General features: G+C 36.4%; 6 protein-coding genes, 2 long non-coding RNA genes and 1 other non-coding gene across 11 annotated transcripts; 2 read left to right on the forward strand and 7 right to left on the reverse strand.

Annotated features, from left to right (window-relative positions):
- Positions 1-96: 96 nt before the first annotated feature.
- Positions 97-5,798, reverse strand: LOC113706613 (uncharacterized). Its single transcript, XR_011820325.1, has 2 exons — positions 5,561-5,798; positions 97-469 (listed from the first exon to the last, which is right to left on the reverse strand). It is a non-coding gene; the product is annotated as an uncharacterized lncRNA (long non-coding RNA).
- Positions 5,799-13,867: 8,069 nt separating this feature from the next.
- Positions 13,868-17,878, reverse strand: LOC113706612 (receptor kinase-like protein Xa21). Its single transcript, XM_027228541.2, has 3 exons — positions 15,030-17,878; positions 14,355-14,767; positions 13,868-14,133 (listed from the first exon to the last, which is right to left on the reverse strand). Exons 1-2 carry the CDS (start codon positions 17,872-17,874, stop codon positions 14,364-14,366), a joined length of 3,249 nt encoding a protein of 1,082 aa, XP_027084342.2. The 5' UTR covers positions 17,875-17,878; the 3' UTR covers positions 13,868-14,133; positions 14,355-14,363.
- A 9,638-nt stretch (positions 17,879-27,516) lies between these two features.
- On the reverse strand, positions 27,517-29,583 carry LOC113705351 (receptor kinase-like protein Xa21). The gene is made up of 2 exons (XM_027227173.2): positions 28,398-29,583; positions 27,517-27,926 (listed from the first exon to the last, which is right to left on the reverse strand). The coding sequence occupies exons 1-2, from the start codon at positions 29,113-29,115 to the stop codon at positions 27,520-27,522; spliced, it is 1,125 nt and encodes a 374-aa protein (XP_027082974.2). The 5' UTR covers positions 29,116-29,583; the 3' UTR covers positions 27,517-27,519.
- An 18,249-nt stretch (positions 29,584-47,832) lies between these two features.
- LOC113706091 (uncharacterized) lies at positions 47,833-80,443 on the forward strand. Its single transcript, XM_027227980.1, has 5 exons — positions 47,833-47,870; positions 63,930-64,075; positions 76,151-76,455; positions 76,501-78,250; positions 80,256-80,443. The coding sequence occupies exons 1-5, from the start codon at positions 47,833-47,835 to the stop codon at positions 80,441-80,443; spliced, it is 2,427 nt and encodes an 808-aa protein (XP_027083781.1).
- LOC113707515 (small nucleolar RNA R71) lies at positions 76,642-76,748 on the reverse strand. Its single transcript, XR_003452243.1, has one exon. It is a non-coding gene; the product is annotated as a small nucleolar RNA R71 (small nucleolar RNA).
- Positions 80,444-83,743: 3,300 nt separating the features above from the next.
- LOC113706092 (uncharacterized) lies at positions 83,744-87,231 on the forward strand. Its single transcript, XM_027227981.2, has 3 exons — positions 83,744-84,401; positions 84,947-85,114; positions 85,233-87,231. Exons 1-3 carry the CDS (start codon positions 83,856-83,858, stop codon positions 87,006-87,008), a joined length of 2,490 nt encoding a protein of 829 aa, XP_027083782.2. The 5' UTR covers positions 83,744-83,855; the 3' UTR covers positions 87,009-87,231.
- A 6,775-nt stretch (positions 87,232-94,006) lies between these two features.
- LOC113706093 (uncharacterized) lies at positions 94,007-99,638 on the reverse strand. Its single transcript, XM_027227982.2, has 3 exons — positions 96,920-99,638; positions 94,723-95,138; positions 94,007-94,492 (listed from the first exon to the last, which is right to left on the reverse strand). The coding sequence occupies exons 1-2, from the start codon at positions 99,636-99,638 to the stop codon at positions 94,729-94,731; spliced, it is 3,129 nt and encodes a 1,042-aa protein (XP_027083783.1). The 3' UTR covers positions 94,007-94,492; positions 94,723-94,728.
- A 987-nt stretch (positions 99,639-100,625) lies between these two features.
- Positions 100,626-104,282, reverse strand: LOC113706797 (probable LRR receptor-like serine/threonine-protein kinase At3g47570). Of its 3 annotated transcripts, XM_027228806.2 has the most exons (3): positions 103,467-104,282; positions 101,466-102,353; positions 100,626-101,252 (listed from the first exon to the last, which is right to left on the reverse strand). In XM_027228806.2, exons 1-3 carry the CDS (start codon positions 104,200-104,202, stop codon positions 100,837-100,839), a joined length of 2,040 nt encoding a protein of 679 aa, XP_027084607.1. In that variant the 5' UTR covers positions 104,203-104,282; the 3' UTR covers positions 100,626-100,836. The 3 variants fall into 3 exon arrangements, with proteins under 3 accessions (XP_027084607.1, XP_027084606.2, XP_027084605.2); XM_027228805.2 differs by lacking the exon at positions 103,467-104,282 and having other exon boundaries at positions 100,626-101,237; positions 101,466-103,460; XM_027228804.2 differs by lacking the exon at positions 103,467-104,282 and having other exon boundaries at positions 101,466-103,460.
- A 6,113-nt stretch (positions 104,283-110,395) lies between these two features.
- Positions 110,396-113,323, reverse strand: LOC140013325 (uncharacterized). Its single transcript, XR_011820412.1, has 2 exons — positions 113,189-113,323; positions 110,396-110,772 (listed from the first exon to the last, which is right to left on the reverse strand). It is a non-coding gene; the product is annotated as an uncharacterized lncRNA (long non-coding RNA).
- Positions 113,324-121,896: the final 8,573 nt, after the last annotated feature.

Below are 121,896 nucleotides of genomic sequence, written 5' to 3' on the forward strand. Positions count from 1 at the left end.
TATTTCAATGTCGGTCAAAACCAATTGGAAAGCAAAGCTAATAGTTAACAATTGCGGCCCTTATTTTCTTTTCCCAATTGCTGAGCAAGATACACGAGAGAAAAGGTTCCTCAATTGCTTGATTTCTCAATTTGTCAATTCAAAACATGAAGAGTTGGTTTCTCCCCAGTCAACAATAATGGCTTCCCCCCTTTTAAAGTGTATCCTCCTCGAAAACCTAAAAACCCAGCGAAGAAAAACTAACTACCGCCTCCTGTTGTCAACCGAAGTTCCAGGAAGGGATTGTTTCCTATCGCCAATTGTTGTGTTTTTCCTTTTTCCCCCCAAAATAGAAATAACAAGACTCCCTCAAATAAAAATAAAAATAAAGTAAAATCTATTACAATTAAATGTCTTCAGCTCCTCAAGCGGGCCCCATGTACGATGGATCTTCTAAAACTCGAATTTAAGCACTTTTCGTCATCCACTCCTGCAATTAGCACCAAAATAAAATATCAGTAGAATTCACCCAATTAACGAAAATATTTAGTCAATTAATTGTGCAATACTGCCCAAAATACCCACTAAAATGCACCCTATCATGAATACTATCATTTGAGTCTGTAATGGCATCTGACAATTTCACGTCAAGAATTACATCTGGGGCATCGGCTTCCTCGTCCACATGGTCGAGGACTCCAATGTCAAGTTCGAAACTGGCGATGGAGATATTTGACGGTACTAGCCATTTCGGCATGTGGCAAGACGAGGTCATAGACTCCCTTTTTCAACAAGGTCTTGACATTGCCATTGAAGAAAAGAAACCAGATGACATAGAAGAGAAGGAGTGGAGTACCATAAATCAGTTGCCATGCGAAACAATTCGATCGTGTTTGTCCAGAGAGCAAAAATATGCTTTCAAGAACGAGACTTCTACATGGAAATTGTAGAGGGCATTGGAAGAGAAATTTATGAAGAAGAGTGGTCAGAATAAACTCCTAATGAAGAAAATATTGTTCCGATTCGATTACCAACCAGATGAAGCGTTAGTGGCAAGAGGTCGTCAACAAAGTCAATCAAAGGGGAGAATAGGAAGGTCCAAATCGAAAAGTAGAGTTGTCAAAGGTGATTGTGCTTTCTGTCATGAGAAAGGGCACTGAAAGAAAAACTGTCCAAAATTGAAGAAAAAAGGGAAAACTCCGCAAGATGTAAATGTTACAGAATGCAAAAGTGATGCTGAATCAGATTTCTCTTTGACTGTATCACCTTTAACATCCCATCCAGATGAGTGGATTTTGGATTCAACTTGTACCTATCATATGTCTCCCATGCGGGAGTGGTTCTTTGAATTTGAAGAATTTGATGGTAGAGTTGTGTACATGGGAAATGACAATCTATGTAAAATAGGTGGGATAGGTTCAATCAAGTTGCGTAATCATGATGGATCCACTAGAATCTTGAAGGATGTTCGGTACGTGCCGAATTTGAAGAGGAATTTCATCTCCTTGGGACTTTTAGAGTCAAAAGGCCTGGAAGTGAAGATGCAATATGGAATTCTTAAAATAACTTCGGGAGTACTTGTGATGTTGAAAGGTGTGAGGAAGAATAATCTGTATTACTACTAAGGTAGTACAGTTGTTGGGACAGCAGCAGCAGCAACATCTTCCAGTAGCAAGAAGGATGCGGAGGCAACAAAGTTGTGGCACACGCGATTGGGACATCTGGTGAAAAATCCTTGCAAAATCTTGCCAAACAAGGTTGTTGAAAGGTAAAAAAGTTTGCAAATTAGAATTTTGTGAGCATTGTATTCTGAGAAAACAAAGCAGAGTAAAATTTGGTACTGACATCCATAATACCAAGAGTATTTTAGATTATGTGAACTCAGATATGTGGGAATCTGCTAAAACTCCATCCCTTGATGGCAGGTACTATTTTGTCACTTTTGTTGATGATTTTTCCAGAAGAGTTTGGGAGTTTACTATGAAAAACAAGGATGAAGTGTTAGGTATTTTCCTTAAATGGAAAGTTCAGGTTGAAAACCAGACGGGAAGAAAGATCAAGATCCTCCGAACAGACAACGGTGGAGAATACAAGAATGATCCCTTCCAGAAAATATGTCAAAAGTGTGGTATAGTTTGGCACTTCATAGTTAGAAGAACACCCCAGTAGAATGGGGTATCAAAGCGTATGAACAAAACACTAGTGGAGAAAGTACGTTGCATGTTGTCTAATGCTGGGTTAGGCAGAAAGTTTTGGGCTGAGGCTGTGACATACGCTCAACATCTCGTCAATCGCTTGCCATCATCTGCAATAGGTGGCAAGACTCCATTAGAGATATGGTCTGGAAAACCTGCAACAGATTATGATTCTTTGCGTATTTTTTGTTCTACTACATATTATCATGTAAATGAATCACAATTGGATCCACGAGCAAAGAAATCTCTCTTTATGGGTTTTAATGCTGGAGTTAAGGAATACCGGTTGTGATGTCTAGAAGCAAAGAAGACCATTATCAGCAGGGATATTACCTTTGATGAATCTGCCATGTTGAATAAGGTATCACAAGATGGGACCAGTGGTACTCCGCAACACATGGAGTGTATGCCGAAACAGGTGGAGTTTGAGTAAATAATGGTGAGCCCAGCAAACAGCACCATCAATGACTCTTCCATGGCAGAAGAAGAGTCAGATGAGGAAGAGATTTTAACCCAAGAACCTCAATAGCAGTAAGAGTCAATTGCCATTAATAGGCCAAGACAAGAAATTCAAAAACCTGCTCGTTTTGTTGACATGGTGGCCTATGCACTTCCAGTTGTTGATGATGTTCCATCCACCTTTTCTGAAGCAATTTGAAGTACAAAAATGATAGATGGAAAAATGCTATGGAAGAAGAGATGCAATTTTTTCAGAAGAACAAGACGTGGAAGTTAACACAACTACCGAAGGGTAAAAAGGCAATTGGATACAAATGGATATTTGCAAAGAAAAAAGGGTTACCTGACAAGAATGATGTTCGCTACAAGGCAAGATTGGTGACTAAAGGCTACGCTCAGAAGGAGGGAGTTGATTATAATGAGGTATTTTCTCTAGTTGTTAAAAATTCATCTATTAGAATTTTGTTGGCCTTGGTAGCACAGTTGAATTTGGAGCTAGCTCAACTTGATGTGTTAATCGCGTTCCTTCATGGTGACTTGAAGGAGGAAATCTATATGTCTCAGCCAGATGGATTCAAAGTTACTGGTAAAGAAGATTGGGTTTGTAAGTTGAGCAAATCATTGTACGGATTAAAACAATTACTGAGACAATGGTACAAACGATTTGACCAGTTCGTGATAGGCTAGAGGTACACAAGAAGAAAATACAATCACTGTGTGTATTTGCGCAAGTTACGAGATGATTCCTACATCTACTTACTCTTATACGTTGATGATATGCTGATAGCGTCAAAGAGCCAAGTTGAAATTGACAAATTGAAGGCTCAGTTGAGCAAAGAGTTCGAGATGAAGGATTTGGGAAAAACCAAGAAGATTCTCGGCATGGAGATAAGCAGGGATAGAATGAGAGGCAAGTTTTGTCTGACACAGAAGCAGTATTTGAATAAGGTACTACAACATTTTGGTGTGAATGGAGATTCAAAACCTATAAATACTCTGCTTGCTCCTCATTTGAAACTTAACAGCCTATTATCTCCAAAAACGGATGAAGAGTGAGTATACATGGCGAAAGTCCCGTATACTAATGCAGTTGGTAGCTTGATGTATGCAATGGTGTGTACAAGACCCGACATTTCACAGGCGCGCAGTTGGTGTGGTAAGCAGGTTTATGCATGATCCGGGCAAGGGCCATTGGCAAGCTGTGAAATGGATTCTACGATATATCCAAAATACCATAGATGTTGGATTAGTATTTGAGCGGGATGAATCACTTGGTCAATGTATAGTTGGATATTGTGATTCTGACTATGCAGGTGATTTGGATAAGCAACGTTCGACAACTGGCTACTTGTTCACGTTTGCTAAGGCGCCAATTAGTTAGAAGTCTACTTTGCAGTCAACGGTGGCTTTGTCTACAACGGAGGCAGAGTATATGGAGATTACAGAAGCTGTGAAGGAGGCAATTTGGCTTCAAGGATTGCTTGAAGACTTGGGAGTTGGTAAAAAATACATTAACGTGTTTTGTGATAGTCAGAGTGCTATTCACTTAGCAAAGAACCAGGTCTTGCACGTAAGAACGAAGCACATTGATGTTCGCTATCACTTTGTGCGGGAAATTCTCGAAGAAGAGGAGATTTTTCTCCAGAAGATTCGGACTACAGAGAATCCTGCAGATATGCTGACCAAGGTGGTTATAAGAGCCAAGTTTAAACATTGTCTAAACTTGGTTAACAACTTGCACATTTGAGTTGGCGCCTGAGGGCGCAAATTTGGAAGCACCATAAGGACCGTCTGTTAGTTTTTGTGTGAGAAGATTTGTATTTTTTGGGTGGGACTAGAAATTATGCCAAGGTGGAGATTTGTTGAATTCAAAGCCTAAATTATTGACTTTTTTCAAGTCACAATTGTTGAATTTGTGGCATCAATTTCTATCCCACATTGGTGGAATTGAGAGCTTGGGTAAGGGCTTGAGAGTTATAAATAACTCTCAAGCAAATCAATTCAATTACACCAACAAAAATAATTCTTTTGTAATTCTTTCTTCTCCTAAATTATAAGAGCAGGCTGCTTGAGCGGTGCTCGAAAATTAGGCAAAATTGGTCGAACTCCATTATCAATTTTTTGGGTACGTTCTTTCCTTATCTCTTTTATTTATTCCGCACTTATTTAGTAGTTTCTTTTCAATTGTAGTATAGTATTCAATATATATTTGTCGGGTTTATTTATAATGTTTTATACGATTCATTTGGGTGTATTTTCTTATTCGTGTGTACGTATTATTTATGTATACACGGGTCTAGTTGTAATAATACACCGTGCACGTAAATTCTGTCTAGGAGACTAGGTTTTAAGTGGGACCGCTTGTGACTTCTCCAGCCTTTCCTGGGAATTTATTTGGAATGGTAATTCTGTCTAAGGAGATTGTTTTGACGATCTTTCCTGGGAATTACTGAATCGGTTTAAATCACTAGTTGAATTTTTGAGTGAAAAATTACCCGGTTTCCCCAACAGCCATGAAAAGAATTAACTGGTATTGAAAAGACATGGAGAGATGATATGTTATAAACAGATGCAGGGATCCTACCAGATAATTGGTTTACTCCCATTCCTAATGAATGCAATTTTTTTACGAAGCCTATCTCCTTGGGCAGATTACGCTCTAAATTGTTATATGCAAGAAAGAGAGTTGTCAATGATGAAAGATTTCCGAGGGAGGAAGGAATCTCTCCTGTCAAATTGTTCTTAGAAAGATAAAGGTTTTCAAGCTTCTTCAATTTGCTTAGCTCAATTGGAACTTTTCCTTCAAGTTTGTTGTTCGTAAGCGTAAGGCTTAACATATTTGAGCAGTTGCATAGACTAACAGGGATCTCTCCGCTCAGGAGGTTATATGATAGGTTAAGAAAACTTAGACGGAACAGATGACCAACCTCTTGTGGAATTTCACCATGGAACTGATTTTCCTCCAGATGGATGGATTTCATGAAGCTGAGATTTCCTATATGAGGAGATATGGTTCCAAACAAACTCCAGCCTGTTAGAGTTATGGCTGTGACCCTCTGATGTCGACTATCACGTGATCCCCGGCCATTGGCAATGGTGTCGTGTTTGGTTCCACGAGTTCAAGACAGCATGTGGATCATCAGATATCTGACTCTTGAACTCCAGCAGAGCAAGTCTATCAGTTTCATTTTGAGCATTCCGTCAAGAATTGTATTTAAGCAGGACGGAATTTACAGTTTAAAGAGTAAAGTGTAGTTTAAGGATGAAAAAGGTAGTCGGAGTAAAGAGTGCAAAATGGAATTAACATAAGTAAAAATTAAAATAACGGTGTTATTTCAAACAAGTTGAAATGAGATTGTTTAATTAACAAATTATTATTGGCATATAAACAAGCAGGTTTTTAGATACTTGCAAAGTTTGATAATTAAATTCAAAGTCAGACGATGTGGCATACCTCTAAACTCGTAAATGTATATGTTAACAGTGTAGAAAAGATTAAATACTTAATGATATTATCAAAGCAACAAAGTGTACCTTCATGTAAGTTGGTATTTCACTTTGCTTCATAAACCAATTTTGTCAAAACATTCCCTCAAAAGAAAAAAAAAAAGGAAAGTTTTGTCAAAACATTGCAGTTTGCCCCCTATACACTTTTTTGCTTTTCCTTTTTCCCTGCTAATGGAGTCTCTTATTACTACGATGGTAGAATGTTCCCAATTGAATAGGAAAGTCCAAGGCAGGTCTCAATCGAGTATTGATGCAAATAGGCCACAGTAGTCGCAAAATTGTCAAATGGCAGTACATCCTAAGACGCATGGTCCCTTTGATCATTTAAAAGACAGCTATATTATTAGTTTGCTTAAAGGGACATTCCACCGAACACGGGGGCCGTTAAACTGAAAAGTACTACAACTTGAACGGTTTGGGCATGAGAACGTGTAATGTTTTGAGTTCAAATTTCTCTTCTTCATTTCTGTTTCTTAAATTTTATCTTTATTTTGCTAAAGAAAATTTTTTAGAGAACTACTACATTTTTAAAACTTAGGATTCTAGCAACTTATGCATAATTTAGACTAGTTTCTAGTACAAATTCTCTTCATAAAAGAGTCGAACAATTGCTAAATTGCTAACTGAACTCGGTACTAGACCTTTTTTTTTTTTTTTTTTAAAAGAACTCGGAACTAGACCTGAAGCCTATGTGATCTTTCAAATTTATGTGTACCAGCTTACAAAGGTAATCCATTGTTGGTGTATTGTCTTTTTAAAGGTAATCCATTGTTGGCGTATTAAACCACTTGTTAAAATATAATGAAAAACAAAGTAAATATTTCTCCATTATTGTCATGTCAGAACTAAATTTCTCTAATGGATATTTGCTTATTAGTTTCTCAGACCTACAATTTCTCAATCATTGTCAGATTAAAATTTTTTTTTTGGATTTGAACTAGTTTTAATCAGATTTGATTGTCAGAAGATATGCATTCGAATGCAAGATATACAGAAGCACCAATGTTACCTTTATTTATATTGATTTTCTAGATTATTGTATCTATTGATTTTAGGTCTTAATGCATATCTATGTGTGCATATATTTTTCATCAATTGCATTGTATATTTTCACGTTTTTAAAGGTTTAACACCTGAGTCCTCTTTTAATTAGAATTAATTCACACAGCATAAAAAGTAAAAGGATGAAAGATCTTTCAAAATACATGAAAAAAATAAAAGAAAAATAAATGAAAGATCATCAATTGCATCATTTATTTGTACCTCTGTGAAAGTAACAACTTCAGTTGTATCTACCTAGTTACATGTATTCATGCATTAAACTCCACAAAAAAATCATATTTAGATTTTTAGGAACTTCACAATTTATGGGTGGCCAAAATTAAATTAAGAAACTGTTACTAATTGAGTACAACTATGAAGAGGGGAGGAGGGATGAGTTGGATGGATCGAAAGAAGGAATGTAAGTGAAAGATTCATAATTCGAGTCCTTTCACTCACACTATAAATAAGCAAATAAATAAATATAACTATGAATCACACTGCACTGCAAATAACTGGTGGATATGGGATGTTGATTTAGGAGTAAGCCGGCCAATGAAGGTAGTACCAAGAGGTGGAATAAGTAGGGAATTGGCACTAGTTTTTCCAGGACCATAATTTAATTATAAGAATTGTTACGGATCATCCACCAATTCAATTCTCACCTTAGCAGCGAAACTCAAACATACAACCTTACCTAGGCAACATGTGGTGCCATAGGAAACATCTATTATAAATATCTAGTCTGACGATTTCAGAAACTTGTCATTGGGATCTCTTGCAAAACGTCAGGATGTCCTGTGGTACAAATTGCACTATGTTGAGATGAAATAATGTAGGTGGAAGTTCTAGGTGATGCATTTATATCGCCCTGGCAAGTGAAAATGGTTCTATCTGCGAAAATATCTAAATTGAACTTGGCTACCTCAATGCATGTTTGACATTTCTACCAACTTACAAAAAAAAAAAAAAATCATAACTTCTGCTACATGAATATATTTGTTAGGTCTGATTTCAGAAAATTGAACAAGAAGAATAATAGTATTCTTTGCAACTCAATAATGACAATAACATAACAAATAAATCAAACAGAGAAATACGAAATTTATGTGATTCGGTTCAATTGACCTACGTTCACGGGCGAAGAGGTAGCAGATTTACTATAATAGAAAGAAATACAAAAGAGAGAATACAAAATCCTAAGAAATAATTTTGAGACTCAAAAGGCACCTAAAACTAAAAACACGAAAGAGTTTAAATAGCACAAATGCCCATAACTTGCTCTATTGGTTTGATACTTAACCAAAACCTCTTTGTGACTGGGACGTGGGTTCCCTAAAACTCTCTTGGAATGATGCATATGGCACTTGGACTGATGCCCTCAACACAATTAGGCTCATTTAAGTGCACTATATTTGTAACTACCAAGAGGAGATATTTTTTTTTTGTAAACTTTCAATATGGGATACAAAAACAAATTCAACAAATCTCCACCTTGCCATGTATCCAACATCGACAAATAGCAAATAAGTTCCACATTTTTCATAAAAGTCCCAACAGATCTCAACAAACCACCAAAATTCCAACAGACCCCAACGAGCCACCAATGAATCAAGATGCAAAAAATTCAACAGGTCCTAACGGATCAAAACTCACAAGAGGTTCAACAAATCCCAATGGGTTAAAAATCATGAATATAATCTTGCTCCACCTTCTTTTCAAAACCCTCAACGAGTTCCAACGGGTCAAATAATTCTTCTTCAAAACTCAACTGAACTCCAACGGAGAGTTTTTTTTCACTCTCTATAGCACAAAATCAATATCCTAGAATTGATATTGAAGAACCCAAAACCTGAAACCAGAAGTTCTGATACTAATTTGTTAGGTCTGGTTCCAAAAAATTAACTAATGAAAATAATATGATATTTAGTAACTCAATAATGACAATATATAACAAATAAATCAAATAGAGAAACACAAAATTTACGTGGTTCGGTCCAATTGATCTACGTCCACGGGCAAAAGGGTAGTAAATTTACTATAATAGAAAGACAGTACAAAAGAGAGAGTACAAAATCTTAAAAAATAATTTCGAGACCTAAAGGGCACCTAAAATTGAAAATATAAAAGAGTTTAAATAGCACTAAATGTTTAATGGTCCAAAGATCTATGATTTGCTCTTTTGGTTTGATGCCTAACCAAAACCTCTCTGTGACTGGGATGTGGGTCCAAAAACTCTCTTGAACTAGTACATATAGCACTTGGGTTGGTGCCCTTAATACAATTAGACTCACTTAAGTGCATTATATTTATAACCACCAACAGGAGATATTTCTTTATAAACTTTTAATGTGGGATATAAAGACAAACTCAACAATATTAGGTGATATTCTCAATCAATGACTTTAAAACCATCACGTCAGACTAGCAATCTGACTTTTTGAAGGTAGTCAAACTGGAAATTTCATCACATAAGCTACTACATCTTTTGAAAACCAAGAAAACTATGGATGTTAGACTTTTTGCTCAATTGGAGGACATCCATACATTAAGATTACTGTTTTTGAAATGCTCATTTATTTTGTTCTCAAATGAGAGCAGTATAAGAGGTAGAATGATTAACAATTATGCTGTTAGTTTAACACAAGATGAAGAATGCTGGTTTTCTCCATGTCTTAGTACACATTTATAAAGTTCAATATGAGTCTTTGCTCAAGAATTGTACAGTTTAACTCTCAATCAATAAAAATCTATCATTTCAATAATAATAGAAAAAAAAGACTAGCAATCTGACTCAATGACTTCACGCAAGGCAAGTGCCTCACAGCCACTGGAATACTCTCCTTTGAAACACATGATTAAAAGAGTTTAGATTTTGCTAAAGTTTTATAGGATTTCTGTAATTAATGAAAGAGTACTACTTCGCTGATTTTTTCCTCTCTTTTATTTTTTAATCAAAATTTGATTTTTTGAAATTCTTATTTTGAAGCAAATAATAAATTTTACTAACAAAAACTTAAAGATGTCCATTCTCTAATTTCTGATTATGGAGAAAATATATAGATTTTTTTGCATAATTAGTTAATTATAAATCAATATTAGTTATTCTCTAATTTAACAAAAAATCCGTATTCTATTTTCCTTTAATTGGACAACACTAAGTCAACTACCCATTGTTTTATAATCACACATTCACATTTTGGACATTTTTTGTTTTTTTTTCTCGAATCGATATTTGCTTATTAGGTTTTTTTTTTTCTTTGCCTTTTTAAAGGTAATCCATTGTTGGTGTATTTCCTTTACCACTGTCAATTACAACAGTTAAAATTAAATCACATGTTCAAATTCAATTTTAAAAAAGGGAAGCAAAAATTTCTCCATTATTTTCAGATTTAAATTTCTCTAATGGGTATTTGCTTATTAGTTTCTCAAATCTACAATTTCTCCATTATTATCGAATCTAAATTTGTCTTTGGATTTGAACCAGTTTTAATTAGATCTGACTATCAAAAGATTTGCGCAAATGTGTGGGATTACAATGATTCATCCGAATGCAAGATATATAGAAGCACCAATATTATCTTTATTTATATTGATTTCCTAGATCTATTGTATCTATTAATTTCAGATCTAAATGTATCCGTGTTATGTTTGTTTAATTTATTTTCTATCATTAGTGCAGATTTATTGAATGAAATGATCTTTTTTTATATATAAAAAATGTATACTACTAAAATGGATTCAAAAAAATAATGTACAAAAACATAATAAATTTTTTCATTAATTAAAAATTGTGTGGAACAATCAACAACGTTTAACTAAATTCGAGCTACATTTATATTGTATATCTATGGCATCACGCCATAAAAGAAAGAATCAACTTTTTATGCACTGATAGTATAACAATTTTTTTTACAAATGTGTATCACATATACATGATTTAAACTTCAAATTTGAATTCATGTTATGTGACATATTCTAAAACTACTAGTGTAAAACAAATTACATACTGATAATGTATAAAATAGTTATCCTAAAAGAAAATGCAAACCAAAGGAAACCATCACGTCAGGCTAGCCGTTTGAGGCTATGACTTCGTGCAGCCTCAGAGCCAATAGACTCTCTTTTGAAACACATACATCAAAAAGGTTTATAATGCAAAATGATGAATTATCTTTAAAGATTACTGGATTTCTATAAATTAATGGAAGAGTAATATTAGTAGGGAGAAGTTTATCAAGTTTGTCCTGTGGTTTTTGACATTTTCTCTTGGGTCCCTTGTAGTTTTGAATATTATATCTACTCTCCTAATTTTCATTTTCAATGTAACAATGTCAGCCCTTACCTATAAAATATTAATATGAAGTGCTACAATTTATTTTCATTTCCAAATTACCATTATAAGGCGTATAGGTAATTGATGTAACTAACTCAACAAAAAAAAAAACTTGAAAATGCACCAAAATAGTTAAAAGAAATTTATAACGAAAAATCATGTATGGCAGGCTAAAAGAGTTAAATAGGTTGTAACAAACAATAGAGGGAAATGATATCAAATTGTTGATGTTTGAAATACGTAGGTTTGCAAGAAATTGAAATAGAAAATTTAAGTTTAAAAGGGCTTGAAATTTCAAAACAAAAAAGGGAGCAAAATATATTCCATTAGCAGTGATGTAGCAGTTTGTGAAAATGAACGTCTTAATCATTAATATCTTAAGGTCATCTTATTTCCTTTTTATTGTATTTTCCAAAGTCCTTCAATTGAGTTTAGTTGACTTTATGAGTATACAAGGGTAATTTGCAAAAGAAATGCCTTTTAGCAAAGTGAAATTGTAAAAAAACCTCAAGGAAGGCTTCTGAAATTATCCCTTATTGGTATTACAAGTAATAAAATGGCATTTCTGTAATTGATTGAAGACTGTGAATATTAGTTACGAGATAACCAACAAGTCTGGTTATAAATTATAATGCACTGTTATGGATGCTGAAACTGTCCTATGTACATTACATTACTTCTTATTCATTTGGAGGAAAGGATCATGATCTGAAACGAAGCCAAGTGCTAGAAGATGGCTGTGAAATGGGAAGCACGGTTAGTTGCGGGGCAAATCTTTCTTCAATTGAGTTAAATCAGCGTTCGACAAAGTCAATTTCTGTAAGCATCATATGATGCCGAATGTCCTAATCGAGTACATTACATGAATTTGTGGCAAGATTAATCTGAAACTGCTTTCTTTGGAGTAGCAACATTTGTAGCAATATATAATTAATTCATTTGTAGCAATATATAATTAATTTTTTTTCCCCTGCAGAAAAATGACATGCCTGTAATCGTAGACTCTGAGGGTGTAGGAGACATGGCGCCCTTTTTTTTTTTTTTTTTGGAAAGGGACATGACACCTTGTGCTTTCCAGATTCAACACAAAGATATTGGAAGTTGATGTAATTGATACACAAGTACATAAAAGTGCAGAAATTTGTATTGCGCAAATTTCATTAAGAAAGTGAGGTTGAAGATAATGATCTTGAGGCGTATTTGATATTATGCTTAAGATGTTATTTGTTCCAACTATATAAAGTATTTGCTACAAGTTATAGCAAATTATCTATAAAATATAATAAGATTTAGAGAAACTTGATAGCAAATTTCAAGTATTCTTTTACAAAAAAAAAAAAAAAAAGATCAAGATTTTTTTTAATTTGCCAATGCTTGTCATTTTTATAGGAAAAGACATAACTCAACAGTCACAAATTAATCAGCCACAATCTCCGACGTTTACGGGCATTAAGAGATAGCAATTAATTTTCAAAAATGTTTCAGAAATTTTTTTCAGCTTTTAAGAAGAATCCACAAACAGATCCACTTCCCATAGCCGCGGGTCCCATCGCAAATCCACCGTGTTGACTAACCTTTTGTTTAGATATGTCTAAAAATTTTTACTTTCTTCGTTTCAACATGTCTTATTTCTATTTTGTTTCACAACCTATTCCAAGTATTTCTATTTAGGGATTAATAAATATACAGACCTTACTAAATCAAACAAGTATTTTGACACATTCCTTAAATTTCTTTTACTGGTGAACCCTTAATTATAACTCAAATAGGATCTTAAGCCCCACCTTATTGGCCAGACTTTGTGATATTGTGATGGAATGGACACATGGGCTCCAAAAGAAATTTGGGTTTATGACATTTACGTACCATGAATTGATACCTTACCCAATTTGTCCTTCTCCCGAAATTTGACCCTAAGTTGGGCTGCCAGGGCCAGAGAACGCGACTTGCACATAGATAAATTGTTCGGTCAAAAATCCTTTTCCCTTCTGAGATTTTTTTGTTGGCAGTTCCTCCAATTATTTAATATTTTATCTTTTTTTTTAATTTCTCCTTCCTCTTCACTTCCTTCTTTAACTTTTCTTTTAACCCGATATTGCCTAGATTACTTACTAGGCCCTACTAACATTTTACGTTCAAAATCATCAAGATATGGCATAAAAGTATGAGCCCCACCATGGCTAGATCCTTAGTTTTAAGGGGCAAGGTGACTTAATTGAGCAATATATGGATATGGTAATAAGGGAACATATGAATTTATTGTACAATTGATCCTTACCTTTTATCCCCTTATGTTGTTCCCATTGTAACTGAAATTTCATATGGTAACAAAATCAAAATTCAAAGAAAGTGGGAGCAAGACTATGCATTGTAAGTATAATGCATTGCATATTATTCAAGCACTAGATCCAAGCATAATATGGAAGCATTAAGATGTTCAAGTAGAATTGAACCAATTTACTGCCTCCCAGAACATCTAATTCTTAAAAAGAAAGACTACAGGAATATGTTTGAATCATCCATTTATTTTTATTTTCAAATAAAAAGCCAAAGGTGTCTTCTTCATTAGCTCTCCCAATGAACAACTTCAGCTTGGAGATTCAGAACTGTAAGCAGCTGCAAATCAAGAATTCATGCATTAGAATGAGAAGCCATCTTTTTCCATGGTAGTGAGCACAACACGCAGCTTTTGCTTTTGTTTTTTTTTTTTGGACTGGAATAGATTTTGAATGGTAGAACGAGTTAGCTTGCAAACTTATGTCAAGAATAAAATTCTTTACCTAATATAGAAAAAAATGGACTTCAACTTGTGGGCTGTATTAAATTCTTGAGTATACCTGTAGATATTAAGCTTCAAAATTTTCTTGATGCACCCTGACACCAAGGAAAACATCCTTAATGAGATGTAATTTTCTGACAACTTCATTCATATGCATCCTGTCATTTGGTAATCTTGCAGAGCACTTAAGTCCAATTTTCAGCAGGGAAATAATGCAATCAATCTCTCTTCCACCATTAATGGTTTCCCCTCCAGGAGTCATATTTCTGTTTTCATCTCCTTCAAGAAGAAGCAACGAGTCCACGATCTCAGAAACTTGTTCATGCAAAGCCCCATTAACATAGTTATGCAGATCAAGGTCACCCACGAATATATCATCTGTTGGCCTCCTTCCTGTAATCATCTCTAGCAAAAGAATGCCGTAGCTGTAGACATCCCCTTGAGTTGATGCCACAAGACCCATTCCATACTCTGAGATTTTGTTTCTAGACATGTCATTATTGGGTGGTAAAAGAAAAACTATATAAAAAATATAAGTGATTAAAATTAATCAAATGTTAGATTGGGGCACAATGGACCTTCTTTTATAACTAAGTGACTTAACTAAAATTAGCTACTATGCATCAGTGATTAGAGATCTCATATTAATTATAATAAAAAAATTAAAAAGAATTAAATGTCCCAAAAGTTCTATATTTCTGTGCACCAAAAAAAGGTTGTAACTGATAATTACCTGGAGCTGCATAACCGATTGATCCTTTTATGGCAATAGTACTGCTGGTTCTTTGCTCGGAAGAAGTGTTGACGGGTTTTGGGAGAAGCCTTGCCAATCCAAAATCACCCACATGAGCAACGAGATCATTGTCAAGAAGAATGTTACTTGGTTTTAGATCACAGTGAACAATCTCAGCTTCGCAGTGGTTCTGAAGATACTGCAATGCTGAAGCTACATCAATTGCAATGTTCAGCTTCTGAGAAAGATTAAGACTTCTTGAGCTTGTTGCCTGATCAGTTGTCTCTGAAGGATGCAGCCACAGGTCCAGATTTCCATTTTCCATGAACTCATAGATTAGAGCTTTGAATTCATCACCCTTGGAATCAATACTAGAGCAATAACTCACGATAGAAACGAGGTTTCTATGGCGAATGTTTCGCAATGTTTTGCACTCGGCCTTAAAACTTTTGGAAGCGCCATTCTTTCGAAGATCGAGAACTTTAATTGCTACAAGCTTGTTGCCATGTTTTTCTAGCCTTCCTTTGTAGACAGATCCAAAATTTCCTGAACCAATTAAGTTTTCTGGTGAAAATCCAGAAGTTGCACGAAGAAGTTCATGGTAAGAAAGCCGCAAGAGCTCATCGATTCTTGGGGGCATGCTAGAGAATCCTGCCACCATTCTTCTTTCTCCTTTATGATATACCAAGAAATATAACAACATTGCACCGAGAACCAGAAGCGCTGTTGGTAAAACAATGGACAGCAATATGATAACCTTCAGCTTTCCTCTGTTTTTCCCCTTAATCACTGGGCAAGGTGGGAACTCCAATTCTGGAATGCCTCCACAGAGTTTGTTGTTGCCAGTCAATGATATTTGACTTGCATTACTGAAAATTCCAGTGTTTGGTATCTTGCCCTCGATGTCGTTGTAGGAAAGGTTTAAGTAGCTCAAAGAGTGAAGCTTCTCAAGTTCTCTGGGTATTGGACCGGTCAAGTTATTACTTGAAAGGTCTAATTGCTGGATGCTCTTCCAAGAAGCCAAATTTGGTGGAATTGGTCCTTGGAAAAAATTGGCTTCCATATAAAGATTCTCCAGATCTGAACAGTCAGCAAGTGAGATGGGTATAGCTCCAGCAAGTTGGTTGTGGGAAACCGAGAAATTCACCAAATGTACAAGCTTTCCAACTTCAGGAGGCAGAGAACCAGTGAAAGAATTTTCACTTAATACCATAGCAATCAGTGATGAGTGCGTCTGCAGAAAATGTGGTGATATAATTCCAGTGAAGTTGTTTTGAGATATATCCAGATATTGCAAATTTTGACAGTTCATAAGAACATTGTCAAATATATAGCACCCTTCAAACTGGTTAAATGATAAGTCCAGATAGAATAGATTGGTGTTGTTGCATAGGGTAGAGGCTATCTGTCCTGAAAATTGATTATTGTCAAAACGCAATCCTTGCAAATTTGGTAACTTGCCAAAATCTCTTGGAATAATCCCTGAAAAAGAGTTCAATTCAAGGCCAAGTTGAATTAGGTTGACAAAGTTTCCAAATCCTTGTGGAATGGTTCCTGACAGTTGGTTTGCTCCCACGAACAATTCAGTGAGTTGATTTGAGAGATTGGCCATGATTTTAGGTACATTACCTCCAAGTTTATTGGCACTCAAGGAAAGAATTCTTAGATTACTGCAGTTGGTCAGTGATGCAATAAAATCCAAGTCTCCTGTAGAATTATTGCCGAAGAGATTATCACTAAGAGATAAAAAATTAAGTTGTGTCAGATCTCCTAAATTAGTTGGAATTTGGCCGGCAAACTTATTGCTGGAAAGATCAAGTTCCTCAAGCCCAGAAGCATTGGTGATTGAAGTTGGAAAGTTTCCATAGAACTTGTTTCCCCCAAGAAGTAATTCTTCCAGATTTGGTAGGGTGAGACCTATGTTGGTTGGGAGATTGCCATGAAAGGAATTGTCCGCCACTGAAATGGCAGTAATGGCTGAACTATTAAAGATAGAGGCAGGGATTATACCAGAGAGTTTATTTTCTGCTGCTGCAAAAAAAGATAACCCTTTTAAGAGCCCCATTTCCATGGGCAAATTTCCCTCCAGATTGTTATAGCCAAAATCGAGTTGAGTCAGCCATGATAAGTTACCAATGGAGGAGGGAATCTCTCCTGTCAAATTGTTTGTGTAAAGAAAAAAATTTTCAAGCTTCTTCAAATTGCTCAGCTGATCAATCGGAATTTTCCCTTCTAGCTTGTTGTCATGTAGGCTAATAGTTACCAACTCTGAGCAGTAGCTCAGGTTTGCTGGGATTTTTCCACTGATTGCGTTACTTGTCAGGTTCAAGACTCTTAGCCTGAGAAGGCGACCAAATTCTTGGGGAATCCCACCATGGAATTGATTCTCCCCAAGTTGGATGAACCTCATGAAGCTTAGATTTCCGACCTGAGGAGATATAGTTCCAGACAACTGCTTATGCCTTAGAGTCAAGGCCATGACCCTTTGATGTCGGGCACTGCATGTGACTCCTTCCCAGTGACAATGGTGCTGTGAGTGGTTCCAGGACTTTAGCACTCCAGACGGATCATCGTATATCTGATTCTTGAATTCAAGCAGAGCAAGACGATCGGTCTCATTTTGAAATTGTTTAGAAGCTGAAACATGGCTTACTGAAAGGTTCATGGCAACTGAGAGGAGGAGAAAAATGCCCACTAATGTTGATGAGCGAAATCCCCACATGGTATTTGGAATTTCGATGAGCAGTGAAGGCAAAGATGGATTAATTTGCAACAAATTGGTGATAGAATGATAAAAGTTTCTGCGGAATGGGAACAATGTTTTGGCTGTTATAGAATCTTGCATGTAGCCCACACAATTGGAACTAATGGGACTTAATTTTCTAGGTATATTCTTGGAGCTAAACCTCGTTGTCAGAACTTAATAGAGAAATGGTCAGTAAGCTTCCACCAACTTGCAATTTACGCATATCGACCAACTTGCAATACTTTTCAAAGCTGGGATTAATGTGATCATCTACCAGAGATGATGATTAACAGGAAGCCTGAATTTGTGTGGAGTACTTGATCTTCCCAATTAACACAAATCACAAGAATCTTGATATTATTAGGTGATGTTCCCAATTTTCCCCCTTTTTATGTTGTTTTAATGCCATTTTCTCAAAAAAAATTTAATTTTTTTTAAAAAGAAGGGATTTTTTTAATGTTATAATTTTTAGTTTTTTCTTTTTTTATGTTGACTTAATGTCATATGTGTAGGGTGAATTCTTATTTTATGATGGAAAAAAAAAAGAATTCTACAACAAGGGCGATTGTTGGAGTTGTTTCTACAAATGAGGGTCTTCGCATTCTGAGAATGCGAGCTCATTGAGCTCGCATTTCACGAATGCGAGCTCCAATGTGAGCTCGCCGAATGCGAGCTGTGTTTGGAAAAAAAAAAAAAAAGGCTTGAGACTTGGGGCTACTGACTATCTTGTGAAGCCATTACACACAAAGGAGCTCTCAGAATTGTGGATGCATATGAAGAACAGGTGCATTATTTGTGTTATATGTTATCATACTTAATTGGTATAGAAGCGTTCTTTTCAAGAATATAAGTTTGAAATCTTTCTTTTTTTTTTTGGGTTTTATTTCTTCTTTGCAAGAATCAAGATCCTAAAGGTGTCTAAAATATGCTGCAATATTTGCACTCTGACAGGAGGAGTGAAGTTCTACAGGGATGCTGTTCAAAGATTAAGCAGATCAACATATAATCACAGGATGAAAAACATGCCGAAGTTACTTTTTCACAGCTCTATTACTTGTGAAATAATCGTCATCTTAATTATTGCAACAAATATAAAGATCTATCCACAATAACTTTAACTTATGTAGTAATGATTGTATTGATTACTTCAGCCTCCAGAATACAAAAACTTTCACTGCCATGCGGACTTTGATGTTTTAGTCCTGGTGATGTTTTGGCCTTAGGTTGAATACAACAATCATTTAGGCGTCTCGAGTCAATTTGTAATATAAAGCATTCTGTAAGCAACTTCTGGGCTCTACTGAGCTCGCATTCCAGAAATGCGAGCTCTGCTGAGAGAGCTCGCATTCGTGAAATGCGAAGACCCTCCGACGGATTCTCTCGCCAAAATCAGCCCTTTTGTAGAATTTTTTTAAAATTCATCACAAAGTTAGAAATTTCTCCATATGTGCATGTAGGGAAAAAAAATTAAAGTAATGTTCCAATGCTATCCCTAAAATCTATATCAGATTGTCATTTTAGAATGTGTGATAGACAAGAAAAAGTTTTTTTAAAAAAATAAAAAAAAGAAACATGAGAGATGAAACAATTTTGGTGGTCCCAAGATTTTTAATGAAAGGGAAAATTACTTGGTGAAGACTATCATTTATGGTCCGCAGCTGGGAAAATGGTTATTGGTCCTTTACGTATCACCGTCTATCAATTTGGAAAAAAGGGTTTTACGAATGATGACAAACATGAATTTGAAAATCAGATCACAGATGTATAGCGTTTCTGTCGAGTTTGCTCTTTTTGCTTTTTTTTTTTTTTTTTCAAGAAATCCACCTTGGGATGGCGGAGATTTTGCATGTAATCCTTCCAGTTTGCTGAGAAATAAATGAAAATAAAAGCCGAATTTTCCAAATTACATTTCAATCTTCTCGGTGACCAGGGGCCTTGGCTTAGCAACGAGACCAAGTCCTGATCACTTGTTCACGCTGCTATTTCTTCTACCTGTGCATTTACTTATCTATTTATGTTTTCTTGTCGTACATTTTTCTTATTTTTTCCTTTTAATTGAACAATAAAGTCCATGAAGCCAAGTAAAATTAATTACGAAGTTCTTTTCATTTTCTATTTTTGTTGTTCATCAATAAAGAGAGGGTCAGTTTTAGTCAAAATCCTACTGTTTTAAATCTTGAAAGATGCATTAATTATCCACTAAATCATAAGCTCATTCTCATTTAGCAAACAACTCCCCATTCAGCGGTAAACTCAAAGCAGAAATTTTTCCAAGTAACATATCACTGTTAGACAGGTTTTTCTTCAGAATTTTGATGTATTTTTAAAAAAGGTTATGACTCTTTTCCCCGATGATGATATGATAATAATAATAATGGTAATAACCCCAATGAAGCCAAACATAAGCCCCGTTTGATAAGTGAGTTTTTTGGGAGTTTGTAAAAAATTTTACTGTAATTTACTGTAGAATTTGTAAAAAAACTTTTTGAAGTATGTAAAAATTTCTTTAAGAAAAGAAAACCTTTCCTCTTTTTTCCCCTTTTTCTCTGCTTCTTCTCCCCCACGCCAAGTCAATATTTTTGTGGTTAACCATTTTGTACTTGCACTGCTGGATCATCTTTCTTCCTCATGCACAAATTTTTTCTCATTAAGATGGTAACAAGATGTACTGTTGATGAATCATTTTCAGGTACAGAAGATCCTTAGCCACGGAACGTCTATTCATTGTTATTGACAAAGTGATCATGAGTTAAAAGCTACTCAGCAGTTCAGATTAGATAAATTCAACGTATTTCATGCACTCAAGTCAATATTTTTGTGGTTAACCATTTTGTACTTGCACTTGGTGTGCAACTTGATTTCTGGTTAACGTTCCTCATTTGATTGCTAGATTCTAGATCAGGACCATGGTTTTCAAGCAATATGGTCTGTTGGGGAAATGAGAGAAATATTTTTTGAATAATTATTCTTGACTAACATCCGAAATTGTTGATCATATAATAAAGGGTTAATCACAAAAACTTCCCTCAAGGTTTAACTAGTTTTGCACTTTATGCTCTAACGTTATTTGTTCCTCATTTTTGTTCCTCATTTTATCAGTAAATCATTAGTCAACTCCAACATTGCGTAACCAAAATGTCAAAAAGATATTGATACCCTTAAGAGTTAATTGCAGTAAATCCCCTTAAGGTATAGTTATTTTGACCTTCACCCTCTAATATCATCTTTCTGTTAATTTGTCTACTTGTCCCTAAAATCATTAGTCAATTCTAATATTTTGTACCACTCAAAACAAATAATGTCTAAAAAAAAAGTTACTCAAAAAATAGTCTCCACTTCACTGAAAAACTTGTTAGAAAGGATCAAATAGTTGCTGTTGACTTACTTTTTAAGTCTATAATTTTAAGCTTGTATTTTAGTACATTGCATGTCTTTTCTGCAAGGATTAGAAGACTTGAGTCTGTTGGTGTAAATACCACGAAGATGAACAAAGAAAGAAAAGGTTTCAAATATAAACAAACTAATGGATAATCCACCCACCTTCTTAATTTTAGGAATTTTCATGTTTGTATTTATCGTTTAAAAATGTCGTGATTTGAAGTGACTTCTTTGTAGGTGGACTCTATTTTGACAGAGTTGATATTTTTATTATTTCATTTTACTTTATTTTTTTGTTCCTTGCGTACCCTAAGCATTATTTCAACAAGGCACTGGATTTTGTTGAAATAAATTACACTCTAACAAATACTTTGGGATGACATTATTGTCCGTTTTGCTTTGTTTTGGTCTTTTGCCTTTCTTTCTACTTCAGTTAAGAATCTCAATGTGTATGTATGGGAGAAGTGAGAAAGAAATTTCTCTATCCACAATTTTTGAACATACAGAAAATATTCAATTAGAGTGGCCCTCTTAGACTTTTCTCAAAGTTTTTTCTAACCCCTCATTTACTTCGTCAATATTAACCAATCCGAATACTCTCACAATTTCTATATTCGTGGCCCACAATTTGTTATTCTTTCATGTCTATGACAGTGAGTCTGCTAAATGACTTGTCCACTTCACTCAACGACTTGTTAGGAAGGACCAAACAATTCCTATTGACCTGAAAAGTAACTTGGCAAGCTACTGAACAAATTTTCGCAAGTTTCTTACACGAGAAGTGATAATCACCTGTTATCGTATCATTGGTCTTTCGCCTCGCCCCTGTAGTATAAGAAATTGTTTTTCTGTATAAAAGATATGTTAAAAAAATAGGAATTTCTATATAAAAGTCACAATAAAGATTAGGGTGTGAATATTTTTCTTTAGGAAAGATATTACTATAAAAAGTTTTAATTTGATGTTTAAAAGTTAAGGACATAAGTGTCTAACACATGTATAAAGTGTGAATTTAGCATGAAAGGGCTGTGAATTTGAGTTCTTCCTAAAATGAATTGAGTTAATTGAGAGGATAATAGTTTAGACTTGTTAACACTCTAAATTATCTAACACTCATGATATATTTAGAGGAAAAATCCAATACTAAATGACAATGATTTAATCAACAGAAACAAATTAATAGATAACTCATCTCTTTAATTTTAGAAATTTCCGTGTTTGTATCTATTATTTAAGAATGTCATAATTTAGAATCGATTTTTGTAGGTGGACTCTAAAAAATGCAAGAGTTGGTACTTTTGTTATTTCATTTTATATAATTTTGTTGTTCCTTGCATGCCATGAGCATGACTTGAACAAGGCATTGGATTTCGGAGTAAATTCTTAAATTGTGATGAAAAAAAAAGTTTTTCTACAAGGGGGTAATTTTTTAAGTTAATTCGAGGATTATGATCTTCGCATTTGTGAAATGCAAGCAAATGCAAAGGTCAATCTCTCAGGAAAAAAGGAAAAATAGCTGGCATTTGGCAAATGCGAGCTGAGTTACCTTGCATTTGTCGAATGCGAGGTACGCAATCCGAACACAAAGCCCTCCCAATTACGCATTCAAATCTGTCTCACTCTCTCTTCACTCTCTCCATCCAGCTCACTCCTCATTGAGGTACTTTTGTTATTTCATTTTATTTAATTTTGTTGTTCCTTGCATGCCATGCGCATGACTTGAACAAGGCACTGGATTTTGTTGAAGTAAATTACGCTCTGACAAATACTTTGGGATGACATTGTCCGTTTTGCTTTGTTTTGGTCTTTCGCCTCCCTTTCTACTTCAGCTAAGAATCTCAATCAATGTGTTTGGATTGAGATAATTTAAAACAAAATAATTTACTTCATAAATTTCAATCATCTTTTTATCTTTTCAATCACCTTTTTATCTCACATACATTATATCATAAAAAGTGTTATAGTAATTATCTCAAATAAATTATCCAAATAAACTCTTATCCAAACAAATTGTCTGGGAGAAGCAGCGAAAAAATTTCTCTACCACACACGAAGATTATTCAATTTGTAGACCCTCAACGCCTAAAAAAAGTTAAAACTCTCGAAACTAGAGACACTTTCTTAGACTTTTCTCAAAGTATTTCTAGCGTCTCATTTAGGTCGTCAATATTTCTAAATACTCTCCCAATTTCTATATTCGAAAACTACAAGTTATTATTGTTTCATGTCTACAACAGTCAGTCAGTCAGTCTACTACATGACTTGTCCACTTCATCCAACCACTTGGTAGGAAGGACCAAACAGTTGCTGTTGACTTACTTTCTAAGTCTATAATTTTAAACTCGCATTTTAGTACCCTGCATCATGTCTACTCTGCAAGGACCGGAAGACTTTAGTCTCCTCGTATAAATACTAGGGAGATGGACAAAGATAGAAAAGGTTTCAAATCATAAATTACAGTTCTGAAAAAAAAAATCATAAATTACAGTAACCACTTTTCTTTAAGCTATACTTGTTCACTATTAATATCTGTTGCAAATAATAAATATCTTTCGAGATAAGACAAAATTTGTTTGTCTATAATATTGATAGGGCGTCGAGCCTATGCAATAATAATAATAATAACCTAAATACCACTAAAATCAGTCAATAATTAATCCTAGATACTGGAGCAGGGACTCTAGGTGTGCAATGGGTTACTTGATTTACCCTGTTCCCGAAGAGTTTGCTTAATCCGATTTACTAGAATTAATTAGTTGACAAAAATTACTGAATAGTAGACAGTGGCAAGTAGGGTCGTCTCCTCAGGAACTGGGGATATTTGTCTCTTTTAAATTCCAATTGGTAAGGGGGGATTTCACCGGAATGAAACTAAAAACAATTAAACAATTCAACTAAAAATGAATAATTAACTGGCACGAATATAGCAGGAAGTAAATCAAGAATAAATAAATTCTAGCTAAGGATACAACTACTCAGACACAGTCCATTTATCCGATCATTGATGCAAGAGAGGTTCACTTAATTTATTAATAGGCTAGTTATAGTCGCCGATGAACTCTAACAACCAATTTTTCCTTAATTTATTGATAACCAAGGTACGACCATTGATCACCCCTAACCAGAAAATACTCCTAGGTACGACCGTAGGAATTAATTTCCCAATTGCATTAATAACTAGAAAAACCTATCCCTAATCAATAACACGCTACGAGGGTTATTTAAATTAAATTGCACGTTCCCCTAATGTGTAAACATATCAGTTGCCACTAATATTAATCAATCAAATACGGATTTAATTGACTAAATTTGCACGAGATTAATAAATCACATTGAACATCGGGCCCTTGACATCCAATTAATAAAATAATCCCATCAAAATTCAAGCAGACAACGTGCAAATATTAATAAATTGAGGAACGCGTGAAAACTAATTAGATCTCACAGATTTTTGGGACTGCACTGTCGAGTTGACCCTTGACTAGATGGAAGGCTTAGCCACGCCGCATAAATAAATCTCTACGCAAATTAATGGATTCCAAAGACATTGCGTTTTTTACTAGAAAGCAAGGAATCAAAGATGTTTTTCCTGTCGAACACCTGGCGTGTGTTAAAGGCCAGTCAGAAGAAAGAAAACTAAAAACAATGCTAAAGGCTAAAACTTCAGCCGCCTGTACGTTTCTTCTTGTCTATTTAAGAGCCAAAAGAAAGAAACTAATCTAATCTTCAGTGGTCCCCACCCAACTGGTAGTCAAAGCTACCCAAAAGAAAAGCCTGCCGAATTGCTTATTGTTTCAAGTCTTGTACGTTTCTTTCTTTGAAGAGCTAAAATGACTAAATATCTTTCACTAGTTTTGTGGTTCCTACCGATCCAAGGGCCCAAGGATTGGAGCCCTTAAAAGTCTCCATTTTGTCCAGAAAATCCCTCCTTTTTGGTAGTTTTCTGCTTCATTCCCTGAAATTAAGTCCAGATATCAAATATAAATGGATATCAACAATTAACACAATATTTGGCAGGGATAAAAGGGAAAATTAATAATAAAATTACTAACAAATGATACCCTATCAAATATACACTAATATAACGGACTAATTAGAACAACAAAGCGTATTTTAAAATGTGAAGAATGATTTTCTGCAGTAAATCAATCCTTTACGTGATGTTGCACAGCTAGAATTGTTATGATTCAGGAATTGTATCTTATAGTCAATGATCAAAAAAATTTTCAAAGTTTTGTTTCATGTGAATAGGTATTTACATAAGAAGCGCAAGTGATATGATCAGAAACATTGTCTAAAGTTGAGGCATCATTTGGTGGTAAAATTTTAATGAATTTTAACCGTTAACAAGGATCTGACCGTAAGTCCAAACTCCAAAGTCAGATCAAATCAAAAGAAACTTCTCAATTCTCAAAAGTGAGTTCGGTCCTTGGATCTGGCTCGAAGCAAATCATATCCGGCGTCAAATTTAGTAAGGAAAATTTTCCTTACTTCTCAGAATAGGATCCGACCTCGAGATCTGATTTGAAGCAAATGCCAGATCTTTGAGTAGATCTAATTTTCTTGCTATCTCATTCATAGGCACCCGAATTGGGCTAAAAAGAGATGGTTTGCTGTGAGTTTACAGAGGAACTCTGTTTCTTTGTCTTCCATGGATAATCTATGGAGAGATTAACAGTTATTGATGCATACATACAGCTTCGGTAACAACTAGGTTTCCGTCCAAAAAGGATCGCCGGAGCGGAGTTCCCTTGGATTCGACCTAACTTTCACTATCATACTATAAAAATTTCTTATTTGTGATGTGGAATTAGTATTATTTTTTGGAGGTTTCGACAAGCGTCCATAGTGACTAGAAGATTTTCTAGGGCATGTTTGGGTTTGGGTCGCTTATTGAAAAGTACTTATATAATAGAACTTTTAATAAAAGTACTTATTAACTACTTAAATACTTTTAAATATATTGTTTGGAGACATAATTCAATAAATACTTATTGTATTGAATAATGTATAATTTAAAAATTTTTAAAAGTTTTTATCTCTTTATTTAGTTCATAATATAGGATAAGATGATTAAATTTGATGTTTTATTTTTTAAATCACAAAAGCTACTCTAAAAGTACAAAATTTTAGATTTTACTAAAAGTGTTTTTAATACCAAGAGCTCTGCTCCTAGTTTTATGAGATAATGTTTACCAAACACTTTAAAAGTATTTTTAGAACATAAAAGTACTTCTTTTACCAAAAGCACCGCAATCCCAAACGGGGCCTAGTTGCCGTTGTTGGCATGTCTTGCTTTTTCTTTATAAACATACGAAGTGATTGTGTAGGTGATGATTCATATGATATCATGCCCTCTGATATTAAATGAAGTCGTTTGCCTTTTTTATTCCTTGGTCAGTCAGCATTTGAATTTTTTCCTTTGTTTTCAGTTAAGAGTTGTGTTGAGCTTTAAGATTAACTTGTGAAGAGAATGATAGGAGAATGCATGAAACTTATCTCGAACAAGGTTCATATGCTGACTTGACTTAAAGATTGGACCAAGAATTGGTTGAGTCTGCCTATCACAATTTATTAAAATCCTTGAAAGGTTGACTTGGTTTTTTAGTTTCAAAATTGGCATATTTGTTTTCCAATTACACAAAGAATTGGTCAAACAGCTCTAACACTAGCTTCGTTAACTAGCTTCGTTAAAGTGACAAGTATAGAAAATTACTCCTCACTAATCTGAGATGAAATCAAGTTTCAGACAGTTCTGCAATTTCGTATACTTATGGAGATCCATTTTTTCTCGGAGCAGAGGAATAGATTTGTAAATTAAGCGTTGACTGAAAGTTTCTACATTATGGGACAATATTAAGCATGGAATAAATACGCTTATTGTATGATGTATATTATGGAAGCATAAGATCCAAGCATAGTATGGAAGCATAAAAATGTTCAAGCAGAATTGAGCCAATTGACTACCTTTCAAAACATACAATTCTTGTAAAGAAAGACTAGGAATGTATTTGAATCATCCATTCATTTTTTCAAAGAAAAAGCCTTAGATGTCTTCTTTATCAGTTCATCGAACTAGCAACTTCATCTTGTTTGATTTAGACCAGCAAGCAGCTGCAAATCAAGATTTCAAGCATTAGTACGAGCAGACATCCTTTTCCATGCTAGTGGGCACAACACATATAGTATAACTTTCTCTTGTTTCCGTTTTTTTTTTTTTTTTGGGGTCTACAATGGATTCTGAATGATAGAAACCAGTTAGCTTACAAGACTTCGTCCAAAATAAAAGAACTTATCTAAGATAGAAAAAAAATAATGAACTTCAACTTGTGGGCTGTATTAAATTCTCGAGTATACCTGTGGCTATCAAACTTGAAGATTTTCTTGATGTACCCTCACACCAAGTAAGACATCCTTAATGAGATGTAATTTTCTGACAACTTCATTCATGTGCATCCGATCATTTGGCAATTTTGCAGAGCACATCAGTCCGATTTTTAATAGGGAAATAATGCAATCAATCTCTCTTCCACCATTAATAGTTTCCTCTCCATGAGTAATTCTACTGTTTTCATCTCTTCCTTCAGAAAGAAGCAACGGGTCCACGATCTCGGAGACTTGTTCATGCAAAGCCCTGTTAACATAGTTATGTATATCTAACTCATCCATGAACATATCATCTGTTGGCCTCCTCTTTGTGATCATCTCTAGCAAAAGAATGCCGTAGCTGTAGACATCCCCCGGAGTTGATGCCGCATGACCCAGCCCATACTCTGAATTTTTGTTTCTAGATATATTATTGTTATGTTGTAAAGGAGAAGCTATATATATATATATATATAATCTAAGGAAGTAAATTAAATATAGCTGCTATGTTTAAGTACTAGTTTGTAAATAAGACTTGATTGAAATTGTTAAAATGAATCACTACACATTTTTTCCTTTTCCATATGGACTTCCGAGATTTTCTTGCCTTTTGTTTCAATAATATGTATATTTTTCTTGTTTTATACTATTATTATTTAATATTAGCTTTAATTTGCATTGCAAAGTTATGTTGACCTCTCCTATAACTGTTTAACAGAATTTTATATTCAGGAGGAAGTATAAAAAGTTTAAAAACTCTGATGGAAATTATGATAAAAAAAGAATAATGATAACCCGTGAAAGTGCCAACTTTTAAGTGCCAAACAGTAGTCTGTGCACAATTAAGTAACATTTTAACTGTAAACATTCGTAATTACCTGGAGCTGCGTAACCGATTGACCCTTTTACGGCTATAGAACTGCTGGTTCCCTGCTCGGAAGATCTGTCGTTGGGTTTTGGGAGGAGCCTTGCCAATCCAAAATCACCCACATGGGCAACAAGATCATTGTCAAGAAGAATGTTACTTGGTTTTAGATCACAGTGAACAATCTCTGCTTCGCAGTGGTCGTGAAGATATTGCAATGCTGAAGCCACATCAATTGCAATATTTAGCTTCTGAAGAAGATTAAGACTTCTTAAGCTTGTTGCTTGATCAGCTGTCTCTGCAGGATGCAACCACAAGTCCAGATTCCCATTTTCCAAAAACCCATAGACTAGAGCTTTGAATTCATCACCTTTGGAATCAATACTGGAGCAATAACTCACGATAGACACGAGGTTTCTATGGCGAATGTTTCTCAATGTTTTGCTCTCGGCCTTAAAACTTTTGGAAGCCCCATTCTTTTGAAGATCAAGAACTTTGACTGCTACAAGCTTATTGCCATGTTTTTCTAGTGTGCCTTTGTAGACAGCTCCAAAGTGTCCTGAACCAATTAAGTTTTCTGGAGAAAATCCCGAAGTTGCACGATGAAGTTCATGGTAAGAAATTCGCAAGAGCTTATTCACTCTTGTAGGCATGCTAGAGAATCCGGCCACCAGTCTTCTTTCTCTTTTTCGATATACCAGGAGATATAACAACACTGTACCAAGAACCATAAGCGTTGCCGATAAAACAATGGACAGCAATATGATAACCTTCAGCTTTCCTCAGTTTTTCCCCTTAATCACTGAGCAAGGTGGGAACTCCAATTCCGGAATGCCTCCACAGAGTTTGTTGTTGCCAATCAATGACATTTGACTTGCATTGCTGAAAATCCCTGTGTTTGGTACCTCTCCCTCGATGTCGTTGTAGGAAAGGTTCAAGTACCTCAAATATTGAAGCTTCTCAAGTTCCTTTGGTATTGATCCAGTCAAGTTATTACTTGAAAGGTCTATTTGCTGGATGCTCTTCAAAGAAGCCAAATTTGGTGGAATTGTTCCTTGGAAAAAATTGGCCTGCATGGAAAGATTCGCCAGAATTGAACAATCAGCAAGTGATATGGGTATATCTCCAGCAAATTGGTTGTGGGAAACATTGAAATCCACCAAATGTATAAGCTTTCCAACTTCAGGAGGCAGAGAACCACTAAATGAATTTTCACCTATTTTGATGTACATCAGTGATGAGTGCGTCTGCAAAAATTGTGGTGATATAATTCCAGTGAAGTTGTTATGAGATATATCCAGATATTGCAAATTTTGACATCTCATAAGAACATTGTCAAATATATTGCCCCCTTCAAACTTGTTAAATGATAAGTTCAGATGGTATAGACCTGTGGCATTGCATAGGGTGGAGACTATCTGTCCTGACAACTCATTTTGGTCCAGACGCAATCTTTGCAAATCTTGTAATTTGCCAAAATCTCTTGGAATGACCCCTGTAAGATGGTTTTCTTCAAGGGTAAGGAGATATAGGTTGACAAAATTTCCAAATCCTTCTGGAATAGTTCCTGACAGTTGATTTGTTCCCAGGTACAATTTAGTGAGTTGATTTGATAGATTGCCCATGACTTTTGGTATATTACCTCCAAAATTATTGTAACTCACGGAAATAACGCTTAGATTACTGCAGTTGGTCAGTGATGCAATAAAGTCCAAGTCTTCCGTAGAATGACTGCCGAAGAGATTGACAGCAAGATTTAGTAATTGAAGATTTGTCAGATCTCCTAAATTAGTTGGAATTTGGCCTTTAAACTTATTTCTGGAAAGATCAAGTTCCTCAAGCCCAGAAGCATTGGTGATTGAAGTTGGAAAGTTTCCATAGAACTTGTTTGACGAAACACCTAAAATTTTCAGATTTGGTAGGGTGAGACCTATGTTGGTTGGGAGACTGCCATGAAAGGAATTGCCGGCCACTGAAATGACAGTAATGGCTGAACTATTAAAGATAGAGGCAGGGATTATACCAGATAGATTATTTTCTGCAGCTCCTAACCCAGCAAACCTTTTTAAGAGCCCCATCTCCATGGGCAGATTTCCCTCCAGATTGTTGAAATCGAAAGCGAGTCGAGTCAGCGATGATAAGTTACCAATGGAGGAGGGAATCTTTCCTGTCAAATTGTTTACAAAAAGAACAAGTCCTTCAAGCTTCTTCAGACTGCTTAGCTGATCAATCGGAATTTTCCCTTCTAGCTTGTTGTCATGCATGCTAATATTTATCAACTCTGTGCAGTAGCTCAGGTTTGCTGGGATTTCTCCACCGATCGCGTTACTTGAGAGGTTCAGGCCTCTCAGCCTGAAGAGGCGACCGAATTCTTGGGGAATCTCACCGTGGAATTGATTCTCCTCAAGATGGATGAACCTCATGAAGCTTAGATTTCCGACATGAGGAGATATGGTTCCAGACAACTGCTTATGCCGTAGAGTCAAGGCTATCACCCTTTGATGTCGAGTACCACATGTGACTCCTTCCCACTGGCAATGGTGTTGTGAATGGTTCCAGGACTTCAGCACTCCAGACGGGTCATTGTATATCTGCTTCTTGAATTCAAGCAGAGCAAGACGATCAGTCTCATTTTGAAATTGTTTAGAAGCTGAAACATGGCTTACTGAAAAGATCATGGCAACTAAGAGAAGGAGAAATATGTTCGCTAATGTTGATGATGAGCGAAATCCCCACATGGTATTGGGAACTTCAATGAGCTGTTGGATGCGAATTGGGAACGTGGTTGAGCTGTTACGAGTTCTTGCGGTTCTGCTTATATAGCCCACACAATCTACTGTGATCTTCTGCATTATGGAAAGGCACAATTAGAAGTGAAATTCCTAATGTTTTTGCATTATGGATAATCCATTTGACTAATTAATTTTCACCTCCGCTTCATTAACTAAAAAATTATAATCAAATTAAAAGTTGTCTTCAGCCAATCTATCATTGCTACTTTATTGAGCCAAAATAAGTGCATCTCTGTAAAATTTTATCGAAGTGGATAGTAGCGATTTATCCAAAAAAAAAACAGGCATTTCGCGAATTATGCGCTTTCCAATGGGATCAATCTGAAGTGCCAGTTTAAAGGTCTTCTTACCAAGTCAAAAAATATGTACTGTGCAATGTCTTAAATCTTAATGACTATGCCATTGTTTAGACCTGCTTGTACAAGAAGTTAACTCCGTAGTCATCTTCCAGAGATGATGATTGACAGGAACCCTTCTTTTGTGTGCAATACTTGATCTTCCCAATTAACACAAACCACAAGAACGGTGATATGCTAGAATCTGTCGGTTGGCTTATGCGAGTTCTGTTCAAACCATGGTACTGGAAGAAGGGAAAATGGTTATTGGTTCTTCACATATTGCCAATTAAAAAAAATGGGTTTTATGTAGGAGTGGCAATTTTCGATACGATTTGAAAATACAACACGAACCTAACACGAAATTAATAAGTTTCGGTTGAACTTCGCAGGTTCGGATTAGAATCGAGTCGAACACAATGAATTCGAAAAGAAAATAGGTCGAATTCGAGTTAATCCATGGATGACCCGATAACCCGTTTATGAATTAAAAATAATTTAATAAATATAAAAAATATTTTATCTAACTAAACTAAATTATTTGAACTGTCATTTTTTGTCAAAAATTTTTTACGTTTTTTATGATTAATTTTTCAAACTTTTTTTTACTTTATATATATTTAATTACTATAATATATTTTTTTTATAAAAAAATCCTAAAAATAGTAATCGAAACACGGCGGCGGTGTTGTGTGATTTCTTTTCATTGGTTGAAAACAAACACGTGATGATCGAGATCGTTCAGGAAACTTGTGATTGTGAAGGTGCTTATCTGCCTTGAATGCGTCAGAAGGTGATTGACATTTGTATTCTTCTGCACTACACCCCGTTAATCTCCAACTCTTGTTGCTTTTCACTTACCTTGCTCTGCGTGCAAAAAGTCTCCTCTGGTAGTCTGAAGACGCAAGGGATGAGGGCCCTCGATTAAATCCTAGATCAAATTACCAAATTTGATATCCTGTGCAATGTCTTAAATCTTAAAGACTATGGGCCATTGTCTAGGTCTGCTTGTACCAGGTCAAAAAAGATGTAGTGTACAATGCCTTAAATCTTAAAACACTATGTGCAAGTGAACTCCGTAGTCATCCTGCTGCTTATTGTGATCATCTACCAGAGATGATGATTAACAGGAAGCCTTCTTTTGTGTGCAATACTTGATCTTCCCAATTAACACAAACCACAAGAATGTTGATATGCTAGAATCTGTCAGTTGGCTTACGCGAGTTCTGTTCAAACCATGGTACTGGAAGAAGGGAAAGTGGTTATTGGTTCTTTACAGATCGCCAATTAAAAAGAAATGGGTTTTACGAATGATGACAGACATGAATTTGGAAATCAGATCATAAATCTAACACGTTTCTTTACGAATGGGTTCATTTTTTTACCATTCCATTTTTTTTAAAGAAATCGTTCTTGAGATGATGGAGAGTAAAAGCCTAATTTTTCCAAATTACATTTCAATCTTCCCGGAGACTAGGAACCTTGGCTTAGTATTAGGTCTAATCCCAAAAAATTGACCAATAAGAATAATAGGATTTTTGACAATTTAACAATGACAATGACAAAACAAATAAATCAAACAGAAAGAAACAAAATTTTATGTGGTTTGGTCAAATTGATCTACGTCCAGGGGTGAAGGGGTATCAAATTTACTAAAACATAAAGAAAGTTAGAGAGAATACAAAATTCTAGAAAATAATTTCTGAACTCGAAAGACACCTAAAACTGAAAATACAAAAGAACCTAACTAACATTAAATGTTTAACGGTCCAAAAGCCTATAAGTTGCTCTTTTGATTTGATGCCTAAACAAAATCTCTCTTAGATTGGATCATGGGCCCCTTAAAACTCTCTTAAATTGGTGCATACAACACTTGGGATAGTACCTTTAGTGCAGTTAAACTCATTTAAATCCATTATATTTATAACTAGCAAGGGGAGAGATTTCTTCGTTAAATTTCCTAATATGAGATACAAAGATAAACTCAACAAATCTCTATCTTGGCATGCATCCAACATCGGTAAATTGCAAACAAATGGCAAATAAACTCCACATTCTCCATAAATGTCCCAATGGATCTCAACGAACCACCAAAGTTCCAACAGATCCCAATGAGCCACCAACGAATTAGGATGCAAAAAACTCAATGGATTCCAACGGATCAAAACTCACAAAACGTTCAACAGATTCCAACAAGCTAAAAATCACGAACATAGTTATCTTACTCCACCTTCTTCACAAAACCCTCAACGAGTTCCAACGGGTCAAATAACTTTTCTTCAAAACCCAAATGAACTCCAATAAAAATTTTTTCTTCACTTTTTTTAGTGATCAAAATTTGTTATTGTCATCAAGAACCCAAAACCTGAAACTTTGATACCAATTTGTTAAGTCTGATTCCAGAAAATTGACCAACAAGAATAATAGGGTTCAAAAGGATAGTAGATTTATTATAACATAAAGAAAATACAAAAGAGAGAGTATAAAATCCTAGAAATTAATTTTTAGGCCTGAAAGGCATCTAAAACTGAAAACACAAAAGAGTCTAACTAGCACTAAATATTTAACGGTCCAAAGGCCTATAACTTGTTCTTTTGGTTTTATGTCTAACCAAAACCTCTCTTAGATTGAGGCGTGGACCCCATAAAACTCTTTTGATTTAGTGCATACCTCACTTGGATTGTTACTCTTAGCACACTTAAATTCAATTAAACCCACTATATTTATAACTACTAAGAGGAGAGATTTCTTTGTAAAATTCCCGAATGTGGGATATAAAAACAAACCCAACACTTAGCAATGAGACCAAGTCTTGAATCACTCGTTTACACTGCTTTTTCTTCCGCCTGTGCATTTACTTATCCATTTATATTTTTTCTTTGTTGTTCATTTTTTATTTTTTCCTTTTCATTGAATGATATGACGCATTTTTGTTATATATTTTATAATTAATTTCCTTGTATTATTCTATCAAATATGCATTAATTGGCGAATTCTACTCACTTTTGAAACTTTGTATTTATTACAAGGAATGGAACAAAATATCATAAAAAGGTGTCAATTTGACGATAGTTAACAGAAGAGATTGAGTGATAATAGGAGACATGAGACCAATTGAAGACAAAATTGAAGATTGTTTCCTTATCTGATAATGAAAGTACGGCGGATTAGTAGCAGTAGGACTCTTTCCTTTTATTTTCTCTTGGTAGCCGTATAGGAAAAGAAATTAGGGAGGAAAAATAGTAGCCATTCTTGACTCCTTTTTGCTATTGACTTTTTCATCTTTTAGGGGCTATTGGTTCCATCGTATGTGAGAACCAAGTAGAGACAACTAGTCATCTTTTGACTTTGTAGCTTTTGACATTATTCTTAATTCCATCGAATTGAATCATCTCAATTGAGAGACGATGTACGCAGCAATTGCTTCTACAATTTTGCATGGGTTTTTCTCAACGGAGATGAACTAAGTCTATACTTCTAGTCAAGGAACAACAGAGGATTTAGTTCGACTTAAATTGTGAGATCTAATTGATTTTAGTTTTCCTATTATTTTCTGGTATTCGTATATTTCCTACTTTATTTTCTTATGGTTGTTATATTATTTAATTTTTCTGGGCCCGAATGTTAGATTAATTCAATAACCTAGAGCCAATTAGAATAATTAAATCCGTAATTATTTGATTGTTCTAAATTAGTGGCAACTGGTATAATCGGGGTTATGTCAGGAAAATATACGGCTTAATTTGTAAGCAACCCTCGTATCGTATTGTTTAGTTAGAACAGAGTTTCTCTTAATGTTAAAGCAATTGTGAAATTTAATTTTACGGTCATACCTAGAATTATTTTCCAATTAGGGCAATAGCTAACGGTCGTATCTTAACTATCGATAATTACGGAGAAATTGATTGTCATCGCTTGTTTAACAATTATAACTTGTTTATCAGTTTATATGTGGAATTATTACTGTATCGATGATCAACTATGAGAACCATTACTGAAGTTGCTTCTTGATTAGAGCTGTCCAATACTATTTGAGTTATTACAATTTGCCATTTAATTTTTAGTTAATTGCAATATTCGATTAGCATAGTTTATTATTAATTTTCCTAAAATCCCCCCATAACTTGAACTTTAGTAGAAACGAATTACTCTCAATCCCTGTAGATTCGACCCTACTTGCCCTATATACAAATTAACAAGCTCTCGTGAATAAATTTTGGTATATCGGATTTAGCAAACTCTTCGGAGTCAGGGTGAATCTAGTAACCCATTGCATATCCAAAATCCCTGCTCCAATACTAGAATTGACTCAAAACTACTTTTGTTGGCAACTAAGATTATCATTATTATTATTGCACAAGCATCAACAACCTGTCATTGAACAATAAAGTCCATGAAGCCAGGTAAAACTTAGAATTAATAACAAAGTTCTTTTCATTTTCTTTTTTTTTTTTTGTTCATCAATAAAGAGAGGGTCAGTTTGTAGTCACAATCCTACTGTTTTAAATCTTGAAACATGCATTAATTATCCACTAAATCGTAAGCTCATCCTCATTTAGCAAACAACTCCGCATTCTGCAGTAAGGTCAAAGCAGAAATTCTTTCCAAGTAACGTATCACTGCTAGAGAGGTTTTTCTTCCGAATTTTGATGTATTTTTTTAAAGGTTATGACTCTTTTCCCCAATGATGATGATGATGATGATAGTAATAACCCTGCAATGAATTCAAACACGGTAGTATTTGGTCACAAGTTGTTGGCTTGTCAAACCAACAAAAATAAAAATTTCTACTCTAATAATATGAATTTGAGTGCAGCGGTGAGTAGGGTCGTATTCACAGGGACTGGATGATTTATTTCTTTGTGAAGATAATAAATAAAAGAAGATAATAAATAAAAAAGGGGGATTATGAGAAATTAACTAAATAGCTCACTTGAATAAAAATAAAGACAGTAGCACAAAATTAAATAAAATTAAACCAATAAAAGGCAATACTCTAGTCGAAGGTCTAATCTCCACTTTGGTTCATTTAATTGATCATCGAAGCAAAGGAGAAATCAATTATTTATAAATAAACTGGTTATGGTTGTCAACAAGCTCTGACAACCTGTCTCTCCTTACTGTTTCGATAACCACAAGAAGTTCTGTGGCTATTTCTCTTGCCAATTAAGCAACCCTAAACAAGCTCTTAGGATTTAACCTATTGACAGCATTAATAATTAGAGAAGCTACCAATTCTAACCAAAAAATACACAAGCTTGGTTTATTTAAGTTAGATTATATATTCCCATAATATAAATTCAAAAGTCTCTTCTACAATCAAATTATATCACGCGCCACAGATACTAAAACCATCAAACAATTACGGATTTGATATTTTAGATGGCAATAGACTATTTCGACAATTAAATATTGATCAGGTATTTAACTGTAGAAAATAATAATAAACATAAATGAACAGAGAATATATAAATACTCATAAATAAATGAAGTAAACAAATCAAATTAGATCTCACAGTATTGTTGAACCAAAGTTTCAATTATCCTTCAACTAGAAAAGAAACTAGCCGCTCCTCATGGTGGATTTGCAACTAAAACTAAATTAGGGTTTATTGTTTTTTGAAGAGAAAAAGAAGAAAAGGAATCCAAGCTTTTTAAAGCCGAGAGCCTGTGTCCCCTTTTTTTCCTCCTACTAATAAGGAAAGGATTTCTTATCCTTTCTAACTTCCTACCGAAGGTCAACTACCCAATTAAAACATATCAATTAGTTTTCAAAGTACATTAAGTCATAACCAATTAGGATCTCCAATTTCGTGACTAATATGGACAACTGAGAGACGTATTTGATTTCTCAATCAAACTGCTTGTTCATCTTTTGTCGCGTGAACTCTTGAATTCCTCGTAGTATAAGACGTGGTCACACTTTATAGATGTAGTCTTTTGGAATTTCATCTTTTGATTTGTCTTTTACTCCATTCTCACCAACAATTCCTAAAAATAACACCAAAATTCAAATATGAGTAAAATTCATCAATTAACACCATATTTTAGCAAAATAAAGGGGAAATTATTCACAAATTATATGCATAATTAGCCACTTAACAAATTTCCTCACACCTAAATAATGCTTGCCCTCAAGCATTCGCTACCCAAGAATCACAGTCAAGATGGCAAATATTTCATAACACAAGTATCATGTCTTCTCAATAATTTTATCAAAATCAGGATACACAAGATTCAACAGCCCTCACACGGATAATAGTGTATACACTCTAAACTCAAATATTTAAGGGACATTTAGCACTCTAATCAATTCCATGAAATGACATTATCATAAACTTGCTAATATATCATATTTTCACCACTTAAAATGAATTCAATGCAAAAATCAAAGAGTCTTTATAAGGGTTATAATAGGGCTTGGGTTAAGGGTTGAATAAAAGGGAATATTTTAGGTGTAAATATATCAAAGGAAATATCAATAATACTTTGCATGAAGTCAAACTTCTTTGTCATTCACATGTATGGCTAGTTTCAAAGCATGTCAATAACTTCTCCAAACTTGGCAGGTGCAAACCCAATTTAGGCATTGGCCCAACTACCACAAAACAACACAAGTGCACTTCACAACAAAATTTTTTTCAATATTTTTTTTGTATTTTTTTCATTTCTCTCTTTTTTTAAAAAAAAAATTCACAACATAACTACCACACTTGCCAACCATAAACGTACTTTTGGAACACATTTGAAATTTTCATGCAAGAATATTAATGTACTCTTTTGACACAAGGTTCAAATGAGAAGGTTCAAAAGAAATAGATTTAAGGTAACAAATTAGGTTATTAAACAAAGAAAAGGATTGAGACTCACACAGGGTTAACTATGGATAAACATAATTACGGACAGCATTTAGAAAGTTAAAGGGGTTAAACCTAATTGCCCTTATCATTTTAATGCTTTGAATTCAAGCGTGATCTCAACATGCATAACAAAACAAGTTCTAGAATGTCAAATCATGTGTGATATCACTCAACAAAAGAAGATAGAACAAAATATACTAAATTACTCATAAAGCCTAAAAACTCACAAAGTGATTAAAATTATGTCAAATCTCGCACATCCATTATTCAAATCAATTGCAAGAAAATAACATGCTCATGCTAGTAACATTACACTATTTATATTTGCATCTTCATTACTTTTCGTAAAATACAATAGAAGCTCCAAAACTAGATTTGAAAAATTTTTACGACAAATTTTCACAAAAAATTTTCACTAATTTTTTTCACTAGAAATATTCCCTCCCCCACACCTAAATCAGACATTGTTCTCAATGAATGAAACTTAAGTGCAAAAAGAAGAAAAGAGGACTTCCCTGATTATTGAACTGAACATTCGGGAGGAAATAAGTTGCTTAAAAATCAATATAGGTGAAGCATGTAGTGAGGTTCAACTTGGGATCGCAATATTGGAGGTTTTGTTGTAAGACGTGGGCACAATGCATAAGAAATAGTCTTCTGTCCATCAATCTTTAAAAGCACCAATTTGCATTTGACATAAAGCGTGGGCACGTCTTATAACAGTAGTTGATAATTTTAGTTATAACTTGTTAAGTGTTAGTCAATTGTGTGATAGAAATCTATTTGTGTTATTCAAAAAGCATGAATGTCTTGTTCTTGACTCAAAGTTCAATATTATCTTCAAAGAAAAAAGAGTAAATGACATTTATGTAGTTATTCTTGAAAATGTTGATTCATCTAACTTTAAATGTCTTAAAGTTGCAAATGAAGACCCTTGATTGTGGTATAGAAGTGTTTGTCATTTCAACATGGATTTGTTAAAAGATATTTCCAAAAAGGAACTTGTTAGAGGTTTGCCAAAAATTAGGTTTGAAAAGGACAAAATTTGTGATGCTTGTCAATTTGGAAAACAAGTTAAAATCTCTTTTAAACCCAAGAAGTGTGTTTCTATTTCAAAACCTTTGAAACTTTTATATCTTGATTTGTTTGGTCCTACACAAATTGCTAACTTGGGTGGTAAAAGATATTATTTGGTTATTGTTGACGATTATTCTAAATATACTTGGGTGATGTTTCTTGCTCACAAGGATGATGCTTTCAAAATTTTTGTTTCCTTATTTGCAAAAGTTCAAAATCCAATTGGGTTGAAAATTATTAAAATTAGAAGTGACAATAGCTCGGAATTTAAATTTTGTGATTTTTCAGAATTTTGTGATAACAATGGTATTACATATGAATTTTCGATTGCAAGAACTCCTCAACAAAATGGTGTTGTTGAAAGAAAGAATAGAACTCTTCAAGAAACCGCAAGAACCATATTAAGTGAATGCAACTTGTCAAAATATTTTTGGGCCAAAATAGTAAATACGGCTTGTTATGTAATGAATAGAGTTCTTTGGAGACCAATTTTGAACAAAACCTCTTATGAGTTAATGTTTGATAAAAAGTCAATTGTTTGATATTTCAAAATTTTTAGTTGTAAATGCTTTATTTTAAATATCAAGAAACAACTTATAAAATTTGATAAGAAATCTGATGAAGGCATTTTCTTAGGATATTGTGAAAACAAAAGAGGTTTTAGAATATATAATAGAAAGATTTTGTTATAGAAGAAGTCATACATGTCACATTTGATGAATCTAATGATGATATTTCCAAGAGTTATTGTGAGGATGATGATATAGGTGTTCAAGAAGGACTTAAGAAACTCACAATTCATTATCAAGACAATGCTCCACTAGAAGATAATTTGAAGGAAAATGATCCTCAAGAGAATCAAGTATTGAAAGAAAATGACAAGAATGTTGGTACACCTAAGGATCTTCCAAGAGTTTGGAAGTTTGTTCAAAACCATTCAAAGGAGCTTATTATTGGTGATCCATCCGAAAATGTTAGAACTCGTTCCTCCGCTAAGCATTTGATGGATAATTTTGCCTTAGTCTCACATTTTGAACCTAAAAATGTTGTTGATGTCTTGAAAGATGAAAATTGGATTTTAGCCATGGAAGAGGAGATAAATCAATTTGAGAGGAATAAGATTTGGACCCTAGTTGAAAGGCCTCAAAATCATCCTATTATTGGTACAAAATGAATTTTTAGAAATAAAATGAATGATAAAGGTGAAATTGTAAGAAATAAGGCTAGACTTGTAGTTAAGGGGTATGATCAAGAAGAAGGAATAGACTTTGATAAAACATTTGCTCCCGTAGCTAGACTAAAATCAATTAGAATGTTTTTGGCATTTGCATGTTTCAAGGATTTTAAATTATTTCAAATGGATGTTAAAAGTGCTTTCTTAAATGGTCTTATTGATCAAGAGGTTTATGTTAACCAACCTCCCGGTTTTGAAAATGAGACATTTTCAAATAATGTGTTTAAATTTTCAAAAGCCTTGTATGGATTAAAACAAGCTCCAAGTGCTTGGTATGAACGTTTAAATGATTTTTTGATTGAGAATGGTTTTAAAAGGGGGATTGTAGACACCACTATTTTCACCAAACAAAGTTTCAATGATCTTCTAATTGTACAAATATATGTTGATGTTATTATTTTTGGTGCTACTAATGAGTGTTTGTGCAAGAATTTTTTCACTATTATGCAAAATGAGTTTGAAATGAGCATGATGGGAAAGTTGAGTTTCTTATTTGGGCTCCAAGTGGTTCAAACTCGAGAAGGTTGTGAGAACCCGTAATCTTTCCATTTTCTAGGTTTTATTATATTTCCAGGTTTTCTTATTTTCAATGGTTTGTTTTCTGCACTTTCTGTATCCGGAAAATTTTCTAGATAATTTTTATGAGTAAATATAAGTTTTAGATGATTTTTCTAGCATTGGTGAGTTTTTAGAAAATTAAGAATAAATAGTGGACGTGGGACCCACTAGTGCGAAAAGTTCGGAAAAATTCGGCCAATAAGGTTAAGTTTCGGATACTGTGAAAAATTTATCGGGTGTTAAGAGATAAGTAGTGGGTGTGAAGTGATTGATGTGAGAGAGAAAAGAAAGATAGGAATGCATTTAATGAGGTGACAAGTGTCACATTCTCATTGGTTGGACTTTAAGAATTACTATTCACTTTCTTGACTTTTTTGACCAAAGGATTAAATATCAAAAAAATGCACAAAAATTGCCATTTTCTTACCTCTTATGGCCGGCCCTCTCTCAAGCTCAAGAAGGAAGAATTTCATCAACTCTCAAGCTTCCATATGGTTCAATCCACCAAAATAAATTGCCTATACTAGATTCTACTCCATATTATCCTTCCATTAGGTGTTAGTAAGTTGATTAGTGAAGTTTGTTTGAAGGTCTAAGGTGGCCAACATCCCTCTCTCTCTTGATTTCTTGGTAAGTGATGCTTGAAACACCCTACTACATCTAATAATGCTTATTTTGTGCTTAATGGGGGCATGAGAGAAGGAATATATGATTTGTTTCTTGATTTGGCTTGTTTTGGTGAAGTTTTTATTTTATTGGGAATTTTTCTGGTTTAATATGATCTTGATGTTGGGGGCTTGTATGATGAATTGTAATGGTTGGAAATGGCTCTAGTGGATGTGAAATGTGGTTAAATGCAATCAATTTTGGATTTGGTGTGAAATTTGAAAAGTTAGGGTTCTTGAACCCCAATTCTGTCCGGTTTTAGATCACTGGGTTAGAGGCCGAATTAGACTTTGCTCAAAACATGAAAGTTGTAGGTATTGATGTGTTTGAGGTGCCTGTAAAATTTCAGGGCATTTAGATTAGTGTAGAGTGAGTTATGACGAAATTACTGTAGCTGTTCTGCTTTGGACAGAATGCGAAAACTGCGATAGTAATTGGCCATTTTGACTGGAATTGGTTTGGATTCTGGAGTTGGTGTCTTCTGATGAAATGTAGCTGGATGTCTTAGCTAACTTATGCCTTTATAATTTCGGCATTTGGACTTGTATGGACTGAGATATACTGATTACAGTTTTTTGTGTTTTGTGAACCTGTTTTAGGAATTCTGGGTTAGTATTTGGCATATTTGACCTAGTTGTGTTACGAACTGGATTGAGTGGTCTTCTACATTATTGTAGCCCTGTTTCATAGCTTCGAAACGGTGGGTCTTACACCCCCATCCGATAACCGTAGAGAATTTGACGCCATTACCGCATAATGAGTGTAAAACAGTTTTCTATTTGGGGCCAAGACTAAGGCCATTTTCTGATTTCTGGTTTGCTATTATGCTTATATATGTATATGAAACCCTATTGGGGTTGTGATTGGCATGGCTTTATGAAACCCTATTGGTTGGCATGGTTTTAAGGCTTACTCTTATTCCGGTCATTTTCTAGCTAACTTTTGTACTTGTACTACTTTGAGCCTAGTGAACGGCTTTTGGGAATGAGATGACTTTTGTGTGAGGTGTTGGGACTGATTTGAGGAAATAATGAAGCCTTAATGGCTGGAAAAGTAAGAAATTTAGGGGAAGTGCTGCCCGATTTTCTAGGCCGTTTGGTTCTTTAAGTTGGATTTGCCTTTTGATGGAAATGAAGGGCTTTTGGGTTGTTTGCGCCTAGGTCTTGATGTTATCTTTTTGTTTTCAAGAAAATCATATTTTTGCACCCTTGCATTAGTATGTCTCACTTGTGCATTCCGTTTATTCGATTTTAGATATGAAACCTTCAATTGGTTTATTTTGATTATTTTAGGGTTTCTTGGCGATTAAGGCCAATCTGAAGTGAAACTTTTGAAGTTGAATCGGTGAGTGTACCACTGCCTGCTACCCTTTATGTGAAATATCTGAATATCTGAATACTTGACTTATGACTATTGAAGCCAAGTACTGCTTTGATAAAGTGGAGGCGAGGGTGTACTTTATCACACTCGTTCTCTGGTCTGTTCATATTCCAATTCTGAACGTCTATCTGAATCTGTTATCTGTATCTGTATCTGAAACTGTACTGAATCTGTTATCTGTATCTGAAACTGTATCTGTTCTGACGTCGTTTGGAAACTTGTGTCCAACGACCTTTCTGTGACCTATGAGCTCAAATCCTGTGGCTAAGTTATTCAAGTCGGGCCGGCAAGGGCCTGGACGATTAGATAACGAACCACGGTAGTCTGTTCGGGGATCTTTGGGTATTGAGACCCTTGGGTTCCGGTATACTCGAGTATTACCATTTCTGTTACTGATACGGTGAGCGGGCCCGGTAAAGGGGTGTTTGGTGGACGGAATTTGGAGTGAAGAGGGGTCTACGGACGCTTTGGTTCTATATACGTTGACGGAGGGTCAACCGGTCTGGATCAAGTACTGAGCTGGAAATTTGGCTCCTGAGAGCCACCCGTATCCTTCTGATTTGAATCAGTGGTTCCGTTGCTTTATATCTGGCATGTGTATCTGATTTGTTAAACATGAAATGCCATGATTTTATTGCTATCTGTTTGGTACCTCATTGAGCGCAAGCTCACCCCTTTCTGTTCCCTTTTGTTTTCCTTACAGGAAAATAATCACTTTTGGGAGCTCATACGTGTTGGTTGCCAAATTGAGCCATGTATATGTCTATTTTGAATAACTCATCTCATGAAACCCTAATGTGTATTGGGTTCATCTTCTGAATGGCAAACCGAATATGTGTATACCATATGTATAGTTTTGACATGCCAAGTGTGGTTGTAAATGTTGAATTGCTATGTATTACTGTTTGGTGGGTTCTCGGTTTCCCCTATTCCAGGCACTGTTCATCGTTTTCCTTTTGCTTATTATTTTGTTATTTTGGTTCTTGTGGCTTGTCCGAGCGCACTTTTGCATTTCCGAAACGTTTTAGAACGCGTGTAACCGCTCCGTAGTCCTGGCGAGAGTTGGGCAGGCAGTCCGCTAACCCCTTTGGTTCGCCTTAGGGGAAGGTGGGGTTGTTACAAAGGTACGTTCATCAATCAAGTTAATACACCAAAGAGCTGCTCAAAAGATTTGGAATGGAGCATTCAAAGCAAGTTGGAACACCTATGTGCACATCTACCAAACTTGACAAGGATGAAGAAGGTATAAAAGTTGATGAAAAGAAGTATAGAGGTATGATTGGTAGTTTACTTTATTTAACCTCAAGTAGATCTGATATTATGTTCACTGTTTGCTTGTGTGCTCGTTTTCAATTTTGTCCAAAAGAATCTCACTTGATTGCTGTGAAAAGAATCTTTAGATATTTGAAGGAAACTTTGAACTATGGTCTTTGGTATCCAAGATGTCATCAATTTCCTTTATGCGGTTTTTCGGATGCTGATTTTGGTAATTGTAGGATAGATAGAAAAAGTACAAGTAGTACATGTCACTTTCTTGCTAATTGCTTAGTGTCTTGGTTTAGTAAGAAACAAAATGTTATTTCCTTATCTACGGTCAAAGCGGAATATGTTGATGTTGGTGCATGTTATGCTCAATTGTTGCGGTGAAAAGTAACTTAAATGATTTTGGATTAGTGTATGACTGTGTGCCTATGTATTGTGATAATACAAGTGCCATAAATTTGACAAAAAATCCCATTCAATATTCTAAGACAAAACATATACATATAAAGTATCATTTCATTCGTGATCTTCTCCAAAAAGGTAAAATTTGTGTACAATATATTTGTTCAAAAGATCCAAGTGCTGATATTCTTACAAAAGCTCTACCACTTGATCAGTTTGTATTTTTTAGAACAAAATTGGGCGTTTTGGAAAAAATTTTCTAAAAAATTCTCTGGTCACACTTTATCGGACATCCGATACCTGATGAACGGACGTCCGACAGTGTTCTAAGCTATTTTTTCAGAAAAATTTGGTTCATACGATAGTGTCAGACGTTTCTTTTCGTTCAGCCATCCGACACTCAAAAGAGGCGTATTATAAACCAGTCCTCTCCTTCATCTAGTTCATTTTAAACCGTTGTATCAGACGCACCCTTTCCTCTTCTCCCACTTTCAAATTTCAAATTCACCTTTCCTCTGAACAAGTTCCAAGACATTGATTTCTCCAATACCATCATACCCCTTTTGCTCATTCATTGTCACTCATAACTTCCTCTAACTGCTAACCATTCCACCGATCCCAATTCTCAGCAAAAAATCTAGTCATTCAAAATTCACTCATTTTGCAAGATTCAAGCATACATTGTAGTCTTTACTGCAATCTTAGTCCATTTCATACATATTTTTATCACACTCTGCAACGAAAAACATCTTGCATATCATCATGGTTCGAGTGAGAGGAGGGTCTACTGGTACCGGACGCACTACCAGACTAAGAGATGAAGACATTGAAATTGTCGAGCCTTCCACCACAAAATCAACCAGAAAAGGGACTGAAACACGAGGTGGAAAAAAGAAACATTCTGCCAAAAAGACACGAACTGTTCCAACTGAGGAACAGCCAACTGTTTTGCCCGATATCAGTGATCATGAACAGCCATCTGTTGAGCCTTCTACCAGGAAATCACCAAAGATAAGGACTGATGTACCAACTGCTGCTCAATGCGGTGGAAAAAGGAAACGCCCTGCAAGAATGCAACCTGTTGCTCAAACTGAGGAAGAACCAACTCCATTGCCCAAGTTTATTGATGATGATGCCAGGAAGAGATTTGAATGGATTTCATAGAAGGGTTTCATCACTCAAAGGACCATTGTCCCTTTTGAATTCCGTAAGTTTGACCTTGAACCAATGCTTAAGCTCTTTGACTTCCAAAAATGGTCTCACATTCTGAACTTATCCAATACTTATTATCCTAATATGTTTCATCAGTTCTTTGCTAACCTTAGAAAGGGTAATTCTCACACTGACCTGGTCTCTCGTGTTAACTCAGTAGATATTGCATTCAATGCTGACATTGTTAATGCTATTTTAAATACCAAAATTAAAGATGGTTTTAAAGAAAAAAATTACAAATTTTTTCTCTTATGAAGAGTTTCCTTCTGCCTATCATCATTTTCATGTCAAAAAACTGATGACCTATTTTCAAACACATTTTCACACATCTGTTGAGGCAAAATTGGAGGATCTTACTCCTCAAAATCTGATCATATTTACAGTAATTTCAAATCTGTTGGTTCCTACTGATGGTCATAGGATTGATGCCAACAAAATGGAGCTTTACTTGTTTTATTGCTTTGTTGAGAAAGTTAGAATTGACTTTGGCTTTGTCATGTGCAAATTTTTGCTCAAAATCAGTAATGATAGCCGTAAGAAACTTTTCTATAGAAAATTTTTAACTCCAACCTTTGCTCATTTTAAGATTCCTTTCACTGGAGTGTTTCCAAAAGAGAGTGCATCCACCATCTTTTCAAAAGCTTATTTTAAAAGAAAAATCTGTAATTTTTTGATAGTCATTGGTGCTACAAGGAGTCTGTTTTGGAGTTTAGAACAAAAAGTCATCATGAAACTCCTGTCACTCCTAGACCTCCCAGAGATCAGTCTCAGTGTGTTTCACCATTTACCATCAATCCTAGAAAATCATCCACTCAGCTCTCTTCTTCTGATCATGAAGTCATCTTCTTACTTGAGAATCTCAAACAACGTATTCTCTTTCTTGAAGATGGTCTGATGATGACCATGTCACCTAAGCAACAAGCCACTTTCATAGACAAAAGAAATCTGCTTGTGCCTCCTGTCCCTCAAGAAGATAAAAATGTGCATCAAAGGGAGCCTGGGATTGAGCCAATTGATCCACAGGATAAAGGCCCACAAACTGAGTCCACTCCTGAAGTTCATGCCTCAAGTTCTCAACCACAAGATAAGGGTAAGGCTCCAGCAACTGAAGCCAGTGATGATGAGGATGAGGAAACTGAAGATGAAGTGGATCATGTTCAGTTTTGCCTTGCAAGAAGAAGGCCTGGATCTATCAAAATCACCATTTAGACACTTTTAGACATTTGCACTTCATTCTAGGATGACATTCTATACTAGACATTTGCATCTTTTGATATTTTCAAATACTCTGTACTAATAAATTCTGGTTAACTCTGTTGGTTTCTAGTTTATTTCCTAATATATAACTATTGATGGTTTTTGGTTACTTCCTTTGATATAATTTTTTTTGGGCTGATGAGTGCTGAATGATTGGTATATTCGTGATTGCTGGTTTCTGGTATCAATTCTCTATGCTTGTTGGCTGCATTTCTGATGTATTTGGTATATCAGATTGGATATTGGTTATGATTGTTGATGCTAGATTGATATTGAATATTGGATATTGGTATATCATATTGCCTCTCTGATATTGATGATGTTGGGTGATGTTGTTACACTCATCTTATGATGACAAAAAGAGGGAGAAATGGATATTGAGATCCGTTGCAATTTTGTGGATACTATATAAATGGTTAATGTGCATGGGCGAGTTATTTTGAGGCGAAGGTACTCTGGCTCTTAAAAACTTTTGGCACTTAAAATTTTTGATGCTATGAGTGAAGGGGAGTTTATGCCTTTTCTTTCTTTTTTTCTTTCCTCCATCAATTGTTTTGTCATTATCAAAAAGGGGGAGATTGTGAATCTTAGTCCCTAACTTTTGATGTTTACAAAATAAATGGATGATACTAATATCTCTTCAAGAAATACTTTCAACCATGACACAAATCAGATTCAAAGATCAAGTGCAAAATGAAAGAAACAAAGATTGCTGATAGATATCGGACGCTTGTGAAGACAGGACCGGACGTCCGAAGGAATTAAAATATTCCCTCTAACTCACTGACCTCGTTCGGACGCTAAGCATCAAAGCACCGGCCGTCCGATAAAGTTTGCGAAACTTCGGACGCAAAGCATTATAGGTGCCGGACGTTCGAAAGAACTGAAGAAAACTTCACAAAAAGATCATCTGCTTTCGGATGCAAATACCAGAGACACCGGACGTCCGATAGAATTAAAGAATTTTTTTCAAGCTCGCTGCCTAATGTCGGACGCGAATTTCAAATGGACCGGACGTCCGATACTCTCAACGGCTAGTAGACTCTTCAACTACCTTCTATCCGTTGGAAACATTAATAGGATACTTTTTGATCTCATATATATAGTGCATAGTCAACTACTCTAAAATGACTTTTGCACATTGAGAATATGAAAGATCAAGAATAGTTTTAGTAAGAAAATACTCTTAAAAAAAGATTTGTATTCTTAATTGTGTAAATTTCGTATAAACTTTTCTTGTGTGAGAAAAATACTTCAATAGTGTAGTTTGTGAGGGTTATCCGAGTGATTGTAAAACTTCCTAATTTGACCAAGTGTAGCTTGGGGCAAGGAGGAAGTAATCCTTCCTTTGTACACAAAGATTGGTTGTATTTGATCAACTTGAAGAAACTTGTTCTACAAAGTGATACTCAAGCTCAAGAGGAGCTTGGAAGTAAATTGGTTTGCTATTTCTTCCTTATTACTTATTCTCTTGTGAACATTAATTGCTCATCTCTTCTACCCACATGCAATCTTGCTTTCTTATTAATTGTTCCATTGAGTGGTTATCTAGAAAAGAGGGTAAATTTTATATTGAGTCAAAAAATGTCTCATAATCCGATTAGTTTTCAAATTACCTAATTCACCCCTTCTTAGGTTGTCTTCGATCCTTACAGCTTCTTTGCTAAATTTTGACCGTCCTAACATTTTTGAAACAGAAAAATAATTGATGAAGACTAACATTATTTATTGTAGCATATATGGTTGACTTAAGGCTGCCTGGTGACACAATGGTCTGCAGCTGCTTGATCAACCATCAAGGGCAACGCAACCAAGTAATGACTCAATGACCCCTAACATTATGAAGTCCAGGCTGGCACTCCCTCCGCATCATATATTTGTTATCCAGGGGCTTCTTTGTTGAATTTTGATGGCCCTAAGATTTTTGAAACGAAAAAATAATTGATGATGACTAACATTATTTATTGTAGCATACTAGTTTTCGGGTGCCACGCAAAGGCGTGGCAATGCCCAGGTTTAAGTTTAGCATGTATAATTTAGGGTTCTATTTATAATGCAATGCATGTAATGGTTTCCAAATGGAAACTCATATGCATGTGGTGCGAATATTTGTCGATAATATGATATATCTGTCATTGAATCTGGAGTAAACATACTTACAGGAGAGATAATTAATTGTATTAGGTTTGTCATGCCAAAATGGATATTAATTAGTTTTTGTTTTTGTTTTTGCTGCTATAAAAGCGTAGGCTGTCTAGTTTGGAGAAGTTAGTTTTGGTTTTTTTCTTTTTTTTTTGCTTTGTGGTTTATTGTTATGGAATAGAATTTAGTATCTATCAATCAGTTGAATGACGGGTTTCGCAGTTGGGTAGAGACTATCTGTCCTGTAAATTGATTATTGTCAAAACGCAGATGTTGCAAATTTTGTAATTTGCCAAAATCTCTTGGAATGACCCCTGAAGGAGAGTTTTCTTCAAGGCCAAGGAGATATAGGTTGACAAAATTTCCAAACCCCTTTGGAATAGTTCCTGACAGTTGATATCCCCCCAGGAATAGTTTTTTGAGTTGATTTGAGAGATTGGCCATGACTCTAGGTATATCACCTCCAAAATTATTGTAACTCATGGAAAGAATTCTTAGATTACTGCAGTTGGTCATATTGGCCTAATCAGCAACATCCCTCAGATCCCGACTCGAAGGAACTAACCGCCCAGCCCGTGGCATCCAGGGGTGCAGCTCCTCATGCTGGCCGAGCATGATACGGTTCTTTGCGTTGCCATTGTGATTAAGGAAATAAAGTTGCGCCTTTGCTAATAGCTATAGCTTTTGATGTAATGGTAAGCGCTTGATCCTGACAAGCGGTATCAGAACGTGGTTGCGGGTTCGAGTCTCCCTGGCTGTTGCTGGGGGAGGGATTGTTGGCCTAATTAGCAACATCCCTCAGATCCCGGATCGAAGGGACTAACCGCCCAGCCCATGGCACCCAGGGGTGCAGCCCCTCATGCTAGCCGAGCGTGGTACGGTGATTTGCACTGCCATTGTGGTTAAGGAAATAAAGTTGCGCCTTTGCTAATAGCTGTAACTTTTGGTGTAATGGTAAGCGCTTGATCCTGACAGGTCAGTGATGCAATAAAGTCCAAGTCTCCGGTAGAATTATTGTCGAAGAGATTGTGATAAAGATTAACTCTTTTAAGTCGTGTCAGATCTCCTAAATTAGCTGGAGTTTGGCCTGCGAACTTATTATAGGAAAGATCAAGTATCTCAAGCCCAGAAGCATTAATGATTGAAGTTGGAACGTTTCCATACAAGTTGTTCCCCCCTAACATACAACATTTGCAGATTTGGTAGGGTGAGGCCTATATATTGGTTTGGAGACTGCCACGGAAGGAATTGCCACCTACTGAAATCACAACAACAACTGAACTATTAAAGATAGAGGCTGGGATTATACCGGATAGATTATTTTCTACAGCTCCTAATCCGGCAAACCATTTTAAGAGCCCCATCTCTATGGGCAGATTTCCCTCCAGATTGTTGAAGTCGAAAGTGAGTGTAGTCAGCGATGATAAAATCAATTTCACTAACAGGAATTAAAGAATAAAGTTAGAAAAATATTGATTAAGGAATGGAAGAGATGTCACCGCATTTGGAGATTGTTCACTGGATTCATCCACTTGAACAATTTGATATTGGGGTTCCTTTTCTTGTACTTCAATTCCCTTTTCAACTGCATCTTTAGATTGTTCTTCGTAAGACTCTTGCAGTTCCATGTCATTTGTCAAGATAATTATACCCTCATCTTTTTCATGATCGAAAATAGTCGTTGAGGGCAATTCTTCACTCATTCAAGAAGTCAATTGTGTTATCCTATATGTCAATTGATCCATTTGATCTACCAGGTTACGCATGCTCGCTTGTGTTTCCTGATGAAAATTTATTGTCACCTGTTGAAGTAGATGTGTCTCCTGTTGAAGTTGAGCGTGTGAGGATCCGAAAATTTTCTCATTTTTGTCAAATATTACTGGTTTATTTAAATAGTTATTCACACTTTTTCTCCGAATTATTTAATTCGACTACTTAAAATCCATTTATATGAAAAAACGCCTCTCTTATGTTTTTAAAGCGTTTTGTTAGAAAATTTACTTTTCGAAAACTCGTTTAGTTCGGAACAACGAGTGCACGTTTTTCGAGACTATATTTGAATCGAGAGTGTATTAATTTTGGAGAAGTAAGAATGATCAATAGTAGATTAAGAAAAATTAATTGGAGATTTGAGGAATTAAAACTCGACATATGTGAGGACTTGCAAAATTTCCTATTTTAAACCCTTATTACTAGCTTATTTCAATATTTAATTGCCCGTTTGCCTCGAATATTTTATTTCAACCTCTTTATACTCAATTACATGGTACTATAACTTAATTATATTTTTAAAGTGACTCGTTTCAAAATTTAATTTTTGGAAACTCATTAATTGAAAATAGTGAATACGCGATTTGGAGTAAATAATTGATTCAAGGATACAATATGTTTGAAAAATTGGAAACTTGTACATTAGTCTCAAAATAGGTATTTTTATGTTTAAGTGCTCAATTATTAGTTAGTAATAATATCATTATAAGGATTTCTTAGAAATTTCACTCTATCACGTATAAATCGGAAGTACGCGTTTTCGTGTGCGCATTTAATTAAGGGCCTTTAGACCATTATTTTGGGACTACTAAGTGTGAATAATGATGATATGATTGGAAGTGCATTAGAGGTTTAGTGCACTAGTGAAATAAACTTGAGAGGAATCGAGCACAAAACGCGCGCGTACGCGCAAGAGAGAGAGTTGACTTTTAGGACAAATCTTGGCCACAAATTCTCAAGCTTCCTTAAGAAGCTACAACACTCTCTACACTCTCATTTCCCTCTCTCATTCCAGCAGCCAAGGAGGAAGGAAGAATAACTCCAAGCTTCCAAATTTTTCCTCTTCATTTCTTGCACAAAAACATCACCAAATCACACAAAAATTGAACTACACATAGCTTAACCCTTGGAGTTTGTATCTAGCTAAGAAAGAGGGGCTGTTTTCACGAATTTCTTGGACCAAGAGGGGACTGAAAATTCTTTCCTTGTGCATCTAAGAAGGTGAGCCCGATCAACTCTCCAAATCTTGCTTCATGGAAGTAGTAATGCACGTTTAAGCCCTTGCATGTTTATGGGTAGTTTGTTTGTGATGAAAAATTGGTTGTGTGGGCTCTATGAACTCCCACCTTGGATATATGGACTGATTTGTGGTGTTTTGATGGTAATAATATTTATTTAGTACTTAAACTAGTGGATTAATGTTGAATTGTTGATAGAAACTTAAGTATGGTGCATTGACCAAAAGTGACCGTTTTGCCCCTGCTTTGTTCGAGCACTTTGGTGTGAAATTTTGAAAATCTAATGGCTTGTTTATATTGTTTACATGTTATATTGATTGTGTAAAAAGTTTCATGGAAAAATAACATGATTTGGTTGGTTAAATGAAGTGATTTCCAAAGTTTAGAAACTAGAAAATGATTCCCGTCACTAAGCAGATAGTCATCTTTTTTCGGCTATAATTCATCGCTCCGATGTCGGAATCGAGTTCCGTTTATGGCACTGGAAACTAGACATTCCCAGCTTTCATTTATATAAAATGCACATTCTGGTTCCACTCGAGTGAGCCAAACCATTCGTTTGAAAATTGCTATCCTGTTTCGTTTGTCACTGGGAGGCAGATTATGAACTGCAATTTGATGCTCACGTATGAGATAGTTATGGATAGATTTTGAAAATGGTTTCTTCTGAGAAAATGTAACCTTATGAATCTATTTTTCAACGCCACCAACCATGCTCAATTCTGATTTGAATTGAGTGATTTATGATCAAAATTCGAAACTGGTTTTGTGAAGGAAAACCATGCATTTGGATAGATTTGAAACTGACGATGCTTTGGGACTTGTTATCCGAAACTTGTTGGTGTAAATCACCTATCAAATGTACCTTGGGCATATTTTAGACATTATCTACTGGAATGGACCATATTTGAGATGTTTCTTGGCTAAATGTTTGAAAACGGCAAAACGAAAATTCAAAGGCAGCTTAGCCTTGGAACTTCTTGTGATTTCAACGGTCTCGTTAACTGATTTTCCGTACATATTTTTTCTATAAAATTTGGCAAGGGAGTGGCCCTTATATGGTAGTATATTCATGCTAAATTTGGTGCCATTCCGAGTCTATTTCGTTGCTCAACTAAACTTCCAAAGTTCATGATTTGAGTTGGAAAACCCTTGATTAACAAGGAAATTTTAGTAAATTTGAGCTACCATATCTTGGTGCTCAAAACTCCGAATCTTGTTCCGTTTGTTTGTTTTAAACTTGGATTACAACTATAATAGAGTTCCAAATTTCAGAAGTTAGTTCGGATCAAGTGAATTTTACCAAATTTTCAAATTTGGCCAAAAATCAACTTAAATCTGCCTTATGAACCAAAACAGTGATTTTGAGCTTTTTTTTTAAATGTTTTCCATTTGGAATCCTAGAAAAGTGTATTCTAAGGACTTTTAATACTTTCTAAGAGGTTTCCAACGGTACTAAGTTTTCCAATTTTGGACTTGTAGAGAGTGAGATACAATTTTTCAAAGTAAGTGTTACAAATCTGAAAATTTCGAAACTAAAAGGAAATGGAGTTGTTCAAACTCTTTTTTCCCTTTTAATATCACTTGATCGTTTGACACTCGATTTTAAGGATGTAAATCAGATTTTGCTTGTGTTTTAAACCTTCACTTTTGAGCCTCAATTTACAAATAATTAAGGCTCATTCTCGTGAAATTTTCTTAAATTGTACAAGAGTGCAATCTTCCTTATTAATTGGGGTTTATAAGTGATAGTTTATTATTAAATGCTCAGGCGCTCAAGAGGACCTTCCAGAGGATCCCATGGGAGACACCTAAACCATAATTTGAACTTGCTACTTGAATCACTCGGTGAGTGTCAAATGCATGAATTTGTTGCTAAGTGTTTACTGCTTCTTATTCTTTATTTGAATTTGGAAATTTAGAAATGAGTGTGTACTTTACCGTACTCGTTCTCTTTCAAATGAAATTATATTCAAATTTTGCTATGTGAATTCAATTCGACTTGTATGTAGTAATGTGGATATGATTCGTATATATGATTCGTATTTGTGATTTCTAGTCGGAATCGTCGATTTGAGCGTTGCTCATCGACTTATATTCGTATTCGTATTCGTATTCGTATTCATATTCGGGAGACGCCCAAACTCGTTGGTTAACTTTGCAAATCGAGCCAGCATGGGCTTGGTTGATAAGCTTAGCCAACCATGAGATATTCGTAGAGCATGATCTATTGGAGAGATCTTGCTCGGCATTACTCGTGCAGTATTGCCATGTTATACTCTAGTATTATCAAAACTTTGATGAGCGGGCCCGGTAAGGGGGTGTAACGGTGACGGGATTCGAAGAAAAATGGTGTATCTACGGATTTGATACTTATGTGGTTGATGGAGTGTCAACATGAGCTGTGATCAAGACTTTGATTCGACTACGTGGAATTTAGCTCTTGAGAGCTACAGTATCCTTGAATTGTTTCTGTTTATTTTCCTATTCGAAGTGTGAATTATTCGAACTTGATAGCTTTACCTACAATGTAATTGTTGTTGCTACTTGGATTATGTGTTTGCATGTGTGTTTTCTTGGCCTCACTGAGTATTGGCTCATCCCATTAGTTTGTTTTCCTTAACAGGAACCCGATTGGAAGGAGTTGAGCAAATGCCGACTTGAGGCACTTTTGTATTAGTGTTTTAATTATAACCGGCTAGACACTTTTGGATGTCGTAGATTTTGGGGAAGTGATTGTAAAATTGAATTTGTGATGTAAGATCGGATATTTATGTATGGAAATAACCTCGTACTTTTATTCCGACTTTCATTGTTAGTATTAGACTAGGTTTGAATTGGTTTTGTCTCGAGTTCTGGCGAGAGTTGGGCAGGCGTCTCGCGGATACCCTTGGATTCGCCCTTGGGAGAAATGGGGGCGTCACAATGTGTCTCCTGTTGAAGTAGATATGTGTTACTAGCTAGTGATTCAACTATTTCTTCAAGAGACATACCTGACATGGGTGACGGTTCTTGAGACTCTAGCTGTTGAAAATCTATTGTTCTTTGTTCATAATTGGAATTGGAATCATCCCACCATCCTTACTCATACCCGTTTGAATAAGGGTCATACCACATTTGATATTGAGGTGAAAAATCTTCAAAAGTATCGATTGGAGCACTTAGACCGTCTTGAAATGTATGACATATGTCGCTTGAATGATCTGAGGCAAAATAAGTTTCACAATTTGCAGCAGCCCATTGATCATTAGAAAAAGCACAAGCCTCATAACCCCTTTTAGAAATAAAATCCAATCTATCACCAAAATACGGAATGTTAGCAGCCATAAACTATATATAAAAAAATAAGAGAAAAATAAAAAAGATGAACTCAAAAAGAAACAAATTAATCAGGCACCAGTCCCCGGCAACGGCGCCAAAAATTGACAGGTGCCGAACCTGTGCAATAATAATAAATAAAACCTAACTATCACTTGAAGCAGTCAATAATCAATTCTAGTACTAGAGCAGGGACTTTAGCTATGCAATGGATTACTTGATTCACCCTGTCCCCGAAGAGTTTGCTTAATCCGATATACCTGAATTAATTATTTAACTGAATTCACTAACTAGTAGACAGTGGTAAACAGGGTCGTCTCCTCAGGGACTAGCGAGAAATTTGTTTCTTTTCAAGTCAAAATTAATGGGGGGTTTTGGGATCAAATGCCAACTAAGTAAATTAAATGCAGAAAATAATTAGAGAAACTCTAGCCAAGGGTACACTTCAGAAATGGTTCATGTACTGATCATCGATTCGCAGATAACTCCAACATTTATTAATAGATTAGTTATAGTTGTCATGCACGCGATAAACAACCAACCTTTCCTTAATTTCTCGATAGTTAAGATACGACCATTAACTATTTCTCTAACCCAGAAACAATCCTAGGTACGACCGTAGGATTCAATTTCTAGACTGTATTAATAATTAGAAATGCCCAATCCTAACTAATAAACACGCTCCGAGGGTTTATTTAAGTTAGATCGTATGTTCCCCTGACATAAACCCAATTACGCCAGTTGCTACTGAGATAGAGATAACGAACAATTACGGATTCAATTACCCCTATTTAACAAAATAGCCTATATGAATAATTAATTATTGCGCACTAACCAATCATATACAAGGCCATAGCAATTAAAAGCAGGGAACATATAAATATCAATAAATAAAGGAAGTAGTTAAAAATGGTTTAGATCTCATAGTAATTGTTGAACCAATTCGTCAGTTGCCCTCTTGACTAGAATTAGGGATTTAGTTCCCCATTAGTGAACAGGCCATGCGAACGCAGTTGACAGGGGCCGCCAATTCTTGCGTTGAGAATCGGTCAACCGAAGAGAATTAGAAAAGAGCGAGAAGAATCGGTCTTCAGTTGTTTCTCACAAAGCAAAGAAATTGTCTGATGCTCTCTCCATTAATTCGGTCAAAACGAAAGAGTAAAATAAGTGCCAAAATAGTCAACAATGGTGGCTTTTTGTCTCTGGCTCCCTTACAAAGCTATGGCCCCCCAAACTACCAAGCTAAAGGGATAATTAAATGTTCCCTGCTATGCCTTTGCGGCCCACATGATAGATACCTAATAGGAGAAGAAAACTACTAAGCAGAGCAGAGAGCCAAGCGGCTGCGTCGTCTCCTCTTCTTATTCCCTGGCCAAGTAGTAGTCACGTGAGATCCCTGGCTAAGTAGTAATCCCGCGGGATCCGGCTTCTTTTTTTCCTCCCCTTCGCTTTGTTTCCTATCAAGTACTAATATCTTGGCCTCCCCTAACTAAAGGCCCGCAAAAGAATAAAACTCCAATTCTAATTGAAAAGGGGAAAACCTCCTAAAATAATGCTAATTATTCTCTAATAAAACATCTAATAAAAGGTGGCAGTTTCCTAATCTTCAACCAATGCTCCACGTAGACTCCATCTTGAATCGGAACACTTGCGCTTGACAATCAACTCCAAGAAAATTACCTCTTTTTAGCACTTTTTACTCCAATGCCCTGCAATTAATATAAAACACCAAATATAAGTAGAATCCGACAATTAAAATAATATTTGGCTAAAAATCAAGGGAAAAATAATTATAAATTTAACAACAAATTATGACCTATCAATAAGTTACCAATGGAGGAGGGAATCTCCCCTATCAAATTGTTTACTAAACGAACAAGTCTTTTAAGCTTCTTGAAACTGCTTAGCTGATCGATTGGAATTTTCCCTTCTAGCTTGTTGTGATGTAGGCTAATATTTATAATCTCTAAGCAGTGGCTCAGGTTTACTAGGATTTTTCCTCCGAATGCATTATTTGACAGGTTCAAGACTCTTAGCCTGAAGAGGCGACCGAATTCTTGGGGAACCTCACCATGGAATTGATTCTCCCTAAGTTGGATGAACCTTATGAAGCTTAGATTTCCAACAACAGGAGATATAGGTCCGGACAAGAGCTTATCCCTTAAAGTTAAGGCCATGACCCTTTGATGTTGGGTACTACATGCGACTCCTTCCCAATGACAATGATGTTGTGAGTGGTTCCAGGATTTTAGCACTCCAAATGGATCATCAAATATCTGATTGATAGGTCGCAATTTTGTCATTAATTTTACAATTCTTTTTCTCTTATTATCTTACCAAATGTGCGTTAATTGGCGGATTCTATTCACTTTTAGAAATTTGAGCTGATCGCAGGGAATTGGAATAAAAAATGGTAAAAAGGTGCAAATTCCTCACTACATTTGCTATTTGGCACGGCCGCGTCATACTCAAGGCTTAGCGTGTCCAGGAAACTTGAGAATGACGCGTGATACCCAGCTGACAATTGGAAATGCAACATGGAGCTGCAAATATTTCATCAATTGATTGTTTGATTTGAATTGACAATAGTAGTTTAGCAAGAATGGAAAACTTACAAATTAGTAGATTTTTTTTCTTTTTGGTTGCGGCTGATTAGATATAGGTAGAAGTTAATTGAGACTAAGTCTCGACTTATCTTTTGAGAGGTTAGTCGCAACAAGCAAGGGAGAGACAGACTCGCTTTTGCTTTTCTTTTTCCATCGCATACTACTCCCTCAATCCATTGAAGGATGGCTCAAATTAATTTTGCAATTTCGTGTGAGGTTATTTCAACAGATGACAGGTTGTCGAGCATGTGCAATAATAAAAACCTAACTACCACAAAAAGCAGTCAACAATCAATTCTAGGTACTGGAGCAGGGACTCTGGATGTGCAATAGGTTACTTGATTTACCCTGGTTCCGAAGCGTTTCCTTAATCCAATATACCAGAATTGACTAACTGACAAAATTACTAACTAGTAGACAGTGGCAAGAAGGGTCGAATCTACACGGACTGAGGATAATTCATTTTTTCTAGGGTTCAGAGCATGGGGGGTTTTTGAAAAATATAAAATAACTAATTAACCAACTAATGAAACAACTAATAGAAATAAACAGAAATTAATCAATAACCAATATGACTCTAGTCAAATGTGCAACTTTTCAGACACGGTCCATTCAACTGATCATGGATACAAAGATAATTCAATTATTCATTATTAGATTGGTTATAGTTATTATACACGCGATAAACAACCAACCTTTCCTTACTTTTGACCGATAGTTAAGGTACGACCGTTAACTATTTCTCTAACCAAGAAATAACTCTAGGTACGACCGTAGGATTTAATTCCTTGATTGCATTAAGAATTAGAAAAGACCAACTCTAACCAACAAACACGTTACGAGGGTTTGTTTAAATTAGATCATATATTTCCCTAACATGAAACCAATCACGCTAGTCGCCACTGGTATTAATCAATTGAACAATTACGGATTCAATCACTTAATCTGGCAATAGATTATTAGGTTAATTCAAATATCGGGCCCTTGACATTCAAATAACATAACAATCATAAGAAGTTAAATCAGAAAACGTACAAATACCAATGAATAAAAGAAATAAGTAAAATAATTCGATCTCATAGATGTATGGAACCGCGTCTTCAAATTAACCCTTGACTAGAAAAGAAACTTAGTTGCGCATGGCCAATTGAAGCAATTCACACCATTTTTCCAAAGCCAGCGGCATAAGTCTTTGATAAGAGAAATACTAGAGAAAACTAAAGACTCCAAGGAAGAGCCCTATGGCTCCCCTCTTCGTATCCATCATGCAGGATCCGGCCTTCTCTTTTGGTATATGGTCTTGCTGAGCAAATCTTCACCGAACCCCTCCCTGCCAAATCCCTATTTTCTAGTAATAAGTTAACTAATGAATGAATGGTTTCCTATTATCACTCAATCTCTTCCTCACTAATCGGAAATAATGTCCAATACAAATAGGGAAGTTCCAGTACCTATAAAACTCGAAATTTGACTTGGATTGAGAAACTCCCCAATATCAATCCCGACTTTCTGGCCTTGAATGTGGGTTTCAAACGTACCACCATCAAATTAACTGAAAAATTGCCACTTTTAATTACGTTTTGCTCTTTTTTCTACAATTAGCACCATTAATCAAATATAAGTAAAATCCGACTGTTAAAACAATATTTGGCTAAAATCAAGGGAAGAATAATTATAAATTTAGCAACAAATTATGACCTATCAACAGAGATTAACTAAATCTCTTTTTCTAATTAAGGAACAACAGAGGATTTGGTTCAACTTAAATTGTGAGATCGAACTGATTTTACTTTTTCGTATTATTTTATGGTATTCGTATATTTCCTGCCTTATGTTCTTGTGATTGTTGTATTATTCAATTATCTTGAGATTTTAGACTAATTCAATAACCTAAAATCAATTAGAGTAATTAAATCCGTAATTATTTAATTATTTTAAATTAGTGGTAACTGGCATGATTGGATTTGTGTCAGAGAAATATACGGGTTAATTTTAAACAACCCTCGTAGCGTGTTGTTTGGTTAGAACAGGATTTCTCTAATTCGTAAAGCAATTGAAAAATTGAACTCTAAAGTTGTACCTAGGGTTATTTCGCAGTTAGGGTAATAGCTAATGGTCGTACCTTGGCTATCGACAATTTAAAGAGAAATGGACTATCATCGCTTGTTTGACAGTTATAACTTGTTTATCAGTTTATAAGTGGAATTATTATTGCATCGATGATCAATTAGGCGAACCATTTCCAATGTTGTTTCTTGACTAGAGCTTGTCCAATATTATTTGAGTCTTAATAATTTGTCATTTAACTTTTAGCTATTTATTATATTCATGTAGTACAGTTTATTGTCATTTTTATAAAATCTCCCATATCCTGAGTTCTAGAAGAAACTAAGTTCTCTAAATTCCTGTGGATTCGACCCTACTTACCACTAGATACAGAATTTGTATTCCATTTGAGCAGGTATTTATTATTGTATAGGCTCGACGACCTGTGACTGATTCTTGAATTCACGCAGAGCAAGACGATCAGTCTCATTTTGAAAGTGTTTAGAAGCTGAAACATGGCTTACTGAAAAGTCCATGGCAACTAACAGTATTAGAAAAATGTTTGCTAACGTCGATGATTGAAATTCGCACATGGTATTCGGAATTTGAATGAGCCGTGAACACCAAGGTGGATTAATTTGCAACAGCCTGATGATTGAATGATAAAAGTTTCTGTGGATTGGGGACATGTTTGAGCTGTGACAGATTCTTGTAGTTTTGCTTATATTAGCCCAAACCATTGTAACAAATGGGACTTAATTTTCTTGGTATATTTTCGACGAAAATGAACTAAAAACTTTGTTGTCAGAACTTAATACAGAAATGATCAGCAAGCTTCCACCACTTACAATTTACGCATACAGGATAGGATCGTGAATTACGTACTTTTCAATGGGGATTAATCTGAAGTGCCAGTTTCAAGGTTTTCTTAACAAGAGTCGAAAAAGGATGTCTTGTCCCATCTCTTAAATCTTAATGACTGTGGGCCGTTGTTCAGACTTGGTTGTACAAGTAAACTCCTCCGTAGCCGTCCTGCTGTTCCTTGTGATCATCTAACGGAGACGATGATTAACAGGAAGCCTTTCGATGTGTGCAATTCTAATCTTTCCAATTAACACAAACCACAAGATGGATAATAAATGTTGATGCAAGAATCTGTCAGTATTGGTAGCTGGAGTGGACAAATTTAAAAAAAAAAAAAAAAGGTTTTAATGGTGGCAATTGACTTTATAAAGCAGATCACAAATCTAACGCTATCATGGATGTTTATAAAGTTTTGGGGATAAAATTGTGCTAGAATTTTCATGTTAATTAATCATACCCATTTTGTTCGTAGCATGAAGGGTCATATTTTAATTCTTCAAGTCAGTTTCACTGGATTGTTTTCATGCATGATTTTCAATAATCTGCAAATATTCTGCAACTTTACAACATTTTCCTAACTGGCTCTACCATTATATTTGTGCCTCATGCATTTTAAGCATATCAGTGACCGACTTCTACCAATCCTCGTACATTTCACAATCAATACACAGGCAGCCTAACGTTTTTGTGTGAGGCCCGCTGTCAACTAGTTGTTAGTAACTTAGTATTATAATGGAGGTTGTTATCTTAGTTTATTTGTCACCATGACTCAAACGATGTTTTACTTTTGTAGCCTTTACCATTATTGATATTAATTCATATAGCTTACTGTTTGAAATGCAGTAAAATGAAGGGAGGGGCTAAATCCACACCATCTATGTTAAATCCACACCCTATGAATTTATTGGACAACAATGACCTTAGCGTTTAAGTTTATTTGATACTTTTTATAATTTAAAGAAACATATATTTACGTAACAAAAAATAGGAAAAACAAATGTCAGCATTGCAGTAGAGGTTATTTTCAAACATTTTACAAGTGCATAAGAATATCAATTTCTAATTTAATATCAATTTAGCTATCTAGAACTTTTCAATTATTAATAACAACGTAAATAGTAATGTCTATATTTTTCAATTCTACAAAATTAAAAGCTAAACAGATTTCAAGGTGGAATATGCAATATATTGACTTAATACAAACGTCTCCATTTGGTTACACTTGATTATGTGTAAGTGTTAAAAAAAAGTTTAACAAAATAAAGGTGGAAAGTCATAACAGAAAAGAGGAAAAGTATAAAGAAACTCTGGAGCAAAATAAATGTTGAAAAAATAGAAATTTCTATATAAAACTCACAATAAAGATTAAGGAGTGAATATTTTTCCTTTAAGAAAGATATTCCCATACAAAGTTTTGATTTGATGTTTAAAATCTAAGGGCATAAGAGCCTCTTCACATGTATAAGGTGTGGATTTAGTATGGAGGGGTGTGGATTTAGCCCCTCCCTAAAATGATTTGAGTTAATTGAGAAGATAGCAGTCTAGGCTTGTTAACGATCTAAATCATCCAAGACTCGTGATATATTCAGAGAGAGTTGGTATTTTTATTATTTTGTTTTATTTTATTTTGTTGTTCCTTGCATACCCTGACCATGACTTGAACTAGAACAAGGCACTGGATTTTGTTGAAGTAAATTACAGTCTGACAAATACTTTGGGATGGCATTGTCCTTTTTGCTTTGTTCCGGTCCTTCGCCTCCCTTTCGAGTTCAGTCTGCAATCAAAACTGTTAAGAATCTCATTAATGTGCAACAAAGAAATTTCTCTACCAACAATTTTTGAGCAAGCAGAGATGATTCAATTTTCAGGTCCTCCTCCCCTGAAAAAAAGTTAAAATCTTGAAATTAGAGAGACCCTCTTAGACGCTTCTCAAAATTTTGCTAACCCCTCATTTATTCACTTGAGATCCTCGGTGACAAGTTTCCTATGCCAATTCAATGCCACCTCTAGCATTCCGCCAAGTGTCCTATTATTATTTGGGGCTTTAATTTTCTAATAATCCAAATTAGTTTGGTTTAACAAAATTTTCCCTCAACCTCTAAGACTTTGAACCGACCGGTCTAATTTTTCTTCCAATATTTTTGTACAGCAACCACTCAAGATTGGTTGCTTTGGGGAAAATGAAAAAGATAACCCTAAACAAAATTGCCGCACCTTGTCCAATAAGTTGAAAGTTGAAGAAAGGTCTTGAATGTTGTGTCACCATTCCAAAGAGGATCTGACTGCGTTTTCATGCTAATGGCAATTACATTTTCCCCAAAAGAATACCTCCTCCTCTGACTGCGTTTTCATGCTAATGGCAATTACATTTTGTTTCTTGGTGCTATAATGAATAATCTTGTTAGACCGGTCAGTGGGCATCCGGCGGTTTTTCGTTTCACATTTTTTTGTTTTTGGATCAAAAGGTTGGGGGCAGATTTTGAATACCAATAATGTCATCTTGGTCTCTGCAACTATTCTTGCAGAAAGTTTGGTCTGAATTGTAGCAGCGTTCCTTTTCCCTACATCCCCGAGTTAATCTGCATCCCGATCTTCAGATCCTCTGCATTTCCCAGCATTCAGATATCCGTGGAGGCCGAGCAGATGAGGACCAAGAATCTGAGCCTCCCAGGTTGTCGTTTCTCTCAAAATTGGAAGAAAAATTAGACCGGTCAGTTCAAAGTCTTAGAGGTTGAGGGAAAATTTTGTTAAACCAAACCAATTTGGATTATTATAAAATTAAAGCCCCAAATAATAATAGGACACTTGGCGAAATGCTAGAGATGGCATTGAATTGGCATAGGAAACTTGTTACCGAGGATCCCAAGTGTCATTTAGGCCGTCAATATTGGCCAATCTGAATACTCTGAAAATTTCTATACCCGTCGTCCACAATTTATTATTCTTTCGCATCAATAACTAAATGACTTGTCTGTGATAAGTGGGAAGGACCAAAATAACGATGGTGACTTGCCGTTAAGTCTACGTATATCCACTTCACTCAACTACTTGCTACCAAAGACCAAGAAGTTGCTGTTGACTTACTGTTCAAGTCTATAATTGTAAGCTTGCATTTTGGTACACTACATGTCTACGCTGCACGGATTAGAAGACTTCAGTCTGTTGGTGTAAATACTAGGAAGATGGACAAAGAAAGAATAGGTTTCAAATAATAAATTATAATCACTTTCCTTTAGAGTATATTTGTCCATTATTAATGTGTCCAATACAAGGGATAAATATCTTTTAGAATAAGACAAAGTTTATTTGTCTACAATGTGTATTAACGTGTCAAACTAGTTAGAACAATAGTGTAATTTTATTATATTATAAAATGTGAAAAATGATTTTCTGCAGTAAATCAATCCTCTACGTGATCTTATATAGTTAGAATTGTTGCGATTCAGGAATTGTATCTTACAGTCAATGATCGAACTATTCTTCCGAGTTTTGTTTCATCCGAATAGGTGTTTTACATTAGAAGCCTGAGTGACCAGAAACGCTCTCTGAAGTTAAGGCACCATTTGGTGGTAAAATAGCCACTTTTAATCGTAAAAACGTGCCAAAACAAGGACTTTTAACCGTTAACAAGGATCCGACCTTGGATCCAAAATAAAAAGAAACTTCTCGCTTCTCAAAAGTGAGTTCGGTCCTGAGATCCAGCTTGAAACAAATCATATCCAACGTCAAATTTAGCAAGGAAAATTTTCCTTACTTATCAGAACAGGATCTGGCCCGAGATCGGGTTTGAAGCAAATGCCAGATCTTCGAGTAGGTGCAATTTTCTTACTATCTCATTCATAGGCATCCAATAATTGATAGGGTGTAATTTTATCATTTATTTTATTATTAATTTCCCCTATTACCTGACCTGACGTGGGTTAATTGTTAAATTCTATTCACTTTTAGTATTTTACATCTATTTCAGGGAATAGAACGAAAATATGATAACAAATACCAATTTAACAGAAAAAGAGTCCAGATGATAGAGCTCGTCCAAGAGGCATTTTTTAAAAAGAAGATGTTACGTCCATTTTGATAAATTCGGTCAATGAATGACGGCTGAAGGGCTTCTTCTTCCTGTTGGGAGCCCCCGGCACTTAGAGGGCTTAGTTAGTAATTAAATAGGAGAGGACTCCTTTTAGCTTTTGGGGAACTTTTCCCTTTTGACTTCTTTTTTACTTCCTACGCATGTCAAGGGAAGCGGAGCCTTTGACTTTTCCTTTCATCTTTAGTTGCTTTTTTTTTCTTTCAGTAGGAGTAGACAAAGGATGAATTAAATCTCTTTGTCTAGTCAAAGAACAACGGAGACCTTGGTCAGCCTAAAATTGTGAAATCGATTTAATTTTATCTGTTTTTTTATTTATTGGTATTCGCATATTCCCTGGTTACAGTGCTTATGATTGTTTAATTAATTGATTGTCTTGGATCCGGATAATTAGTTAATTTGATAATCTATTGTCAATTGGGACGTTAAATTCGTAATCGTTTAATTGTCTCAAACTAGTGATAACTAGCATGATTGGGTTTGTGTCAAGGGAATACGCGGGCTAACCTAAAATAACCCTGGTAGTGTGTTTTTTGGTTAGAATAGGGCTCCTCTAATACGTAAGGTAATTGAGGAATTAAATCTTACGGGCGTACCTAAAATTATTTCTCAATTAGAGTAGTGATTAACGGGCGTACCTTAATCACCGACACAGTAAGGAGGGGTTGACTGTCATTGCTTGTTTGGCAGTTATAACCAATTTATTAGTAAATAATTGGAATTGCATTTGTTTCAATGATCAATTAGTGAACCATTGCTGAAGTTATTCCTTGGCTAGATCCTTAATTATCACTTATTTGATTTTAGTAAATTGTTATTTAATTTCTAGTTGGCTATTTTATTTTTATTATTTTACTTTTAGTTGAATTGCTTAAATTGTCATCTTCTGCACAAAAACACCCCCCGGTTACTGTGAATTTGAAAAGAAACAGTTATACCCAATCCCTGTAGATTCGACCCTACTTACCACTATTTACAAAAATTAATTTTAATTGAGCAGGTTTTTATTATTGCACAGGCTGACAACCTGTCAATAATCTGGCAACGCTGCATGGTAATTTTCGTACATTGTTAGCAGCACAAACGCATCAGAAAGGACAATTAAACATAGTCACCTAGGAAAGCTTATGTGCCGTACTAATCAACTCGCCTTAGGAGAGTTAACCACTAGGTAATACATAGAGATGTAATCCTGATTTCAAGTTAGAGATTTAAACTCTTGCACTTGCAGTAATATCTAATTAATGTGTAGAAGTGGGTTTCTCTCCTTTTGAATCCCATTGGCCTAGTTGAGTTGTCCCTTTAGTGATTAGTCCCTCTGATTGAGCCCTTTTTTTCTTAATGTACAGAAATAGTGTAGATACTGACGACTAACCATATTGGTTAGGAATTAGGCAGAAAAGGAGGTCAAGAGGCCTCTGGCTTGTGAGTTGTGAAGTTGGAAACGGAACTTGACTTATTACCCATTGGAAACTCAAACAACCAATCAAAACAAGAAGTAGATACGAAAGTTTCATTCCCCGCTCGTTACCCCTTGGAAACGGAACAACTATGGGAGTTTCAAACAAATATCTATGGGAGTTTCAAACAACAAATATCTATGGAAGTTTCCAGTCTAGAGTATATAATTGTTATACATGTTGTCATGATAAAATTCCTATTATGCAATAAAAAAAAAAGGGCAAATTCCACTTTACTCCCTGTGATTTAGCGTTTTTTACATAACCCCCCTATGGTTTCAAAAGCTATATATAATCCCCTAATGGTTTGGATTAAAGTATCAAAGTGACAGTAATGATCATTCTTAGCGGAGTCACCTAAAATATCAAAAATACCCTTATGTAAAGTTGAAAATTATTTATTAACCAAGGGGGGTTATGTGTATATTTTGAAAATCATAAGGGGTTATATGGTAAAATATTAAACCATAAGGGGGCTATATAGTAAAATATAAAAATCATACGAGATTAGTGTGTCATGTATTTATAAGGGTAATTACGACATTTCTAGAAGTTTCGTTACGAATGACTATTTCCGTCACTTTGACACTTTAATCCAAACCATGAGGCAGTTATGTATAGCTTTTGAAACCATAGGGGGTTATGTAAAAAATGCTAAACTATAGGGGGTAAAATGTAATTTGTCCTAAAAAAAAGTATGAAAGTTTCCAAGTGACAAATATTAAGTTATAGACATTTTTTTACCGATTTTTTTTTTTAAACACGCGAATCTTTAAAATACATGGCATGTGCAAAAAACGATTAAAAGAGATTTGTATGTGTTTGTAATTTTTAAAATTACAGTGTCCTTAATCAAAACTCTTACTTTATTGTAAACCATGTTTTCCTTTTATTTTTTGTGTGTGCATATTCAATTGACCGAACCTTAATACCACAGTACTTTGTAAACAAATACACACAATCTTTCTATTTATATATATATATATATATATATATATATATATATATATATTGAATTGTCAATTTTACCCTTATTATTAAGGGCAAAATGGTCACGGTGTAGTTACAACTTAAAACCGTATCTTCCTTTTCCCACGTTAATGTGTAGTTGCTCTGATTTGATTTCTCCATATTTGTCTAAACCTCCATATTTGTTTATCTGATGATATTTGAAATACTCTGAAACTACTATATATCTACTACAACACTTCTCACTACTCCATTGATAAATAACCATGATTTCATTTTACTTGAATAATCCTTCATTTTTTTACAAACTTTTATGTTTTTTTCTCTTTTGATATTTACACATTGTTCATATTTCTTACGGCATCATATGTTTTGCAAAGTGCACACACATCAATTGTGCCCCAATCACTAGTTATTATTATTCAAACTGGTATTGTTTACTTATCACACAACTTCTTCAACTTGTACGATAAGAATTGCTACCACTTCACGATTAATTATGAACTCAACTGAAATGCCAATACTCAATCCAAAGGAATCTTTTGCCACATGTTTTACTAAAAACTACCACTACTACTACTACTTTGTTTCTTGCCATCAAATTTTAGTTCAATAGGAGTTTTAAAACTTCCAGTTGATCAATGAATGTGGACTCCATCAGCAGAGTTATGCTACGCTTTTGTTGGAGATTTTCCAGGGTGTGTATATATATATATAAGAATCCGTTTATCCTCTTTCTTTCCTTTTCTGTTTCTTTTTTTGTTAATTTTCCACAATTGTTTGATTTTTCTTATGGTTTTCTTATATCTGTTTAACTTTTAACATATAATTAATCACTTTAAGCTTCAAATTGAAGATGTTATGATAATTAATAATAGTTAATATTGAAGTGGTAATTTTTAGGCAAAATAATAAAAAAAAATCGACCATATTTCCTTTAAGGATTGTTCTTTTATTAAATAGAATAATTTTATTTTGTTTGTGACAACATGATCTATACCCATAAAGCATAAAAAGAAAATGAAATTGAGTCTTCCATTAATGTTTTCATATATTCATAATATATGTTTCTAAACATAGTAATTAATATAACAAAGCACTTTATTAACAAATTATATATATATACTACATATATATATATATATATATATCACTCATATACTACATGTATTTATCAATATTATGCCAGTGACCCATAAATTCAATCAATTATGCACCAATTGAACTAATGATCTACCCACTCGGTCCCTTTGTTGGGTACCTTGTGATAAGCTTGCATTTTGAATGATTTAAGTGTGTTTTATTATTTAGTTTTGATATGTTTTATTTACTTTTATAGCTAATTAACTAGGTTTCTAGTGAAGTTTACATTTTGTGGTTTAAGTGAGAAATATTACATTTCAATGGATTAAAGTGGTGAAAACTTCATGTTTTGTAGGGTTCAATTATTCAATCAACAAATGGAATGAATTGAGAAGATATTTAGATGATTGTTGATGATTTGAAGTGTTTTAAAGAGAATATGAAATGCAAAATATTCAAAGATGAAATGCAATTAAGCTTTAAAAAAGACAAGTTTGATAGTTTTGACACCTGTTGGTATTTTAACTATATCTTGAGTTACAAACATCGGATTGAGGTGATTCTTGAGCCATTTTGAAGCTAACACATAGCTCTATATTTCTTATGAGATATCAAAATCTATATCATGAGTTTTCCTAGTCAAAATATTGAAATAGTGTTGGCCATTTTTTATTTTTATCGTCAAAAACTAAAACAGAGTTTTGACTAGTTGAGGGGAGAGATGGGTTGGGTGGTATGGGGGAAGGGAGTGTAAGTGAGAGGTCTCGGGTTCAAGTCCTCCCGCTTACAAAAAAAAAAAAAAAAAAGAGTTTTGACTAGTCAAAAATATTTTGGTCATTTTTCAGTCTACAAAAGCTCTAAATTAGACGATTTTTGAAACATTGGAAATCTAAATGAAAGGGATACAACTTTCATTTTTTGTACAAAGAGCTAGCTTAGCCTTCGTTATTGAGAAAATATCAGTTGAAATTGGTGCAAAAATAGAACAAAGTTGAAGACTGGCCAGAAATGAAAAACCTGCAATAAGGCAAAACATGGGGTAATACGTAACCTCATACCCACGTATTCTTCAAACGAAGCTGCAACTTGCACCTTAAGTTTATCTGTATTCACATAGCTTTTCCAAGTTATCCCCAGTTCAGAATTTCGACTGTAACTATAAAGAAGTGTGAAGACTTGTGGAAGCATCTTTTGGAAATCTCAAGATGCATTGCACATCAACTTTAACAACTCATTTGTAGTTTGAATTCCTCCATAAATAGAGGCCTTGGAGGACATTTTTTTATAACTTTGGAAGGCTAGAAACACTACTAAAATGTAGTTTTTAGTAGTTTTTCTTAGTTTATTTGTATAGCATAGTTAGTATAGCTTATCCATCTTGTACTTGTGACTAGATTTGGATGAAAAATTGAGCAGTAAAGATGGAGAATTGGAGCTCAAGTGACAAGGGTGACCTCTCTCCTACCATTCTCTTTTGTATTTGATTTCATGTTTAGTTATAATACAAGTTTGGATTTTATCATGCGTTGCTAAGGTTTATGGATGAACTTTCTAGATTTTGTTAATGATGTTTAATTAGTTATTTGATGATATTATTTTGATCAAGTTATTTATCACTTTACTTTTCTAATCATGATTAACTGGCCATTAATTGTGATAATTTTAAGGTGTTAAGTTTGCAATGGGAATTAAAATTTAGCACTAGTTTAAGAAAGTGTTAAAGTTATGAAGTATACAAGAAATGAGTTTGTAATTAATTTCATAATCACGAGAGTATGTATGACTTAACTACAAGTATAGTTGATTCACAACGAGAGTAGATTTCATATATATTAAAAAATTATGCCACAACTAGCCAAAATAATAACATTCAATTAACCGGTAATTTCACTAGCAAGAATAGTGGAGAATTCTATAGCCCTCGGAGTTTTCTATTATTCTTATTTCATGTTCGTACTGTAGATTTAATCTCTTGCATTTGTAATATTCTAAATAATAACGGAATTAAAAAATCATCGGTAATTGATAATTTTGCCTGTGGGATCGACACTTAATATTCCCTGTACTTGATAAACAATCTGTATACTTACAGAAAATGGGGTATTTATGTTTTATTAAGATTTGGTACATGGTTGAATCTCGTCACCTTGCAAGGTTAGATTTAATTGCTATGGTCTAATGAAGTAAAAAGGGTGTGAAAAATTAAATATCTCACAATTGAATAGATATATATTTACCTATACCCCGCGATTCAAGTTAAATGCTTGAACATGAACTCAAGCTAGAATTCTAAAACTCGTGCAAGAGCTTGATTCGATGAAAATAATAGTTTATTCAAGCTAGCTAGTCGACTTGGATATGCTTGATAATTTGTGAATCTTGAATTAAGCTTGATTTCAGGCTCAAATTTTATAAATTATTAAGTTTTTTGAATAAAAGATACAATAGGCACTTGACAATTATAAACATAAAAAAAATCAAATAAACAACATTTACAGTTAAATATTTGGAGGTGGAGACAACAACAGGTATTTTTATATGTTTAGGAATGACAACGGGATTTAGGACTCACTCCCTGCCCCCATAGCAAGCAGGCCCATAGCCATTAAGATTTAAGACATTGCACAATACATCTTTTTTGACATGGTAAGAAAAACTTTAAACTGGCTTAATGAACTATCAATGATTGATTGGATGAAGATAACTCCTGCTTTGATTATGACTTTTTGTTAATGAAGCTGAGGTGAAAATTAATTAGTCAAATGAATGATACATAATGCAAAACATTAGGAATTTAACTTCCAATTGTGCCTTCCCATAATGCAAAAGATCACAATAGATAGATTAGATATTCATAAACCTATTTCGTCTCTGGTCTCCTTTATAAGCTCATTGTCATGGATCGTATAATTTCTTCATTACTGAGCTATCACTTTTTAATCCCAGCTTTCACTGTTTGAAAATCATTGGTATCAATACTTGCGTCGTGGTCGATATGCGTAAACTGTAAGCTGGTGGAAGCTTACTGACGATTTCGGTTGGCATATTAAATCAAGGTTGAAAAATAAAAATTTCTACATTATTATTTAATAGTTTTTCAAATTAAGGTCTTAGTAACTCTATTTAAGTCAAGTTATCGTAGTTTTATTATCAAGGAATTAGTATTTTATTAGACGATTTTTTATGATTGTAAGACTTATTTACTAAATCATCTAGTCTACAAATAGGGAGTCTTATTGTTATTATTAGTTAAGGAGGAAAATTTGATAGTCTTGTTATTATGATGCGTATTTAATATATTGTTATAGGTATTATTTTTTTTCTCCCACAGATACTCTTTTGTGTGTAAATTGCCTCTCTATGTACATTATTTCTATTAAATTTATCTCCTATCTTTATTGGGTTGTACAATTTATGTATTAAGTTCTGACAACGAAGTTTAGCTCATTTCCGGATTTCCCTCGAAAATATACCAAGAAAATCAGGCCCCATTAGTTCCAATTGTTTGGGCTATATAAGCAAAACTACAAGAATCTGTAACAGCTCAAACATGTTCCCAATCCAAAGAAACTTTTATCATTCAATCATCAGTTTGTAGCCAATTAATCCACCTTTGCCTTCACAGCTCATTGAAAGCCCGAATACCATGTGGGGATGGATTTCGTTCGTCAACATCAGTAAAAAAATTTCTCCTACTCTTAGTTGCCATGAGCTTTTCAGTAAACCATGCTTCAGCTGCAAAACTATTTCGAAATGAGACTGATCGACTTGATCTGCTTGAATTCAAGAATCAGATATACGATGACCCGCTTGGAGTTCTGAACTCGTGGAACCATGGAATGCAGAAATTGTGAGAGCAGTTGACTTAAAATTATAGACTTAAAAAGTCCGTCAATAGCAACTGTTTGGTCCTTCCTGGAAAGTAGTTGAGTGAAGTGGACAAGTCATTTAGCAGACAGATTGTCGTAGACATGAAAGAATAATAAATTGTGGCCCACGAATATAGAAATTGTGAGGGTCTGAAAATTGAATAATCTCCCGATGCTCAAAATTTGTCGATAGAAAAATTTCTTTGTTGCCTCTCCCAAACACATTGAGATTCTTAGCTGAAGTAGAAAGGGAGGCGAAAGACCAAAACAAAGCAAAACGGACAATGTCATCCCAAAGTATTTGTCAGAGTGTAATTTACTTCAACAAAATCCAGTGCCTCCTTCAAGTCATGCTCAGGGCATGCAAGGAACAACAAAAACTAAGAGTTCATGGCTACTGAGTGCCAGATTGACAAACAAAGCCTCGTACGGGAAGCTTTCTACTGTTTCCTAAGAAGAACAGAACATCATGTCCAGTTCTTTGACAGGCTTGAAATCTATGCGCTAAGGAATGAGATAGAATACACATTCTCATCCTTCATTTCTGTCTCAAGAAAATGGCAACTTCAGAAGGAGAAATTCACAGAGAAATTCATCCACCAAAACCCATTACTTTCTCATACAAATCCCTTTTGGTGGAAGTCGATGTGGTAATCGACTTGTATATGGTCATGTCTTTACTCATAATTTTGCTTTTTCAAGAAATTAATTTATTTTACCTAAAAAGTCAAAAACTAATAGCGGGGTCAATTAAAGGCAGAAGCAATTTAATTTTCTGGCCTTGCATATTGGGCACACTAGCAGAACCAATGCTCAATGTGGATGACCAGAAGGTGTTCCTTCTTGGGACGAAAAGTAAATCAGACAAAAAGGCCAATTATGACGTATCGATGTCATGTCATTATGGAGTCATCAATGTACACATCAGCGCTCATAAACTCAATGCCAATTCGCAGACTTCTAATGTATCTATTCCTACGTTTCTTTGATGGCTTGTTTTGGATTTTTGCTTCAAGTTGATGGAATAACTTAATGTGGTGGGGGAGGGATGGGTTGGATCGTTCAGAAGAGATAGGATTGTCAATGAAATTGGAATAAGTTGAGCTTGGCCTACTAGGCTCGAGAAAAAGTCCAATGAATCTAATCTTTCGTTAAAATAGGTGTTTGGATCTAAATATTAAACTCGAATTAAATATGAGCCTAACTTGGACCTTATTAGGTTCAAATCTGATATTGACCCGATAAAATTATAACTTGATGTAAATATATAATAATAATACTTTATACATTATGTGTCAAAATATATTAATATATATAAGAAATATTAACTATACAAAATTACGTCTACAGATTCAGAAAGACAAATCTTAGTATGAGTAAATTGAGGACCTTTGAAGATGTATTTACTGTTGTTCATGTTTTATTACTATTTTTCATGTACTTTGAATTAATTGGATATATTATTATTATTGAAAAATTCTTGATTATATACTTTCTAATGAGTTGTTATCTGTTACTGGTTTGTATATAGTTTTAATGCTATGGTCCTGTGGATATTAAATTAGTTTTAGAACTTAATAGTTATAATACTTATATTGAGAAAATTAAGGAGCAATGATAGAGCAGTTATTGGGCATATTTTGCAGTGTTATTTTGGCTTAATTTTGGCTATTTACGGTGCTAAGTACTGAGGTTTAACTCATATCTCACATTCGTATGAATTATAGGTGATCGGCATTAAAAATGATCTCGCGGGGTAGATTTCCAGAAGACTTGTCGTCCCAGGACGTGACCACGCCTTGGAAAGTGGACGAAACCGAAAGACGGACCGTGGTCCATGTGGACCAGCCGCATGGGATCAAAACTCCAAAAGGAAAATAGCTTTTACGTTGCTTTGAAGAGAGAATTTTCCTGCAGCGGCTAGAAGAAAAAAAGAAAGCAAGATTCAGGCCCACAACTTTTTAGCCTTAGGTTCTCTGGTCAGACGCTTTCCCCGGTTTTCTTTCTTTTACTTTTGTTTCGCCTGCGGCTAGCGGCCAGACATTGAATATTTCTGCGGATTGCACTTGGGCTCTGTACAACGGAAACCCTTTTCACTTTTTGCTTTTTACTCTTCTAAATTCCGTGAGATTCCCCTTGTGTTTCTCCAATTCTTCGGAAATCAATTGAATGTATTCAATCAAATTACGCGGGATTGACACGATGAGGAGCGGCTAATTTCCTCCTCTACCCAAAGGTTGACGCGAAGGCGTGGTCCATAATATCTGTGAGATCTAACCGAATCTTCATTATTTCCTCCAATTAATTGCTATTCGTGCGTTTCCTGAATTAATTGTTCATGGGTATTTTATTAATTGAATATCAACGGCCGGGTATTTGATTTAATTTAATAGCCTACTGCCACGTTAATTAAATAGAATCCGTAATTGTTCATTTAGTTAACACCCTGTGGCAACCACCATAATTGGTTTTATGATGGGGAAACGCAAGATCTAATTTAAATAAACCCTCTTAGCGTGTGTATTGGTTAGGGTTGGATTCTTCTAGCTTTAATGCAATTGGGTAATTAAATTCCTACGGTCGTACCTAGGGTTGTTATCTAGTTAGAGAAGCAGTCAATGGTCGTACCTTGACTGTCGAAAAAGTAAAGAAGAGCTGGTTGTCAGAGCTTATTGATGGCTATAACCAACCTAGTGATAAATGGATGAAATATCTTTGCATCGATGAGCATTTATTTGGACCGTGCCTGAGCAGTTAATCCTTTGGGTAGACTTTTATTAATTGCTATTTTTAGTGAATTGTGCTTTGTGAGTTGGTTTTGAATTTAGTTCGCTTCATTTTTATTTTACTTTTATTTTATTTATTTCCCTCCCATGAAAATCCCCCAATTTTGCTCTGCTGATTTGGAAAGAAATAATTTCCTACCTGCTCCCTGTGGAATCGACCCTACTTGCCATTGTACGCAAAATTAGTATTTTTATAGACAAACCCGGTATATTGGATCAAGCAAACTCTTCGGGAATAGGGTGAATCGAGTAACCCATTGCACACCTAGGGTCCCTGCTCCAGTACTTGGATTTGTTCTATAATTATTTAATTGAGGTGGTAATTAGGACTTTTTAGTAATTATTATTGCACAGGTTCGGCACCTGTCAATTTTTGGCGCCGTTGCCGGGGAGCTGGCGTTTGGATTATTTGTTTCTTTTCAAATTCAGTTTTTATTTTATTTTATTCTTCTTGGTATTTTTGCTAGTTTATGCCCTGTTCTTCTCGCACAGGTGAATTGATATACGACGCGGAGGTTGAGAAGGCAGCGCGTAAGCGGAGGCAAGAGACCAAGAGACGAAAAGAAGGGCACTTATTTATTGCAAACGAGTCAGTAGAAGACGAAATAAGCATGGCCAACACCCAAACATTGAGGGAGTTGGCTGCCCCGGAGTTGACTCACCAGCCCTTATGCATCACGTTCCCCACTTTGGCAGAGAATACTGCTTTCGAACTGAAGTCGGGGCTGATTCACCTCTTACCTTCTTTCCATGGTCTCTCTGGCGAAGAACCCCACAAACATGTCAAGGAGTTCGAGGTAGTTTGCTCTAGCATGAAACCTCCTGGGGTCACTGAGTAGCAGATAAGACTTAGAGCTTTCCCCTTCTCTCTCAAGGATGCAGCAAAAGATTGGCTATACTACCTACCAGCGGGTAGTATTATCACATGGGCACAGTTAAAAAAGAAATTCTTGGAAAAATTCTTCCCTGCATCCCGAGCTGCGAGTTTGAGGAAGGAGATATGCGGCATTAAGCAATATCCCGGTGAGTCCTTGTATGAATACTGGGAAAGGTTTAACAAGTTGTGCACTAGATGCCCGCAGCATCAAATTAGTGAGCAACTGTTAATCCAATACTTCTATGAGGGGCTCCAATCAACAGACAGGAGTATCATTGACGCTGCCAGTGGGGGAGTACTTGCAAACAAGACACCGAGGGAAGCGTGGGAGCTCATCGAAGCCATGGCAGAGAACTCCCAGCAATTTGGCTTCCGTGAGAGCAACCCGCCCCGTAGAGTCAACGAGGTAGAGACTTCATCCTTACAGCAGCAACTGTCAGAATTGACATCGGTTGTTAGGCAATTAGCCATGAGAGACATGCCGCGAGCGAAAGTATGTGGAATCTGCACTAGCATGGACCATTGCACAGACTCGTGCCCCATTTTGCAAGAGGACGGGGCAGAACAAGTAAACATGGTCGGAGGCGTGCCCGCGCCCCGTAGGCAATACGATCCGTATTCCAATACGTACAATCCTGGTTGGAGAGATCACCCCAATCTCAGCTATGGTAGTAGGCCACAAAATGTATTCTCCAATCGGCCTCTAGGATTTCAGCAACCGTGGCAACATAAGTCTCAACCCTCATCCTCAAGCTCAGGGAGTTCTTTGGAAGAAATTGTCAAGAGTTTGGCCAACACTACCACTCAACTTGTCACAACCACCACTCAGTTCCAACAGGACACAAAATCAGGCATGAAGGATATGGAGATTCGAATGAGTCAAATGGCAACTGCCATTAATCGCCTAGAGTCCCATGTTTATGGAAAATTACCATCTCAACCCGAGCCAAATCCCAGGAATGTAAGTGCTATGACTCTAAGGAGTGGCAAAGAGGTGGAGGGACCTAAGTTGGTAAATTCAAAAAGCAAAAATGAGGAGGAGATAGAAAAGGAGATTGAAGAGGAAGGGCGCATTCGCGAAGAGCCTAAGGTAACATCTATTCCTTCGATCCCTATTAAATCTAATATAGCTCCTTTTCCTTGCAGGTTGGGAAAGACAAAGAGGGCAGAAAAGGAAAAAGAAATCCTGGATGTGTTCCGCAAAGTTCAAGTAAACATCCCCCTATTGGACGCGATCAAACAGGTACCCAAGTACGCAAAGTTCTTGAAAGACTTGTGCGTTAACAAAAGAAAGCTAAGGGGTGATGAAAGAGTGATGGTAGGAGAGAATGTATCAGCTGTACTTCAAAGGAAACTCCCACCCAAATGCGGAGATCCAGGTATATTTGCTATCCCCTGTAAGATTGGTCATTCTAGTATCAAAAATGCCATGATAGATTTAGGAGCTTCTATTAATGTGATGCCTAAGTCAATCTATGATTCCCTAAATTTAGGACCTTTAAAAGAAACGGGGATAATAATTCAATTGGCTAATCGTACATGTGCTTATCCGGATGGGATAGTTGAGGATGTTTTAGTGCAAGTAAATGGATTAATTTTTCCTGCTGATTTTTATGTGCTTTACATGGATGATAGAAGTGCCCCAAATCCATCACCCATTATATTAGAAAGACCATTTTTGAGTACTGCCCAGACTGAAATTGATGTTAGTAAGGGTACTCTCACGATGGAATTTGATGGAGAAATAGTCCACTTTAATATTTTTGATACAATGAAACATCCTGTTAACTCTCATTCTGTGTTTGCTATGTATACCACTAATCCTTCTGTGCAAGAATTTTCTAAGTTTGCTTATAGGGGTAAATCCAAGGTTGCTGCGAACAAGTCCTGTAGGATGAAAGCAATTCATGAGGTAAAAATAGAGAGAAAATTTAGGAAAAAAGTTGCACTCAATGGCCATGTGGATCCTGGAGGAGAGCCACCAATTACAAGGAAAATTCAATTACATCCAGACTAAAGAGTGGTGCTATGTCTAGCCAAAGACATTAAAGAAAGGCGCTGCTTGGGAGGCAACCCAAGGCTTCTTTTGTTTTAGTTTTCTTATATTTTTGAAGTTTTTGTTAAGTGTTAGTGTCATTTAGTGGGTTGTTATTTTGTGACAGGAAGTTGGCAGCTAGACATACCCACGCTAGGTCATCACACCTAAGGAATGGAGTTTTGGAATTGACGGTCAGACGACTATAACTTCTAAGGCTTGTCCACGCCTTCCAACCCTTCCAAAAAAGAAACTTCAGTCTTCTCCTTCCTGTTGGTGTTACGTCCGCCGCCACCACACCACCTTGTGCACGCAGCCGTCTCACCTCCTCCGTCTTAGTGTCTCACTTTCTCTCCCCGGTGGTCAGGGAAGTTTCTTTTCTTTTCCCCTAATACTTCATTTGTCTTTTCTACATTGAGGACAATGTAGGTTTTAGGTGTGGGGGGGGGGGATTAATGGCTTCCATTATTATTATTATTATTATTATTTTCTTTGGTACTAACAAAAACAAAAAAAAAACAAAAAAAAAATAAAACATTGTAGTTAGGCAGCTTTTTGGCTATTTCTATGCTTGTTAGTATTAGGGCATGTTGCTGTGATGAATGACACAATCAAAGTGAGTGGGTATGTGGTCGAATATACTAGCTGTGCATTTTGTTTCCCTTGGCAGTGTCGTTGAATGTTGAATATGCTGGAATTGACCCATTCTTGTAACTTTTGGGGGAGCTTTTGAGCCTTATATGAGTACATTATTCTTGTTTGCTCTATTTTTGTTTGATTGAGTGGGTATCACACATGGTATTGGCATTCTAGAACTTGCTAGTTTATACATGTCAAGGCCACATTTTTGTTGAATTGGATGCATTTGAAATGATAAGGGCATTTAGGATTTAACCCTCTTTAGCTATCTAAAAAAATCAAACCCTCATCTTATCTCCCAATAGTGAACCAATTTGAGCTTTTGTCCTTCGTTTCTGGTTGTTATCCGTGTTTGTTAGCCCAAGCCCTCTTTAAACTTTCTTGTTTACCCCTGTGTTGTCAAGGGATGCCTGAATTCCATCATTTGTGCAAAGCAAACAAAATTGGGGTTGCAAGTGCTGTTAGATTAGGAGTTATATGATGCTATCCTTGTATAAAGAAGGGAAAATTGGAAAAAGGCCACTGACCAGAGGACTTTGGCTTACAGGGCGTGCCCACGCCTTACAGGACTTTCTCCTCAAAAAAAAAAAAAAAATCCTGAAGAGACCTCGTGACCAGAGGACTATGGGCTACAAGGCGTGCCCACGCCTTGCGAGCAGTATTCAATCAAAAAAAAAAAAAAAGAGAGAGAGAAAGAGAAAAAAATTGGGGACACTTGTACAAAGGGTACAGCAAATGAAAACTGCCTAGTTTGTGAAACTCCTCCGGTGAAGCACTGTGGTTATTGGTGGGTTTCAGACATTCTCTTGACACTTTACCCCCTATCTATACTTTCTTAACCCGCTTTTCACCTGAGCCCCATTACAACCTTATTAAAGTCCCTTTGATTTATGTGTTTGGTTCACTTTTAAGTGGTGGAGATGTGATGAATGTGCAAGCCTATGGTAATGGCATTCCGTGATGTTGATTTGAGCGTTCCTAGTATTCATATATATTCTTTGAATTACAACGGGTCCGGTGTGCTCTACTTTTGGTGATATTGTCAGGGACACTAGATGCTTGTGTTAGTATAGACTACTGCATGACCTCCGCTCTCTTGGTTGTACTTCTGAGCTTTGAAATGCTTGAGGGCAAGCATTGTCTAGGTGTGGGGGGATTTGATAGAGCAGTTATTGGGCATATTTTGCAGTGTTATTTTGGCTTAATTTTGGCTATTTACGGTGCTAAGTACTGAGGTTTAACTCATATCTCACATTCGTATGAATTATAGGTGATCGGCATTAAAAATGATCTCGCGGGGTAGATTTCCAGAAGACTTGTCGTCCCAGGGCGTGACCACGCCTTGGAAAGTGGACGAAACCGAAAGACGGACCGTGGTCCATGTGGACCAGCCGCATGGGATCAAAACTCCAAAAGGGAAATAGCTTTTACGTTGCTTTGAAGAGAGAATTTTCCTGCGGCGGCTAGAAGAAAAAAAGAAAGCAAGATTCAGGCCCACAACTTTTTAGCCTTAGGTTCTCTTTTCCTACTTTTAAAAAGAAGAGAGTTGTCAGACGTTTTTCTCTCTTTTTTGGAGGGGGTTTTGACTGTTGTTCCTTCTGCGGCTCTGGGTCAGACGCTTTCCCCGGTTTTCTTTCTTTTACTTTTGTTTCGCCTACGGCTAGCGGCCAGACATTGAATATTTCTGCGGATTGCACTTGGGCTCTGTACAACGGAAACCCTTTTCACTTTTTGCTTTTTACTCTTCTAAATTCCGTGAGATTCCCCTTGTGTTTCTCCAATTCTTCGGAAATCAATTGAATGTATTCAATCAAATTACGCGGGATTGACACGATGAGGAGCGGCTAATTTCCTCCTCTACCCAAAGGTTGACGCGAAGGCGTGGTCCATAATATCTGTGAGATCTAACCGAATCTTCATTATTTCCTCCAATTAATTGCTATTCGTGCGTTTCCTGAATTAATTGTTCATGGGTATTTTATTAATTGAATATCAACGGCCGGGTATTTGATTTAATTTAATAGCCTACTGCCACGTTAATTAAATAGAATCCGTAATTGTTCATTTAGTTAACACCCTGTGGCAACTACCATAATTGGTTTTATGATGGGGAAACGCAAGATCTAATTTAAATAAACCCTCTTAGCGTGTGTATTGGTTAGGGTTGGGTTCTTCTAGCTTTAATGCAATTGGGTAATTAAATTCCTACGGTCGTACCTAGGGTTGTTATCTAGTTAGAGAAGCAGTCAATGGTCGTACCTTGACTGTCGAAAAAGTAAGGAAGACCTGGTTGTCAGAGCTTATTGATGGCTATAACCAACCTAGTGATAAATGGATGAAATATCTTTGCATCGATGAGCATTTATTTGGACCGTGCCTGAGCAGTTAATCCTTTGGGTAGACTTTTATTAATTGCTATTTTTAGTGAATTGTGCTTTGTGAGTTGGTTTTGAATTTAGTTCGCTTCATTTTTATTTTACTTTTATTTTATTTATTTCCCTCCCATGAAAATCCCCCAATTTTGCTCTGCTGATTTGGAAAGAAATAATTTCCTACCTGCTCCCTGTGGAATCGACCCTACTTGCCATTGTACGCAAAATTAGTATTTTTATAGACAAACCCGGTATATTGGATCAAGCAAACTCTTCGGGAATAGGGTGAATCGAGTAACCCATTGCACACCTAGGGTCCCTGCTCCAGTACTTGGATTTGTTCTATAATTATTTAATTGAGGTGGTAATTAGGACTTTTTAGTAATTATTATTGCACAGGTTCGGCACCTGTCAAGCAATAAGTAAGTTTAAACTAAACCCAAATTAAACTCACAGCCAAAATTTTGGGGTGAATTCTTAGTTTATGATGAAAAAAAAAAATCATTCTACAACTGGAACGATTTTTGGAGGTTGTTCTATACAAATGGGGTTTTCGCATTCCGGGAATGCGAGCTCAGTGCCAGCTCACCGAGCTCGCATTCCGCAAATGCAGCTCGCATTCGCGGAATGCGAGTTCACTGTATACCAAGAAAGGTCAATAGGAAATACTGTAGTAGGAATAGTAATAGCGGGGGGAGGTATGGTACAGGTAAAGTAACAGAGACAAAGAAGAAAAGTAAAAGCAAGAAGAGAGGGCAGAGAGGAGACAGGCAGCAGTAACATTTCAAAAACCCGTACAATCTTCTCATGATCCAGCCACGCTACTGTTGTGTTCTTCAGTCACCAACTCTTATAAAGCTTACACCAAAAAACAAACAAAAATAATCCATAATTTTATTTTATTTTTGATAGTACTTACTCCTACTACTATTACAATAACCATGATAACCATAACCATTTGGTTTTCACCTTTTAGTTGGGACATCATCCTTAGCAGGATTACTACTTGCAACTCTTGAGAGCCTTTGAACCCTTTTCCTTTTACCACTCGACATTAAAAGTCATATTATATTATTAACAAGAGGAGAAGACCCCCAGCCATGACAAAAGAGAGAAAAAAAAAAAAGAAACCAAGGACCGCTTCTTTAGTTTATGGACCCCCAGCCATAAAGGCAGCATAGTTGCGGCAGTAGCAGCAGATGCAACAGAGAGGTGCAGTGGAGAGCTCATTAAGTAGAGCGAATGCGAGCTCTACAGAGCTGAGCTCAATAAGTAGACCTCGCATTTTGCGAATGCGAGCTCAATAGAGCTGAGCTCGCATTCGTCAAATGCGAAGACCCCCCTACGGAATGCCTCTTCAAAATCATCCCTTTTGTAGAATTTTTTTAAAATTCATCACAAAATTGGAAATTTCTCCAAAATTTTGTGAGTCAATTATAAGTTTCACATTTATTAATCCGAAATTTATAACCCAAAATCTGAGAGTGGTACTAACTATGCGAAATGAGTCTGGGTTTGTTAAAACCCGACTCAAATAACCCCATTGACAGGCTAAGAGATAGGAAGTCTGTGTGAGAAGTTCTAAGTTCAAACTCTCTCACTTACACTTAAATTAACGTGGTCACATGCATGATGAACATTCAGCTCTTAGGAGCACGTTCATATCTTCGGGCAGACTTTGGATTTGTTGAATTATTTGTTCAATTTTGACGAGAAATCTTTCTGCTGTCTGAGTAGTACGTACAGGAATGGTTGAAGTGAGTGTGTTGTACGTGTGAGAGAGGTAATTAGCGGATAATTTTTGCCAAATTTGACCTATGTGTCTTTTTTCTTGTCGTTGTTCCTACGGATACAACCCAACTTGTAGATGTAGAGTCTCAAGCCAGACAAAGATAGCTTGTGAGCCCGCCCGCCATGGAACATAAGAATTACAATTTACGTTCCGATCGATGTCAGTTATTAACGGAGAATTACGTATATTTTATTGGCATCTAGAATTTATTTGGTAACAGGCAGACGTTCATCTTTCCTGCATCAAGAATTTTTTTTTTTTTGTAGGAGAAAATTCTTACATTTGCAAAATCGACTAGTGACCCAGCCGCCTGGAGGGTCCCAGTCCAGTGTCCACAAAGCTACTCAAGCGATCCATTTGCTTCCCCTACAAAAGAGTTTGAATTGAATTCTCTTCCATTCTTCTGCATTTGCCGATCAGGAGAACTTGAGGAGCAGAATAAACAAGAACTGCATACTCCTATTCCTCAAAAGTTAATAATAATGTCAATCCTACGATTTCAATCGGATCGTGCTGGAGCAGCATGGAGATCATGCATAGCTTCAGCCTTCCGAACAGCCTTAGCTTGCACAATTATTGGTTGCATCACCCTCTTTGACCCGCCTTCATTTAAGCATCAAATAGCATTTCCCGCTTTCTCCTACGTGACAGCAATTCTTCTTGTCACGGATGCCACAGTGGAGGACACCTTCCGTGGCTGTTGGCATGCCTTGTATGCTTCCGTCTTTGGTGTCTGTCCCGCCATCCTTAGCTTATGGTTAATGGGGCCAGCCCAGCTAACCATTTGCACCACCCCCGTTGCGGTGGCGCTTAGCGCATTTGTGGTGGTGCTGCCTGAAAACAGCCACCTGATATCAAAGCGTATAGCACTCGGCCAGATTGTTGTTGTCTACGTATTAGCTTTCATCAATGGTCCCAAAACTGACCCTATTTTGCACCCCATCCACGTCTTAGCCAGTACGGCTATTGGAGCCGTGGCTTGTGTTTTGGCCTCGTTGCTTCCTTACCCAAGCTTGGCATGTTACGAGGTAATTTCCTGAAATTCTGTAAACATTATTACCCGAAGGTACTCTCTTTATTTTTTGGGAAGCATATCCGAACGTATTCTTATGGTAGCGTCTCATATCATTGTATAATACTGGAAATTCTCGAATAGACAAGATTACTTGTAGACCATGAGAAGGTCAGTTATAGACCGAGTTCATGGGTACGTCAAGACACAAATATACAGACTCTCACATGTGAATGTAGGACTCACGTATCTGTCGCTTGATGTATTCATACATCGGGTCCATAATAAAAAAAGACCTAATAATACAAGATGTTGTAAGAAATAAGTAGGTAATGCATAATGACGTAAGAAAATAAACGTATTCAAGCTGTCAAAGTATATCACATGATTTATAAGTGAGTTTGTAAACACGGTCCACCGAATATTCTGTTAGTTTAGGTGACGGAGGATATCATTCTTGTCTCATGTGACGTCAAAAATATATTGAACTGTACTTCAAGTACGTGCTCCATGACGAGAATTATTTCTTTTTTATTTATTTATTTATTTTTGGGAAGACAGGTAAAGAAGAAATTCAAGCTTTACACTAAGAATGCTTCGGAGAGGGTAGGGGTCCTTATGAAGGCGTTCTCTGCACAAGACGAAACATCAGCACAAGCACTGATTTTGCAATCCAAGTCCTTGGCTCGCACCGGAACCAAATTGCTTAGGAGCATCAAATCCAAGCAGGTAAGCTCACTTGAAAAGCTGTATCCTTACCCTAATGGGGCTACAACTTCTATTATAGGAATTGGACCATAGGCACTAACTATTTACGATGATTTTTTTTCTTTCCCTTGTGAAACAGGAAAGTATGCTATGGGGAAGGGTTCCAGTCAAATTTTTGAAACCTTACTGCACGAATCCAGGACAGATATTGCAAGAAATTGAGACACCTTTAAGAGGGATGGAAATTGCTTTGTCCAATGGTACCGTACCATTTCCAGAGCGCAAAGATGATCTAGCAGGAATTGAGGAGCTTATTTCGCGTCATATTAAAAGCATGCCCCTTACTGTCCCCGAAGCAAATGCAGAAAACGTTGCTGAGTCCCTCCAAACTCTTCGAACCGTCCCAACAGACCATAGACAATTACCCTCTATTTTCTTCCTTTTTTGCTTGAAGCTGCTACAAGCAAAATTAGCTACCACCTCAGCAATCAGTTCTATCAAAGAAGGATCAACTGATCCAGGAAAACAGGAGAAATGGTTCTTCATAAGGATATGGAGAAGCTTATCCACCAACATCAACAAAAGCAGGCTTATGCCAGCTTTCAAATGCTCACTTTCATTAGGCCTAGCTGTGTTCTTTGGATCATTATACAGCAAGGAAAACGGATTTTGGGCGGGATTGCCAGTTGCCATAAGCCTTGCATCAGCCAGAGAACCAGCATTTAAAGTTGCAAATGTTAAGGCTCAGGGGACAGTATTAGGAATGGTTTATGGCGTATTCGGTTGCTTTATTTTTGGAAAATATGTTCCGATACAGCTTCTATCCCTTCTTCCATGGTTCATTTTCTGCAGCTTTTTACGGCGCAGCCATATGTATGGCCAGGCGGGAGGAATTTCAGCAGTTATAGGGGCAGTACTATTATTAGGAAGGAAAGATTTTGGTCCCCCAAGTGAATTTGCAATCGCAAGAATCACAGAAACTTTCATTGGAATATCTTGTTCAATCGTAGTAGAACTTGTTTTACAGCCCACAAGAGCTTTTGCTCTAGCGAAAGTTCAGCTCTCCAAGAATTTTAAAGTGATGCGAAATTCTATTGGTGCGATTAGTCTCACTGCCAGCGAGGCCAACTTGCAGGAAAGCCTGAAAAAGGTTAAACTCCAAGTGAATGAACTAGGAAAATTCATTGGTGAAGCTGAGGTGGAACCCAATTTTTGGTTTTTGCCTTTTTACAGTGCTTGTTACAGTAAGCTCTCCGTGTCCTTGTCAGAGATGGTGGAGTTCCTACATTTCATCACTCATGCAATTCAATTTCTCCATCAAGAATCAGGAAGGATGGACACCAATTTGTGGAAGGAAAGTATGAGCAAGATAAATGCTGATCTCAAGATTTTCAAGGAAATAGTTGACTCTTCAATAAAGTGTTTTGAGGAGGTCAGTCTGGTAAAATCACTCGTGTTATTGGACAAAGAGATGGAAAGGAAAAACATTTCCCTTGATCTTGAATCGGGTAAATCACCAAAAATCCCTTCTACGATGAAATTACCAGGTTCAGAAGAAGAAGTGACCATTGAGAAAACTCTAAGCTATTATCTTCAGCATTGCAACGAATTTCTTGAGGCTATTCACGCTGATAAAGGTGAGAAGGAGCTCAAGAGCCGCATTGCATTGATTTTGAGCTGTATTGGTTTCTGTATGAGCGGCCTTGTAAGGGAGACCAGAGAGATTGAGAAGGCTATTAAAGAACTTGTGCAGTGGGAGAACCCGTCAAGCCTTGTGAATTTGCATGACATTTCTAGCAAGATACATGCTTTAGCAGCAGCAGTAGATACCATGCCAACGCAAGTTGGATCAGTTGGCAATAACGAGTCACTTTCTCACAAAAAGCTATGTGTTCGAATTCCACTACCGATGTGAGAGTTGTGCTAGTGGGTGATCTGTAAGTATCTCTGTAAATAAACTATGGTTTAGGAGGCCTGCCTTGACTCGTGATGGTGATCGGAGTCGAACCTATCAAAACTTTTTCTTTTCAAAAAAAAAAGTAGATACCGACCTGTAGAAGAACTGTAGCTAAACCATAGCAAAGATTTGATTCCAAGGAAATGATGATTTTTGCATGTGTAACTGATCATTCCTGAAATCCCCTCGTGTGAATTTTGCTTCTGTTGATCACGATTAAGATTTAAATCAGTAGCATGACCTGAAAAGTAACTTGGCAAGCTAATGAACAAATTTTCACAAGTTTCTTACACGAGAAGTGATAATCACCTGTTGTCGTATCATTGGTCTTTCCCCTCGTCCCTGTAGTATAAGAAATTGTTTTCTCTATAAAAGATATGTTAAAAAAAATAGGAATTTCTATATAAAAGTCACAATAAAGATTAGGGTGTGAATATTTTTCTTTAGAAAAGATATTACTATAAAAAGTTTTGATTTGATGTTTAAAAGCTAAGGACATAAGTGTCGAACACATGTATAAAGTGTGAATTTAGCATGAAAGGGTTGTGGATTTAAGTTCTTCCTAAAATGAATTGAGTTAAGTTTTGTTATTTCATTTTATTTTATTTTGTTGTTCCTTGCGTGCCCTGAGCATGACTTGAACAAGGCACTGGATCTTGTTGAAATAAATTACACTCTGACAAATACTTTGAGATGACATTGTCCGTTTAACTTTGTTTTGGTCTTTCGCCTCCCTTTCTACTTCAGTTAAGAATCTCAATGTGTTTGAGAGAAGCAGCAATGAAATTTTCTCTACCAACAGTTTTTGAGCATACGGAGATTATTCAAATTTCAGACCCTCAACGCCTAAAAAAAGTTAAAACTCTCGAAACTAGAGACACTGTTTTAGACTTTTCTCAAAGTTTTTCTAACTTCTCATTTAGGTCGTCAATATTAACCAATCTGAATACTCTCACTAATTTCTACATTGGTGGACCACAATTCATTATTCTTTCATGTCTATGACAGTGAGTCTGCTGAATGACTTGTCCACTTCATTCAACCACTTGGTAGGAAGGACCAAATAGTTTGCTGTTGACTTACTTTTTAAGTCTATAATTTTAAGCTTGAATTTTAGTACCCTGCATGTCTACTCTGGAAGGACTAGAAGACTTTAGTCTCCTCGTATAAATACTAGGGAGATGGACAAAGATAGAAAAGGTTTCAAATCATAAATTACAGCAATCACTTTTCTTGACGCTATATTTGTCACTATTAATGTCCACTTCACTTTTCTTGATGGGTAAATATCTTTTAGTATAAAATAAAGTTTATTTGTCTATAATATACACGAATATGACAAACCGGTTAGAACAATAGAGCGTAATTTTAGAATATTTTAAAATATGAAAAATGATTTTCTACAATAAATCAATCCTTTATGTGATCTTGCACAGTTAGAATTATTATGATTCAAGAATTAACAATTCTTCAAAGTTTTGTTTCATGTCAATAGGTGTTTACATAGGAAGTGTAAGTGATAAGAAACATTGTGAAGTTGAGGCATCATTTGGTGGCAAAATAGCCACTCGAATCATAAGTAAGATTTTGGTGCCGAAACAATTTTAAGCGAGGGCAATTTTCCTACAATTGATTCCCACCTTCTATCCCTTGGTGTTGTTCTCATCACAAGTAAGATTTCATATGGCAGCAAAATCAACATTGAGAGGAGGGCATAACCTTGTAATAATGTAGTACAATTTATTATATACTAATGTACAATACGGGAGCATAAGACCCAAACATAATACGAAAGCATAATGATGTGAAAACAGGATTGAGCGAATTGGCTGCCTTTCAAAACATCCAATTCCTATATATATCGGGAAAAAAAAAAAAGAAGAGGACTATAGATATATGTTCCAGTCATCCATTTATTTTTCCAAATAAAAAGCCAAAGGTATTAGGACCGGACCAGGAAATAGACAAACTCAAGTTAGCACAAATTAGGCGGTATAACCGACCATATAATAGATAGGCGGTAGATACCAGCCATATAATAATTAGGCGGTAAAACCGACCATATAAAGACGGATAACAAAGCAAATAAAAAGACACAGAAGATTTACGTGGTTCGGTCAAATTGACCTACGTCCACGGGCGAGGGAGGAGCAATATTTCTACTATGAAGAAGAAATACAAAAGCCGTAGGAAAGTGGTTCCTAGGCCAATAGGCACTTACAAAAGAGTTTAGAAAATATTCCTAAACTCAAAACAAGAGAGCCTAAAATATTTAACTGAATGGGCTAGATGACTCAAGAAACTAATAGCCCATATAACTCTCTTGAGTGGTGCGAGTTAAAACCTTCAGAGGCCTCTTCTATTTATAGGCTCTCTATCGAAGCCTTTCCTGCTATTTACTGCGATGTGGGATGAAAGGAAGAATAACTTCCTTACGCAGCATCTGACGTGAGACAAAAAATTTTGCCACAAGTCAAGCCGCAATGCTTGACAATTCAACAAATCTCCACCTTGGCATAATTTTGAGTTTCACCATCGACAATAGTAAAACTGCTCCACCTTCTTCACATAAGCCCCAATGGGGTTAAATCACCAACAATGAACACCAACCAAATCCAAGCACTGCTTGAACTTGTAAACTGGAAGAGGTTTCGTAAACATATCGGCTGGATTGTCCTTAGTATTGATTTTCTGAATAAGGACTTTTCCCTCGGCAATGATATCCCGAATGAAGTGATACTTCACATCAATGTGTTTCGTTCTCTCATGATACATCTGATCTTTAGTCAAGTGTATGGCACTTTGACTATCACAGTGAATATCAGTAACACCTTGATATAGACTTAGCTCGCTAAATAAACTCTTCAACCACAAGGCTTCTTTGATTACCTCGGTCACAGCCATATATTCTGCTTCTGTAGTAGACAAAGCTACGACAGGTTGTAGAGTAGCTTTCCAACTAACAGCACAACCGCCGATGCAAAATACATAGCCTGAAAGTGATCTTCTCCTGTCAAGATCCCCAGCGTAGTCTGAATCTATAAAACCAACCAAAGTATTATTATTTCTTCCAAACTCCAAACATGCATTTGAAGTACCTCGCAAGTATCTGAGAATCCACTTTACAGCCTGCCAATGTGTTTTACCAGAGCAAGACATATATCTGCTAACAACACTGACTGCTTGTGAGATATCTGGACGAGTACAAACCATTGCATACATAACACTGCCGACTGCACTGGAATAAGGAACCCGTGTCATATAATCTTCCTCTTCATCTGATTTTGGTGATTGAGCAGCAGATAGCTGAAAATGGCTAGCAAGAGGAGTAGATACTGGTTTAGCATCTTTCATGCCAAAACGCTCCAAGACTTTCTCAAGGTAATTTTTCTGGGTCAAGAACAACTTTTATACTCCTCGATCTCGCTTAATATCCATGCCAAGAATTTTCTTAGCTGCTCCTAAATCTTTCATTTCAAATTCACTATTTAATTGCAGTTTCAAAGTGTGAATTTCTGACAAATTCTTGGCAGCAATGAGCATGTTATCAACATAAAGCAGCAAATAAATGAAAGAACCATCATTTAACTTCCGGAAGTAAACACAGCTATCATACATGCTCCTCAAATAACCATGACCCAACATAAAGGAATCAAACCTTTTATACCATTGTCTTGGAGACTGCTTCAATCCATATAAGGATTTCTTCAACAAGCAAACATGGTCTTCCTTACCTTCAATTTCAAAACCCTGGGGTTGTCTCATATAAATTTGTTCTTCAAGTTCGCCATGCAAGAAAGCTGTCTTAACATCAAGCTGCTCTAACACCAAATCATACATGGCAACTAAAGCAAGCAAAACACGAATAGAGCTATGTTTAACAACAGGTGAGAATATATCATTAAAATCAACACCTTGTACCTGACTATAGCCCTTTGCAATCAATCGTGCTTTATATCTTGCATCTTCAACCCCTGGAATACCTTCCTTTTTCTTGAAGACCCACTTGCAACCAACAATTTTCTTAGCTGACGGCGGCTTTACAAGAACCCAAGTTTCATTCTGATGAAGAGATTCAATTTCTTCATTCATCGCAATCAACCACTTTGCAGAATCATCACAAGAAACTGCTTCTAAATAGGTGGAAGGCTCACCAACTGCATCAGTTTCTTCTGCAACAGATAAAGCATATGCAACTAAATTTGCATATCTTTGTGGTGGTCGAATGTCTCTCCTTTGTCTATCTCTGGCTATGAAATACTCCTCTTCTTCTGAACTATCTTCAATAGTAGATACAAGTGCATCTACTGGCACTTGCTGAATAGAAGATTTGGATTGAGAAGGACCAGAACTGCCAATATCAAGCTCCACCTGCTTCTGTGTACTATCAGTAGTACAAGGACTAGAAGACTCCTTCTTGGAAGATAACATAGACAATTCATCAAAAGTAACATCTCTACTGATTACAAATTTTGGGGATTTGGGATCAGGATACCATAATCTGTATCCTTTCACCCTAAAAGCATACCCAAGAAAAATGCACTTTTTAGCCCTAGGCTCCAATTTTTCATCATTCACGTGCATGTATGCTGGACACCCAAAAACTTTTAAATTGGAGTAATCAGCAGGAGTACCTGATCAAACTTCCTCAGGAGTTTTGAAATCAAGAGATGCAGAAAGAGAACGGTTGACAATATAACAGGCCATATTGATCGCCTCTGCCCAAAAGTCGTTTGTCAACCCTGCATTGGAGATCATACACCTTGCTCTCTCCAAAAGCGTTCTGTTCATACGTTCGGCCACACCATTTTGTTGAGGCGTCATTCTGACGGTGTGATGTCGAACAATTCCTTCATTCTTACAAAATTCATTAAATTCACCTTCACAAAATTTCATGCCATTATCTGTTCTCAACCGCTTAACATGTTTTCCTGTTTGTTTCTCAATCAAAACTTTCCATTGCTTGAAAGTTAAGAAAACATCATTTTTATGCTTAAGAAAATAGACCCAAACTTTCCTTGAGTAATCATCAATGAAAGTCAACATGTACCTGGCACCACCTTTTGAAGGAGCACGAGAAGGACCCCATAGATCTGAATGAATGTAATCAAGAGTACCTTTTGTCTTGTGAATTGCTGGTGAACTGAAGCTGACTCTTTTCTGCTTCCCAAAAATACAATGTTCACAGAATTCCAATGGACCGGTACTTTGTCCACAAAGAAGTCCTCTTTTGCTTAGTATACCCAAGCCTTTTTCGCTCATGTGCCCCAAACGCATATGCCATAATTTGGTGATGTCTGTATCTGTCAAAGATGATGTTGAAACAGCAGCAGCACCTGTAACAGTAGATCCCTGCAAAATATACAAAGTACCAGATCTGTGTGCCTTCATAACAACAAGAGCTCCTCGAGTGATTTTGAGAATTCCATCTCCACCTGAATACCTGCACCCGATAGACTCAAGAGTTCCCAAAGAGATGAGATTTTTCTTCAAATCTGGAACATGTCTAACATTTGTGAGCGTCCTCACAATACCATCGTACATTTTAATCCGGATTGTGCCTTTGCCAACAACTTTACAAACAGCGTTGTTGCCCATTAAGACAACTCCACCTTCAGTTGATTCATATGTTGAAAACCAGGCCTTATTGGGACACATATGATATGAACAACCCGAATCTAAAATCCACTCATTGTTAGACCTAAAATTATTTTCTGTTGCACAGAAAATAGTTCCATCATTCTCATCAACGGCAATACTAGCCTCGGTGGTTTCACTCCTTTTCTCCTTTTGCTTTTCTTTATTTTTCAATTTAAAGCAATCAGAGATAATGTGGCCCTTCTTTTTACAATAGTTGCACACCACATTTTTATGTCTGGACTTGGATCTACTTCTATTTTCTGTGTTTCTCTTTTCAAATCTACCCCGAACAAACAAGCCATCGGCTTGACTCCCACTAGTTTCCCCAATAATATCCCTATCAATCTGCTCTTTAGATTTTAATGCAGATTTAATTTCCCGATATGAAATTGTTTCCTTTCCATATATCATAGTATCACGAAAATGCTTAAAAGATTGGGGAAGGGAACACAAAAGTAATAGGGCTTGATCTTCATCATCAATTTTCGAATCTATATTCTCCAAATCCATAATAATGGAATCAAATTTATCAAGATGGGAGAGTATAGATGTACCTTCAGACATCCGAAGCATGTACAAACTCTGCTTCAAATATAGCCGATTCTCGACTGTCTTCTTCATATACAAGGCTTTCAATTTATCCCACATAGCCTTGGCCGAAGTCTCCGTTGCTACCTCACGCAATACCTCATCGGAGAGATTTAGGATTATGCTGGATCTTGCCTTCTTATCCATCACAGCAAAATTTGCATCTGTCACATCTTCTGGCTTTTTCTCAATTCCTTGAATTGCCAAGTCAACTCCGTCTTGAACAAGAATGGCCTCCATCTTAAGCTGCCACATGCCGAAATTGACATTCCTGTCGAATTTCTCGACAACCGTCTTTGTTATCGTCATTGTTGCCACAAAATCTGTAACCTGAAGTTTGTCTCAAAAAACTGGCCAAACAAATATGCAAGTCTCGAGAGCGGGCCCCACAGGGTGAGCGGGCCCCACGAGATAGGCGGGCCCCACGGGGATGAACGGACCCCAAAAGGTGAGTAGGCCCTACAGATAAACGGACCCCACAGGATGAGTGGGCCCCACAGGATGGACGGGCCCCACCAGATGAACGGGCCCCACCAGATGAACCTGTCTTGCAAAATATAACAACCAGCTCTGATACCATTTTGTTAGGACCGGGCCAGGAAATAGACAAACTCAAGTTAGCACAAATTAGGCGGTATAACCGACCATATAATAGATAGGTGGTAGATACCAGCCATATAATAATTAGGCGGTAAAACCGACCATATAAAGACGGATAACAAAGCAAATAAAAAGACACAGAAGATTTACGTGGTTCGGTCAAATTGACCTACGTCCACGGGCGAGGGAGGAGCAATATTTCTATTATGAAGAAGAAATACAAAAGCCGTAGGAAAGTGGTTCCTAGGCCAATAGGCACTTACAAAAGAGTTTAGAAAATATTTCTAAACTCAAAACAAGAGAGCCTAAAATATTTAACTGAATGGGCTAGATGACTCAAGAAACTAATAACCCATATAACTTTCTTGAGTGGTGCGAGTTAAAACCTTCAGAGGCCTCTTCTATTTATAGGCTCTCTATCGGAGCCTTTCCTGCTATTTACTGCGATGTGGGATGAAAGGAAGAATAACTTCCTTACGCAGCATCTGACGTGAGACAAAAAATTTTGCCACAAGTCAAGCCGCAATGCTTGACAATTCAACAAAAGGTGTCTTCGTTATCAACTCATCAGACTAGCAACTTCAGCTCGGAGACTCAGACCAACAAACAAACAGCTGCAAATCAAGATTTTATGCATTAGTACCTGCAAGAAGACATCCTTTTTCCACTCTACTGAGCACAAAACATAACTTTTGTTTTGTTTTCCTTTTGCTTTTGGCTAAAATAGATTCTGAATAAAAGAATGAGTTAGCTTGTAAGACTATATCAAGAATGAAATTGCTTATCTAAAATATAGAAGAAATGAACTTCCAACTTGTGAACCGTATTAAAATCTTGTATGTACCTGTGGCTATGAAGCTTCAAGATTTTTTTGATATGCCCTGACACCAAGAAAAACATCCTTAATATGATGCAATTTTCCGACTACTTCATTCATGTGCATCCGATCATTTGGCGATTTCTCTGAGCATTTGAGCCCGATTTTCAACAGGGAAATAACACAATCCATCTTCCTTCCACCATCAGTTTCATCCCCTCCAGCAGTCGTTCTTTTGTTTTCATCACCTGCTTTAGACAGAAGCAAAGGGTCCACGATCTCATAAACGTGTCCAGACAAGGCTCTATTAACAAAATTATGTAGATCAAGCTCGTCCATGAACATATCATCTGTTGGCCTTTTCCTTGTGATCATCTCCAGCAAAAGAATTCCATAGCTGTAGACATCCCCCAGAGTTGATGCCGCAACACCCATTCCGTACTCTGTATTTTTGTTTTTAGATATATTATTGTTACGTTGTACAAGAAAAACTAAAGATAATAGGGAAAATTATGTAAGGGACTGAAACTGAATCAATTGTTAGATTGGGGTAAATTAAACATAGCTACTAAGTACTAGTTCGTAAATGAGACGTAACTGAAATTGTTAAAAGTGAATCACTACGAAGCTGGGTCAATTGCTTATTGTCCCCGAAAATCGTTTTATCAATAAGTTACTTCTTAAAACTAACTGTCAATATACAGAGTATATCATCCAAGAACCTGACAAAAAGTCATTTACAATTTTTTTAAACTAAGGACATGAATTTATTTGCTATTTCTCATCTTTTTTTATTTTTCATTTTTGCTTGCTTTTTTATTTTCTTCTCCATAGTGGACATGCCACTATTTTCTTGCCACTTGTTCCAATAATATGTATATTTTTCTTGTTTGGATAAATTTTGTATTCACTAGCAGCGTATACACAAGTGGATTTAGATGCGTGCCACCTATGTCAAACATAACATTCAATTTTCAAATGGTAATTAGCTGCCATACATCCAACATCGCTTGTGTCAATGTATACAAACTTTATCCTTCTTATTTTACCCTATTGTTAGTTCATATTAGTTTCAATTTGAATTTTGAATTATTGAATTATTAATGTGGTTTGTTAGTTCAAAATGTACGTTAACATTAAAGCTCTATGTATATTTTCTCTGTTATCCCATAGAAAAATGAGATCAACAGATCATAGAACTTGGGAGAAAGAGTTTAAAATTTACTCCTTTTAAATCTCTGAACAAGAATCTTAAGGAACGAAACAGCATTATCCCAAAACAATGCAACAGTACAGCTATTTCCATATGAATATATTTGTTAACCTATACTCTGCGAGTTTGATTATTCATGAAATTATCAAATGATATGATAAATCAAGGGTTGAAAATGATAAATGACAAACAAATAATATATATATATATATATATATATATATATATATATATATACATATTTAAAAATCAAAGAATGAGATAAAAGTGATTTTAAAAAGTTATTCTAAATATGCTAAACGAGATGAGAAGAGAGAATGTGTGACATGACATTGAGAAGGGAAAAAAATAAAAAGAATCAGCTATTATATCTCCCAAAGTTCTTTACTCCGCTTCACAATGAAATAAAGAATGAGTTAAAGAGGCAAATTACACTTTATCCCTCTGTAATTTAGTATTTTTGTACATAACCCCCTATAGTTTTAAAAATTATATATAATCCCCTCATAATTTAGATTAAAGTGTTAAAGTAACAGAATTTGTAATCCATAATGAAGTCACCTAAAATATCAAAAATACCCCTATGTAAAGTTGAAAATTATTTATTAATCACAGGGAGGTTATGTGTATATTTCGAAAGCCATAAGGAGGTTATATGGTTAAATATTAAATCATAAGAGAGTTATATAGTAAAACATAAAATTACACAGGATTAATGCGTCATATATATTATGTTTATAGACTTTAATCATTTCATCCATTTTAATTTTTAAACAAGTGTAATTTCGATATTTGTAAAGGTTTCATTATGAAAAATCATTTCCGTCACTTTAACACTTTAATCCAAACCATGCCAGGGTTATGTATAGCTTTTGAAACCATAGGAGGTTATGTACAAAAGATACTAAACCATATGGGGGTAAAATATAATTTGCCCTATTTTTTGTGTCTAAACCTTAATAGTTTGTGCACAATTTAAGTGACATCTTGACCATAAAAGTTTGTATTTACCTGGGGCAGCGTAACCGATTGTTCCTTTCATAGCAATAGTACTGCTGGTTCCTTGCTCGGAAGATATGTTGGTGGGTTTCGGGAGAAGCCTTGCCAATCCAAAATCACCCACATGTGCTACAAGATCATTGTCAAGAAGAATGTTACTTGGTTTTAGATCACAATGAACAATCTCTGCTTCACAGTGGTTGTGAAGATACTGCAATGCTGAAGCCACATCAATTGCAATATTCAGCTTCTGAGAAAGACTAAGGCTTCTTGAGCTTGTTGCTTGATCAGCTGTCTCCGGATGCAGCCACAGGTCCAGATTTCCATTTTCCATATACTCATAGACTAGAGCTTTGAATTCATCACCCTTGGAATCAATACTGGAGCAATAACTCACAATAGAGACGAGGTTTCTATGGCGAATATTTCTCAATGTTTTGCACTCGGCCTTAAAACTTTTGGAAGCCCCATTCTTTTGAAGATCAAGAACTTTGACTGCTACAAGCTTGCTGCCATGTTTTTCTAGCCTTCCTTTGTAGACAGCTCCAAAATTTCCTGAACCAATCAAGTTTTCTGGAGAAAATCCTGAAGTTGCGCGATGAAGTTCATGGTAAGAAATTCGCAGGAGCTTATCGACTCTTGTGGGCATGCTAAAGAATCCGGCTGCCATTTTTCTTTCTCCTTTTTGACAAACGAAGAAATATAACAACGCTGTACCAAGAACCAGGAGCGTTGCCGGTAAAAGAATGGACAGCAATATGATAACCTTCAGCTTTCCTCTGTTTTTCCCTCTGATAACTGGGCAAGGTGGGAACTCCAATTCTGGAATGCCTCCACAGAGTTTGTTGTTGCCAATCAATGATATTTGATTTGCATTGATGAAAATCCCTCTGTTCGGTATCTCTCCCTCGATGTCGTTGTAGGAAAGGTTTAAGTACCTCAAAAATTGAAGCTTCTCAAGTTCTTTTGGTATTGATCCAGTCAAGTTATTACTTGAAAGGTCTATTTGCTGGATGCTCTTCAAAGAAGCCAAATTTGGTGGAATTGTTCCTTGGAAAAAATTGGCTTGCATGGAAAGATTCTCCAGATTTGAACAATCAGCAAGTGACATGGGTATATCTCCGGAAACTTGGTTGTGGGAAACATTGAAATCCACCAAGTGTATAAGCTTTCCAACTTCAGGAGGCAGAGAACCAATAAACGAATTTTCACCAAATTTCAAGTACGTCAGTGATGAGTGCGTCTGCAAAAACTGTGGTGATATAATTCCAGTGAATTTGTTGTGAGATATATCCAGATACTGCAAATTTTGACAGTTCATAAGAACAGTGTCAAATATGTTGCCCCCTTCAAACTGGTTAAATGATAAGTCCAGATAGTATAGAGCAGTGGCATTACATAGAGTAGAGACTATCTGTCCTGACAACTCATTTTGGTGCAGACTCAAACCTTGCATGTTTTGTAATTTGCCAAAATCTCTTGGAATGACCCCAGAAAGAATGTTTTCTTGAAGGCCAAGTACAAATAGGTTGAAAAAATTTCCAAATCCTTCTGGGATGGTTCCCGATAGTTGGTTTCCTCCTAGGTAGAGTGTTGTAAGTTGATTTGATAGATTGCCCGTGACTTTAGGTATGTTACCTCCAAATTTATTGCCCCCCAAGTCAGTAATTCTGAGATTACTGCAGTTGGTCAGTGATGCAATAAAATCCAAGTCTCCTGTAGAATTACTGCCGAAGAGGTTATCATTAAGATATAATATTTGAAGTTGTTTCAGATCTCCTAAATTAGTTGGAATTTGGCCTGCAAACTTATTTTTGGAAAGATCAAGTACCTCGAGCCCGGAAGCATTTGTGATTGAAGTTGGAAAGTTACCATAGAACTTGTTTTTCCCAACACCTAATGCATTCAGATTTGGCAGGGTGAGGCCTATGTTGGTTGGGAGATTGCCATGAAAGGAATTGTCGGATGCTGAAATGATCATAATAGCTGAATTATTGAAGATAGAGGCAGGGATTATACCAGATAGTTTATTTCCAGCGACTCCTAATAGAACCAACCTTTTCAAGAGCCCCATCTCCATGGGCAAATTTCCCTCCAGATTGTTGAAGTCGAGACCGATTCGGATCAATGATGATAAGTTCCCAATGGAAGAGGGAATCTGTCCCGTCAAATTGTTTGACAAAAGATTTAAATTTTCAAGCTTCTTCATATTGCTTAGCTGATCAATGGGAAATTTCCCTTCCAGCTTATTCCCCCTCAGGCTAATTGTTATCAACTCTGAGCAGTAGCTCAGGTTTGCTGGGATTTTTCCACCGAGTGCGCTTCCTGACAGGTTCGAAACTCTTAGCCTGAAGAGGTGACCAAAATCTTGGGGAATCCCACCATGGAATTGATTCCCCCCAAGTTCCATGAACCTCATGAAGCTTAGATTTCCGACATGAGGAGATATGGTGCCAGACAACTGCTTATGCCGTAGAGTCAAGGCTATGACCCTTGGGTGTCGAGTACCACAAGTGACTCCTTCCCACTGGCAATGGTGTTGTGAATGGTTCCAGGAATTCAGCACTCCAAACGGGTCATCATATATCTGATTCTTGAATTCAAGCAGAGCCAGACGATCAGTCTCATTTTGAAATATTTTGGAAGCCGAAACATGGCTTACTGAAAAGTTCATGGCAACTGAGAGGAAGAGAAAAATGTTCGCTAATGTCGATGAGCGAAATCCCCACATGGTATTTGGAATTTCGATGGGCTGTGAAGGCAAAGATGGATTAATTTGCAACAAACTGATGGTTGAATGATAAAAGTTTCTGTGGAATGGGAACAATGTTTGAGCTGTTACAGATTCTTGTAGTTCTGCTTATATAAGCCCAAACAGTTGGAACAAATGGGACTTAATATCTTGGCATATTTTAGGATGAAACTCGAGAAAGGATGGAATTTAAGAAACTAAAAAAAAAAAAAAAAAGGGGTGGAGGGAAGAGAGAATTAAACGTAAAATTTTTAATTTTTAAAATCTCAATTTTAGCCACTAAATTAATAAATAAATCTGGTTCAATCTCTTCGGTCCAAGTGACCATGCGCCACATTTTAGACCTACTTGTACAAGTAATTGAAATACTAATAGATGATGTGTATGACATTTAAATGACTTAACTAATTTATGAAATTCTTGATTTAAATCTCACTACTAGCGAGTCTTTTCTTCCACTAATACTGAGTTGACTCGTAGTATTTTATTTATAAATTATTTGATTAATTATATTACTTCTACTATTGTGTTTCTTCTTTTTTTTTATATATAACTTTATAATAAAAAACAAAAAAAAAAACTAATTGTGCAATACCAATTTAAGATCGTGCGCATTGTGAAATATCATCATTGTTATCCGGACAATGGTCACTTACTGACTTGAAAAACCTTTCCACACTGCGCACGATTGGTGAGCTATGAGTTTGACTGGTCCAAGTGTTCCGAGGGACCAATTCTTGTTGACTCAAATGCAATTAAGGGTCAGAACTATAAATTGATCATGGTGAGATTTGAAATCCCTGATTTCAATCTTCATCACTAAACAAAAATCTCATTGGAGTTCTTCTTTATAGATATAAAATAACTTAAGAAATGATTTTCTGGGTAGTAATCTTTTTCAATTTCACAGATGATTAATTTTTAGACTTGCCTCTGTTTCCAATCGGCTGCTTTAGTGAATTGAGCTTATTCTGGAGTTGCTGTTGTCTCACTAGATTATCGGCTGCTTTTGCAGCAGAAAAACAGACAGAAAAGGAAAATCCTCATCTATCAAAGCTCAGCAATGATCAAAACATTGATGCATTTTATGCATTCCAAACTCTACTAATGCAATTTATCAGTACTAATTTGATTCTCTAGAAGTACTTCAAAAGCTCCACTGACTGCAGGAATCTAATTAACATCTTTGAAAGGCATCTCTGATGAGATGCAATTCTCTTGCGACTTGTTTCATGTCCATGCGATCTTTGGATGATTTTTGGGAACATCCCAGTCCAACTTGAAAGATCGAAACAAGGCATTTTTGCACCTTGTTTATATCACCTGACAAACCTATATCCTCATCCCCTGCATCAACCTGATATATTTGTCTGTTTTGTTCTACTTCTTCTGGAAGGAGTGAAGGGTCCACGATCTTCCAAACTTGTTCAGGCAAAGCCATCTTAACACAGTTATGCAAGTCCAAGTCATCGACAAATGCAGCATCCGTTGGTCTCCTTCCTGTGAACATCTCTAGCAAAAGCATGCCATAACTGTAGACATCCCCTTGAGTTGATGCCTCCAGCCCCAACCCATACTCTGAAAATATTGATTCTGATCAACAGCATAGCAAATAAAAAAGAATTTATGGCTCTTGTAATAGATAATTTACATTTTGTATGAGCCCCTCATTTCCATTGTACTAATAACATGAATGCTTTAATCTTATCTCATCTAATAGATAAATAACACTTTTTGGTAGGACAAAAAAATTGAAAACTGTCATACAAGACTTTATTACGCAGATATAGCTAGAAGGATAATTACCTGGAGCTGCATATCCAATGGTTCCTTTTAGTACAACAGAACTGCTAGTTCCCTCTTGGGAAGAACTTATAGTGTTTCTAGGTAGAAGCCTTGCTAATCCAAAATCGCCCACATGAGCAACAAGGTCCTTGTCCAGAAGAATGTTGCTTGGTTTAAGGTCACAATGAACAATTGCTACCTCAGAGTGGTTGTGAAGATAATCCAAGGCAGAAGCCACCTCCAATGCAATACTTAACCTTTGATGAAAGTTTAGATTTCTTGATTTCATTCTTTCAGCAGACTCTGGATGCAACCACATGTCAAGGCTTCCATTTTCCATGAATTCGTACACTACAGCCTTGAATTCGTGACCGTTGGAATCTATGCTGGAGCAGTAAGTCAAGATTGAAACTAGATTTCTGTGGCGAATGTTCCTTAATACTCTACACTCAGCCTTGAAGCTTTTGGAAGCCCCATTTCTTTGGACGTCAAGAACTTTAACAGCAACAACCCTGTTTGCATGTTGATCTAGCCTGCCTTTGTAAACAACGCCAAAACTTCCTGATCCAACTAAGTTATCAGCAGAAAATTCTGCAGTTGCATGCTTGAGCTCAAAATAAGAAACTCTTAAGAGCTTTTCACCTCCCGTGTGCATGGTAGATGAATCTTTCTTCCTTCTATCTCTTCTCTGGTGTACCGCGTAATACAGAAAAATTGTACCAATAGCCAAAACCATTACTGGTAGAACCGTTGACAACACTACAATGACCTTAGACTTCTTATTGTTCTTTGGCTTGATCATGGGGCAAGTTGGTAAAGCTAATTCGGGAATGCCTCCGCAAAGTTTGTGGTTGCCAATCAACGTTACCTGGCTTGCATTTGCAAAAATTCCAGAAGTGGGAATCTCGCCTACAAGGTCATTATAGGACAGATTCAGGTACTTCAGTGATTGAAGTTTTCCTAGGTCTCGTGGTATTTGTCCAGTCAGGCTGTTACTTGACAGATCTATTTCTTGGATGCCCGTTAAAGAAGCCAATTTGGATGGTATCATTCCATGGAAAAAGTTGGCTTCCATACGGAGATGCTCCAAGTCTAAGCAATCAGCAAGTGAGGGAGGTATTTCCCCAGAAAACATATTGTAGGAAATGTTGAAAACAACCAAGTGGATCAGCTTCCCTACTTCAAGAGGTAGAGATCCATTGAATGTGTTATTCCCCATGTTTATATATACTAGTGAGGCGTGCATCTCAAAAAAAAGCGGTGGTATAACACCACTGAGTTTATTTTGAGATATGTCCAGCTCTTGCAAGTTTTGACAGTTCATAAGGATATTTCCAACTATATTGTGGCCTTCAAACAGGTTACTTGATAAATCCAGATGGAATAGAGTGGTTACATTGCACAGGTTATACAATATTTCCCCTGACAACCTATTTTGATTTAGACCCAAAAATTGCAAGTTCTTAAATTTACTGAAATCACTTGGGATTTCACCTGAAAGATAGTTGGATGACATATCAAAAGCATACAGATTGAAGAAATTTCCAAATCCTTCAGGGATAGTTCCTGCTAATTGATTTGCCCCCATGCCTAATCCAGTGAGTTGATATGAAAGGTTTGTCAGGACCTTAGGTATTGTGCCTCCAAAATTATTACCGTCAATGGCAAAAGTCCTTAGATTACTGTTATTTGTTAATGATGAAATGAAAATCAAATCCCTCGTGGAATTACTTCCCAAGATATTCCCTCCAAGATTGAAGAATTGAAGATTCGATAGATCTCCAATATTAATTGGAACTTGTCCTTCAAATTTATTGTCTGAAAGATCAAGTGCATTGAGCCCAGAAATATTGGTGATCGAAACTGGAATACGACCAAAGAAATTGTTTTTCCCAAGAGACAGTGTTTGCAGAGTTTTGAAAGTGAGACCAATGTAGGTTGGAATGCTTCCATGAAAGAAATTGCCTCCTAGTAAAAAGTTAGTCATCGTAGAGATGTTGTAGATGGAATCAGGTACCGTACCTGATAGCTGGTTTGTAGTAGCAACTAGCTCAGACAATCTTGTTAGCCAGCCGATTTCCTTTGGCAGAAACCCTTCCAAATTGTTGAATACAAGGTAGAGTGATATCAATGATGACAGATTCCCAATGGATGAAGGGATTTCTCCTGTCAAATAGTTAGTTGAAAGATAAAGACTTTCAAGCTTCTTCAGATTGCCTAGCTCAGCAGGAATTTTCCCTTGTAATCTGTTCCTGGATAGACTAATGGTTGTTATCTGTGAGCAATGGCTCAGATTAACAGGGATTTCTCCACTGAAGGTGTTTCTTGACAAATTGAGAAATCTTAGCCGGAACAGGCGACCGATTTCTGGTGGAATCTCACCATGGAACAGATTTCCCCCGAGTTGGATAGACTTCATGAAGCTGAGATTTCCTATATGTGGAGACAAGGTTCCGGACAGGCTCTTGCCAGCCAATGTTAAGGCTGTGACTCTCTGATGTTGAGTATCACATGTGATGCCTTGCCATTGACAATGGTGCTCAGAATGATTCCAGGAGCTCAGCACTCCATGCGGATCATCAAGTATCTGCTGTTTGAATTCAAGCAGAGCAAGTTGATCGGTGTCATTACGAAATCCATCAACTGCTGAAGCATTACTTTTTGCTGACAAATTCATGGCAACTAAGACTAGAAAGAGAAGCAAAATGCTTCTTGATAACGACCAAAACCCCCAAGACATGATAGTTTGAGGCTCCATTTTTGTGAAGGAATGAGGCAAGAATTAGCAGCTAGCTGATACTTGATGTTTTAATGTAAACATTCATCAATGTTGCTGTTTATATATATATATATATATATATATATATATATATATAGCCAAACAAGATATAGGAATACTCTTCTGGCGGCTAACTAGATGGTGTTAACAAACCAGGATGGCACCTGGTAATGAGAGACATTGCATTCGGAAGTGTGCACTGTAATACAGTATTCACAATTCGGCCTTTGTTCAATTATTTTGACATCCAAATGTTTCTACAAAATGCGAAATTTTAAGACATGAAGAGCCACTTTATGAATAAAAAACCAAATCAATAACTGATTTAAAATCAATGTGAACACTACTAGAAGGCTATTCCAATTTAGGACAAAAATGAATTGAGAAAGTGGATCACGTATTCACATTTTGTACCACATATTCCAATTCCTGATGACCACTAGTCCATTATGTGACCGGTGGATCGGTTGAACTCCAGGGTTTTGAAGCTTTTGAGGAATATTCATTCAACAATTATTTCAATCACCTGTTTTTGACTTATATACATCATATTTTAGTAAAGTATTATAAGGTCGTTTTTCCTTGAAAAATTCCCAAATAACTTCCAAATATTGCAATGTAAACGCACCCCCTAGCTTTCTCAGTCTATTATACTGGAGATGGTGCCCCACAAATACTAGTGCTAGAGATGGTCCATTATACCATAACTGGGAAGGGCCAAGTTGTTGCTCTTTGACTTGCTTTTTAAGCCTACATGCCACTAAAACACAATGCTCGTCCGCTCTAGGAAAGATCCAAAGCTTTCAATCACTTGTCTGCTCTGCTGAGTTGTGATTTTAACTTTTCCGGCCCTCTTGCTCTTATCGTCTTCAACAATTAACGGCCCCATCTTTGTCAAGTTGGCCAGAGGGAGCTCCATGAGGTTCTTCCTGCTGGAAGTGGGCGGTTGGGAGGGGTTCCGTTTGTCATCTCCATTCTTCCTTGACCTTGTTGTGTGTTGGGAGATTTCGAATTTTTTATAGCAGTAGGCTAGTACTGTTGTTACATGGAAAAAGTGAAAAGAAATGAAGCAAAATGTATACTATTTAATCACAAATTTCTTGAGAGCATTGTATAAATAAACATGTTTGTGTAAAAAAGTTTTAGTACACGACACAAAAGTTCAAAGTGAAAGAAGAAATTACAAGGAGTTGACATTCAAATAGGCAACTCTGTGTTGAGTTCATTAATAAAAGGGCAAATTATATTTTACCCTTCTATATGATTTAGTGTTTTTTACGTAATATCCCTATAGTTTCAAAAGCTATATATAAACCCCTCATGACTTGGATTAAAGTGTTAAAGTAACGGAAATGATTATTTGTAACGAAACTTTTTAAAATGTCAAAATTACCCTTGTTTAAAAATTAAAATGGGTGAAGGGTGACCAAAATACATAAACATAATATACGTGACGCACTAACCTCATATGGTTTTATATGTTACCATATAACCCCTTGTGGTTTAATACTTTATCATATGACCCCCTTATAATTTTTAAAATATACACACAACACCCTGTGGTTAATAAATAATTTTCAATTTTACATAGGGGGTATTTTTGAATTTTAGATGACTCTGTCATGGATTGCAAATTCCGTTAGTTTAACACTTTGATCCAAACCATGAGAGGGTTATGTATAACTTTTGAAATTATAGGGGATTATATACGAAAAACACTAAATCACAAGGGGGTAAAGCGTAATTTGCCCTTAATAAAAACATCTAACTGCTATAACATTATTTATCATCCCAATTGACAAGGACAATCAAAAGGTTTTAGGTTCTGTTTGTGTATTTCTGAAAAAAAAAATTGATAAAAAAAAATTTCAAAAGGTTTTAGTTAACAAACCAAATACTATATAATACACATGTCCCGATGCTAACTATTGCTAAAAGACAGTTGCAGTTGTTTATTAATTTGGTCTGTTCAATTGGGCACGAAGAAAACCATCTTTAAGGCGATGTAATTTCCTTACTATCTCATCCCATAGCCATTCGATCATTTGGCAATGCTGCAAAGCAATTGACCCCAGTTTTCAAAACTGAAGCTATGCATTCCATCCCTTTGTCCTCCACTTCTGCAGTAACTTGTCCATTTGAAAGAAGTAAAGGGTCAATAACCACACAAACATGTTCAGGCAAAGATCTTTGAACATAGTTTTGCAGATCCAATCCATCCATGAACATATCATCCGTAGGCCTCTTTCCTGTAAACATCTCTAGAAAAAGAATCCCGTAGGCATAAACATCCCCTTGAGTCGAAACTTGATGGCCCATTCCGTGCTCTGAAAATTTTAGATAAAAATTTTTGTGTCACGCCATAAGAAATCACAAACTAAGAAATTACTCCTTTTTTTTTCCTTAAGTTGATTTTCTCATCCATCAACAAATTATTCTAGAAAGGGAAACAAAATTCAGGTGCTTGTTTGAGGTTATGTTTTGGTGGATTATTGAGATTTTGTTTTGATCCTCAAGCGCATGTAAAACATTAACACTTTTTCGGACAAAATAACTCCAAATCCATGCTTATTGGTACTCATGATTGTTAACCTCTATGTAAATTAGCAAAAAAATATATTTTTTAAAAATCACACGTATGCTACATATACAAAAATAACTATAATAATAATAATAAAGTTAAAATTTAAATTCGAATTAATTGACATGCATGTAAGTAAGGATGTTAGTGTATTTACTGTCAGTATATACATGGTTAATCTGACATTTATTGCAATCTTAAATTGAGAAAAACTTCAAGTAGCATCACCCTGTCCCCTCGTCAGCATGTTTTGAAGATTCTACGTTTAAAACTTTGGTAACAGAAGGTAGCAACAATATTACCTGGAGCTGCATAGCCGATGGTTCCTTGTATTGGAATGGTACTGCTAGACTGCTAGTTCCTTGATCTGAAGAAGTATTGATGGTGCTAGGAAGAAGCCTTGCTAATCCAAAATCTCCCAAGTGAGCAACGAGGTCATTATCAAGAAGAATGTTACTTGGCTTTAGATCACAATGAACAACTTCCTTTATGCAATCGTTGTGAAGATAATGCAAAGCTAAAGCAACATCAATTGCAATATTTAGCCTATGGAGGAGATTAAGATTTCTTGATCCTGTTGGCTCATCAGCTGTATTTGGATGCAACCACGAGTCAAGATTTCCATTCTCCATGAACTCATAGACTAGGGCCTTGAATTCATTACCTCTGGAATCGATGCTGGAGCAATAGCTTAGTACTGAAACAAGATTTCGATGGCGGATGTTTTTCAATGCTTTGCACTCAGCCTTGAAGCTCTTCGAAGCCCCATTTTTTCGAAGGTCAAGAAATTTAACTGCAACAACCCTATTGCCATGTTCATCTAGCCTTCCTTTGTACACAATCCCAAAACTTCCTGATCCGACTGAGTTTTCTGGAGAGAATCCTGAAGTCGCACGATGGAGTTCGTGGTAAGAAACTTTTATCAGCTTGTCCATTCTTGCTAGCATTGTCGAGGAACTGACCATTCCTCTGCTCCTTTTGCCATGTATCACAAAATGAAAAATCAACATACCAAGAACCAAAATCATCATTGGTGAAACTGTGGACAAAAATATAACAAGCTTCAGCTTTAGTTTGCTCTTGCCCTTCATCGCAAGACAGAATGGAAAAGATAATTCAGGAATGCCTCCACAAATTTGTTGTTTCCAATCAATGCTATCTGGCTTGCATTTTCAAAAACTCCTGTATTCGGTATCTTGCCCTCAAGGTTATTATAAGAAAGGTTCAAATACTTCAAAGATTGAAGCTTCTCGATTTCTTTTGGTATTTGTCCGGTCAGGTTATTACTTGAGAGGTCTAATTGCTGGATACTTTTCTAAGAAGCCAAATTTGGTGGAATTGTTCCCGGGAAAAAGTTGGTCCGCATGTGAAGATGCTGCAAGTTTAGACAGTCAAGAATGGATGGAGGTAATTGTCCTGAAAATTTGTTGTATGAAACATTGAATACTTCCAAGTGGTTCAACCTTCCTACTTCGAGAGGCAGAGGCCCACTCAGTGAATTATGTGCCAAGTCCAGATATATTAGTGACAAGTGAATGCTGAAAAATTGTGGGTTCATGATGCCACCTAGGTCACTATTAGATACATCCGGGAATTGCAAACTCTTACTCTTCTCTAGATTCCCGGATATATTGCCTTCAAAACTTGTTGTTTGACAGGTATACATCAGAAAGAGTTGTAATGTTACTTAGAGTGGATAATATCTCTCCTGAAAACTTGTTCTCTCCTAGGCTCAAATATTTTAAGTTGTAAGATTGCCAAAATCACCTGGAATTGGACCTGAAAGAGAGTTAGTTGACATGTCCAAGGAATACAAATTGACAAGATTTCCAAGTCCTATTGGGATAGTTCCTGATAACTGATTTCCTGCGATGCCTAATTTAGTAAGTTGATAGGATAGGTTTGCCATGACTTTAGGTATTTTGCCTCCAAAGTTATTATGGTTCACTTCAAGAGACATTGTGTTGCTGCTGTTTGTGAATGATGCAAGAAAATCCCAGTCTCCCACCGAATTACTACCTAAGAGATTTCATTCAAGGTTTACAGTTTCCAGGAATGGCAGATCTCCTGTACTGGTTGGAACCTCCCCGCTAAAGTTATTGACCGGAAGATCAAGTGAGATAAGCCCAGAAATATTCGTGATTGAAATTGGAATTTTGCCAGAGAATTCATTTCCACCCAACCACAAATACTGCAGATTTGGTAAAAGGAGATCAACGTTGGTCAGAAGAGTTCCATAGAAGTCATTATTTGTTAGTGAAAGGATAATAAGAGCTGAGATGTTGTAGATAGAGAGAGGGATCTCACCAGACAGGTTATTTGTTCCATCTCCTAATTTAGATAAGCTGGTTAAAAAGCCCATCTCCTGGGGCAGATTGCCCTCGAAATTGTTAAACGCGAGAGTGAGCTGCATCAATGACGATATATTCCCTATCGAGGATGGAATCTGTCCTGCCAAATTGTTCTTACTAAGATAAAGACTTTCAAGCTTCTGCAAATTGCTTAGCTGAGCAGGAATCCTGCCCTGAAGTGTGTTCTTAGACAGATCAATGGTTCTCATCAGCGAGCAACGGCTTAGATTAACTGGGATTTCTCCACTCAATATGTTACCTGACAGGTTAAGATATCTCAGTCGGAACAGGCGCTCAACTTTGACAGGTTGTCGAAGCCTGTGCAATAATAAAACCTGCTCAAACTAAAAGTGATTTCTGTAGATAGCGGTGAGAAGGGTCGAATCCACAGGGACTGGGAGTAATTATTTCTTCTCAAGTTCACAGTAACAAGGGGGTGTTTTTGTGCAGAATGTGACAATCAAAGAAATTCAACTAAAATCTAAGAAACTACTAAAAATTAAATAACAAATTACTAAAATCTAATGAGTGATAATTAAGGATCTAGCCAAGGAATAACTTCAGCAATGGTTCACCTAATTGATCATTGAAGCAAAGGCAATTCCAATTATTTATCAATAAATAGGTTATAACTACCAAACAAGCGATGGCAATCAACCCCTCCTTACTGTGTCGGTGATCAAGGTACGCCCGTTAATCACTGCTCTAATTGAGAAATAATCCTAGGTACGCCCGTAGAATTTAATTCCCCAATTGCCTTACGTATTAGAGGAGCCCTATTCTAACCAAATAACGCACTACCAGGGTTATTTTAAATTAGCCCGCGTATCCCCCTGACACGAATCTAATCGTGCCAGTTGTCACTATTTTGAGGTAATTAAACAATTACGGATTTAATACCCCAATTGACAATAGATTACCCAATCAATTAATTATCCGGATCCAAGACAACCAATTAATTAAATAACCATAAGCTTAGCAATCAAGGAATATGCAATTACCAATAAATAAAAGGAGAAGATTAAATTAAATCGATCTCACAGTTTTTAGATGAATCAAAGCATCCATTGCTCCTTGACTAGAAAGAGGGTTTAGCTCATTATTGATGAGGGAAACCCATGCAAAATTGTAACAACAGCTGCGGCCATTGTTCGTGCTCGCGCGAATTCAACTCGGCCGAAGGAATAAAGAAAAACGAGAAACTACGGAAAGTGATTCAATCTCTCAATTGCCGTTGACATGTCAAAGGAGAAGATACTATAAAGCTAACAAGAAAAGTCAACAAAAGCCACATTGGCTCCTGACATCCGTAAGAAGAAAACCAAAAAAGGTAAGAAAAGACTACAAAGGAAAAATCAAAAGCAAGACTAAACTAAAAGATGAGAAATCAAAAGCTAAGCTATTGCTCCTATTCTAATGGCTACTGCGCGGCTTCCGCCGCCCAGCCGAGAGAGGAAAAAGAAGACTTCGGCCTCCCCCTTTTAATGTTGTCTTCGGGCCAATTACCAAGAAGGGTTGCGGTTTGATATTCCAAAAATGTCCCTAGATGCCTGCTACTTGAACTCTTTCTTGATAATTGTCAAATTGACACTTGTTATGGTATTTTCGTTCTACTCCCTGAAATAAATGCGAAATATAAAAAATGAGTAGAATCTAGCAATTAATCCACATCAAGTCAAGTAATAGGAGGAATTAATAATAAAATAAATGATAAAATTGCAACCTATCAATTCCCCCCACACCTAAACCATGCTTGTTTTCAAGCATAAGAAAAGTACACAGACACCAAAATTTGATAATGGTCATTGCTCTATCCAACAAATTGCCAAGGTACCAAGAAAAATAATAATCAAGAATCAATGGTCAAGTCCAAGAAACATCATCTCGGTTAGCTTCTAAACCACAAACTCCTCTAATTTCATGTTAACTAATCTAAGAAAAAGGAATAACGCATAACATTTATCAGCAAATGGTCCAACTATTAACCAAAATCTCAACATTAAATCCATAATTCGGCAAGCTGACTTTTATTACACACTAACACAACCTTCACTTTTTTTTTCATATTTTTTTTCCTACTTTTCTCTCTTTTTTTCTCTTTTTTTTTTTTCAATAGTAACAAAAGACTTAGTCGCTAGCCATTTGAGCCTTTTGACGCGAACTTCAACATTGGCCGGATGAAGGAGCCCGGTTACTCAGCTTCTATCGCCACGTGACCACGTACTCATAGCAATTACTACTTTTTGACGCGAGAATCGACACTTTTGGTGAAAATCCCCGGTTACTCGGTAGTAAATACTAGCGGAGTACAGTCAAGTTTATTCATAGCTAAAAATCACAAAAACTCAATATAACACAAGAACCAAAAGAAAACTTGCATCAGCTAGCCTCATTTTCAAACATGGAGAACTAAAGTTAATAACCGGACCAATTCACATGAAAATGCCAATAATCATTCCCTATGCCTAGGAAAGTTAACTAAAAATTATAAGAGTAAAACAATCATCGATATTCACCAAAGAGATGTTTTTGGATTCAACCACATGAACTTGATACCCTTTTATTATTAAAACTTGGCAAAAGTAGAAATAGAGGCAATAATCCAACATCAAACCTTGACATGCATTTACGAGCCAATCACTAAAAAGAAGAAAAAGAAAATGAACGAAAGACACCAGCACCATAATTGCTCCCCCCCCCCCCACACCTAAATCCTACATTGTCCTCAATGGAGGTAATAAAGTAATGAAAGTGAAGAGGACAACGAAACTTCCCTCTTTGAGTGGCCAAGAGGTAGGCGGGGGCGGTGGAGGAAACCAATGTGGTAGAAGTACGTGGCCAAGGTCTGAGACATCATAACTCAATCCAACCAGTAAATGCACAACTCTGTCCACCCAAAATCTCAACAAAGTCTCCAAGTGGATAATTAATTTTCAACTCAGAAGCGGCAATTCCAGCAATAGCAGTATAGAAATTAGACAATAACCACACAATCACAAGTTTTCCCTTTTTAATCAGGCAGCCAACCCATTAGAAAGAACAAATATTAGTCAAAATACCCCAACCAGTACCACTGGTGCACAACGTAGGCCAAAATCTATGAAATTATTATAGCAGAGTAGAACAGTAGTAAAGTAATAGCCCCAAATGTTAATCCAACCCCAAGAAAGAGAACGTGCCACCCAATGGAGTCAAATTGTAACAAGGGCCCCAATAATATGGCATACCAGTGATAGCATTTTAGAAATTGAAAAAATCACAACCCAATCACAAAACCTCAGCAGATGCAATTCAGTAAGCGCCAGTGATCCCCAACGCACAATTGAGAAGTAAAGTTAGTGCACTAATAATATTCGAAATCCAGCAAAGGTAGTCCAGGGGCAGAACAAATCGAGGAGAAGCTACTAGTGAAGCAATTCCAATGGCTGACCCAAAGTAATAAGAATCTCAACTCACAGTCAAAAGGAAACTTGGCTCAACTAAAATTTCAGCAAATGTCCTCCGAAATTTCACCAATTGCCATAGCAAAGCAAAGTAGCAGTAAAGCAATGGCCTCAAGTACTAACCCAGGCACAAGACAGAGGCTAAACCCCTAAAGGAAGGCATCAGAGGACGGAAATTCCAGGGAATAAAGCAAGCAAAGGGGCCTTAGGTGGAAATCTAGTGCACTGAAGTCAATAATCAAAACCAATCCGGCTAGGAGGCAGAGGCTTGCACAAATAATTAGGCCCAGAATTACAGATAAAGTTTGGTCCCAACTCAATGATATAAATCAACAGGCAATTGAAATAAACTCCCGTGAAATCCGAACTGGAATCGAAGGATAGAACACCCCAAACAATGGCAATAAATTTTCCCGATTTTAACAAGCAGCTCAAGTGGCACAAAAGCCACGCAACTCAACCCACAACCACAGAGATAATCCAACTGCGCCACAGAAACTCTGGGTCATCGAAACCCAAACAATCTCTAACAACTATTCGAATTAATGCAATAATTAAAGCAGCAGATGGGAGCCCAATTGATTCCAAACCTGTCGGATGGGTTGGCGGCCAAGGATGAACAGCGGCGCAGGCTGGTCGAGCAGGCGGAGACGCGGAGGAGCTGGAAGTGAGGAGGGCCGCGGCTGTGCGAGGGGAAACCAGACAGCGGCGGCATGGGGAGCTGTCTGTCGCGTGCGATTGAGAGTCTGAGTTGCGCGCGAGTTCGTGGCGCGCGGGTGTGGGCATGAGGCCGAGACTCTGGAGGAAATCCGGTGGCAGCACGAGCGGTGGAGAGCAGCGGCGGCGCACCAGCTGGTCGTCTGCTTGACGTGAGGTGCGGCAGTGGAGCGGTGGGGTTGCGTGCGGCAGTGGGCCGAGCCCGCGCCTGTGGCGGCGTGTGGACGGCGGCGGGCGGCTGGTCAAGGTATCCGGACAACAGAGAGGGAGCAGAAAGAAAAGAGAAAGAAAGAAGGAGAAAGAAAGAAAAAGAAAGAAAGAAAAGAAAGAAAAGAAAAGAAGGAAATTTTTTTTTTTTTTTTTTTAGTCAAAGAACTAGCTACGGTGAAGGAAAAATTTTTCTTCTTCTTGTTTTTTTCCTTTTTTTTTCTTTATTTTTTGGTTTTTCTATATTTAATTGATTATTATTATAAAATTTTTTTCTTTTTTTTTTAATTAATTGAATAAATGAAATAATAATAATAGTTTTCCTATATTTTTCTTTTTTTTTTTTATTTTAATCCTTACCTTTCCTGCGAACGTGACGCGGGCACGTCATGAGGGCAAGAGAGCTCCCAGAAGTTTCAGAAGTTTCTGTTCGTGAGCGTCCTACACATCACCACGCGGGCGCGTCATGAGGGCAAGAGAGCTCCCAGAAGTTTCTGATCGTGAGCTTCATGCACGTCACCACGCGGGCGCGTCATGACTGAAGGTCACCTACAAATCAGCAAAAACGAAAATTAACACCCAAAATCAGTCAAATTCAAGGAAAACAAATTTAAACTATGACACGAAACCAACAAACAACTAAAAGAAACAATTGGGTTGCCTCCCAATGAGCGCCTTTCTTTAATGTCTTTGGCTAGACATTATCACGTTTTGCTCATGGCGGATAAAATCTTGTAACTCGTCTTAATGCTTCATCCTCTATATAGTCCTGATAACCCTCGTAGATGGAGTAATTCTTGGGCACACGAGTTACGGGCTTCCATGGACTAATAAATGGCGCTAAACAAGTCAACAATGATCTGCATTCTCCACTCACTCCTCCATCACACGCATTCATTAGTTCAAGATATTTTGCCATCTCCACTCTTAACTTATTCCTGTCATGAAATTTTAAATTTTCTGGTATAATAAAATCAATTTCAGTAACAGGAGTTGAAGAATAGGAGTCAGGAAAATATTGATTAAGGAGTGGAGAAGATGTCACCGCATTTGGAGATTGTTCACTGGAATCGTTCACTTGAATGAGTTGATCCTGGAGTCTCATTTCTTGCACTTCAGCTTCCTTTTCAACTGCATCTTTAAATCCGTTTTCTTGAAACTCTTGCAGTTCCATGTCATTTGGCCGGACAATTGCACTCTCATCTTCTTCTAGATCAACAATGGTTTCCGAGGGCAATTCTTCCCTTTGAGAAGCCAATCGATTCACTCTGGATGTCAATAGACATAGTTGATCTGCCAGATAATTCATTGCATCCTTCATCATCTCATCCTCCATTTGTGTCTCCTGTTGGAATTGGTATGTGTTAGTAGCTATTGGTTCAACTATTTCTTCAGGATACATACCTGACATAGATGACGATTCTTGAGACTCATACTGCTGAAAATTCATTGGCCCCGTTGAATAATTATAATTGGAGTTATCCCACCATCCTTGATCATACCCGTATGGATTAGGGTCATACCACGTTTGAGACCAGGGTGAAAAATCTCCGTAATTATTGAATGGGACACTCTGATTATCTTGATATTCGGGGCACATACCTGTTGAATGATCCCTGGCATAACAAATTTTACAGGTTGCAGCAGCCATTCTTTTTCTAATAGAGTTTACTGCCTCTGCATATGCAGACTCAGCAATAAAACTAGTCATATCGCATTTCCCGGAAAGAAAATCCAGTATTTCACCAAAATACGAAGTGTTAGAAGCCATAAAAAAAATAAGAAAAAAAAAATAAATTAAAAATGAAAACAAGGTGAACTCAAAAAGAAACAAATTAATCTGACACCAGTCCCCGGCAGCGGCGCCAAAAATTGACAGGTTGTCGAAGCCTGTGCAATAATAAAACCTACTCAAACTAAAAGTGATTTCTGTAGATAGCGGTGAGCAGGGTCGAATCCACAGGGACTGGGAGTAATTATTTCTTCTCAAGTTCACAGTAACAAGGGGGTGTTTTTGTGCAGAAGGTGACAATCAAAGAAATTCAACTAAAATCTAAGAAACTACTAAAAATTAAATAACAAATTACTAAAATCTAATGAGTGATAATTAAGGATCTAGCCAAGGAATAACTTCAGCAATGGTTCACCTAATTGATCATTGAAGCAAAGGCAATTCCAATTATTTATCAATAAATAGGTTATAACTACCAAACAAGCGATGGCAATCAACCCCTCCTTACTGTGTCGGTGATCAAGGTACGCCCGTTAATCACTGCTCTAATTGAGAAATAATCCTAGGTACGCCCGTAGAATTTAATTCCCCAATTGCCTTACGTATTAGAGGAGCCCTATTCTAACCAAATAACGCACTACCAGGTTTATTTTAGATTAGCCCGCGTATCCCCCTGACACGAATCTAATCGTGCCAGTTGTCACTATTTTGAGGTAATTAAACAATTACGGATTTAATACCCCAATTGACAATAGATTACCCAATCAATTAATTATCCGGATCCAAGACAACCAATTAATTAAATAACCATAAGCTTAGCAATCAAGGAATATGCAAATACCAATAAATAAAAGGAGAAGATTAAATTAAATCGATCTCACAGTTTTTAGATGAATCAAAGCATCCATTGCTCCTTGACTAGAAAGAGGGTTTAGCTCATTATTGATGAGGGAAACCCATGCAAAATTGTAACAACAGCTGCGGCCATTGTTCTTGCTCGCGCGAATTCAACTCGGCCGAAGGAATAAAGAAAAACGAGAAACTACGGAAAGTGATTCAATCTCTCAATTGCCGTTGACATGTCAAAGGAGAAGATACTATAAAGCTAACAAGAAAAGTCAACAAAAGCCACATTGGCTCCTGACATCCGTAAGAAGAAAACCAAAAAAGGTAAGAAAAGACTACAAAGGAAAAATCAAAAGCAAGACTAAACTAAAAGATGAGAAATCAAAAGCTAAGCTATTGCTCCTATTCTAATGGCTACTGTGCGGCTTCCGCCGCCCAGCCGAGAGAGGAAAAAGAAGACTTCGGCCTCCCCCTTTTAATGTTGTCTTCGGGCCAATTACCAAGAAGGGTTGCGGTTTGATATTCCAAAAATGTCCCTAGATGCCTGCTACTTGAACTCTTTCTTGATAATTGTCAAATTGACACTTGTTATGGTATTTTCGTTCTACTCCCTGAAATAAATGCGAAATATAAAAAATGAGTAGAATCTAGCAATTAATCCACATCAAGTCAGGTAATAGGAGGAATTAATAATAAAATAAATGATAAAATTGCAACCTATCAAACTTCATGGGGAATCTCACCTTGGAATTGATTTTTCCCGAGTTGCATAAACTTCATGAAGCTGAGGTTTGCAATATGAGGAAATATGGTTCCAGACAAGCTCTTGCCTGTCAAACTGAACATTGTCACCCTCCGATGTTGCTTGTCGCATTTGACTCCTTGCCATTGGCAATGGTGTTGTGAGTTGTTCCATGAGTTGAGAACTCCATATGGATCATTAGATATCTGATGCTCGAATTCCAGAAGAGCAAGTCTATCAGTCTCATTTTTAAATCGATTAGCTGCTGAAGCATGATTTCCTGACAAGTTGATGGGAACTAAAACCAGAAGCAGGATCAAAATTCTGTTTGATGATAACCAAAATCTCCAAGAAGTGGGATTTTGAAGCTCCAGTTTTCCCCGAGAGAAAATTGGATTGAATTGCATTGCAACAAACTAGTGAGTCAATACCACTGGAAATTTTTCGGATTGGTCAAGCCAATGCTCTTTCTCCCGTCTCTGTTGTCCTAAAAGAACGTTGTACTGTTTATATATCCCAACTTCTGGAATTTTTCGGGTCAGCCAATATTCTTTCTCGTAGCATTATGGTTCTAATACAAAACAATGTCAAATCGCGTAAACTATTGCAGTTACATAAGCTAACTTGCTCCATCTTAAGTTGGCATCTTCCAAACATGACCAATTTTGCTGGAACTTATAAAATTTTAACAATTTTCAATCACTATACAAAACTGAATCAATATTTTTAAATCTCATTCTCTTCGTTCTACCAAGTCTTCTTTTTCAGGTCAATTAACACAAATAACTTATAGTGAGATCAGAGATATGCATTGATCCCTGCTCTTGACCTAGTACAGAAAAACCATTATCTTTATTTTACTTGGTCTTGTTTTTATTCCTTCTCCATCTTCTAATTTGACCTCATCTCTTCCTTTCAAGTTACATATCTTGTTCTCTGCTAAAAAGACTGACAGGTGTCGAACCTGTGCAATAATAATTACCTACTCAAGAAAAATACAAATTTTGTATGTAGCGATGAGCACGATCGAATCCACAGGGATTAGGAATAATTCGTTTCTTCTAGAGTTAAGCGCATGGGGGATTTTTGAAAAATATAAAATAACTAATTAACTAACTAATGAAATAACTAATAGAAATAAACAAGAATTAATCAATAACCAATACAACTCTAGCCAAAGGTGCAACTTTTCAGACACTGTCCATTCAACTGATCATCGAAGCAAAGATAATTCAATTACTCATTACTAACTTGGTTATAATTGTCATACACGCGATGAACAACCAGCCTTTTCTTAATTTCTCGATAGTTAAGGTACGACCGTTAATTATTTCTCTAACCAAGAAATAACCCTAGGTACGACTGTAGAATTTAATTACTCGATTGCATTAATAATTAGAAAAGTCCAACCCTAACCAACAAACACACTACGAGGGTTTGTTTAAATTAGATCATACGTTTTCCTAACATGAAACCAATCACGCTAGTCGCCACTGGTATTAATCAATTGAACAATTACGGATTCAATCAATTAATTTGGCATTAGATCATTAGGTTAATTCGAATATCGGATCCTTGACATTCAAATAACATAACAAGCATAAACAATTAAATCAGGAAACGTACAAATACCAATGAATAAAAAAATAAATAAAATTAATTTGATCTCACAGATATTTGGAACCGCGCCTTCAAATTGGCCTTCGACTAAATGAGAAACTTAGTTCATCTACATAGAGGAAATTCCATGCGAAATTGCAGAAGTTATTATCCAAAAACAAGCTGTGTTCCCGTCGTTCTCCTCCAAGAGACAGAAAAAGAAGAAAAATAAAGTAAACGAATGAGCCCCAAAAAACGAAGTTCCCTATTCTAAACAAATGACTACTTATCTCCCTAGTTGGTCTCTCCGATGATAAGGAAAAGATAAGACAAAAAGTCAAGTGCTACCTAACGTCTTGTTTTCTCGTTTCCTATTGCTAGTCAACTAGCTAGTACAATGCACTCCTCATCAGCATAAAGAAAAGGAAATCATTTTCTTCTTCTCCTTGTGGGCCAGGTTGATGGAGCTTTAAGAAGTCTCCCACGTGTGGAGCAATTTTGTCCATAAGGTTCATCCTTTTGTGTACTTTTCTGCTCCACTCCCGGATATTGAGTCCAAATACCAAATATAAGTAGATATTAATAATTAAGCAATATTTGGCAAGAACAAAGAGGAAAATTAATAATAAAATTACTAACAATTAACACTCTATCAATTCCCCCCACACCTAAACCATGCTTGCCCTCAAGCATAGGAACAGCAATTAAACACCAAAGTTTGACAATGGCTATTGCTCCAACTACCGCACTACCAAAATACCAAAAAAAACATGTATCAAGCATCACAGGTCATGATCCAAGAAAAATCACCCCGATTAGCTTCCCAACCACCAACTCCTCCAATTTAAAGCAAACTAATCTAAGAAAAATGAATGGTTGCTCATATTTATCAGCAAATGGTCCAACTATTAACCAAAATCTCAACATTAAGCCCATAAAACGGCAAACTGACTTTCGTCACATTTGACACAACCTTCACTTTTTTTTTATTATCACACTTTTCTATTTTCTCTCTTTTTTTTTCTTCTTTTGAGAATAGCAAAAGACTTAGTCTCTAGCCATTAGAGCCTTTTGACGTGAACTCCAACATTTGTCAGATGAAAGAGTCCGGTTACTTAGCTCCTATCGCTATACGACCACGTACTCATAGAAATTACTATCTTTTGATGCGAAAATCGACACTTTAGGTGAAGATCCCCGGTTACTCAGTAGTAACAACTAGCGGAGTACAATCAATACTTATTTACAACCGTATAGCACAATAACTAAAAATCACATAAAAGTAATAGCAGCCAGCCTCAAATTTCCAAACATAGAGAACTAAAATTAATAACTGGACCAATTCACATGAAAAATATCAACAATCATTCCCTATGCCTAGAAAAGTTACCCAAAAATTAGAAAAGTCAAGCAATTACTGATATTCACCAGAGAGATATTCCTGAACTCAACCACATTAACTTGATACACTTTTGTTACTAAAACTTGGCAATAGCAGAATTAAAAACAACAATCCAGCATCAAAACTTGGTATTCATATAAGAATTGACCGCTAGAAAAAAAAAGAAAAGAAAATAAATGAAAGATAGACGAAAACAAACTAAAAATAAAGGAAAAATCCTCTAGAAACTAAAACTGGAAAAACTATCACCACAACTGATCCCCCCCACACCTAAATCACACATTGCCCTCAATGTGATAATTTAACAGCAAAAGTAAGCAAAAGAGCAACGGTATTTCCCTGAAGTCGTCAAAACAGGGGTGGGTCAGGTACGAGTTGAGGAACAAGACCCGCATGGTGCATAAGTGCTGCCAAATTCTGCGCCATGTTATGCAAGTTGACGTCAATGTGGGTCACTCGAGTCTCCAGTCACTCAATTGTCATCTAGAGTTGGCGCCAGTCGTCGGCCCCTGGGGGAGGATCGTGGCTTCACCATGGTAACTAGCAAGCAACCCAAACAATAAAATGTACAATGCAAGCACCCAAAATCGCAGTAGGTGTTGCAATGAACTAAGTAATTGAAATGAACAAGACAAAATACTCCCACACAAGGCAATAAGGGGCAACCCACTTCAATAAGCAAATGCAAAGTCACATTCATAACCCAATTCAACAAATGGACGCAATTCCACCCACAACCTCAACAACTGTCTCCAATTGGACAGTCAAATACCCAATTAAACCTACTAAAATTAGCAATTGACCCAAGAAAATGGCAACTCCAGCAGCCACAGTTCAGAATGCGGACTGAAACAACACAAGCACAAATGTCCAGTAGTCAATTAAGCAACCAATAACATAAGAGGGATAAATTTTATACACACTATCACAACCAGTACCACTAGTGTGCCCCACAAAAAATGGAACAACTCGAACTTCCAAGCAAATCAACAAAATCTCAAACTAGTCACCCACGGTCGAGATAAAAGGTCTAAGCAAACGCACAGTTTGAATCAGTAATCAGACTATCTCCAGCAGGTCAATTAAATTCACCCAAAAGCTGTAGGTAAAGAAAATGGCATCCACACAAATTATGGCCCACAAATAACATCAATTTACTCAATTAGAAAGCAGCAAAAGGGCTTCAATGAAAACGAAAGGTGACCCACGCACTTGAGAGTGCAAAATCACAATCAAGGGTTGAAGAGAATGTGTACTGACGCCCCAAGTGTGAAGGCGGCACTGTCAGGTGGTTGTCGTGAGGGTGGAGGGGTAGTGGCGGCGCGAGCTGGCGGAAGCGAGGGAAGCACGCGACTGCTTGTTGGAGTAAGGATGCCTATGGGGGGCGCTGGGGAAGATGGATGGCGACCGAGTGCGAGGGGGCAGCTGCTGGAGTGAGGCGTGGCTGCTTGGGTTAGGGTAGAGGCGTGCGTGGACGGCGGCGTGAGTACGGGAGGTGGTGGCGACGGCTGGAGCTAGGTGGAGAGAAAAAGGGGACTGGCGGGAAGCTCTACGGCTGCTAGTGGCGCTCGAGGGCAGCACTCGATGGCGGTGGACAGCGTGAGCTGGTGGTGAGCGAAGAAGAAAAGAAGGAAAAAGAGGAACAAAGCAGCGGGGAAGAAGAGGAAGAAAAAAGAAAGAAAGAAAGAAAAAGAAAAAAGAAAAAAATAGTTTTTGGGTTTTTTTTCTTCTCTTTTTTTTCTAATTGCACATTCAAATTTTAAAATTCAAATTGTGAGAACCAAAACTGAAGGTGTAAAACGGAAAATATTTTTATTTTGAATTTTTTTTTTTTAGGAAATTGAAATTCCAAAATTTGAATTTTTTTTGTTTTGAAAAGAAAAACAAAGCTGAAGGTTTAAAAAGGAAAATAATTTGTATTTTTTTTATTTATTTATTTAATTATTTTTTGGTATTTTCTTTGATTTTGGGTTGTCAAATACAGCGTGGGCACGTCAAGATTATAAAACGTCCACTGACCTCAGGAGTCACTAACATGGCATGGGCACGCCAA

Source organism: Coffea arabica, chromosome 8c, assembly GCF_036785885.1.
Source record: "Coffea arabica cultivar ET-39 chromosome 8c, Coffea Arabica ET-39 HiFi, whole genome shotgun sequence".
NCBI lineage: Eukaryota > Viridiplantae > Streptophyta > Magnoliopsida > Gentianales > Rubiaceae > Coffea > Coffea arabica.

Bases quoted from the DNA above. Each gene is read 5' to 3' on its own strand.
- LOC113706612 (XM_027228541.2), bottom strand. From the start codon at position 17,874: ATGCAAGATTCTATAACAGCCAAAACATTGTTCCCATTCCGCAGAAAC. The intron at 14,768-15,029 runs GTAATTATCAGT...ACAAAATCTCAG, and splicing joins AATCGGTTATGCAGCTCCAG to AGTATGGAATGGGTCTTGTG.
- LOC113705351 (XM_027227173.2), bottom strand. From the start codon at position 29,115: ATGGTTCTTGGTACAGTGTTGTTATATCTCCTGGTATATCGAAAAAGA. The intron at 27,927-28,397 runs GTAATTACGAAT...ACAAAAATTCAG, and splicing joins AATCGGTTACGCAGCTCCAG to AGTATGGGCTGGGTCATGCG.
- LOC113706091 (XM_027227980.1), top strand. From the start codon at position 47,833: ATGGTTAATGTGCATGGGCGAGTTATTTTGAGGCGAAG. The intron at 76,456-76,500 runs GTAGTTTGCTCT...ACTGAGTAGCAG, and splicing joins AACATGTCAAGGAGTTCGAG to ATAAGACTTAGAGCTTTCCC. The intron at 78,251-80,255 runs GTACTCTCACGA...TGATATTGTCAG, and splicing joins TGAAATTGATGTTAGTAAGG to GGACACTAGATGCTTGTGTT.
- LOC113706092 (XM_027227981.2), top strand. From the start codon at position 83,856: ATGTCAATCCTACGATTTCAATCGGATCGTGCTGGAGCAGCATGGAGA. The intron at 84,402-84,946 runs GTAATTTCCTGA...TTGGGAAGACAG, and splicing joins CAAGCTTGGCATGTTACGAG to GTAAAGAAGAAATTCAAGCT. The intron at 85,115-85,232 runs GTAAGCTCACTT...CTTGTGAAACAG, and splicing joins GGAGCATCAAATCCAAGCAG to GAAAGTATGCTATGGGGAAG.
- LOC113706093 (XM_027227982.2), bottom strand. From the start codon at position 99,638: ATGTGGGGATTTCGCTCATCGACATTAGCGAACATTTTTCTCTTCCTC. The intron at 95,139-96,919 runs GTAAATACAAAC...ACAAAAATACAG, and splicing joins AATCGGTTACGCTGCCCCAG to AGTACGGAATGGGTGTTGCG.
- LOC113706797 (XM_027228804.2), bottom strand. From the start codon at position 103,431: ATGACTAACTTTTTACTAGGAGGCAATTTCTTTCATGGAAGCATTCCA. The intron at 101,253-101,465 runs GTAATTATCCTT...GCTGTTGATCAG, and splicing joins CATTGGATATGCAGCTCCAG to AATCAATATTTTCAGAGTAT.